At 35.1% G+C, this 144,179-nt stretch overlaps 1 long non-coding RNA gene across 1 annotated transcript; it reads right to left on the bottom strand.

Annotated features, from left to right (window-relative positions):
* Positions 1-59,267: 59,267 nt before the first annotated feature.
* On the bottom strand, positions 59,268-116,246 carry LOC149788884 (uncharacterized). The gene is made up of 4 exons (XR_016424273.1): positions 115,979-116,246; positions 65,573-65,739; positions 60,784-60,905; positions 59,268-59,401 (listed from the first exon to the last, which is right to left on the bottom strand). It is a non-coding gene; the product is annotated as an uncharacterized LOC149788884 (long non-coding RNA).
* Positions 116,247-144,179: the final 27,933 nt, after the last annotated feature.

Genomic DNA, 144,179 nt, shown 5'->3' with positions numbered 1-144,179 from the left:
TGCATATCCAAAATCAAATCCACTATGTTTCCTAATTTTCACATTAAACAACCTCACAATCAGCAAGATAATATGTAAACTATAAGTAAATCTAAAGAATGTTCACCATTGTGCTAATACATAACATCCCCAACAAAAGATAACTATTGTTCCAACTGCATATTATGCAGAACGTAAATATCTCACGCAACAGTTAGTAATAGATAAACAAATAAATACATAAACATATAGAAAAATAAATAAATTAATTAATTAATAAATATATATAATTATATATAGATAGATAGATAGATGAAATATATATATATATATGTTATCGCACTTGCCTTCTACTCATTGGTGAGAAAATACAAGTCCAGTGTTTTGTTCAGTATTGGATTTATTATGCCTTATTGGGTTCATAGGTGGAGATTGAGACATTTCTCCTTGCTTTGTAACATAAACCCTACAAATACAATAAAAACTACATTTATTATTATAATAAATATTATCGTCATCAGTGCATTATTGTTCTGTATGTTTACTTTGATTCTCTTTACAGTACATTCAATACGAATAACTTACAACTCCATATATTTATTAATTATCCAACTAGAGAGAAAGTGGATCAACTAAACCTAAACAACAGTCAGTGTTTAGAGCAAAAGTAGGAACAGACAGACAGACAGACAAACAAGGTATGGACAGAACGATAAAATAATAATAAAATGCAGATTGATAACCTATTAAAATGTAATAAAATACAGCAACATGCGTTCCCGAGAAATATGCAGAGTACATATAAAATAAACTATTACATTAATCATATTATAAAAATATTTACCTTATCATGTGGGACAAAGGCCAATTTACATCCTTGCAAGCACAAGAAATGGACTGACCACTAATATGCTGTTCATACTATGTTGTTTATCCAGACGAGTAGCAAACTAACCAATCAAAAAGTTGTTTACCACTTGTCATACAATAGAACAACCTAGCATGACCAGCAATCAGGGTAGTTGCATTGCTCAGTGAACAAAACTCTTAACAGGTAATCCTGGTTCAAGGTTACCTAAATGGCTAAATATATGTAAACTGAGAACAACACACTAATTGCAACTGATGACTGTATTTCACTCAATAATAAACATTAACTACATAAAATACATATCACATCTTTAAAATGTATTAAATACATTTTAGACTGATATTTATCAGATTTATTAGATTAAAGATCAGACTGGTTTTGGCTGGAACAAAATAAATGAACTATATATACCTGATATATATTTTATAAATTTTTTTTGGAAAAAAATTCCCTTGTTAAATATGTAGATTGCATAACAGACGATGCGTTTGATAAGTTAAATAGTTTAAATAAAATAATTTATCAATCAAGTGTTTCTGTTGTTAGAAATGTATAAGAAGCGTTGAATTCAAAACCTCTAAGTAAGAGTTCCATGAGCACAAACTGTTTATTTTGTTTATTAACATTTACGTGTTTTTCATGACCTGTACCACCTAATGCGCCCCTTTTTTTTGCTGCTCCTTCTCCACGATATTCTTCAGAACTGTGACACTTTGCTACAGGGGAATATTGTGAGAGATATAAACACTTTCTTGCTGAAAGCATCAATTATGTAGACCAATAAGATAAAGCATTGCGTGACATGATGGGAAACTTGCATTGAAACGTGAACTGTAAGGATGCACTATGTCCAAGTGAAAATACAAGAATGTAAAGGCTATGAGAAACAAATCAAGTATCATTTTTGATATTGCAGATTTTAAGGGTATAACATCGGGGTTTTATTCACTTAGACCACTTGCTACAATAATATCAGTACATATATTCAAAATATATTTTCAGTGGATTTATGTCAAATATTTGTTGTGTAGCAGACGTTTTAGAGATATCACATACTTCTGATGGAGTGACCGGTGTCAGGTAATGCTATCTGTATTTGCGAATTGCGCAATGAGTAGAATGATGGCATAGCTGTATCTTCTTTGACTCATATATATGGAAGTTTTGCATAATCCAAGGGGATCCGTAATAATTGTTACTGACAATGCTAGAGTTAAGTGTTTGAAAAAATATACTTTTCTTTTTCAGTAAGGAATTTTATTTGTGGACTCGAAAGAGCGATCCATCTGACAAATGTATAGAGAGAAAAGACTCATCTGTCAAATATATTAAAAGAGCAAACCATCCGTGAAATGTACTTTCAGAGCTAACCATCTGACAAATTATATTTGTAAAGAGAGATATTTATTACAACTCTTTCATCTTAAACTAAGTATCAGAAGAGAGTGATAAGCATCGATCTTTGTAAATTTCCGTAGAAAACAAGGTGGAATTATATTTAAAATTAACTTACGGTTTTGCAAACTAAACCCCAAATAAGTGTAGAATTACTAACACAAGTCCTAATCAATAAAGTTATGAATAATTTAAAGTGGTATTCGAAATAATTTCCATGATAATGTTGTCGATGAACCTGTAGTTGCCGGAAGTCTCGTATGTATTAACATGGCAATGACCTGAAATGTACTGATGTACCAACAGTCTATTTTTGTGACGCTATAATAAATTCTTTTATTCACTAATTTTCCAAATCATTATGTGGAAGGATATTATTTCTGACCACTTGGTATTTTCACAGAAAAATATTTGATTTAAATAATTTTATATAAAATCGTTTCTACGGCCGAAATTGTTTCTGCTGAATATTAAGACGTGAAGAGAGATCCCGAATAAGTGACAAATGTTCATTGATCGAGAAAAGTTATGAGTACCGTTAAAATAAGGAATGCATAACATATCGTGCTATGTGAAGAAATTCAGTGTCCTTGACTGAGACTAAGATGTTAATCCTAATAGTTATTTGCTATTGTTTACAAAACTGTCACTTATCGTGGAAAACGTTAGCTGTTATATACAGTTTTACATTATCCACATCAAATATTGAGAAGAAAAAAAAATTAACAGCGCTAATTAAATATAGGTAACACATCTCCCAAAGATATTTATAGAAATCTCCCAAAGATATTTATAGAAAGACATAGCTGGTAACTGTATTGAAGGAGATACCATCTATCAAAATGTATTACAGAAATATCCACCTGACACATGTATTTACTTAGATACCCATGCGTCAAAAGTATTTACAGAGACTTCCATTTGTCAAATGGATTCACAGAGAGAGATGTTTATCAAATACATTTACAGAGATATACACCCAACAAATGTATTTATATAGACAACCCATCTGTAAAATGGAATTATGGAGAATGCGTTCTGTATTTATTATTACACCAATCTGTCAAAAAGTATTTACAAAAACACCCTTCCTGTAAATGTGTATACAAATAGGCGATTGTGTCAGACATATTGACATGAATATGAGCAACCTGTGTGGGACAAGCAAGAAAGAAGTATTCTGCATTACTATATGATTTCTGGTCTTATCCGTGACTTAAAAGAGAACGGATGAAACGAAAACCAATTGCAAATTTCAAGTACTGTCTCAGTTATGTTCATATTCCTCAACAGCATGAAATTATTTCAGTTATGTCTGTATTAATACAATTTATATTTTCTCAATTATGCTTATACACCGCAGCATTATGAAAATGTTTAACTTATGTCCCTACTCTTAAGCATTAAGAAAATGCCCAAGTTCTGGCTGTATTACTCAACAATATGAACGTGACTAGTTATGTCTTTATTTCTAAACAATACGAAATTGACTCTATTGTGAGGATGAGAAGACAGTAAAATTTGCAAATTAGTCCAGAAAAAAAGAGACGAAATACTTCTTTTGTTCCTCTTCACAAATAACTCTAAAATGATCTTGCACTGTTTTATTTAACATATTGATATATTGGTGTCTTATTCTCAGCAGCTAAGTATTAAAAAATCGTAAAGTTAAACCAATCGGCGATAACATCACGTTTAAAACACTCTTCATCAAGTTTGTTGATAGCGGCTGTACTTTTTCATTAACCCTGGAGACCAGATACGGACATATGATTTGATGCTGGTTTATTTTATGACTGCTGTCTAAGCACTTTAGCTTCAACCAGAACGTAAAGATTCACACGCTTTCAAGTGGCTGTTCTATATGATTGTATACGTCATTAGAAGAAAATCTGCTGCTATAGCTTTTTCCATGAAACTCATGTACTTACAGTCAAAAGCGTCAGCAAAATGGTAATTGCTTGCTGGACACACCTTATTTTAATATGCTAGTGAAGGTTAATTTGCCGATTTAGAATATAAGAAGAAATGCGTTATAGTATGCCAGGGATTTTACAAATCCTTCACAAAAAAGGACAATCTTTATTCAATTAATACATATTTGTAGTACAAGAACAAAACAATTGCTTTTTATACAATTTACTAAAACATTCAATCATGACGAAAGGCGGCACATTCATTAAGGAGCAATTACCAAATATTATATTGTCGACATTATTGAAAATCGTGAGATCGATAGTGTGAAACGAAACGTAAGAGTAGGTCTTAGATTCGGACAGAATGATCCTGAGGAATGATGTCATTCACATTATTTAAGCAAATCATTAAATGATATTTGACCATAAATATAATCACACATAATGGTTCTAATCAGTCGAGCTTTTACGCTATACAACGATTAATTTTATCAATCATAGCGTCAACCTGACATGGCTTGGAAACTATATAACATGTGTTTTTTCAATAACCGTCTGAAATTAGCACTCTATAATTGTTTGGGCACTAGCTTAGGATTTGAAATTATAACCCATGTAAGGTCCGAAAGGATTACCAATGTAAGGCCCGAAAAGTGCACTCATGAATGGTTATCTTTTCTTTGTGGAACAAAAAAAACTTCTGTCACTAGATGATAGAGAGGGTGTCAAACAACCCTACTAGTAACTAAACCAATTGAGTATATAACGAGAGGAGAGGCCATGGAGTGATTGGAGGTGACTTGAATACTGACCGTTCACGGATTTGAACTGACATCCGTTTTACGGTACATGTACACCAAGTTAGTTATTTTATTGATTGTTAGAATTTGCATAAAATCCAGTGCATTAGCTAAGTGTTACAATTCACAAAAACTACTTCGCACTAAACAGGACACAAATTATGCCAATCAAATAAGTGATATTGCATAGACTAGAAAGATACACATTTCGAAGGAATGCTGTAATAGTTCTTAGTCTTTCATGTTGCTTTCAAGTACATAGTATTTGCAATTTTCGAGTAATAACTACTTGACATAAAATAATAAATCAGATAAAATTAATAATTGGGACCTTGAGAGAACTTGATAAAATAAAGTTGAGTATTTATGGTTAGTGATGCATTGAACGTAAGTGCACTGAGTGTTTTAAGTTGAAACGATCATGTTTAATTTAACTGCACAGTTTCTGTAATATATACAAAGAGACAGGCAGACCAGTCATGTGTTAGGTTTATCAATTCTTTTCGTGCAAGTTTACATTCGGTATTCAAGATTAAGGAAATTGTATTTTCATTGCTTGTGTTATGTTGTTCAGCAACATGAATGGAACCTGCCTACGGCCACTTGACTCTTCATCAGTGTTTTGGTCTAAATTGTACCACCATACCTTGAACAATCTACCATGTATTTTGGCCGTGTGACTTCAGATCATCACAGTAGAACTGTAGTTCTCATCCATTCAACTTAATGTCATCATAGATCATTTCTCTCCCAAGTAATTAAGTGTAGAAGGTCTTTATTTAATATCAAGGATAATCAGTCAAGAAAGTCTGGGAAGTTTATCAACCTTTAAAATTAAATCATACGAAAGGAACAAAAATGTAGAGCCATGATTGTCCCGGGATTGTTTATCGACTGTAGTTTGTTTGCAATCCCTGACTCATGGTTTCCACGTTTCATTGTTGAAAGTTCTGTTTTTTTGCACTATATATCTACTATAGTGCTCGAGCAGTAAATTGAGGAGATCGATAGTATAACATGTATTAATCAATAGACATACACAGACACATTTCTAGCAAGAACGTTTCCCTTTTATCGACTGCTATACATGTTAGTTAAAAAAATGAATTAACTCTAATATTAGAAAAATGTGTTTACACTTGGCTGCTTAAACTAGAATCGCGCTAAAACGTTGACGACAGATAAAACATCTTCATTCGAACAGATCAAACCGTAAATAGGGACTACGTAGGAAGCAATTGTCTGGTGGATGGGGTTAGTGTTAAATATATGGAAGTCATTTAGACATAGAAATGGCAACATGGTAGTACTAAATTAGCTTTTTTTAAACATTTCAGCTTTATTTCTTGCTTATTGCTAATACCACCCATCATTTGTGCCCTCCATCTACCATGTTCTCGCTCGTTACAAGAGTCTCTGACTTGTGAGCAGCACTTACTGTCTATGGGTCGCAGGTTCGAATTCTTCCTTGCTTGACAACAGTGTGTCTCTGGGCAACGAAAATGTCTGCCATTGCGTCGGCATGTTTAACCTTTTGTACATTGATCAGTCATCAAAATCAGATGCAGAAATGCACGTATTTTACATCTTGTATCGAAGGTTCTTAACGCTTTTCATATGAGTAAGTTCCTCGCCTCGTCTCTGTCTCGTTATGTGTCTCTCTCTCAATCTCTCACTATCTCTCTCCCATGTCTTACTTCGTATCGACCCACTCTTCTTCCCTAGGGTTAGGATCTCATGCTCTGTGATTAATATCACGAAGTAGAAAACAACCTACACTACAATTTTAACTGTACCTACGCCATCGCTCACAAAGCAGTAGTAATGGAAGTCAGTGCTTTTATCCATATAGATGAGAGTTCTGATGCTTCTTTTCATTTTGACAAATGGTAGCGTTTATTGGAAGACAAATATGCCCCAGCAACCTAGTGAAGAGTATCAATTATAATGTGTTATCCATGGTATAAGAGTGTTAGCAACCAGCTTCTCGCTAATGAAAGAGAACGATGTAAGGCTGAATGCACTGTGGCTTTACACCAGCCTCACTATTGAATAGTATAGTTCAGAAGCTGCTAAAAGAATGGAACAAATATTGTTCTTCTGCCCGAGTGTTTAGATTCAATATTGCCTTCATTAACGAGGCTATTATAACTACTGGCTTATCTCAGGAATTACCGTCAATTTTCAAACTGCCATTGTAAAGTCTCTGTTCAAGAAACCAACCCTTCATTCAACCTACTTAAAAGAAACTACTACTTCGTTTGTAACCCCACATTTATTTATATATTCTTAGTAAAAGATTTTATATCCCAATCTGTATCTCATCTGACTGCAAATAACTCTTTTCAGCAATGTTCGGTCTTGATATCGCAATCGCCATTGTACAGGAACTGCCCTTCTTAGTGCAGATATAAGCCTTCCCTCAGATTTGAATAGTGGAAATAGTACAGTTCTTACACTCCTAGTGTGCGGCATCGTACAGAATATAACTTGATGTAATTATTTACTGCCTTGATGATGTATTTGATATCGAAGATGCAACCTGGCTTGGTTCAAGTCCGACTTGGTCAACATGACACAAAATGTGTATGTAAATGGACAACAATTCAAGAAAATTTATATATGTGTTCGTGTTCGATAAGGTTATGTTGATGGCCGATTTTCTTTATTATAAGGAATCAGTCGTTCTCAAGCGTCATATATAGACATCAGATCTCTCACGAATGTACGTTGATGACACTCAAATATTAACATCTGGCCGCTCCACAGAAGTTGGGCTAACCATCAAGGCATCGAGAGATCCATATCCGACACGAGGTAAACGGATGACATGTAACATGCAGTACATGAGTGATGATAATACTGAAGCAATCCTGATGACCAAACAAAGACTTTCTCATTCACATCCGTTACCACAAACGATACGTATCAGCAAAACCAAGATAAAATTTACTCAACACGGTATTTCGATATCACTCTAGACAATACCATCACATTACACCAACACGTAATTAATATACACAAGGTTGTATATTTGGAACTGTGACACATCATCCCCATTAAATAAAAATTATTTCCGTTGATGCCACTAAAACATTTGTGTCACCTTAGTTCTTTTACGACTGAATAAGTATGCTTCTCCTCTGTCTGGTTCGTCTCATAATATATTAATAAAAGTTCAAAAAGTACAAAACTGCTCGGATGATCATTATAATACAAAAAAGAACTAAGCACATATGCCCCCTGCTCTGTAACCTTTACTGACAACCCACTAGATCCAGAATCAAGCACAAAATCAATTCCCTATGCTAGATTTCGTTGACTGGGTCCACTGTCAATATAAATATCATAAATCACCTTTGTATTAACTCCATTTTGAAACTTGCAATTTCATTGTTCCAACTGTTACAAATAAGGTATAAGGACAATATTTGTTTTTGCGTAACAGAGCCCATCTACGTGGAGTGAATTGCTTATATATTTTAGATGATTCCTATTTGAGCACTATCATCTGCTGAAGGTATCGTACGTTCCGACAGCAGGTTTTGTCATGCGAAAATGAACGTGAATTTCAAATGGCAGTATTATTATTATTGTCGCTGTTGTTGTAGTTTGTCCTACGACGATACGGTTTAAACCTGGTCAAAACAAATCATGTGACTTCTGCGCAGAGATCTTATATGCAGCTACACCGTGTTCCTATTAGAACACTGTCATCTGCTAGAGGTATCTTACGTTCCGACAGCAGGTTTTGTCATGCGACAATGAACTTGAAACTTCACTAACTCTATTATAATTTTGCCAGTAAATTGGCAGTATAAAGTATCATTTTATTATTATTATTATTAGTAGTAGTAGTAGTAGTTGTAGTAATAGTAGTAGTAGTATCATTATTATTCTTGTTATTGTTGTTGCTGCTAGAACCGTACGGTTTGAACCCGGCTCAGGCCAATCATATTACTACTGATCAGTGTTCTTTTTTATAACTATACCGTGTTTGAATTTGAACACAGTGATAGTGTAGAGGTACATTACGTTCGGACAGCACGTTTTTCATGCAATAAAAAATCACTAGCTCTATTATAATTGTGCAAGTCATATGGCAGCATGAAGTCCCGAACTTAGATTGATAACCACTCTATCCAGTGTGGTTGTTTCAGCCAAAGTTGTATGTGACGCAGTGATTTTTATTTTTTACGGCGTCATCAGTGTTTGGATACAGTTTTGTGATATGGATTATAATATATGGGATCATGTAAATTTCATTGTAGTGAATTTGATAAAGCTACATTCGTTTGCAAATGTAAGCTGTTTATAGTGAGATAAAAATTCGATGCAATAATCTGAGTTGATTGACATGAAATCCATTCTTAAACCTTCTTGTTCATTCCAGATATGGTGTATATTAGAGTCCATTATTAAATATATTTCAAAAAAGTAATACGTACTGTTGCTTATACCACTGAATCTGTAAGATCATTTTTGGTGATGCGCACGTAGTTGAGATAGCATAGGAGTTTGCGCTTACAGGCTTACATTAGAACGCGATATCAGAATCTACGCAGAGTACGAATTGTAAGTTCTCTAATGTATATAAAAGGCTATTTACTCGAATGAACAATGTGCACTGTCAAATCAATTAGATAATGTTTATTAACCATGTGCACTGACAAAACAGTTGAATCATACTAAATTATATCAATAATGCATCAGAATAGTAGCTCAGATAACTTGCACTTCAAATATTCTAGTGTTACCATATACTTCATGCACGTATGGCAATGCGTATCCAGGTATAAATCAATATATTTGCTCGTACGACGCAGTAACCGAAACCTACCATTTATAACTTCAGAAAAAAAAACAAAACAAGAAAACACGAATTTGTGATTTCGACATTGTAGCAGTCGTTAACAGTGATCCGGTAACAACAATAATGATCTGATATGAATCAAACCTTTTGCTTGAACCGTTCGAACCCTCAAAGCCTGTTGCTCATTGTATATTGTCACATCTGTAACGCAGCTTCACCATCAGCAAAGAAATCAACGATATGTAATCTTTACGGTTGGATATGTTGTGAAAATATGGTATCAAAACACTTGTTAAGAAAAACTGATGCAAGTTTTGTTTCGGATATATGCAGTTAAACAATATTAATTACGTATTATCAGAGTTAACTTTTATATTTAATACAATTTACTAACTAGCATTATTACATATCTGATTATTACAATTTTTATCGTGATTTGTTTTATTAAAAAAGTAATGTAAAATACGACATTCGTGACACATGCTTATTTCCACATTTTTCACATGATTTTTCATTTACACTCCTCACATTTTACACATTCCACTCGTTGTGGGTTGCATAATTCCGCACTCGGTAGTTACACCTTTTCCTGTTACATAAATGGTGCACTCCGCCAGAGGTAAATCAAGAAATACATCAAACGGATGTGTATGCTTTCATCTAGTTCTAAGATGTATTTCATAACCTATCGTAATTTGCACATCATTGTTCCGATGGGAGCCCCTTCTTATATAGGCGTCTTAGGCGCTCACCTTTACAGATCACACAAAATACACATTTGTCGCGTGATTTCGAGTCTTGACTCGACCAGCTTGTCTATATGAAAAAGCTTGCCTGTAGCTAAGTGTAGGCCAGTGGTTCTTTATGAGGACTTACTGGACAGTTTTATTTGATGAAAAATGTCGCTAGACGCACACCAAAGGAACAAATATACCATATAAGATATAAAATATAGTTGAATAAGAACATTATACCTGCCAAGAGGCCGTCTAATCGGTTTGAGAAATTTGTCGATGCTAATTTTCATAATAAATTAGTTATTCGCTAAATTCAATAATAAATACACGGATGTGAAGATATATACTAAAATACCTATGTTAGGTCTGAATAAATACTAACAGGTCTATACTCACTTAATTCGACTGCAAGAACAAACTTAAAGACCTAATAATATTTCCTACCTTAAATATTTTCAGCATGTTTTTTAATGTTTTCTAATTTCATGGTGTTTGTTTTTGTAATCATATCATTATATGATTTTCATCTTATAGGTGTTGTCTAATGTTGTAAAGGGCTTAGAGCTGTTAAATATTAGGCGATATACAAAGTCCTCATTATTATTATTATTATTATTATTACTGGAACCCATCTAGGAAATGTATTAATATATCGTTTTGTTAAATACATGTTCTCGGATTTCGTTTTTTGTTTATAGCATTACACGTTGGTGATTTGTGTATATCGCATATTATTTCAAAACAGTGACGTCGGTTACTTCTATGCTTCATGAGCAAATTGCTTACGATGGGAAAACCGATATTCCTCAAGCACATAGACGATGTTGGGCTACATAGTCTATGTATAAATTACCACACCATAGAGCAAAATATCACATTACGAGAGGTCTTGTCAGTGAGCATTCTACTTTAATGACTCGCGATTTCCAGCTGTAGAGGCTCCTGATTTTCATCTTAATTTGCCATTTGCATTATATGATAAAACGACTGTATTTCACGTTTATTTTTGATATGCTTGGTAACTCTTACTTTTCTCGTATATTGCAAAGTCATAGTCTTTTTCCTAATGTAATTGTATGTAATTTAAGAGAACTATTTGTATTTGCAATAACGTTGCATTTATTAAGAGTCATTATGTATTATAAAATTCTTAACGGACACGTATTTCGTTTTGAACCTGCTTTTTGCGTTGTATAGTTGTCCTAATAATATAATGATTAGAAAAGAAGTGACTCGAGTTTACCGTATATAACGTCATTACGAGTTATACATGCTCGTGTAATTTATAGTACAAAGATTTGGATACATTTTCAGAGGATTGATGATTTATTGACTAACCGGTGATTGACTGATAGTTCATTGGTAGTCAGGTTTTGAACTGGAAGAGTAACTGAGTGATATGCAATATTGACACCAGGGTGTAGTGTGTTTTAGCCGTTGGCTAATTTGGGTTCTGTTATACCCAGTGTGCTGCTGACGGAGAGGTCGTTGGCCGGAAGGCGTTTCTGTTTCTACGTGTTTGAAGATAACAACAGATTAAATCGATCTTTATACAGACTTGGAGGGGCGGACCATTAGTGGTGGCTTAGACTCACGCTTAGAGCATGATGACTCCCCAGAAACTGGGACTTCTGGTAGCCACACCCATCACACTGAATTGCATATGTTGTCATGTAGGAGGGGTAAACCAGCGAACGAGCTAAACAACGACATCGCATAGCGTAAAAATAATAAAGACCAAAGAAACAGAATGCACAGCTCGTTAATGTGTGTTACAAGGCTCATGCGTAACATATATTTTGTACCTTCTATCTCTGTCATTTTTTGTATAAAATGGTAAAATGGTTTCGGTACGTTCTACATTTTTCATTCCTGTACTAAGGGAATAAACTATATTCTTTACTTTCTATCAGTCACTTCTGCAATAAGGAACAAATTATACTCTGCTCTGTACCTTATACTATTTTGTACTAAGAGAGTAAATTGTGTTCAGGACTTTATATATGTTATGCTTGTACTCCGCGAGTAAATTATTTTCTGTAGCTTGTATATTTTCCATTTTGGACTAAAAGTATACAACTTTTTGTCATTTCCGCTCAAATTGATACGTATATCTCTGTCATGCTTCTTCTAAGTGATAACTGTATCTTTAAATTTTGTGAGCTAATGATATTTGTATGTAGACATGTTTGAACTGTAATGCTTGTATCTATACCTTTTGTTCGACGTAACTCTTTATATATTTATTTATCACTTTATTTTTCACATTTTTAATTTATCAATTTATGTATTTATCACTTTATTTAATTAGTTGTCACTTTATGACTTTATTTATCACTGTATTAATTTATCACTTGATCACATTTTCCTTCTGAGATCCTTAAATTTTAATAGAAATCAAATATGATCAGATAACAGCGCTCTTGCACAATGCTGCTGGCTCACTAAAACACACTGGTCATCATGCTGGACTCACAAATGAATGGCGTAGTTTCTCATCATACAATGCAGTGATCAGCTTTGATATACTAGAGTGATGTTTTGCATTTAAGGGGCTTATCTTCAACTGTAAATGAGAATTAAATGATTTAACATTGCAAATTTTCGCAGTCGAAACCAAGCCAAATCAAATCCCGGAGATGTAGAATAATCTGTGTTAGAAAATGATTTGTATTTCACACATGGTCAGATAAAGTGAGTGTGTATGGTCCCTGAGATGGGGTATCACTCCTAACGATGTGGATATACATCGTTGGGGAAGGGTGAACGTGAGGTACGGAATATGCTGCAAGACAAACGTAGCTTTAGTTCTGGTGAAGGAATTAATTTACACAAAGCTCCGTCTCACTTATATGCGATTTTGCATATACTATTGAGACAAATAAGGTCATGTGTTTTGATGCGTGTCCATCTTATAATTGTTGATTGTGCACTTTAAGCAGCAAAGAGAGTGAACAGACCACTTGCGTTAAGGTCCATTTATGTACATAAAACCTCTTACAAAACGAAAACAAATAAAATAAGGCCAATAACGTTAAACCAAAGCCTCTAACGTACCTAGAATTTCTCTAAATTAAATTATCTTTGTCGTTTGTGTTTTTCAAATCTTGGGTTTGCGTGTCGGGACACTTACTTGTGGTCTCGCCCTCTCTCCTGCTGTAATTAATCATTATTATATCAATAATGGAGTTTTACACTAGTATACTAGCTCGTAAAAGATTAGAAGCAATTATAAAATATCTTCCTGTTCGTGCTCTCAAACACAAACAGTAAGAACGTAAAGAAAAACAAGCTGAATATGCAGAAGTACAGAAACATTATTTACACCTATTACAAAGGTTACTGAAAGAGGTGCATAAGGTCTAACAAACTGCTGAGTAAACTGAAAAGATAGCAAGATGAACTAGACAAACGAAAAAGATTTTAAGAGATAGTTTCCTCCCATCCTGGTAGATAGGAAGAGATACTTGAAGGTATTGGTGAAATAAAACTAGACCTTGCACCAATGCCTGGAATAAGATAAGAAAATATTGCATTGATTAAAACATTTAGAGAAGATTTTATTAAAGAACGTTTCAATAAAGAAATTGTTAGATAGAAAGAATTACATAGTGCTGCAGTGTTGGGTTTAATTCGAAAGTCTGAACTTTAAAACCTGAGTATGCTGGCGCAAATAGTGATAGTTTTCTTAAATTGTTTTTTTGTACATATTGAAAAAAAAATGATGAGGCAAAATATAGAGAATATACCGAAAAAGTAAATAAAATTTATGAAGAGGCTGAACAACAATCTCCACATGAGCCACAAATTCCTCAACCTAAATCTAAAAGAATATATTTTTTTAAAAACAACCAGACACTGGAGTTGCTCTTAAATATATATTTGCGACTAAGGGTTGTAATGATATCGCGCATGGAAGGAAATAACATGTTTATGATATTGCGGCAAACTTTGATAATATAGAGAAATATGTAAGAACGAAAAATGTAAATCTTGGACAAAAGATGTTTGGGTTAGAGATGAATATCTCATCGTTGCTAATTAAAGTTATCTTAGCGCTGCTGACACTAATTTTAAACAATTTATATCTAATTTAATAACGAGAGTAAGGAGATGTTTTTAGCTTGGCAGATGCTCCTGAACCAAAAACGGTAAGCGGAATATGAATGTTTCCTCTCAGTGATGTTGAACGATTTGAAATTCTGATCTGAGAAAAACGTACAGGAAATAATTCCCCAGAAATTATTAATAAAATATATGATATTTGCCCAAGATCATTTACAGGTGGTGTTAGGTATTGTAATGTTGGTCTCTCACTCATTACACAAATATTTGATGATTATTACAGAGACTGAAAACAATTAATTAATAAACTTGTAACTTTGAAAATGATTTTATACAATGGTCGACGCGGACCTGTAATAGCTAGTATAGCAACTTCAAGATTACAATTTACGCCGATAGACTTGGTGATGTCGTTATATTATTATTCATAAGGATGGCTCCAAAAGCATTAACGTGTACACAACAATTTAAACTATTCGAGGTAAAGCATTAAGTTAGGTTGTTAATCTTGGTGGTAAAGTATTTTCATCAATGAAAGAAAGATTAGCTCGATTAGTATGAAGACAACAACATCCAGTAAAATTACCCAGTACTGAAGTTATGCCAGAAAATATCAGTAAGAAAATAAATCAAGATGCCAATCAAAACTTGCAGAGTTGGCTGTTAATGAAATCGTTCCAACCAAGTTGACTAATGAAATTATGCCGGAAAATGCAAGTTTTATTTCAGTAAGTGGTCTTAATGTTGGACGATACCAATTATTATTAAACTAATAAATACGATCGAGATCTTGATATGGACGCACCAATTCTCAAAGATAAATCTGTATGCGATTATCAATATTATTATTATGACGCATTTTATGCCAAATCAACGTGGTCGAATCATATTACCAGTTCAAGAAACAAGCAGATATATTTTTGTCTGCTGACGCATTGATCGAAGTAGAAGGAAAAATTGTAAAAATAGGTAATAAAGAATATGGAGTTGATGATGAAGATGCTTTTGTTAATAATGGTATTATGGTGTTGTTTTACAGCGCTACGTACATGATTGACGAAAAATATTGAATTCAAAACGACGTTGATGTTGGTACAACGCTATTAATTTTGGCTAGGTATTCATATGATTATACAAGATCAGCTGGACCGTCATTGATGTTTGTAAAAGAAAAACGAGACGCTCTTGAACACTTCAGGGAAGTTGCTGGTAAAGTAAGAGCCGCTGGAGGAGCAGTTGATGGACCTAGACTTATATTAATCAAGGCAAATTACAATTTAGGATTTGTTACACCTAGATGAATGCTATAAGGTAGAATAAGAAGATTTTCATGTGAAATTTCATTACCTCATATCTTTGGATTTTGTAGAAATGTTAGAGATGTTATCTTTGGAGCTAAACATACAGTTGTGCTGGTAAGAAAAGACACTGATGATGATGCACTTTGGCGAGCAGCTGCTTTTCTTCTGCTGGAAAAGTACTGATACAAAACTTTCACTGTGGATGCCAATACTGACTCCAATATTATTATATGGTTGACAGTAACTACGAATAGCACTAAAAGTAATATTAATGGTCTATTCACATGACATATTGCATTACAAAAAGGAGTTTCTGCACCAATATTTACATATATCGCTTTACAAGATGCTACACCAAAATAAATTCACAAACACGAGGTCATATGGCATTTGACAAACTCGGAGTTAGTGGGGTATTTTTATGTAAAAGATTGGACATCAAAAACCGTTTAAAGCTTTATTGTTAAATTTAGTTTTGAATCATTTACTATGTGCATATCATCGATGGGGTGTTCAAAATATAGATACAGTTTTACAAATATGTTATATTTAACAACGCTGTGTCCTATATTGTATCTTTCATTGGAACATATATAATTACTCAAAAAATCTATCGTTGGTATTCACTTTCGAGGTCGTGTAAATAGAGATGCTGTTATTATTCCTCATTTTAGAGCAATTGCAGTTATACGCAGTGATACAGCAATTATACTTTAAGGCACTGGCGCTTGAATGCGAGTTGTTGATGCACCGATGGAAAATATGTAATCTAAATCGCTCACTATAAGCAGCATGGAGGGCGAACAGACCGAGGGCGTTTTCCATATAAAAAGCTCGACAGAAAATATTGTTCGAAGAAGTGCTGAAATTCAGAATAAAACGCTTCCACGATGATTAAAAAATAACAAAAAACCCGGAAACGACTATAGAATATGCCCTCATTGCTGATATGGTAGTAATACTTTTTTATCCAAATATTTTGCAAATTTATGATAATAAATTTTGTATCATTATAAATTAAAATTATCAATATATTAATATTTATGGATGCTGGAGAAGCATATACTACTAGATTAACACGAGAACGATTAGAAGCAATAACAAAGTATATTCCAGTGAGAGAATCTGTTAAAGGAAAAATAAAATCAGTTGAAGATACAAAGCAAGGATTCGTGGAATCAACTGAGTTATTATTTAAACCTGTCACTGCAACCACTGAAAAAATTCTACGGGGAGATATTAAAGATTATAATGTGAGAAAGCGAATTATTCTTCCAGTGTTAAAACAAATTGAAGAACAAACTCGACCGCAACCAGTTCCTGCACCTGTACTGCACCTGCATTTAAAGTTAAACCTAGGGTAACTGCAATTGAAAAATGTACCGAAGATAGTATTAATGGAATAAGAGCAATTAAAAACGTTCATCATCTAGCAGAAATTGCTATAAATACATTTACTCGACGAGACCAAGTTTTAAAACCTGAATACGCCAACAAACCGGTAGGTCGTGAAACATGGCACAGGTGGATATATAATGTGTATTATTAGACTAATCAAGCTAGAACATCTCATCCTAGATTTATTGTTTAGTAATGCAATAGATAGATATCTTGACAAATTACAGCGACAACCTCCATCGCAACCTCAACCTAAAAAACAACCTTTACAACAACTTTTACAACAACAACCTTTACCACAATCACCACCGCAATCTAAAAAATTACCATCTGAAAGTAAAAAAGTTATGTTTAATTTTGAAATTAAAATCTTCCTTGATCGAAAAAATTTGCCACTTAGAACATTTTATTTGAGGTCCCACCCTCTCTGCTGCTATTAATTAAATCAATTCTTAACCAAATATTTTATCAATACCTACACGATATCATGATCGAAAGTCATGTGAATTTATTGTTATAAATCCGTGTGGGGTAGCTTGCGCTCTTGAAAATTATTTTTTTATTTAATTATATACATGTCTCCGGAACACCAAGTTTGATGAATATTTATCAGCGAATGTGTATCTACTCCAGTAGATACAACTAAAATATTGCAATTATCTCTAATTACTTTTGGAATTCGAGTGTATCGCTGAGTAACATAAATTATATAAGGTTTTTATGCCTTACTCGAGAAAATATTCTAGCTGGATTTGATTGCTTGTCCAACATCAACTCATCATAAACAAATAAATTAAATATAGATCCATCAAGTTCATCAACATTCGGCGCTTCAGAAATATCGGTTATAAAATTGATGATCTGGTCACCTTTTTCATTTAATAACTTTGAGTTTTCATTAAAATATGTAAGTACTTCGTAGCATCTATGATCATCAACTGACGGAGCTACTAAGTATAAATTATCCCACTTAACCATCTCATTATTAGATTGAGTAGAAATTGTGTTTTACCACTTCCAGATGGACCTATTATTATCATTGTGATGTAATCTGATAATGCTATATGATGTTTTACGGGTCCTTGTTTCTTTGTCGCTGAAAAATGAATTACATTCATGTTGTCGAAATATAATAATAATATGCATTTATATTGTTTACGTTGAGAAATGAAAACTCCAACTACTGATTTAGTTACAGTTCAAAAGAAAATGGAAAAATAGCATATAGCGGAAAATGTTCAGTATGTAATAGAAAAAAGATTTCGTTTTTGCCTAGAGTTCAACATAATGCTGGTGGTGATATTTCAAAATTAATATTAAAATTACCAGGAAATCCCTGGGATAAATATCCAGAAGAAAACATCTTCCAGGATATATTTATTGCGGTCCTGGAACTAGGCTTGCTATTCGACTTGATGAACCAAATCGACCAAAACCTGGTGAATATCCAGTAAACGCGATCGATAAAGCATGTTACATTCATAATTTAGCTTATAAAAGCAATGATTTAGAACTGATGCATCTCGCAGACGTGAAATTAATTCATTCGTTAAATTTTATAAAAGATGAATCTTTCAGACTGAAACTTGCTACTTCTCGATAAATTCCTCAATGAAAGGTAAACTATTATTAGGGGCTGGTAATTAATCAACTAATTATTAAAATAAATGGAATTGATTTATTATAGACCAAAATGATATTGGAAAGTTAAATTAGCAAATAGTAGACTTGCTAATGCGGCATTTGTCAACCATTTTGTAGCCGCAGCGCAGTTAGCACGACAGGCAATATGGCAAATTTATTAACCACCACCTAAACGAATTCAATATGCACATTTTGATGTTAGCATTCCTAATGACGTTCATCAGGCTGATATTTTATTTGTACCACATTATACCATTAAAATTGGAAACAGTCAAATAACATATTAACAAATACTATTTAATATCATTGGTATAGTAATATCGGGTTTAAGTTTTCCATTACTATCAAATATAGCAATACTTTTTCCATTTGAGCCTCTAATTCTAACGATAATATCTTGTAATGAAATATTACTTGGTTTGAATTTTTCTTCTTATCCTGAAATACAACAAATTCGTTCGGATCAACATTTGCAGGATTGAATAATTATGATATTCCATCATCAATCTGTTTACGTAAATTTTCAGTTGTGATCGTTTGGTGAGTTTTTTGTTTTTGTTTAGGAGAAGATCTTCCGTAAATATGTGTATTGCTAGTATATAAATTAACGATATTGTGAGAAGAAAGAGATGATTCTGAGATAGAGTTAAGTATGGTAGGTTACTGCATTTGTATGGGAAAATATGAACGAGTTTTGGGATGGAATACTGCACGACCTTGGGAGTGCAGTATATCCTTCCGACAAAACGAGTTCATATTTTCCAATACATATGCAGCAACCTTTTCATTATATGCTCATTTTTTAAATTATACCTATGGTTTAATTATATAAACAAAATACACTACAAGAAACAACGTAAATGAATGAATGCCGTATTCCAAACTAAATACACAAGCTCAGATTTGTCGTTACACAATAACATCATTATTAATGCATAAATAGCTCTGCCCAGATAAATTTTAACAGTCGCGCGCTCGATATAACTTTCGAAAGAAACTGGCGTGTCTAGTTAAAATTGAAATTTGCAGCCATATTGTGAATGAATGAGCATTGCAACAACTTTTGCATTTGATCTGGAATGAATATAGTTTGGTATTTGGTTTCGATTTGACGGAAGTTTGTGATTTTGGTCTCGATTCATCTGTGCAAATTATACATGAAATGCATGGGATTGAAGCGGCGCGGGAGAAGTGTTTACATCTGCAGACGTGTTTCTGTTTCTGTCACTGAATGTTTGAAATCATAATGTGGGATAAATATGAAGTCTTTCAATTGCAATTATCAAAAAGGCGCTATGGAAATTAATGCTTATTTCATTTTGAGTGCAGTAAGGAGGATGCAATTGCACTTATCATCTAAATTACAGCACAATTTCGAAATGTGCATTCCAGATTGAAAACCTATGACATGGCTCGTCTAATTCAGATTTGCAGAATTCAGAAAATACATATTGAGGAAATTCAACATGTCAAACTGTAAGTGTTTTATTTTGCCATTCTTATCACCAGCTAAAGAAGAGAGCATATGACTTGTCAATTGTACGTTATTTGTAAGGACCTTGCATCTGTTATATACTGTAGCTAGCCTAAATCTGTAACTTTGCATCAACGCGGAATATGCCAAAATAGCTGGTATGTGGCGGTTCACGAAGCATCTGTTTTAGTTCATTCAGAAACAAATTTAAACAAACACAACGTATAGAGCCTCTTACGCGAGTATACATGATTTGTGTACATATCAAAAGTGCTGGCGTCTGCGTCCATTGTTTGTTTACAATAGAAAGTAGTTCCTTTATGCACGTGAATTATATATGTGTTGTCGCTCGAGTTCAGTATCGGGTAATACTGAACGATTCTGACAATGCAAAGTTAACGGGGAAAAATGAGCATATAATAACCTTAATTACTTCACGACCTCAGATTGGTGGATCTGTTAATCATTGTTTTGGTAATGTTGAATACTAGATCGCGTTGACTGGTGTCGAGGTTGATTTTATGTATGAAAGAAATTCTCCCAGTGGAGGAAGTCCATACGAATCAAAATAAATAGATCCACGTGGATCAATTGCGTATGCAACCCAATGAGTTCCTGGACCAGAATTATTATCAAGATTAATAATACCTGTTTCAATATTGTTTGCTTTCAGCGGTAATTAGTCGCGCATAAAAACTCCTCACCAGCAGCTCCATTTAATGCTGGTATAGCAGTAAGGAGAGGAAATATACCATCTGTGTTTTAACTGTATAATTGATGGCTTTCGCATAAAGATTAAGTTTAATGCCAGTATTTGATCGTTTAGCATCATTAAAGTGCTTATAATGACGTTCTCATAATGATAATTTATTTTGAACCACCAGTAATTTGATCTTTTTTTAATGACATTTTTATCCCGTAATTTTTTCTTGTTGTTGATTGTAGTTTTTTTATTTGGCCTTGAGTCAAACTGGCACTGATATAATAATATGGCATTTTGATAATTATTAGCAATAACTAACTGTTAAGGTGATTCAATTACATATTTTCTACTGAAGCGTCGATGACCCTCATTCGTCCACCATCACCTTCAAGTAACATTGCTTTATCGCTGAGTATAACTGCAACTTCTCTGTAATTAAAAGTACCTGGGTGTATACGAGCTCTGAATTGTATATCAAAGACATATTGCCTGAACAAATCAAGATGTTCCAGATAAAAATAATAAATTGGATACAAATATGTAAAATCTACCTGTGATACTTGCAAACCAGTATCTGTAATTTATCACATCCTATAGATGTAATTAAATGATGATATGCACGTACTACGTAATTTTGATGAAAATTTAATAATATATATTCAGATGTTTCTTGATTCCGTTTAAAGACACTTCAGAAATACAAAATTTGTTAAATATCATTGAACTATGTTCTTAAAAATTGAATCGTGCAACATTCTGAAAAGCAATAAAAATATGCCTTGCTGCAGAAACTCCTTGCCATCAACGGCACCTTGAACACTATCTGTTGTCATCGTCAGTCATGATGATAGAAATTTACCACCTGTGTCCATAAAAGAAAACAACTTTTCTTCTTCAACAAGTAATGGAGTCATTACCGGCATCCATAACGAAAGTTTAAATATTACTTTCCCAGCAACACCACCATCACGCATATAGCATCATTATCATCACCTTTCCTTACAAGTACAATTTTATGCTTGGCTCCGAAAATAGCTTTTCTAATATTTCAGCAAAATCCAAAGATGTGAGACAGTGGAGTTGCACACGAAAATATTTTACGTTCGCCTTTTAACATTAATTGACATGCTTTAAAAGCTAAATTATAATCGTCATTATAGCTTTGTAATATTGAAATTGCAGCAGCAGTTCTGGCTATCATTCCAGCTGGTTGTGAATCAACTGCATTATCCCGTCCTATTTGTACCCTAAGATATGGTCTGCCATCAGGATGGTCAGTATTATCTTTAGAAAACATTATTGACGGGCCAGATGATCTTGTAGAATCATCTGAATATCTTACTAGACCTAATATCTTTGTAGCAACATCAACATTATCTTGAATATTTCAAATTCTTTTCCATCAATCATATACACAGCACTACTGAATAACGCCATGATACCAATATTAACAAAACTAACTCTAATATCAGCTCCATATGGTGTAATGGTAGCGACATCTGTTAAAATTTCTCCTTCTACTTCAATAAACGAATCAGCGGGTGAGAAATATCTGCTTGTGTCCTGAATTTGCAGTTCAATTATACCAATTTGATTCGGTTGTCGTGCTTCATAATAATAATATTGATAATCACGTATTGTATCATCTTTAAGAACCTGCGCATCAATAACGAACGCTGGAGCGGCTTTAAGTTTAAACATTTTATTATATTTTTATTTAAAGTCTAAAACGGGAACCACTTGGGATATTCCACTTCCTAATATTAAACTTGCATTTATATTTTCTGCTTCACCAGCAACTTCATTTATTAAAGATTTTAAGTTTTGATTTGCAGCTTGATTATTATTTTATTAATATTTGCGAGCGTATTTTCGGTGCTGGGTAATTTCAATGATGGTTGTGATTTTCGTCGTATTGATCGTGCTAGTCTGTGTTTGATTGTCGGTAATGCTTTACCGGCGACAAGAATAATCGCGAATGATATCAATACATTTCCTTCCTATTTGTTTTGCAAATGGTATTGCTTTTTGAGTCATTCTTCTAAATAGACCTTGAACATCACCGAGTCCATCACCGTAGGTCACTTTGTAAACAGGTAATCGTGAATTTACTACTCTACTAATTACAGGTCCACATTGAGCATCATGGATGATGATTCATTTATTTATCATTTCTCAAATCGCAGTAATTATTCACTATGATAATCATCAGTAATTTCTCTAATGAGAGAACGATAAATACTGAGGTCCATGATACCGCCTGTAAATAAACGCTGATAAAGATCAGATAGTTCATTAATTATTTCTGGAGAATTATTTCCAGCACGTTTTCCTCCAATCAGAATTTCCAAGGGATCAACATAAGCAAGAACATTATCAAGACAAATCATTGAGCTAGAAAACCGCTTTCAGTTGCTTTTTTTTCCTTACTTGTTGTTTTATCTGATTTTTCTGTAAATAATTTTAATTATTCTTCTGATTGTCTAAGTAGATCTTTAGAACTTTCAGCCTTCGACATTGTTCTTGGCTGCGGTAAAGAATCTAATTCCCAACTGTCATCTTGTTTCTCTAAATCTCCCCTCTTCTTCTTTTGGTTTTCTTTCTGGCATTGATCGTCTCCTTTCTGGTTAAAATTTTCAAAATTATTAATATCTTCATTAGATCTGATTTGTGGAGTATCAGTAGCGGCAAGAAATACATCACTTCTCCAATCGCCAAATTTCAGAGTTTTAACATACTCGGGTTTTACATATGTATCTCTATCACGATATCCAAACGCGGCAAGATCAAATATTTTCTCCGGGTCTTTGACAGCAACAATACCTTTAGGTGTAAATTTGTATATGATACTAGTTCTAACTCTTGGTAAAGGTTGCTGTGGTGGTGGTTGAGCTGCTTGAACAAGGCCAACAATATCAACGGGTAATGTTTCAAGAGCTTTTTGTGTTGCCTCAGTTGCTGTAACAATATTCTCTGTTTGTTCGACAATTCTTTTAAATAATTTATTTGAACCTTCTGCAAATTCCACATGAGATTCTTGACGAGCTTGCAATTTTTGTTTGACAGAATCACGGACGGAAAGATATTTTCTAATTGCTTCTAATCTTTATCTGGATAATCTCTTAGTGTGAGATTCCAAGGATGGAGCCATTATTCGATACAATATTGATTTAATTAAGAGCAGCAGAAGGGTGGGACGTCAAAATAAAATGACCTAAGTGGAAACTTTTTCGATCAAGGAAGGGTTTATTTTCAAAATAAAACATTTGTATAACATTCAGATGAACGAATGAACATCTCTATTGAGTGGTCTGTCCACCCTCTCTGCTGCTCGAAATATATAAATATATAAACCTTTGACAGATAAATATTTATATATTTATTTTGTTTATTGTGCGACTGTATGGGAACAAAACAACTCCATAATGTTTCATTATTTATTAAAGTGGTGGTTAGGTTTGAGTTAATATAGTAACTATTTTAAATGTAAGAAACGCACTGCATTGCATACGTGGCCATTTTTGAATATGTATTCAATAAGCGAAAATATCGACTTCATGTACAGGAAACGTAAAAGTTAAATTTTTAAAAAATAAAATAACAAGAGTTGCTTCATTGTCAATAATACAGATGGCTGACAAAACCTATTCATGTGCGAATTCGTGTGGATGGAATCGATAGATAACGGAACACCTAATAAAGTACGACCTTACGCCGCTGGAATACATAGTTGACAGACCCAAAATCAAGTGCGAACTTATACCGATGGAATATATATTGAGTACTGTGTCTATCAATTTCTCCACATCATTACGATCGATAAACATTCCATATAGTGAAAAAGCGAAGACAGATTAGAAATTCGCATCAAACGGCAAAATGAGAACAAACATTATCAATGTATACTAATGTCTCTACCATAACCATGTGATATACATGGTACAGACGAATTTATCAATGCATACTTAAGTCTCTACCATAACTATGTTGTATACATGGTACAGCCGACCTTATCAATGTATACTTAAGTTTCTACCATGACTATGAATCATGGATGTGTTAAGTTTAGGCTCTTTTAAACATTAACAAATAATCTAATTTCCTAAAAAGAAGAAGGTAAAAATGAGAAGAAAAAAAAAGACTTACGGTTCTACAAATCAATTCCACAAAAAAATAATCCAAGAATAACTAATTAATGTAAAAATAGAAATCCAAAAGGTCCTGAATGAATCTTATCTGGAGTCCTAATGAAAAATCAAAGATGGAGGACAATAATGTATGCAATAGCCAGTGTTGTCATGATGTGTCAACAGTTCCTTGTTGAACCACAGCAAATAATATTACAGTTTTGAATTTCTTTGTCCAAGAATTCTGTATGAGCACTTAAATATTTCCAGGGATACGAATTCATAATTCCATAAAACAGAATTTTATCAAATTCAAACACCTTTAAGTGTCAATGATTTATAGCCCAACTAACTAAATTATCTATAAAAAGCGTTATACACTAATGTAAGACGTAAAACAGATTTACGTATGATCACATGATTGTTTTTTCAAAACACGATATAAGCCTTTTACATGACTAACATCACATACTCCCAGTACCGCCTTGACTAAAACCACTGATTTTGCTCTAAGAAAGAATACAAAATATATTCAAAAAACGTTTATTCCTTAATCTCTTACTGATCCTAAATCAAGGCTAGGAACCAGGTCAGCATTACATGCAAGGTTTATTTTATTAGTGTTACGAAAAAAAAACAATCATATCAAACTAATTTTTGGAAAATGTCAAATCCAGTAAAAAAAAATTTACATTGCAATAGGATGTAAAGGAATAAAAATAGTTAAATCAAATATAAATTAAATCAAAGATACACAACAAGTGCTATACGATGTGATACCAATGGTAAACCTGGTATTATCAATGTATCTTTGAAAGTGGAAAGAAAACATGTTCTTAAAATTCTGTTTAAAGTATGTAGCTTCAATTACATGACATATTGCTTTGCAAATGTGAGTCTAAATTGAGCAAAAATGATTCAAACACTGATATGTTCATTCCATCTTCAAAGAAAGCTTTATTTCTTGACCGATGCCATCAATTACTATATTATTGTATCTACTATTCGATGTATCTTTTATTCAATGTCTCTATTATCAATGATCTATATTATCAAATTATTCAAAAGCCACTGGGCTGCAGCCTCTAAAAGCAACATGACACATATATGAAAATTTTCTCTTCATCTGCATTTCACTTAATCTACACAATTTCATGTCCTAGAACGACTATCAATACATAATTTTTCCGCACATTTTTCACTTTTGGGGTCAATATTAAGACATTTGCATTAATTATGTTAGCTGGTATTTTAAAACAATCTGTGTGCCATCTCAGATTTTCATGCTTTTGTCGTCATAGTTCGATCTTTTTCACACCTGAAAGCACTCAAAAACACACTGACGATGAATTCACTTAATTGCGAGTTGAAAAAAAAACTTAGAAAACGCGGTTGCTGGCACTGTTAAGAAACAATGAATGAACCCTAATTACACAAAGCGCCAGCTGCCGGTCTGTAATCCGGTTGACTAAGTAATCCAATGCGAAACTCTGCCATACATCCAGACCGAGATAAGGGAGAAAACTTACATTGAATATGATAGTCATCAGAAGCATGATCGTTGTGTATTTGTCACTCTTTATGTCTGTGTATTTCCTTTGAGTCGAACGTGACACGAACCTAGACCCATGGACAATTTTTGTAAAAGACGCACTATCTGTATGCACCTTTCTGGCATTTTGTTCTACCGTCTCAACACTTTCACTGTGTTCTTTTGAATTAAGATCACGTGCATGCTGCGAAACAATATCATCTTGATTTTTGTAATTCAACAATCATGTTACTGTTTTCATTGTACATAATTTTAGATTGGACTAAAGTTGTGCGATTTTCTTTGAGAGATACGATTTCTTGAGTCATTTTATAGGTTTTGCTTTTTTATTGTTTATCTCTTGGAATATTATTTTTCATTTCTGCGTCATTATGTTTCCATGAAATGTTTGATTTGCTAGTCTCTCTGTTGTTGTCTTGCAGCTTTGGTAAGTCTACATCTGTATTTGGCATTTCTAGCGGGCACTGCCACTTCTGTCGGATTGTTTCCCATTAATCAGCTGTCTGTATACCAAGTAGTATAGACCAATCATGGCTGTGCTCGAGAAAATGAACAATATAATTTGGATTCCACAGAATGAAAGCAAATAAATGTGCAATGAATCGCCCTCGACAGTCGTGTAATCGTATCGCAGAACGACATCTGATCCATTAAGATGTGCATTTACTGGCACAACTGAGGATACAATGAAATCTTGCCAGGATAACACAAAGCTTCTAAGTGTGGGAATGATACAAATGAGATTTGCCTGCAAAACCGTTTTAGTTGATATTTGAATTCACTTGATTGTTTTTGTTTTGTTTTTTATATCTCCACACAAAATGCGCATGCGCGAAATTTAATTGCTGTTGCCAGGACATTAAAGGTTACCGGCCATACTCCAACATATTTTTTTTATATCATATTTGTATAACATGATTAAAAGTAGATATATTCGCATAAAAAGAACACAAAATTATCAAGTGTAAAGAAGGAATAATTTAATCACTCGAAATAGAAGTATACAACAATGTTACTTCCCCTTAGCAACGATTTACCATCTATAGAGGACGCCTGCAGGAAATGACGTACATTTATTCACACAACACGAAGTACATGATTCTTGTTGTCGAAAAATAAAACACTATTAACCATGGATAGTTGATACAGTATAAAATGAATCATTGCTGGCGTCCCTATGTCGGCCGACCTCATAAAAAAAAATCGCCATACTTAAAGGGATACAAATGAACAAAACTTGACCTCCTTATGTCGGCCGATTTCATATAAAAAAAACCGGTACACTTAAAGATACAAAAGACAGTTTCCTGGGATATTTTGCTTTGTAATAAATTAACCTTTGTAGTTGATATCCTGTCGGTAAGTTTATGCAAGGAGTTTGCTGCTCGCTGCCATTTCTGTTTATCCATCACACGGGCTTATATTTGTCTGCCATAACCTCAGGACAAATAGTATACACAGCAATAACTTGCTTTAATAATACTTTCATAACCCATGCTAGGGAAAAGATTATCTTGTGCACTCAAATTGAATGTATTTTAAAATAATGTTTTCTTATAGTTAACCTGGATACGATATAATCTTGGTCAGTTTGCACCTTGTAACTTGTCATGCGTGAATGGCAGGTGCCTTTAAACAACCGGTTGATATTTTCGGCTCTTTTGTGATATTTGTTATCTGACATCAGTTATACACACAACAGTAAGGATGCATACGCAAGCCGGAATCCGCTACATATACGGGGTTCGTGGATATATTTTGTTCAGTAAATTTCGCGTGATGAAAAAGGAAGGAATAAATTATACAATGCAAGGTTAGTTGCTTTCATTTTATATTCAAACAAGTGTTTGTTTCTCAATTGTATTGTACCGTGCCGCGGGGGGGGGGGGGGGGCGGGCGGGGGGGCGGCACCGATCCAACACAAAAGTAGTTCCTTTCTTATTTGTAGGCAATAATGAAGCAGATATGTTTGACGATATTGACTAGTAATGAAAAGCTTTCAAATTAATCGGCACGCATTAAGATAACTTGAAAAATAAAAACAAACAATAAAGTGAACTGGAAAGAGCCTCATATTGCAGCAACTATAAACTGCTCTCTTTCTCTCTGTCTTTCTCTCTCTCTCTCTGTCTTTCTCTCTCTCTGTGTCTTTCTCTCTCTCTCTGTCTTTCTCTCTCTGTCTCTTTCTTTCTCTCTCTCTCTCTGTCTTTCTCTCTCTCTGTCTTTCTCTCTCTCTCTCTGTCTTTCTCTCTCTGTCTTTCTCTCTCTGTCTGTCTTTCTCTCTCTCTCTCTCTCTCTCTCGTCTGTAATCGAGTGTGTGCTATGCAGCAGTTTTTCAACATGAAGCCTAAACTTCAATATATTTGTTATAATATCGCATGTACGCTACCCTTAGAAACACGTATTCGTATTCCATAGAATATTACCTGTTAAATAGTATTGCTTTATAAATCAATATCAATAATTTGACCGGAAGACTTATATTGAAAATGTCGTTGTGCAGATGCATGTTTTTAGCATTAAAAAAATGTGTTAGCAGAATATCAAGACAGTTTGGATCGTTTAAAGTGAAAAAGAACTTGTTCTAACTATTGTTAAGTTGTGCAAAATTGTCTTTCAAGTTGAGCCGAATTGTCTTTGGACCAAATTAACTAGGATGATAAGGTCAAACATTTGTCAGTAACATGTATAGATTTAATATTATATAGTTGCATATAGTTTATAATATATATATAAGTGTTTTTCCCTGATATAAATATTTTTCTCCAAATGAAGTAGGTATTAATTATGTAGATTTCTACTGAAATGTCTGCATGAAATGGACTATGTGATAAGTATCAAACTTAGAATACAATGTACGCGAACACTTTATGTTTTCTACCTATATCGTTCAATTAAAAATATATTCAATGCTCAAAAAGTCTGTCACTATTACATTTTTTTAAAGTCTCCTTCCATCACTGATAACTAATTGTTTAGACTTGAGAAAAAGTTAGGTATCGTGTTGAATGTTGGTAATACTTGTAAGAGTATTAGTTGTGGTAAAAATGATAGTGGCAGTAGTACGATTAGTAGTTGTTATCGAGGCTGTCTTTTTATAATATGACAACAACAACAAATAATAAAAATACTACTACTAATAATAACAATAATAATAATATTAATATTAATAATCTTCAAGTATATAAATTAAAATATTAACAAAAATAATAATAATCATAATAATAATAATTATTATCATTATTATTATTATTATTATTATTATTATTATTATTATTATTAATTTAGTGAGCTGCGGTGGCTCACTGGAAAATGTGCCCGATAGACTAACGAGAGGGTACGGGTTCGAATCCTACCTTTGGATTAGCTTATGGCACCTACCAATGGGTGTCTTCAAGTATTACAATTGATTCCACATTAAAAGACCATTTATGTTACTTTGCTGTAAAGTAGCATTCCAAACCAAAATTATTAATATTATTATTATGAAGTTTCTATCTATCAATGATTAAATTCCTAATATGAAACATAAGTTTTGAAATATGAAGTTGAAAATAAAGTCAGAAAGATTCATTTAGTCAGTTTTTCTGAGTCTGAACATCAGCTAGTTCAACTGTGTCTAGTTTAACAATCAAGCTACATGACTATGCTGGGCAAAGACTAACCACAAGCCATATGACTACCATTACTACGCCTAGTTTACCCATCGTGATAGATGACTATGGATGGTGTCCATGTCTAACCATCAAGCTACACGACTATCATCATATTGCCTAGTTTACCCATCAAGCTTGATGACTATGTTACTGTGCCATGTCTAATCATCAAGCCACATGACTAAGTATATTATGCTTAGTTTACCCATCAATCTAGATGAATATGAATGTTGTGCCTAGTCTAGCCATCAAGCTACATGAGTACGATTACTATAGTTCACCCATCAAGCTAGATGACTATGCATGCTATGCCAAGTCTTAGCATCTAACTATAACTACGATTACAACGCCTAGTTTGCCCATCAAGCTTGATGACGATGAATGTTGTGCAACGTCTAACCATCACGCTACAGGACTATGAGTACTCCACCTAGTTTACCCATCAATTTAGATGACTACTAATATTGTGTCAAGTCTAACCATGACTCTACATGAGTACGATTTCTATGCCTAATTTACCCATCAAGCTAGATGACTCTTAATGCTGTGCTAATTCTAGCCATCAGGAAACATGACTGAAATTACTACGCCTAGTTTACCCTAAATATATGACTATACATGCTGTGCCGAATCTAAGCATGAAGCCACATGACCATGATTATAACGCTTATTTTACCTATCAAGAGTGATGACAATGAATGCTGTCCAATGTCTAACCATCACACTCCATCACTATGATTGCTACACATAGTTTTCTCATCAAGCTAAATTACTAGTAATGATGTTCGAAGTCTAACCATCAAGCAACATGGCTAAGATTACTACGCATATTTTACACATCGAGCTAGATGCCTATGAATGCTGTGTCAAGTCTAAGCATCATGTTACATGACTTCGAGTAATAAGCATAGTTTACCCATCAATCTAGATAACTGTGCATGCTGTGCCAGGTCTAAGCATCAAGCAATATGACTACGAATGACTAGTTTACCCATCAAGCTAGATGACTATGAATGCTGTGACACGTCTACGTATCAAACTACACGACTTTGATTACTACGCTTAGTTTACCAATCAATCTAGATCTATATGACTGCTGTGCCAAGTCTATGCATCAATCTACATGTCTACGATTACAACGCCTAGTTTACCCATCAAGCCAGATGACTATGAATGCTGAGACACGTCTACGCATCAAACTACAAAACAATGATTACTACGTCTAGTTTACAAATTAAGCTAGATCTGTATGACTGCTGAGCAAAGTCTAACTATCAAACCACATGACTGCGATTACTACGCCTAGTTTACCCATCAAACTAGATGACCATTCATGCTTTGCCAAGTCTAAGCATCAAGCTACATGCTATGATTACACCTAGTTTACCCATCCAGCTACATGACTATGATTACTACACCTAATTTACCCATCAAGCTAGACGACAACGTATGTTGTGCCAGTTCTAATCATCAAGCTACATGACTTTGATTAGTATGGGTTGTTTACCCATTATTTGCTTGTTGTGCCTAATTTAATGCAGATATCTTACTCATTGTCATGCCCCATGCTCACGAGGGTAAGGTCAGATCACCTTCACGTGTGAGAGAGATGATACAATGTGTGAAGGATTTAAATTCTGAAGAACAAGTGCAAGATTGTTGGAAATAATAGTTGAGGCTTGAAATGGAAGATAAGGAAAGGACATAAAAATGCTGAAAAATAAACTGGCATCTTGAATGAACTCATTAGACCATGCGTTCTTTTGAACTACACTATATTCATTTATTAACTCACTCATTAATGTATTTATATTTAAAATCCAATTTACAATAGAGAAGATGGTTAAAGTCTGTAACGCACGATATAAACTGGAGTCGAGTCTATGTGTATGCTATGGAAATGGTTTTATATGGTCAAACATATTATTAACCATTCTGTCTATTGATCGAATGATCTCTCATGCTATAACATATTTAGAACTTTTTGCTAATGCTATGTCAAAATGGCAATATAGCATAATTTGCAGTACGTAAAATATTGCAAATAGCTTAGTTTTTATTTTCATTTTCATCAGAAATTATTCTTGTTATAATCTTGGGCTGCCAGATTTTAATATTTGGGTCAAAATATTCTTATAATTGGAAGGGGTAAAATCCAATAGTATCTCGTCCAAATCAGCATGACATTTGTTATGGAAAGGAGAAACAAATACATGACTGACTATGTGCCAAAAGATTAAATTCAGGATGAACTGGCTGGTAAGAGTTGACACATACATCCTTTCGATTTATTGCAGCCTCTTATCTATCTATAGTAACGCCAACAAACTGATTTATGAGGGGGATACAGTACCTGAATGTTTAAAGTGTATAAAATGATCTGGATGGTTTAATCATTCAACATGCAATATATTTAAAATGTAAAACAATGTTAAATTAGAATTAACTTGTGTTAACCTGTAACAGTTTCTAACATTTGAGAAGTAGAAATACAATTGAGTGAATATATATTTTATGTCTTTTCTTCACTACTTTCTTTCCTAAAGTTTTTTCTCTTTAGTGGCAATCTTGTGCAGGTGTATACTTTTATGACCTAACCTATTTTGAGCCTATCTACATTTTCTAAGTATTCTATTCACAGAATAAATGACACAGCAAGAAAACTTTTGTAACGAAATTTAAGTGTCTTATCTGTTATGGTCTACAGTGATCAGTAAGATTAGGGTCGACTACTAATAAAACCTCATTTCCATAATTATTGATTGTTACTGATTTTGGTGATATTAAAAGTGATATATATTACAAAAAGTCTAGTTTCAAAAATAAAATCAATTAAAAAGTGAAATATAAAATTAAATTATCATTTGTAATATATCGGATAGATTAATTTTGATATCACCCCTTAATCCCCGGGAAATGTTAAGCTATATGACGATGCGGGTTTTACTGAGTTTGCTGCAGTTATCGTCCTTGTCCTCGTGACTCATATGATAGAGGTCAAGGTTTAGCATTTTTAAAAATAATAGCTGTAAGAAAACGTGTCTGTAATTAAAGTCTGAAGAATAAGACAAACGGTTCAATGATAAAAAGAAGGGATTCGGGGGACAAATGGAAGATAAGATTATAAAAGGGTCTTAAAATGAATGTGAACTGGTGTCTCTGATGAATTTATTGGATCCGTGTGTTCTTGAATCTGTTTGTTATTTATTCATCGGTTGTTACGTTTAAATATGTTTTATTTAATTTCCAAACAAGGTTTTATAACACATCATAATCTATTCTTTTGACATCTGACAACAGCAACTTTATAAAAAGATTGGATGGGCTTTTAACTAGTTAAACAATACCAAATTTGTTTTAGTAGTTATTATACGTTTCATTACATGTCATAACTTATGAAAGGCATTGGGATTGAAATATGTCAGTATGGGATGGAAATTTGTCTATAAAGTAAGACAGGACAAATCAGTTTATCTAATTATGTCTCTTGTCATAAAATAATTATAATTCTTTACCACCTTGAAGTGTACTTGGTTAGGTTCAAATTGCAATATGGCAGAATTGTGAGTAAGATAAATATTGCAAATAGCTGATCTCTTATATTAACTAGTCTATTTAAAATCTTGCAAAGTTAAGGGGCAAAATTCAAGATTATCTCAGCCAACTTAGAATGTCTCTTTTTAATGTATGGGAAAACTAATACATGGCTCACAAGATTAAATCCTGAAATAATTATTTAGCTTGAACTGAAGCAATGACATCCTTGGAATAAAGTATCATCTCTTATCTAACCACTGTGATGCAAACAACGTTTTGTATGAGGGCAATAATGTATTTCAATTTTTTGAGCCCTTAAAATGCTCTCATAGGTAGCATCCTTAAAAATATAAAAACTGAAAATATATATCAGTGAAATTATATTTTTCTTTTTCTTCACATGTATCAGATTGAAACATCTGTAAAATACAGAAAAATAAGTGACTGTAGTGTTTCGTTTCCTTTAGTTCTTTCTCTCTTTCTGTGTTTCGCTTCCTAACAGTCAAGTGCAGGTGTGTGCCATAATGGCCTATTTTGTGCCTCCCATACATGTTCTAAGTATTCTATTTACAGACTAAATGACATGACTAGGAAGGGTTAGTAACGGAACTTAAGTCTCACACTGGTAGCGGTATAAAGAGATCGATGAGGCGGGGGTTGGCTACCAATAAAGCTTCATCCCCAAAATTATTGATTGCAATTGATTTAGGTGTTTCAAAAAGAGACATATATAACGAATATTCTTTTTTAAAATATATGATCAATTAAAATGTAAAATACAAAAGTAATGTGTTACTTATTAATGCATAGGATATATTAATACTGACAACACCCCTTTATACCCAGTTAATGATGATACATGTTATACCTAGTGTGATGCAGTGTACTCGTGATATTGAGGGACAGATGAGGGACTTGAAAAATGAGAAGAATGATATGATGTGTCTGGTATTTAAGTCTGAAGAATAAATAAAGAAAAGTTATAAAGAGAGCATGATGAGGGAGAAAGATCAATTATACGTGTTGTGTGTGTGTGTTTTGAATTTGTAATGTAGCGATAAAAAGCATACATGTACCATTATACATGTAGCATCCTGTCCCACCCAGTCACATCATCCTGACACCCTGCCGACCAGTTGTAACACAAATATTTTAATGCTGAGAGCCACTCGAGGCAGTTTCTAATACAATTTGGCTTGACTTGACCCGATTTCGTACCCCCCCCCCCACCTCCCGCATACGAGGGATTGCTCTAATTACTTGGCCAATTATAAATGGTAACACAGATATAAATGCAGACAGTGAACTCTGGCACTTGAAATAAATTTATTTTAAGCATGTATTATTGTGACCTGCTCTGATTTTGTTATTCTAAGGGAATGCTCTATCTTCATTTATTTATTCATTAATTTGTTTATTTTTACTACATTTGCAAATCAGGTTTTATAACACTTCATAATGTATCCCGCTGATAATACATCAGAAACATTAGAATATCATGGCTATTTTGATATCTGACTTTTGATAAAAACATAAAGGACGTGACGTTAGTTTGTTCAGTACCAAGTAAAATTTTCATCATAGGCAATAATGTATGCAAAAAGACGGGATCAAGGTATGTATTTGTGGGATGGCCGGGCATATGATTAACCAACCGATTTCACATATCATCATATATACATCTTCTTATAATATATTTATAATTACTTAACACACTGTATTTTATGCCAGGTTCAAATTCCAATAACATTATTTAAAGTACGTTAATATTTTCATATCTGATTTGTGATCTTTAAGATTTATCATAAATTATTCTAGTAATAATTTAGGGCTGTCGCTTTTTTATATTTGGATCAACACTTCCTTGTAAAGGGCAGGGGTAAAAATCTAAAATTGTTTCATTCAACTAAACCCATCTTTTGATATGACTAGGAAGAAAGAATACATGAGTGGCTATGCGACCAAAGGTTGAACTCGATAATGGTGATTTGTAATGTACCTAAACATAAGGCTTTATAAAAATATAATTATTCTATAGTATCATCCTTAAGGAATGACAGCTTTCATTTAGGCTAATATATCACTTTTGATTACATAAATATGGTCTATTCTGGACTTTAAGGAATAGGTTGAAGCTTGGATTAAAAAATGTGAGGATGCCAAATTCCTGACAACTATCCCCACATCTACCTTACATGTGTTATACAATCGATAAGTCCTCGCTATTCCATGACTGCAACATCTGCTTCAAACCAGCAATAACTGGGAGGTTTAAATGCAAACACAGATATCCTTGGAATGAAGTGAACAATCCTATCTAACCTTCGTGCTGTCAGCAAAGCGTTATCACTAGGAGATAAAGTAATTAAATGAAATGTGATCATAAAAGGCACCAGTAGGTTTCGTCCTTCCAAATACCGAAACTAAACATATATGTATCAATTTTAAAGTATAATTGTCTCTTGTGCACCTGTATTAGTTTACAACATTTGAAATATATATGTATACAAGTGATACTAGATATATATTTGATCTTACTTCACTTCTTTCTTCTCTACGGTTTATATCTTTATGATGTAGTCATCGACTTGCACATGTCATGATGACCTACCCTATTTTGAACCTCACACATATTTTCCATTTCTATATTTACATATTAAATGACATAACCTTGTTTTATTCAGTAACCGAACTTAAGTATCATCTTGATAGTGGTCTACAAAACTAAGACATATGGGCTGACTAACTATAAAATCAACTTTCTAAACATAAGGATTGTACTTCGTTTTGTAGTTTTGAAAAATGAAGTATTTTACAAAGACATGATCAATTAAAATATAATATGATCATTTAAAATATGAAATGCATAAGTAAAGTATTATTGGTTAATGTATAGGGTATATGAATACTGATGCCACCCCTTAATGACTGTAAAATATTGAGCTACATGACAGTGCATGTTGTACACAGTTTATTGGAGATATCTACCTTGTTCTCATTACCCGCTCGCCTGGCTATCAGACTAGGGCATCTTTAAATGCAGAACACAAATGATGGAAAGCAAGAAAGATGAAAACATCGGGGTGGAGATTGATCATAAAAAGGTCAGAACATATACAAATACAGAACATAAACCAGCATTTGAAATGAATTTATTAGACCAATGTGTTCTCCTGATCTGCTCTGTTTGTATTTATTTATTTATTTATTTGTTTATTTATTTATGTATTTGTCAACTTTATTATATTTTCTAACTGAATTTGTTTAACATTTCGTATCGTAATTTACAGAGAGCACATAGGAGTACAGAACAAGCAGGTTATAATTTTTGGCTGATAAATTTGCAAAATGTGAGTCAAAACATCCGTGTACAGGGCTAGGGTAGATCTAAGAATATGTCATACAGTTTAATAGTTTTGGTGTTACAACAAGGAAGAAGCATTAAACAAGTGCCAAAAGTCAAATCTTGATTTTGTGATTAACCCTGAAACCTAGGCTTTCTCAGATCTTAACTATTATATGGTTTCATCTTAGTAGCAATAAAGATCGAAGGTAATCCCATATATCACTATTTATTATATAAATATTAGCTATCATGGTATTGAAGAATAAGTTAAATGTTAGAAATAAGAAATGCTTGATTTTGCCAGGTACCCCACAAGCTACTAAGTCAACAAGTTTGAGTTAGTCAAAGTTTACACTATCAGGTTTTCGACAAGCAGCAGCTTGGTCAGTAATCGGAACAAGTACATTTTTTTTTGAGAAGCAATTACCCCTTTTATTTATCCCTTATGCTATCAACACCGTTTTATTACAGGGGAAAAGAGTGCTCATGTCGGTTCACCTAATAAAGTGATGAGTTATGCAAACTATGAGACAGAAGGAATAAGATGTGTATAATTTGCAATTGTTCTCTTCAATAACCATTCAACCTACTTCAATTACATGTTTTTAAAACAAAACCTAAAATAAACTGGGAGACTATACCTGCATTGCAACATATCTAATTTGGCTTTAGACTACCCTGTAGTTTTCAATTTCAACACAATTTTGTATTTCAGCTGAAGACTGAAACATATTCATGCAAACAATAACAGACGTCATGAAAATATAATTAGTTATTGATTTATCTTCATATTTTAACACTACATTTAATATAAACCTTTCCAAACTCAGAATTGACCCAATGATTTACAATTGATTTACAATGCCCAGCTGGACTCGCTCAACACATATTTTCCCTATATAGTCGGTACATTAGTTTGTCAGTTGTAAATCATATGTTCATATCAATGAATTAAGTTCTTGTCACAAATCAATATATATTTTTTGGAGAGATTAAATTGAAGGTAAAACAATAAGGGCTCCATTTTACTTATGAACATTCTTCAATGCCAGATTACCTTGCACTTAACAAAAATACACACTACAAGCAAAACAATGTGCTCATGCTATAAAGAACAAACAATTTATTTTATATGAATACTAAAAACGTCTCAATTGAGGAAGAGGATTGTCATCAAAAGAAGAGAGGAAAATACTCTGACAATAAACGGAGTCTTCATTCGCAGGAACTGACCATTAAATGATAAATGTAACCATAACTTATAATGCTAACTTATTAATAGCCTATATTAGTCAAACCCTTACATTAGCATGTCAAAAATATTTCAACTTTATTCCTGAAATTGTATTGACGATTATGGCAAACAAGGAATGCAACACCAGTAAGAAAATGTGACAGCAGTAAGTGTGACAATTGTATGACAAAATGACAACTGTAATTAAGTGTGAAAACTGTAAAAAAGTTAAAACTATATATAAATTGTGACAACTGTGCGAAAGTGTGCCTAACATAAGAAAGTGTGAGAACTGTGCGAAAGTGTGACCACTATAAGAAGTGTGACAAATATGAAAAAGTGTGTAAACTGTAAGAAAGGTGACAAATCTAAGAATGTGTTACAATTGTAATTAAGTGTGATGACTGTAGGAAAGCTACAACTGTAACAATGTGTGACAGTTGTAAGAAAGTGTAACAATTGTAAGAATGTGTTGTATTTATGTCCAATAAGATGCACTTTTATATAACCAAGGCTTACATTGTACATTGCATTTTCAAAGTATTATCGTCCAGGTTTCGGGTCAGTATTTTTAAGGCTTGTTTTTTTCAGCTTCATAAACGAAAGTCGTTGGAAGAACATGGATGGATCGGGGTAAAATGCCATTATATTCAGAGTTGACTCAAACCACCCCAGCCTCCACTACCACCCAGTTTAGATAGGAAACTTGAAACAGATGCTGTATAACTTCAACAAGTAAATTAACTCAAGTTAGAGACTGAGTAATAGCATTTGTATAACATGACTTGTAGTTAGTATGCATGACCACTTACTTGTAAAGTCCTTCAGAGTATGCATGAAATCCATGCACATGATGGCTGTACATTTTCTGTCTTAACGTTATAGAAATATCAGATGACAAGTCATTGCATCTAAAGTTGGATCTATATGTAATGCCTTATAACAGTTTATGATATAAAGTAGGCGAGTGTACAAATGCCCTTAACACCGGAATTTCATACTTTGGCTCTCTGCCCAGGTGCCTGGAGGACCTAGCCAGAGATCTATCAACCAAGGTAAATAAGTAAAGTTTTTAATTACAATGACTTTTTAAAATATGTTTGGATCGCGCTTTGTATATGCAGTCATGACATGAATATACATCATGAGTGTATTTGATTTTGGTTGGAGAATTTGGAACTAAAGCCATTGTCTCATGTTTCGTTTGGTGTTGCATGGAACATCAGCACAATTTATGGTATAAAATGCTGAGGCAACCAGAACAAAGTACTTTGCAATACGACATTCTGCTTTAGCCAGTCTGACCGAATGAAATCGAACTGATATTCTTCTATTCTATCACCTTAAGCACTGGGTCGTCTTTACTTTGCGCCTATGGTTTGTGCCTAGAAACAACATTGAAATCCCCACTCATTTGTTCATGTATGATTCGAGAAAAACATTGATGTTATTTTGCAGAGTACAACTGAATTGCAGTTTTATATTGACGTTATATTCCTTACTGAATTCTCTAAATAGATTTTATAATGTCAATGTCAAGTCTGTTATGTAGTTTCTTCATGATATTCCATCAGAAATGTGATTGTTGTTTTACTTTACAATCAATTACAGTTTTTATCTAACACATGTTATTCCTGTAAAGACATGCAGCATTGTCACTAAATTTTGGTGAAGCTTATTTTCTGAGGAGAGTGACATAATGCATTCGTTGTGTATTTTACATTTAGCAGCAGTTTTAGTATGTTTCAAAGTAGCAGTGAGATTGTTACTCTGGTAAAGAGATTCCGGACCTATATTTCTATACAATTAATAATCATCAACAGAGTTTGCAAACAAATCATTGGTCCACTCAAACCGATTGAGCGAAAAAACTAGTAAACGTTACTCTGTGTCAAACTTTCAGCCTTCCAGTATTTGTATCATGTTATCATAAAACATGTGAGTCTAGTTTAAGAACAGAGCCTAACATAAATTCCCTTTGTGCTGGATCTACTATTAAACAGAAAAATAAAACACATGGTGATCTCTCATATTGTAATATTTAGTCATAGTCATATGGTATTATTTTGCTGATGACAAGGATCAACTTAATCATACAGTCTTTTTTATGGGGTTGATAGGTGTCGTAAAAAAGTTCTGCCTATTCGGAATACATGAACCTGTCAAAAATGTTTGACTGAGGTGTAAATGTTTGAAGTTTTATAACTAAATTATAAATAAATACATTGATCTACCTTATGAGAGGCACTTCTCAACTCCTTCCTCAAATACCACCCATTGTATAAGAATATGCTTGTTAGACACCGTCATGGTATACAAGTATTACCAGTAATGGCAGTTGCTATTCTTTAGTTTTCAGCAGCAGCGCAGTTTTAAAAGGCAGCATTTGCTTAGATTAGGCTGTGGCCTTTTAAGAGATGATCCATTGTATAATCAACTAATTTTGTTCACAGAACATTTTAATAATCAGGTGATCGGTTTTTGTGCCTTTTACTCAATTTGCATAGGACAGCAAGACATTCATTGTTCATGTTCGTTTATTTCAAACCTTTTATATTTGGTTGCTGCTAATTGTGGAGGTCCCATAAAAGAATTCTTCCTACCGATTATAAGAGAAATTAAAGAAATATATTTTGATAATGGTATAAGGGAACTTTTGGCATCAACCTATGAAACAATAAGCAAAATCTTTGGTAAGAGCTACTTTACATTCACATTTTGTACTTTTCTATTCAGTAGTTACATGTACACTTGTACAGTGAAACTTAATAAATAGAGCATCCTCTGGACTTGCTAAATCCGCCTTTAATATAAATGTGCCAGTATAGTATGTCTATGTGTTTTCCATCAATGTATTTGACAACTGGAAATAATATTTGAATTGGCAACATTAAAGACCAATTTTTATGTTGTATTTGTTTCACACAATACATGGAACTCTGCCTTGTTTCAATAATTATTGCATGGAACTGTACTGTTTCATCATTGTTATATGGCACTATGATACCTTTCATTATTTCATGGAACTGTGCCACATATCAGCCATCATTCTATGGAACTGTGCCACATATCAGCCATCATTCTATGGAACTATGCCACATATCAGCCATCATTCTATGGAACTGTGCCACATATCAGCCATCATTCTATGGAACTGTGCCATATTTCAGCCATCATTCTATGGAACTGTGTTAAGTTTCAGCTCAGAAGAACAACTTTAAATACATATTAAATAACAAGATACAAATAAGAAGCGATAAAAGCTGACAAAAGTGACACAATGCTTGATCTGTACCTTTGATAAGTTTTGGCAACTCACTGAATCTTCCTAATCCATTATTCACAATTTTGGCATGTTACATTCCTGTGTAAATTGTGAACTATCACAGGCATTTTGTTATATAACTTTGCATATTTTTAAAACCTTTATTTACACAGTCACTATTATTCACCCAGAATTTACACTATATCTTCTCATTCTTGTATTATTCCACCACTATTAATTGTGTGCCACAAGGAGGAACTCAATTCAGTTGGAATTGTTCCCCATTTCTACGAACAAAATATATAAGGTATATGCTTATTTAAACTGTTCCCTAGTTTTATAAACCAATATAAACAGTACATGCACATTGTAACAGTTTCCCAATTATGTTACAGTTATAGGAATAGCGCATTCAAATAGGAACATTTCCCCAGTTCTGTTATAATAATAAGAATCGGGACTAAAGTATGGTCTGAATATATTAGTACTAGTGTATCTCCCATATCAAGTAGGCACACATGCTTAAAGTGTTTACCTTCTATGCATGCTACAATACACAGACATATGCTAAGGTGGTGTGCTGTTATTTCTTCCAAAGATTACTGAAAGTTGTGTTTAAATGAACATGGCTATGTCAGGTGGTATGCAATAAAACATTGTTTTTGCATGATATGATGTGTTATGGCAAGTATGTAAATATCGTTTGGAAATCTACATATCTAGCGATTTTGCACTTAGGCTACCTACATCTGAGTAACCTATGAGGTTAAAAATAGTTATGTTGCCTCTTTTCAGGTCTGATTGGTAATTGCAACAAGGAAAAATATTTGGATTAGCTTGGATGCTGTCCATCAATTAAGTGGTGATACAAAAGCGTCATATTACATGTCCAATTCACCCGGATGTGTTCATTCTACCACATTGTTTGATAGTACCTCAAAAACGTATTTTAAATCTTCCATGAAATAGAACAACAACGCTGGTTAGTATTGAAGAAGAGCCTCTCTGAAGCTGTATTTCCCTATGTATATTTTATGGTTATTGACACTGAAATGCTTTTTCTTGATATCATTAATCATGGTCCTGGTCTTATCACTATTTAAAGTATTATATATATTAACAATTGGTTGAGGAATAGAATAGCTGCTCTTGTCATTGTTTTTGTTAAGTGTTTACACCTGTATGCATTCGAATCTGGATCATAACACTTGTAGTTGTTATTTTAATGTGTTCAACTGTATGTATTCAAGCCTTGTCATTGTTTTTTTAATGTGTGCACCTATATAGATTTAAATCTGGAACATAGCACTTGCCATTTTTTAAATGTGAACCAATGTGTAAATTTAGATCAAAACATAGCACTTGTTATTGTTTTTTCTTAGTGTAAACACCTGTATACATTGAAGATTGCGCTTGTCATTGTATTGTTAATGTGTTCACCTTTATGCATTTAAATCTAAAACATAGCAAGTCATTTTTTGTATGATATACACCTGTAGACATTCAAATCTGGAACATAGCACATGTCATTGTTTTTGTAGTGTGTATTCCTGTACGCATTTAATAAAGCATATTACAAATTGACTCAAAAATCACTGTAAGATATCATGCTTCACTACCCTTGATCAAAATATTATAAGTTATTTAGACGCAAGGCACCACGCCCAAATACCATTCATAGGAGAACTTAGATTTTAAAATGTATATGCTTGTTGCCATTTGGTTATATAAAAGTGCATCTTATGATGATGTACAAGTAGTCTTAGTTCCATCTCTAAATCTCAAACAACTTTTGATGTATGCTGCAGAGGTGAAAGCGTCCTGGAAATGTACAATATTGATCTGTGATCTTGACCTTGAGGACAGGAGCCCTTAAAATAATATGCATATTGTGATGCTGTATAAGTACATTATTTCTTACCTTAATCTCAAATAATATGCATATTGTGATGCTGTATAAATACATTATTTCTTACCTTAATCTCAAATAATATGCATATTGTGATGCTGTATAAGTACATTATTTCTTACCTTAACCTCAAATAATATGCATATTGTGATGCTGTATAAGTACATTATTTCTTACCTTAATCTCAAATAATATGCATATTGTGATGCTGTATAAGTACATTATTTCTTACCTTAATCTCAAATAATATGCATATTGTGATGCTGTATAAGTACATTATTTCTTACCTTAATCTCAAATAATATGCATATTGTGATGCTGTATAAGTACATTATTTCTTACCTTAATCTCAGATAATATGCATATCGTGATGCTGTATAAGTACATTATTTCTTACCTTAATCTCAAATAATATGCATATCGTGATGCTGTATAAGTACATTATTTCTTACCTTAATCTCAAATAATATGCATATCGTGATGCTGTATAAGTACATTATTTCTTACCTTAATCTCAAATAATATGCATATCGTGATGCTGTATAAGTACATTATTTCTTACCTTAATCTCAAATAATATGCATATCGTGATGCTGTATAAGTACATTATTTCTTACCTTAATCTCAAATAATATGCATATCGTGATGCTGTATAAGTACATTATTTCTTACCTTAATCTCAAATAATATGCATATCGTGATGCTGTATAAGTACATTATTTCTTACCTTAATCTCAAATAATATGCATATCGTGATGCTGTATAAGTACATTATTTCTTACCTTAATCTCAAATAATATGCATATTGTGATGCTGTATAAGTACATTATTTCTTACCTTAATCTCAAATAATATGCATATCGTGATGCTGTATAAGTACATTATTTCTTACCTTAATCTCAAATAATATGCATATTGTGATGCTGTATAAGTACATTATTTCTTACCTTAATCTCAAATAATATGCATATTGTGATGCTGTATAAGTACATTATTTCTTACCTTAATCTCAAATAATATGCATATCGTGATGCTGTATAAGTACATTATTTCTTACCTTAATCTCAAATAATATGCATATCGTGATGCTGTATAAGTACATTATTTCTTACCTTAATCTCAACGACTTTTAAGGTATTGAACAACGTGGAAATGGTGATGGAAACATAAAATCCTGCTTTAACCTTGACTTTTAATGATAGCAAATACATTTAGTGTGTGACACTTTCTAGTGAGCATACCTAGATTCCGTTTTTAATCTGTCACACTTTGAAATTTTCTGACTAGACAGAAGTGAGAGAGAACATGTAAAATATCGAAACACTTAGATTTAATTTAAGTAGGCATAATTATTCTATGTTGGTGACACTGGGAATGTTGAGACGAAAAATATACTAAAACGCTACATTATCACTTGCTCTATATTATCGCGGCAAACGTGATTTACCGATTATTTTTGGACACGTGTCCTCTAGCGGTTCTATATAGCTGCAAAGGTGGCACAAAGTAAGGACGCAACCATCTTATGGCAAAATTGCTTCTATGTATGTATGTATGTATGTATGTATGTATGTATGTATGTATGTATGTATGTGTGTGTGTGTGTGTGTTTGTGTGTGGATGTATGTATGTATGTATGTATGTATGTATGTATGTGTCTGTTATTATCCATGTATGCATATATCAATCGATTTCCGTATCGATTATCTCAGTGGAATCTCATGCGTAAGTCTTGTTTTCAGGATTAATCGTCCTTCTGTAGAACATATATACTTTAAGAACTTAATGTTCCTATGAGACAATAGTACAAAACACATAATTGTAAAAGCTTCAAACTTCTCATAGATATCCAATTCGGTTTAAATGAGATGTAATCATTTCATGTGTAAAAAAAAAATAAGCGATATTCAAGTTACAGCTCCTTGTCGTAACTACATACAATCTTACACTATGTGCATGAGAAAATTCTAAAAGGTTCAATCTAAAATGCCAGTCGTCCACAACAAAATAATTAGAAATTTGATACTAACATACCAAGAGGAGAAACCTAGGCAAACACGAAATTCATGAAACAGGCACTGACACGATAAGATACGTGTCACTGAAATGTTTCGAACCGGCAAACAACACTTAAATAATAGATACGTCAATGCATCATCATAAAGTTTTAAAGCATTGAGAGTTACGCACCTTCGGGATTTATCCATTGCTGCATATATATATATATATATATATATATATATATATATATATATATATATATATATATATATATATATATATATATATATATATATATATATATATATATATATATATATATATATATATGAGTATAAGAAAAAGAGTTAAGCACGAAATTACTTTCCTCATATTTGAAGAGCATTTTAATGACAACTGTCTTCATCAGTGTGTTGTTTCTCTCTTTAAAAGAATACGTCCCAGATACCTACTGATTGTTCATTATCTGACATCAGAGGGTATCAGTTGTAGATAAGACAGATTGTTGGTGTGGATGAAGATGTATTGCATGATAGGGTATGACTAATAGCTCAATATTGACGGAAACCTAATTTTGTTACATGATATAGAATGGATTATATGTAAGAAATTTTGCACGGATTAAAACCGAATTATATAAAGTATGAGAGCGTATGATCAATATACAATGCAAACTGTAGGGAGTGTAGCCGAATTATATAAAGTATGAGAGAGAATAAAACGGTAGGTAAGTTAATGTACTAATTATAACCAAACTGTATTTAGGAAAGAGAATTGTACTTGTTGTTCTCTCTCTATCACTCACACACACACACACGTATACACACACGCACATAAGAGCTTCGTTTTTATGACAAGAATGATGAAAGTTACTTCAACTCTTCATGTTCTTTCCTTTCCAGCTGCAATTGGACAGATGGAAGGAATTAGACGTATATTAATGTCTAATTTGTTCTGCCTAATGCCAATTTCCCTACGTCAGACAGTTTCCGAGTAACAGAGCGATCATAGTTTGTATTTTTAAACGTTAAAGATTTTTAAACGTTAAAGATTGGAGAATATTTGTATGTTGGTATGTCAAATGTTGGTATGTTGGTATGTCAAATGCCCTCATGTCTGCATGTCAACGATCCGAAACTAAAACAAAATTAGGGTTAAATATATTTCAGCCATCGTGAAATTAATAAATGTTCCATAATAGGCAAGAACAAACGAAGTGCTAACCAGGACGCAATATCTAAAACTTAATACCTTTGAAAATAGCCGACACAATATAAATGCATTTAGTAACAATCCAGGGCAAGAAAAGGCCTGATACTTGTTAAGTAATTAAAACAATGCGTAAATGACAAGGTGAGTACAAATAAGACAAAACTCTCTAAGCATGATCTAAGCATTCACGAAAGGTCATAAAGACGCTAAAAAAGGAAATAAAGATGAGTAATATATTCCAAATTTAATTGGCATCAAATTATGATAGTACTTCAAAGGTGTGCTGATGCTAACGCATACTTGATTCAGAAAGTAAAGAGCACACATTAATAAAGTAATGTAAGTATGCTTTGTGGTGATGGACTGGTCTGTTGCTTTCTTTATGGTTAGAAATATATGCTTTAAATCCTTATGTATCAGTTTACGTTGTATCCATTCTGCTGTGGATGAGGCTGCATGAAAGGCTGACGATATAATTGGATAGTGGGTGCCGAACGTTTGTGTTATAGGCTCTGTAATATGGCTTATCATATCAGTTATTATTAAGTGATATATACAGAAAAATGTTTCATTCATATATATAGCAATGCAAATATCCTATTATTCAAGCTATGCAATAAATAGAAAATGAAAGAGATATAATGCATGGAACTCAACGATTAATACTGTATGACACTCACATCAAATAGTTACATTACTATTTCATTTTGACAGATACTACAAACAGATTAATACTGTATCACACTCACCCTGAAGCAGATATATTAATAATGTGTGACATATCAAACATTAATGCTGTATGACAGATGCTACAAGCAGTTAGATTAATATTGCATGATACTCCCCTGATGCAGGTAGATTTATGCTTTGTTGCGCACATTAGAAACAATTAGAAAATAAATGTATGTAACTAGCTACAAGTGGTTTGATTATGTATGCCACTCACTACAAGCAGTTGAAGTTTGATTAATAATGTATGCTACTCACTAGATGTGACGATACATTTGGAAAAATAAAGGGTGAAACGCACTACAATCTCTTTGAATAATGCTGTATCTTGCTAACTACGAACATCAGATTAATACCGAATGACACTTACTATACGCAGTCAGATTAATGGTGAATGACACTCTGCTCAAGAAACCTGACCAAAAATGTATGACAATGACTAAACTTAGCTGGAGTAATACTGTATGACTCAAACAACAAGCGGTTAGAATAATACTGTATTGTGTAATGTCTAACTACAAGCAGGTAGCTTAATACGGTATGACACTTACTATACGCAGTTAGGTTAATACTGTATTACACTAATTACAAGCATGACGATCACTACAAGCATTTAGATTAACGCTGTATGACACTAACTGCAGTTAGATTAATACTGGGTGGCACAACAACGATAAGTTAGATTAATACTGTAAGACACTCACTATAAACAGTAATATTATTATTGTAAGACAATAGCTACAAGCAGTTAGATTAATACTTTATGACACTAACTACAAGCAGTTATGTTAATAATATTATTAAATGATCTCTATTACGGTTTGATCAAATAAAACAAAAATCTCAAATTAGTAATTTAATATGTACTTTTCACTGAAATTAGTTCATGTAGATGGTGACAAAACTTCACTTATTAATGTAACTCAAAGACCTAACAAGAACTAAGATATAAAAGCCACATGGTAAACATTAAACTTAGTCCATGTAGTCAGTGTGTGCATATGTTGCAGATGAATGGAGCCATTATTTCGTTTTTTCGTTATTTTATAACAAATGTGCCAAACGTATTTGCTTTCATGTTAGAAACATATCGAGAAATATCAATTCAAGTGACAATCAAAAAAGACGTTTTGTGAGTATGGAATGCAGCTTACTTAGCTTTCCTTTTATGGCTGTTCAATTATTGTATTTACTCGAGAATGGATCAAAACTTATGACCCGAATGTTAGAATTACACAAACAACATTCGTATAGGAAAATATCAATTTTGATGATTATATTAAGTTCTAATTTCACTTGAATATGTTTTATTTTGAGATCACGCTATTAAAACGGTTTGGCTTTATTAACATAAATGAAAAATATGTAACCAAAGTGAATATCGATACGTATTTGAAAAAAATAGCCTTTTTGCATGTCATTTGCGTAGGTAAATATATGCAAAGATGAGAATGCAAACAATTAAGGCAACTCCCCTTACGCCAGGACAGATGATGATATAGGGAAACGATTAAGGAACCTCCCTTTAAGCCAAGACATGTATTGATAAAGGGAAACAAATCAAGGCAACTCATATTACCCAAGGACAGGTGTTTATATAGGTAAACAAAATTAAGGCAACTCCTATTACCCCAGGACAGGTGTTGATATATGGAAACAAAATTAAGACAGCTCCCCCTACGCCAGGACAAGTGTTGATATAGGGTAAACAATTAAGACAACTCCCCTAACACCAAGACAGGTGCTGATATAGGGAAACACAATTAAGACAACTCCTCTTATGCCAGAACAGGTTTGGCTTTATTAAAATAAATGAAAAATATGTACCCAAAGTGAATAACGAAAATTATAAGTTTGTGAGAGAAATAAAAAGCCATGTTGCATGTCATTTCTTACAAGCTGTGTATCTGTGCATGCGTACTTGTGTTTACATAGGCAACTATATAAAAAGATGATGATGCAAACAATTAAGGCAACTCCCCTTACGCCAGGACAGGTGTTGATATAGGGAAACAAAATGAGCCAACTCACTATACGCCAGGACAGGTGTTGATAGAGGGAAACAATTAAGGCAACTCCTGTTACGCCAGGACAGGTGTTGATATAGGGAAACAATTTAAGCAACCCTTATAACGCCAGGACAGGTATTGATATAGGAAGACACAATTAAGGCAACTCATATTACGCAAGGATATGGGTTGATATAGGGAAACAAATTAAGGAAACTGTTTTTACGCCAGGACAGGTGTTGATATAGGGAAATAATACAGTTCTGACAAAACAATAAGGTTAAAATAAGCAAACTGTTCTTCAACAATTCTATTGCGCAGGATATTCACAATGCATTTTTACAAAATATATCCTCCACATTGCTGTTACTAAACCTGCGATTATTTGACATGTATGGAACACATAGAAGCTGTATATAGGAGCGTTGATTTCACATTCTTATCAATGTTTTTTGTACTGAAAATACGAGACTTCATTATATGGAGTTCACCAATCGAAAGGTGATATGGAACGTACCTGAATATATCAGTTATCTATGTCGACAAAAAGGCATACAATAATTGTTATCGGGAAGTCTAAATATGTTACGACAGTTACTTATTGTGTGCAGGATGGTGCTCCTTTGCTGTCACCATGTTTTGTTTGGGAGATTAAATGGTTTCACCCATCAGAGGAAGAATGATGTAGAAAGTTCAAACATCTGACTTTGAATATTTTACCAATCAAGTCAGACTTTTGTGATATATACAGCATCGTCAGAAGCAGCTGTAGATTGTCACATTGTTTGGGCAAAGTTGATATTTGAATTGCTTTTTAAAATATTTTTCACATGATCAACTTTAGAAAGTTTGTTTAGCTTTATTACCCTCTCTACCCATTTAAGGAAGGCAAATTCAATTTAAATCTTTGAATGAGCTACTTCAGTTGTGACCCTCTGAATACATTATCCACATTTTCCTGGCTGATGATTTAAGTTTGGTGGTGGATGCATTTTGGTTATATGTATTTGGATATGTACATTAATTCTTTATTTATATATTAATGAAAACAAATAATATTTCTAATGAACATACTAGTTGTATTTGTTGATTCTTCCTTCGGATCATAATTTAGCTGCAAAACATGTATTTGTGCTCAAGATGCAGGGCATGTTTAAATGCACATTATGAATGCATACATGATACAAATTATTAAGTGAAGCTCAAGGATTACAGATTATCTAGAGCAGGTACCACAGGGATATTCTTTGTAAATATAAATGGAAAGCTATACAATTTTGAAGGAATCAAAGACACCTTTTTAAAGTAAAATAACTTCTAAAATCTCTAAAGTTCAACACTGCAAATGGAGTTAAAGATTGATAAATATTTAAATCAATTATAAAACACAACACATATTCAATATTTTTTCTAATACTAAATTTCTAAAAGGTTATGCTCAGTGAATTATACTTTTTATATACAGTGTCTGGTGTGACAGAAATGGAAACCGTAATATATTCCAGCACCAGGAAACTGGAATATGGAATAATCACTTGCACTCAAGCAAGTATACAGCTATGAGTTGAACATTTAATTGGTCAGCATGAAGCAAAAAATAATTCCGAAAAATTTACCTCCTGCATGAAGTTCAATGCGTATAGTTTTAATGATAATCAAGTCTCAGGGAGGTGGAAGAAGCTAACTAGATGATGCAGAAATGAAAATGAATAAAATAGCCAGAGCAGAAATAATTTCATACAAACATAAAGGAGGGCTTGATAACATTTTTGGGAAATGATCCATGTCTTTTGTAAAAAAATCACAGATAGGTCTTTAACAAGTTCAAGGTTAGTTGATGATAAAGAAACTCCGGCAAACAACAGAAACTACAGTGAAATGCCCAAGTCTGAACAAAAACAAGCTTAAAGATCACATTCAGTATCATAGGACATCATGATAAATTACACTGAACAGCAAAATACTAGACAGGCAGACAAAGCATAGAAAAGAAAGAGGATCCATAGGGATAAATTTTAATCATCATTAGTCTTCCGAAGGTTACGTACAAAAAAATTAAAGTCTTCGAAAAATGGATGTGTATTTGCCTTTTTTGCAAGTTATGTAGTTCTAAAATATTATTGGCTTTTGTAATAGCTTCAAACACTTTTCATTGGTATTTTTTCGACATTTTAAAGGTTTGAAAATTGACAGACTATTATTCTTTCATTGCATTGTAAACTGATAAATTCTTCCCACATGGTCGATTTTAAAATTATTTGTATCGATCTGGTCAAGCAAATCTCGGTTAAAATTCGATCCATGATAGTTTTCGTAAATGGGTATTTCGTATATATTACAACAACAAAAGAACAAGCTGGAAAAGATGATCCAAAATACAGAGAATATATTAGAAAAGTAAATAAAATTATGAGGAGTCTGAATAACAGTCTCAACCTGACCCTCAAGTTCCTCAACCTAAATCTAAAAGGAAAAAAAACAAACAAAAATAAACAGAAACTGAAGTTGCTCTTAAATATATATTTACGATTAAGGGTTGTATTGCTATTTCGAATCCAAGGGCAGAAAAAAGTTCATAATATTACTGCAAATTATGAAAATACAGATAAATATGTAAGAACAAAAGATGCTAAATGTTGGACAAAATATGATTGGGTTAGAGATGTATATCACATCTTTACTAATCAAAGTTATCTCAGAGCTGATGACACTAACTTAGCAAAATTTAAAGATATGATAAAAACAAGAGAACAAAAATTACAAAAAGTGAAAGAAGATGTTTCTAGCTTGGCAGACGCTCCTCAACCAAAAGCAGGCAGTCGAATTGAAATTTGTTCTGTGAGTGTTCTTGTCGAAGTTGAACGATTATAAATTCTGATCGGAGGAAAACGTCAAGGAAATATTTCATCTAAACAAGTAACTCATGAAATTATAAGCAAACAGATTAGTGATGAAATATCTGAATTATTAAATCTTGCAAATGTAGATCCAACCCAAGTGGTTGTATTTCAAGATAAGCAAGGAAAATTAAAAACAAGCAATCTTTCACTGAAATTAATGGAGAAACTGAAAATGGAATCGCTCTGTTTGATAGCAATGGCAAAAGTAAGCCAAGTATTATCGTGTCAACGATGTTAGATATTATTCGTGGTCGAGTACGCGAATCCGGTGATACAATGATTGGTTTTCTCAATATGTCTAATAACAAAATTACTGGTCTTGGAGAACTTTATCAGATAATGATGATGACCTGGTTAGTTTCAGTTAATAATGAAATTACTTCTTTTAGTACTGATTAAACTACTTTTGTGAACATATCTTTATATTTTCGTAAAGGAATAAATGGGATTGTTGACTATTTTTTGGTACAACCATCAGCCGTCGATATTAAACTGGCTGACGTAAAAAAATAGCGTCAGTGTAGCATATACAGTAGCATCTGGACAGGCATCAGGGTCACCAGTCAATAAGTCCATTAAACATCGCGCTGTCGTTACCAGTATAGACAGGCTCTCAGTACTTGGCGTTATTACATTTACAATATAGACCACAATTTCACGGTGTAATCCACTGACTCCGTCAGGTGGATCTCCTGGAAATATGTTAGTGATGTTGGAGCAAAATGACGAGGAAACATTATCTGTGGAACCCGAAGAAAAAAAACTCGGCTTAATTTACTATTGGTGTCTTGAATTAGTCGTCAAATTCCAACCTAATTAAAATATAATGAATATTCCGATCAACGTTCAACGTGCAGCGAAATTTTACAGATATTATCAAGCACGTGAATGGCAAACAAAACTAAAAAATATCCTTGATGAATATACAGTAAAAGTGAAAAAATATTGCATACGTGTAATTGTTGTTGACATAATTGCTTATTCAGTCTTTGTTGTTATTGCTGGAACCGGTGTATTATTAAAAACAATACCGCCGTCGCTAGTGATAGCAAGAGCAGTTGTGACAATTTGTGTATTTCAGCTGCAGCAACAATTACTGGTCTTCTTAATATCATATAAAAAATATGCACGTGTACCAACAAAAGATTATATCATTATATAATAAAATTAAAAACAGCGACACTAGCTTACTCCAAATTATCCTCGTTATTATCATCATGCCTTTGTGATGGAAAAATATCAACTTTTGAGTTAACGGAAATGATTAACATCTACAAGGAAGCAATGATTGATAAAATCCACGCCTGATTTAAATGATGGTGATACTACTTCTTCTACTACTACTACTACTACTACTACTACTACTACTACTACTAATAATAATAATAATAATAATAATAATAATAATAATAATAGTAATAATAATAATGTCAACAGCGAACGAATTTCTTCAGCAAATCGTAAATAATGCAGTTCCGTCTTAAAAATCGATGATGTCAGTAAGATCAAATGATCCTGAATTTAGCGTTACCTTTCCAACTGCAATTCCAGGGAAAGAAATAGATCTAGCACAATTTCGAATATGTTACAGCTATCCAAATGTAAGATCAAAAGCATTCGGTGGATTGCCAGAAAATAATTCGCTTGCATTTGCAAATAAACATAAAGCTGATGGAACTTCCGATTGGCAGGTTTAAGAATTCTAACAGGTACTTATCCAATCGAACAAATTAATGATGAATTCCAGGGCAGAATTAAATCGATAAGAATAAAAAATAGCTATTACCGTTCACGAACCAACTTTATCAGCTGCGATAAAATTATTTTCACCAGATTATGTTATAGTCACTTATCAGTCTGTTTTAGTTTGTCGTGAGGTTCTTCTAGAATATAAAAATCCACCAGAACCAAACTTGAATTAATTCCTCACAAATGAAAAAGAAACCTTGTAACAATTCCAAAATATCGAGAAGAATCTCGGTTACACCCTACTCTTCAATATATCTATCCTACATATATGGTCAAATCAGTATAAGGATTGTATGTTGTTAATGCAGATACATTCAAATTATTAACTAATATAATTATAAAGGAGCATATAATATAACTATGTCTGCATCAGTACTACATCTTTATAAAAAATGATATTTTGGATTATCCTAATGATGATCTAAGAAAGAGAACCATTGAAAGAATACAACATTTAACTCAAGTTGTATCAGACCTTGACTATATTAATCAAAACAGTATTGAGCATATACCTAGGCTGAGATTACAATACCCAAATATAATAGGAAAGAAACTTGTAAATAAATATTTCTCGATTATTTTAGATTACCTGAAGCAGAATTACCAATGTATGTAATACCAGGATTTGAAACCGACGGATTAAAAAGACAACTCAACAACTTTATCAAAGAATATTTTCCACAAATTGTTGAGTCATGAAAACAAATACTTCCATCGTTAATAATTCTCAAACGTAAGGAAGATCCGTACACATTTCACAAGGAATGATAAATATCATTTACACAATTGAAGTCAGTCTTGTATGCAATATAGTTGATACCGGTTACAAAAAAAGATCTTGAAAAATCTTGTCAGTAAGGGTATATTTTATATCAATTTGCACTTCAAGTAACACCTGGAGTTTTGATAGTATAAAAGCCTATTAATCCTGCTTATCTACGTTGTCATCATCGGTTATTATCAAGAATAAATTGCAAACTCACTGACCAAAGCGGGACACTTGCTTGATTTAAGACAAGAAATTAGTAAAATGTAATTAATTGATTGTTACTGATTCTCGGTAACAGAAATAACAAAAAATTACATAATAACAGAATAAAGAAAATAAATTGACAAAGTCAGGGATAAATCTAGCTACATTTGCCATAACATTCATTTTCACAACTTTTACTTTCAAAATCCCATTTAATACTTTACTTTCACTTTCATTAATAACTTTGTTATCTTTTTCACGATCTGACATAGACTATTTCAACTGCCTCACGCACGTGTTAATAATATTTTTCCTCTTATATTCGTCAGTTAATTCTGATCTAATTTTATCAATCGCGCATGAGAGATACAAAATTTTTAACTTCAATATCTTTGACCGAAGCCAAATATTGGAACATACTCTGTTGGATTTGTTTTATAAATTCGCATTCTGCTGGTAGTGTTGATGGATGTGTCGATGGATTTATTAATAATCTCGTGATATGCGATGATGGACAAACAATCAAATCCAGCTAGAATATTTTCTCGAGGCAGACATAAAAACACACGTGATTTATGGTACTCAGCGATATACACAAATACCTTAAGTGATCAGAGATAACTGCAATATTTTAAATGTATTTAATGGAGTCGATACACATACTCTACGAAACATTCATGAGACTTAGTGCTCAGGAGATATGGACATGATTAAGTTCAAAAACTTCTTTTCAAAAGCATAATCTACTCCATACGGATATATTACAATACATTTGCATCATCCTCGATCGCGATATCGTATAGGCATTGATACAATATTGGGTTGAAAGACTGGTATAATTATGATTTAAGTACAGCATCAGAGAGGATGCGACCACAGTGTCCTGACAAATAAACGCATATTTTGACAAACAAACAAGACAAGGTAACCCAATTAGGGAAACTCGCGGTAAATTAGATGCTTTGGTTTGAAGTTATTGACTTTATTTATTTATTTATTTATTTTTGAATGAGCTTTTATGTTCATAAATGGATTTTAAACCAAGTGGTCTCTTCAACCTCTCTGCTGCTCTTTAACGTCCGCTAGAACTCAAGGATTCACAAAAGTTATACTGTATGTTCTCTTGGTTGCGTAAGACATTATTAAATGTACTTAGTCTAAATTTGCTGACTTACAATATTAGAAGAGATGCGTTTTCTGAATGCAACGGACTGTACAACTCCCACAATAAAAGCACAATCGGTATGGAAAAAAATACACATTTGTTTTGCAAGAATAAAAAAAAATTGCTTTTGGTGCAATTAACTGAAAGTTTTTAAGCATGACACAAGGCGGCGTATCCTTTAATGAATAATTTCCAAATATTATACCATCGACAGTGTTGAAATGTGCATCCATGTGAAGATAAAATTATTAGATTTGAATAGAATAATCATGATAATGATTGTCATTTTCATTATTGATGTAAATCATAAAATTATATTTGCTATTAATATAACCACACCTAATTGTTTTAATGATGTGATTTGTCGAACTATACCAGGATTAAGGTTTGCAATCATAGCAGCACCTCAACAGCTTCTAAGCTATAGAAATAAGTGTTTCTAAAAAGCCGTCTGAAATGAACACTTGAGAATGGCCCGAAATAAGCAACAGTGTAATTTCCGAAACTAACACACCTGTAAGGCCCCAAAAGAGCATAGTGAAACTTTCTCTTTTCTTTGTGGTTAAATATCCTTATCTCACTCCAGGATATAGATAAATGAGCTACATCTTGTAAATAAACCAATCAAATAGATATCTACAGAACAGGATATGAAGTTATTGATCGGGTCTTGGATATTGACCATACGGTACTTCTGCACTCAGTTAGTGAAATATGTTTTTATTGTATAACATTTGCATGAAATACATTGCATTAGCTAAAACTTTATAGGTAATCAAACTTGTATATGCATTAACTGCACACAACTTAAGAGAAATATCAAAATGAGTTATTTTGCATAATCTAGAAATATATGTATTCTAATGGAATGCTGCAAATTTTATTTAGACTTTAAAGGTGCTTTCCGCTGATTATAAGTATAAATCTTCAAAGGGTATCTACTAGCCAGAAAAATAATCCAATAAATTTAATAATTTTGTATGCCATAAAGATAACCTAGTAAGAAATTTGACTCATTACGCTTAGCTCTGTATTTAAATTAAATGAGTTGCAGTTTGATTTGAGACTGTCGTTTTTACTTATGCTGGGCAGTTACAGGCGAATATATAAATGAACATTCGGCTTACTCATGTGTTCATTTTAGCAACTTACGGCAAGCGAATTTATATCTGACATTTAAGTTGAAAGAAATTTCGCTTTCCTTGTCTTTGTGATATTTTGCAGCAACATGCATGAAACCTGCCTACGGCCAATTCACTGTCCGTAAGTATTTTTTATTTAAATTGTATGTTCATACTTTGATCATTTTAACTTGTATTTTGGCTGTATGACTTCACGTCAGCAGCAGAATTGAACTGTATATTGCCATACATTTGTCACAGGATGAAGCCGGGTTGGGACTTGATTATGGAAGACACCAAAAGCATCTGCGTTTACAAGATGTTTATTTATAAACGCAATTTAAATATAACAAATCTGACACCATTATAATCAAAACATAAGGAAAGTTATAAAGTTCCTAACATGGAACTATCAACAATTAACTCAAAGAAGAAAACAAAACTTCAAGTTTCAAAACAAACGTGAATTTTATCACTGATCAACAAAATAAAAGTCTGTCAACCTCAGAAGCGCTCTCTCTCTCTCTCTCTCTCTCTCTCTCTCTCTCTCTCTCTCTCTTAGGACGTAGGCTAGGATGATGAATTGTGGGGATGATATTTCTGCACATGGGAAGGCTCATTTTTGCATGAAAACTTGTGCACCGGACTTTTGAAAATCTAATCTTTCCTTAAAATTTCTCGAATACTCATCTTATTATAAGTATGTGGTAAATATATTATTAGGACATCTCCACGTTCTTGGGACATCTCATATCTCAACACTCACTGAATAATTAAAATCACACACGTCCCGATACCAACTGCTTTCATCGATCTCATGCGTTTGTCATAATTTGGACATTGCCTGGAATAAGACATTTTTTGGGACAACAGTTTATATGTGTATTGTAGTATTAAGATATACTAAATCAAATATATCATTCGTAAATTACTTTTTCCCTAACAAATTATCCAAAGTGGACATTAGAAATAAAGATAATAGACCTCAGCATTATTTGCTCGATTTTTCCAACCTTTTAAGGAATTGAACATCTTATCACATTTTTCTCAAACTCTCAAAGACCTTCAAAGACCGGACACAATTCATGTTCTTATCTATAAACAGACATTAAAGTGCCATGTACAATTGCGAGAAATCTTGCATTTACTGGGTTCATATACAACAAAAAAAAAAGACCTTTACTGAAAACATGAACAGTGTATTATACAAACATTGTAACAAGCCTCTTGCTGAAACATCCATGTTGATACAGCTATCAGTTCAGGAGGATGAGCTATAATAAGATTTTCAAGATGGACACCATAGCTGTTATATTAGATGTCAGAGGGGCACAATTTTCATATAGGACGTACCAGACATTGTAAGTAGTTATCCAGTGTAAACCCCATGTCAATATGACTATCTGTTCAGGTATAATAATCAAAATATGATTTAAGATGGCTGCTATAATGGATGTTTTATCAACTAGACCTTGGGATAACTGTGCTTGAAAAATTATATGGCATCCCTCCCAGTAGTACAAGAGATGTGGCAATTACAAACTTGTGCTAGTAGATAACATAAGAAAGGTCATGGCTTACAGCTCTTCTGGTATACGACCAGTAGAGCTATAAAAAAAATCACCTTGCATGTATATATCGTCTAATTTAAATCCCTGGAATTTGCTGGCACGTGCATTTCCAACAGTTAGTAGTACAGTGCTTATCTTTGACAATTCAGTTACATCTTCTTGTAATCTATAGAACTGACGCTGCACTGCAAGCTCATGCCCCATGTGCCTTGCCAATTCCTTCAAGTCTGATTCCTGCACGTTAATAACCTGCAAGAAAATAACTGCAGAATTAGTGTTGCATAAGGCCACTAAATGATCACGGAACAGGCTTGTTTTGTTCAAGTACAATAGGATTGTACTGAAAATGCTGCTATAAACCAGAACATAATCACCTCATTGAAGTATTTATTAGTTTGTAGCAGCAATTATAATACATGAAGTTTGTATTATTTTCGCCTGTGTATCCCTACAGACAAAAGGGTGTCTTCACGGATCTAACACCACTGTGTGAATTTCAGTCTTTAATGAATGCACACCTAATAACACATGTATAAAACATTAATAGTTAGTGAGGATTTAAGTTATACAAAAAAGTAATCTGAGAAATGTTAAATATAGGTCGCTTTGATATATTTTTGTGAAAAGGGTGCGATAATGGTAATGAGCGTGTTTGTGATTGATTTTGGATTTTTAACGCAGCTTTAATATTTTTCAGTCATATCGCTACAATGTCTGCAGTGTGGCTGTTTATAGTGATGTCTAGTACTGGGACATCATGTCTCGGACATGTAGCATGATGTCCAACCCAGACACATTATCCTGCTGACACCAGGCCGACCAGTCCTAACACTAACCTCTTAATGATGAGCGCCAAGCGAGGCAGCTGTTAGTAGCATTTTTATACGTATTTGGTATGATTCGGCCGGGAATCGAACCCACGACCTCCCGCTTCAGAGGCGGACAATTTAACTACGAGGCCAGCGGAGCGGTGGGACTGCCAATGCATCCATTATCCATGTTCCCATAATTACATATATGTAGGTAGACTGTAGATAGTAAAATCAAGGGTTCCATTGAAAGTGTGGGAAACCTTTGAATGACTTGTTGGTGTATATAAATTATATTATATCAGCTTACAATCTTGAGCCATTATGTAATATTGTATCAAAGTTATTGTTGAATGGAGTAACTTATGTAGATGTTATGACCTTACAAAACTTTCAAACATGATGATGTCATTCCCCTAAAATTGTTGCCCATCCTTCACCACTTACTAGCTTGATATAAATCAATGTAGTCATAAGCTTCATACACAAACTATCTTTCCATTCTAGTAAGAAGTTTTCTCTGACCTTAAATTGTTGGCGTTTCAGGAAGACCATTTCTCTCTAGTAACAGAATAGATACAGATACAGGGTTTGTATGCTTCCACGCAAGTGTCATTAAAGAACTGTTCCAGGACTCACCATGGCTTAAAAAAATTGTGTGGGGAGCAAATATGTTTTTCAGGATTTTTTCTATATTTTAAAGGACGTGTACTTTTCGTGGTTTTCAAGAAAGCATATTAACCCTGCAGATTCAATGTTAATGCACAGCAACTTGAATCACAATATACAGCTAAATTAATAACTGTTGGATAAGCAAAGCACCTGAAAAAACAGTTGTCATATATTTTCTTGGTCTGGTTGATGTCACAAGAGCAGCTTTCCAAGTCTGCCTAGTTCCATACGCTTTTGATAACTTCTCAGCCTCTCAGATGTTTGTCTCCATCCTGCAATATCAATAATTGTTCAAAATGATCACTTTCTATGACTTTGTAATGGTAAGTGAGAACATTTAATTCATGCTTATTGTTGTCTCTTTTTCATACATATAATCTCATCTATATATTTAATATAGGCTTAATTTTCTTAAGTTTGTTCTTGTACATAAACAGAGGAGAATTTTTTTATACATTTGAAGCTGGAAGAGACCATATATAATACCGCTCTGCGCAGCAGTATAATGAAATGGAATAAAAGGAACAGCAAATATATGCAGAGATGCTTCTATGATTTTATCTTAATGGGGAGCTCCGCCATGATCACCAAAATAAAGAGGGTCTAGAAAAAATGAAGGGGAGGAGGAAATGACCATCGTTCAAAATTTACCTAATACATAATTATCCGTCGCTTTCTTTCGCCGTGCTCTATTGAAATCAAAATCCTCAAAAGATGTCTCCTCTAGTTGTATAAACATTAATATGTTGATCATTTCTGAGCTTCATTTGTTCCTTACCTGTGCATGAAAACTTGTGCACCGGACTTTTGATAGTGTTCTGTGCTGAGGACCCTCTTTCAAATATTCATAGCTAGCTTGAGTAAGTTGGAAAAATGTTCCTTATAGTTGTGATGTACAATGTTCAGAGGCTTATAGGTATTGTCTCTTGGATACCTCTGCTACAAAGTAATATCTTTTACTAACAAAAGCTCTGCCGAAGTTTAACTTATTTTAATCAATGCTCTTTTGACTACTACATGTATACCAGGTTTCTGATCTGTTCCACAGTTTTTTATTAGGGTGTCACACAAATCAGTGACATAGCATGTTCAGACAGTGTTATTCTGATTAAAAATACATATTCTTTTTAATTTATTTTTAGATTTGCATTTATATAATTATGTTCACACTTAGAGTGCTATACACGTTAATATCACAAGATCCGTCAAGGAAGATAATAAATAAAAAAGTGCATCCTACTTTTATGTTGCCTGTATATTAGTTAGGCTTAGTATTATGCCTTTTTACATTTAATTTCCAAGGACCGCTTAATAGGGGATTGACTGGCATACCATATGTTTTTGTCCATCCAGCACGAACATCTGATTCGTATTCAACATCATATTCAGGTTAAAACGTACTCACTGGTATTTCCAGTAAAATTGTCTGGGATCCAATAATCTCATATACATGTACTTCAAACCTTTAAAATTCATTGTTTCCATCAGCCAGTATTTGCTGAGCAAAATCGTCATCTAAAGATTAACCATGTTGTGAGTAAGCCATTTTTTTCTAGAGGCCTTACTTTAAACACGCATTTGTAAAACTTTCTTCACAAATGCATGGTTAAAGCTCAACAATACATGTTCCAGGGCCAAACGAACCAATCAAATTTAGTTTCAGAACCGTTCATATCAAGCCAAACGATATGTAAACTTTTGCCTAAATTAAAAGACCAATAACGAGATAAGTACTATGAGACTTATACTTTCCACGTGACTTATGCCCTCAAAAGCACTTCAAGGGTTAATATTTAAATAAAATTGTGTACTGTTCAGAGTATAATTTTATATGCGCGACTTAAAACTAATTCATGGGAGTTCTAGCTTTCCAATTTCGTTGCTGTTGTAAATTTGTATGATTCAGTACCAGACTGAATTCACCATGCTTGCACTAATTAAATTCATGGGCAAAACTCCAGTAAATGAAGATGTAGAAGGATAGCAATCTAAGACATCCGAGGTGCTGTTGATGCATACAATATTTATATGAATCGCTATTTATAGTACAAAGCAAATGTGGAAAGTACAGATATGGTGGATAATACTAATAAACTACATATATGGGACCATAACTCCAGGAAATATTGACATAGAACACTCAAAATGAAATGCATCTGAGTTATTGACTTCAGTGGAAATAACTTCATCTTTTCATCCGCGTAATATACTCCACTTTGTCTTCATCAAAATTGCATTATAACACCAGTTTACAGTGGTATTTGTATTTAAAACACTATATACAACCTGTTTCAGAGGATAACTATGATGTAATATATGCACAAATACACAGTAATTTTAATAATGTGACATTCTTCATGCATACATGATTTCACATTTTAATAAAACCAAGCAAATATAATAAATCCTTTCTATTAATAGAGTCATATTTAGGTTTTAAAAGCATGTTTTAATATATTAAATATATTAGATGGCCCAAACATTGAATACTTCTATTTGTGCATCTGACTCCATCTTTATGGCATGCAAAATTGATGCCCTTTGAGCTATCTCATTTCTTTATAGCATGCACACGGTGCAAAATCCAATTGCTTACAGTTAACGTAAGCAAAAAGGTAAAATGTGCACACAAATTTATGTATAATTATTCCCTGTATTGACTTTATTATCCAAGCAATCAATATATGATCAAGACGATATTAAATACATCAAATAAATGCAACAATGACAACCTCATACATTAGTTGAGTGTTAAAGTCCAACAACTAAGTGCTGGCACAATCATAACACATTAATAGGTTTCCATACTTCCATACTATCACAACTTTTAAATGTAAATAAAGGTGTAGATGGATTTACAATGAGGCCTGAGGGTATAATTGATGTTTAATTTCTCAAATACATAGTGTTTTTTTAGAAATGTCATAATTCACGATCACTTCCATGGCTTTGGTGATGGCTGGAGTCAGAAGCACAGAAACCTTTCTGTTTTTCTTTCCCAAAACCTCCTCTATCTCCATCCTAAATATGGAGATAAACAATGGCCATCAACACTTTGCCTGCCACCAGAAACAATTATATAAAGATTCCTTTTGTTAATGAATACCAGTCTCTACACCATTTTCACCTGAAGCGGGTTTTTAATGATATGATTCATACAGACCTGGTGCATTGTTATCAATAACTTTTCAAGGATTGCTGCAAGTTTTCAAAGATTATTTTTCTTTTAAGAAAATCGAACTTTCTTCAGACGTTAATTTATCACTGTATAAATAGGTACACACACAGAAGACAAATACAATAATTGTACTGCGATGGCAAAGGGATGCTACTCCAACTGGTAATTGTCAGTGTGATATCTTTTTTTTATATCCAAGCAAATTTTACGCCATTTTACTTATTTATTATGTTTGAAAATATATACCTAACAAGTATTCTGAATCTTTAAATTTACATACTTCCATTCATTTTAAACTTATTGTATTCCTTCGGTTAAATTTAAGGATTATTTTTTCGAAATCCACCACCACCCCCACATTCCAGAATGTTCAAGGTTGTACTATTAGATCATGTTGTTTCGTACAAATCACCAATTCAAATGCAATTATGTTCATTTAAGGCACAGTTATGTACAACAAACAGTCATAACTAATTCCAGATGATGGACATTCAGTCAGACAAAATTACTAAAACTGAAACGTGGATTTTGACAATTATTGCTTTTCATCTTCAACTAGAGTGTGTTTGCAAAACATATCCCTGTGTTCACCTGTTTTATCCAACCAAAGTGGTTCAGTGTCTGAGACAAGGGCGAACAAGGGGCAAGTATAGCCATCTGAAACTGTATTGTAATATGTTGCGATATGATTAAATGTATTGCAATATGTACTGATACCATGCGGACAATTTGAAACACTTCTGTTATACAAACTGTCTGTGATTTACTGACCCTGTACGTTTTCATTAAAGAAACATGTTCTGTGGATTGAGAAGGATTGTGTGCATACCCATGTAATAAACAAGAGTTCGTAGCTTAATTATACGTAATGACCAACTTTCGCAGATGGCATGTTTGGCTTGATTACCTGTAGTTCCTTCAAAATAGCTCTTGCTTTTGAAACATTTTTGGGCTCCAAATCACACACTGGCATTTCCAGTGACATTTTCCCAATGTCGATGAGACTGAAATACATGAAATTCATTGACATCATAGCTATCACCAGCCAGTATTTGACGACTGAAAATGTCGTCTGAAAACAAACGCTGTTGTGATTCAGCCCTTTCGTTTTCCTGTATGGTCCTTATTTGAAACAAGCATTGGTTAAACATTCATGATGAAAGTAAGGTTAAAACTACTATGAATGTTTGTGAACCAATCAAATTTAGTTTAACAGCCATTCATGTTGAACCGAAGTATCCAGCTATTTTGACGTTAGAGCATTAAGCGCTGCAAGATCGCTTCTGCCAGCGCGAATTACGTTGTGACATGCGCTTTTAAATTTAAAAGTTGAATAAAAATAGAATAATGTGCATCATGTTTTATATACGTGACGTTTTAAAAGTATGCGAATTCGTACCAATTTGGTGCACTCGTGTATACTGGCATCATTTCTGACCCTTTGTTTTATACAAGCAAGTTAGACCTCTAGGAGGGGGTTAGATGCGATTGTCTCAATATATATTCATTTGTTTCTGACAACCCAAGCAATTTCTCATTTTGTGAACACGACCCATAACAGAAGTAATTTTCCTAACCAACTTTCCACTGTCAGAATCCACATAGTTTGAAACACAAGCACATACAGAAGTTTGTTTGAAGTGCTGTCCTTTGGGGGATATGTTTACTGGAACAGCCCTAATGTAATTAACTTGCGTTTAACTTGACAAGGCCTGGTAATCTGTAAAGTGTCTGAAAAAATATATATCATACCAAACATACCTTTAACTTTACATGGTCCCTTGTAAGTGGCAGAGTGTCTGTCATGTTTAACTTTGCTTTCCATGCACTCTGCCTTGCCAAGTTTGAAATGCTGTATGCCCACTCTTCATCAACAATAATAAGGAAGTCTAGTCTTCTTGACCAAGTCTAATAGCCTCAGTTGTCACCTGAAAAATTAAAATGTATCATAGAAATATAAAACTGTATACGATCCAACTATTGTGAGTAAATGTCTTTTTAGTAATGTAATGTTTCATGTTGTGGTTTTTGGGGGTGGGGAGAGGGTGGATAGCATCTTGACAGTTTGAGGTATATTGCAAATTCAAGATACAAAAATGTTTGATGGTGCAATAAATGATATGAATATCTTGGGTTTTTTTTCTGAAATAAGACATAACACTGGAATATGAACCTGACTGTGATAGCTAAAATGTAATGCTGGGCATCCATTTATCCCAAACAGGCAACATATTTTTTTTTCAAAATGATTATGTTAAAATTTATAATTGAACTTTATATATATTTTCAAGCTCAAATATTTTTTCTCTAAAGTGTTCCTTTAACTTGTCTCCATATGGTCAGCGTAAGTGATTTCAATCACTAGGAAGCCACAATAATTCACATGTCAGCTATCCGATTAAATAATTGCATTCCATACTACCAGCACCATCATGATTAACTTTAAAGAACTGAGACATGCAAATGTTCATCATGAGTCAACATACCAACATATGGCAGCAGTATCTTTCATCTTTGGCCTGGTACACTGAATGCCCATGATCATGCAGTAAGCGTTATTATTGGTATTGCTGAAGAAATGGACACCTGTTGTAGACCATACGATTTGCCTCCATTGGCAAACATTAGCCAAGGGGATATGGTAAGTTTGAAGAACAAAAAAGATCACAATTGTCCTTGCATAGTATACTTAACAGACTTTGTAGAGTAATGGATAAACAAAATCCTATGTCGAAAGTGTACAGTTACCCAACAGTTTAGCCACAGTTAATAGTACTAGATTAACCATAATGTGAACCATGAGTCAACCCAGATGAACATAAAATATGGACAAGTTTCTCGTCAGCAGAGGCAAACTGCTAGTCAGTTGATGGACAACAAGACTCCATCAAGAAAAACAAATTGTTTGAAGATCTTTTATTTGCTGACTTTAAATAGATACAATATTATGGCACAATTGTATGACACTTTAAATCAGAAGAATTGATGATGAGTAACAAGCACTGTGTGCAAATAACAATATGTACTTGAGAACATTTCATGAATAATTTTGATTACTGCAATCTTTAGAGGCAACTGCAGTAATTTACCAGACAACTGGTAAATTCTATTGGGCAACCCGATTTTCAAAGCTGGTTGCCCAGGGACACCCATTGATTTATGAAAATAGTGTACCACTGGTTGCGTTGAAACACATTGAAGCCATTCAGATTTTTAGGGACAACATGAAGTGTCCAAGTCTCGTCATTACTTTCGTTCATATTAATCCGAATTTCCTGAAGTGCTGTATTTGGTTGGTCTGTCCACTCACTGTAACTGCTTAACCCCTGTACATAGGAGAAACGCAAGACAGACAATGCAATTATCACTGCCAACATTACCTTCTTTATCTTAAGACAATTTTACGATCTCAAATGAAATTTATAAGAATAATACAAATAACAAAATACTAATTTAGTGACCATAAAAACAAAAACGATATATTATCAAAAAATAAATTACATTGTTTTAAAAGAAGAATTCAAAATGTAAGAACCTTGTTCGTTGTTTTAATTTTGCAATGACTGCCAAAATGATTACTGTATATTCTATTATCTAGTCTAAAGAGTTGTAGAAATATACTTACAACTCTCAATTTGAGGAATAATGTTTGAGAAGCTTAGTGAAACATGAGTTAGGCTTTGGGAGGAAAACAGGAACAAAAGAAAGTAACTGAAAATATGGCACCCAAAACATTGGATGACTTGATCACACTTATGACTATTAGTGCTGACGAAAATTAAAATGAATAAGCAAAGGAAACACTTGCCGGTATGGTAAACAAGGAAACAATATTCTTTCAGGAAGGATTTTTTAGAAATGTGTACAGGGAAATTATTTGATATCCTGCACATTATAGAGCTGTAAAATCAGGCACATTAAATGACAATGTTTCAAAAAAAGTTAACTGAACCACATTTGCTACTGTGTGCATTGTTAAGATACAACCTTCCTGATGTAATTTTACACACTTTGGTGGTATTTCAAGCATTTCGTATATGGCAAAAATCTACATCCTCCACAGATCAAATGTTTACCATCTATTCGGAAATTTGTTCTTAAACGGTAAGGAATTATTAATGTAATCATAAGTTTGGTTGTTCGTACATTTTCCCTCACAAATTAAGGAAATCACTGTATGTCCCAATCCACCAAGATTTACTTATTAACATGGTCTGTGTGACACAATGATATAGCACTTTGTTGGCATGTCACAGTAACCCATCATCTACCATACAGCAATACTGAATGTGTTTTGTATGAGATACATAAGGCTTTGCCGGGATGTCCCAACAAAAGACTCAGGTTAATCACAAGCAGTTAGTACCAATACCTATAACTGAAATCAGAGTACGGAAAAGTAATTAGCACACAAAAGCATAACTTAAATGATAACAGACAAATATACTGTGTGATTAAGATTACTTTCAGATCAATATATGATTACAATTTCATGCAAACATAAGACTTGGAAGACGAGGTGTGATTTTAAACTCTTTCAAACCTTAGGGATACACATTCAAAAAAGGGGTCTTGGCATCTTGTACCAAAAATAACTGAATTAATAATTCGCTAGAACTTATTATTAATATTTTTCATGGAATAATAAATATTATTTATCACATGTCTACTGTGTTATGTACATTAATATAACAATATCATTGTTCAATTATCTAAAACATATGTTATAACATCTCATTGCATTAACACTGTGATAAGATCATGCACTTGAAGGAATCTGATAGTATTTCAAAGTATTTGTATACACTACTTTCATGCTTGGCAAGACAAGATTAGTATTTTTCATTATTTACAATTAAAATCTTTAACAAATGAATTTTTGGAAACTCGTACAATAAGTTCAATCTCTTGCTTGCAGAAAATCCAACTTTATAAAAAAGAAATAATTTGACTTGTCTAATAAACTGGATTTGAAATGAGCACTTAGTATATCCGTTGACTGATTTGGAACAAAATTTAAAACGTGTCTATATATATTACAGGCAGATGGATGTATAACTAAGGCAGATAGTGCTGTATGTCATCATATATTATAGTCAAATAGACATGTAGCTATAACAACTATTGCTCAAGGTCATTAAATATTACAGGCATATGTATGTGTAGCTGTAACAGCTAGCTATGTAGGTCATTATATATTACAGTTAGATGGATAACAGCAACCACTAGTACTGTATGTCATTGCAAACAGTGTCAACCAGATATATATTTAGCTACAGCAGCTAGTAATGTTACATGCATGTAGACTAGTGCCATTATGCACAATTTGATTAAAATATTGATTATCCCATATCTGTTTTGACTTCCCATCTATACATTCAAGCAGCCGTACATCCTGAATAACTAAAATATTACAATATCAACATGACGGGGAAATGTTGCCAGGTGTCAAGCAAAGAAATTCACATGGGATCAGTTTTTACTCGGCTGTGTTTCTCTACTCCAGTTTTATCTGGTTTCCCCACCAACCTGTCTCAGCTCCATTTTCGTCAGCAATACCACATCTTTTGGTTGTTTCCGTTTTAGATTGTATTATATTACTACTTGGGAGGGCCTGATTCAGCTAGAGACATTTCTAATCTTAAAACCCAGACCAGGTATTGTTAGGGTATTTCAGGTTGGGTATCCCTCCATTCCTAGAGGCAACAAAAATTTTCAAACAAACCTGTACAGACTTGGATATTGACTAATATTCTTGTCGTGGAAACCAAATGTTGCTTGGATATGAATGAAATCATTTTAAGAAAGTTCAAATATCTGACTTTCAAATCTTTACCAAATAAATCTCTATAGAAGATTGAGAAAAAATGTCAGGCTGTGGAATATATACATCCTTGTCAGAAATACATGTAGATTGTCACATCATTTGGGCAAAGTTTGCATTTGAATTGCTTTCTCATTGGCATTTGTTATAAATATTTTTCACATGATCGACTAAAAAAGGTTTGTTTAGCTTTTGTACACTCTCCACCCGTTTAATCAAGGCAAATTAAATTTAAATCTTTGAATGATCTAATGAGCTACTTCAATTATGTCTCACTGAAAACTTGCTCAACCTTTTCCTTGCTGATGATTTAAATTTTGTGGTGGATGCATATGGGTTATATGTATGTATGTATGTATGTATGTATGTATGTATGTATGTATGTATTAATATATACATTATTTCTTTAATTATATATTTAATGAAAACAAAGTATATTTTTAATAAACAGATTCATTGGGTTTGTTGATTCTTCCTTCTGACCATAATTTAGTCACAAAACATGTCCTTATGCTCAAGATAGAGGACATGACTTTAGGCACAGCTTACCTCGAGCAAATAACACAGAGGTAATGTTTGTAAATATAAACGAAAGCTATACAAATTTGAAGGAATCACAGGCACCTTTTAAAGTTAAATATCTTCTAAAATCTCCAAGGCACAGCACTTCATGTGGAGTTAAAGATTGATAAATATTTAATTCAATAAGAAAACAAACGACATATTCAATTTTGTTCTAACGCTAACTTTCTAAAAGGTTATGCTCAGTGAATTATACTTTTTATATACAGTGTATGGTGTGACAGAAATGTAAACAGTAATATATTCCAGCACAAGGAAACTAGAATAAGTAATAATCGCTTGTCTTCAAGCAAGTTTGCAACGAGCGTGAGCAGAAAACTAAACTGGACAGGATAAGCAAAAAATAATTCCGAAAAAAATTACTTCCAGCATGAATGTCAATGCGTACAGAGTTAATGCTGTTCAAGTTTCAGGGAGATGGAAGATGCTTCAGAAATGAAAAGGAACAAAATGGCCAGGGTAAAAATAATTCCATATATACATAAAGGAGGGCTTAATAACATTTTTGGAAATGAACCATGTCTTTTGTCAGAAATTACAGATAGGTCTTTAACAATTTCAAGCTTTGTTGATGATGAAGAAACTCAGGAAGACAACAGCAATTACAGTGAAATGTCCAAATCTTAACAATAACAAGCTTGCAGATGACATTCAGTACCATTGGACATCATGATGAATTACACTGAACAGCAAAATACTAGACAGACAGGCGAAGCAGAGAGAAGATACATTGTCCAAAGGTAAATTTTTAGCCATGATGAGTCTTGTAAAATAGGTTATGTACAAAAAAACTAAATTCTTAGAAACAATGGCTTTTTTGCAAGTTCTATCTTTCTAATATGTTTTTGCATTTTGTAATAGCTACAAGTACTTTTCATTAGTAATTTTTGACATTATTTTAATTAATTAATTAAATTTCTTTGATTGTATTGAAAACTTTAAAATCCTTCCCCAGGGTACATTTCAAATGTAATTTTATCCAACTGGTCAAAATTGATCAACGATTCATTTTTCAAAATACATTTCTTATTCTTCATATATTATTTTAAATTAATTTTTCTCAGACGTGTAGAACTTGTATGTAGATGGGAAATTTGCAGAGTTAGTAATCTTGTATTGTAGACATTTGATTGCATGTTTTGAGTTAAATTACTGTCCTTTATACACACGTTTGTTACTTCTAGATACTATTCATACAACAGTTTTATTACCTCAATATTAATGGTATTATTTGCAGTGTATATGACTCTATAATAGGCTGGGGTGAGTAAACACAAAACATAATGGGATTTTATTGCCTGAATAGGAACAAAAATAAGAATAAGATATTATCTGCGTGTGAATGATTGTATAATGGGATGGAGAGAGTAGACAATTTTCATACTGGGTTTACATTACCTCAATATTAATGGTATTATTTGAATTGCACATGATTTTATAATAGGATGAAGAGAACATAAATAACTCATACTGGGTTTGTATTACATGAATATCAATAGTATTATCTGCAGTATATATGGTTCTATAATAGGATGGAGAGAGCACATAATATTCATACAGGGTTTTATTACCCGGATATTAATAGAATTATATTCGGTGTGTATAAATCTATAATTATTGAAGGAAGTATATACTATTCATACTAGGTTTATATTACCTCACTATTAATGGTCTTATCTGAAGTGTGTATCATTATATACTATGAAGGGGAGAGTAGATACTATGCATACTGGGTTTATGTTACCTCAGTATTAATGGCATTATTTGCATTGTGTAAGATTCTATAATAGGATAGAGGGAGTAGATAGTATTCATGCTGGGTTTTTATTACGTCCATATTAATGTTTTGAAATTGTATTATCTGCAGTGTGCATGAGTCTATATTAGGATGGAGAGACTAAATACTATTCGTACTTAGTTTTTATTACCTCAGCATTATTGGTATTATCTGCAGTGATGTAAGATCATATAATAGGATGGAAAGACTTGATGCAAATCATACATGGCTTTTATTACCTCAATATTAATGATTTGAAATGGTATTATTTGTAGTGTATATGAGTCTGTAATAGTATTGAGAGAGTAGAAACTATTCATATTGTGGTCTTTTTACCTAAATAATATTGTTTTGACATGATAATATCAGCAGGTTGTGTAATTATATGATGGAATGGAGAGATTCGATATTATTCCTACTGGGGTTTTATTGCCTGAATAGTAATGTTATTATATGCAGTGTGTAAGATTCTATAATAAGATGAATAGACTAGGTACTAATCATTTATTACCTGAATATTAACATTATTGTATAAAGGGATGGAGAGAGTAGATACTGTTATAACTGGGATTTTTATGTCAATATTAGTGTTATTATCTGTAGTGTGTAGGATTCTATAATGGATGGAGAGAGTAGATACTGTTTATACAGTTTTTATGTCAATATTAGTGTTATTATCTGTAGTGTGTAGGATTCTATAATGGATGGAGAGAGTAGATACTGTTTATACAGTTTTTATGTCAATATTAGTGTTATTATCTGTAGTGTGTAGGATTCTATAAAGGATGGAGAGAGTAGATACTGTTTATACAGTTTTTATGTCAATATTAGTGTTATTATCTGTAGTGTGTAGGATTCTATAATGGATGGAGAGAGTAGATACTGTTTATACAGTTTTTATGTCAATATTAGTGTTATTATCTGTAGTGTGTAGGATTCTATAATGGATGGAGAGAGTAGATACTGTTTATACAGTTTTTATGTCAATATTAGTGTTATTATCTGTAGTGTGTAGGATTCTATAATGGATGGAGAGAGTAGATACTGTTTATACAGTTTTTATGTCAATATTAGTGTTATTATCTGTAGTGTGTAGGATTCTATAAAGGATGGAGAGAGTAGATACTGTTTATACAGTTTTTATGTCAATATTAGTGTTATTATCTGTAGTGTGTAGGATTCTATAATGGATGGAGAGAGTAGATACTGTTTATACAGTTTCCCAAAATTATTGATTGTAATTGATATAGGAGTTTAGAAAAGCGAGTTATACAACGAATAATCTTTATTTCAGTAAATGATTAATTAAAATGTGAAATACAGAACTAAAGTGTTACTTATTAATGCATAGGATATATTAATAATGACAACATTCTTCTCTACCCAGTTAATGATGATACATGTCATTCCTAGTGTGCTGCGGTGTACTCATAATACTGCGGGACAGGTCAGGACACTTTAAACATGAGACGCATGATATAATGTGTATGGAATATAAGTCTGAATAATAAAAAATGAAATATTATAAAGAGAACAAGATGAGGGAGAGAGATCAATTATAAAAGTTGTATGTGTTCTTTGGATTTTCAATGTAGCTTTAACACTTCTTCAGTCAGATTGCTTTGATATCAGCGGCGTGACAGTCTATAGTGATGTCTAGCACTGGGGCAATCTGCCGCCGTAGACACGTGGCATTATGTACCACCCAGTCTCATTATCATGCAACCTGCCGAACAGTCGTAAAACTAACCTTTTAATGCTGAGCGCCAAGAGAGGCAGTTGTTAGTACCTGATTGGTATGACTTGAACGGATTTTGAACCGCGACCTTTCGCATACGATGCGGTTTCTCTATTTATTTGGCCAAGTATACATGGTAAAACAAATATAAATGCAGAAAGTGAACAATGACACTTGACACATGTTAATTTTAATCATGTATTCTTGCGACCGGCTCTGATTTTGTTAATCTGGGGTGCAGCTCTATCTTCCGGTTTTTATTCATTAATTTGCTTATTTTTACTACATTTGCAGGACAAGTATTTAACACTTCATATGTTTTCTACTGTTAATATTCTAATGATAATATATGCACACAAAAAAATGAATATCGTCTATTTTGATATTTGGCTTCTAATAAAAACATAAAGGACGTGAAGTTAGTTAGCTTTTCATTATGAATTCAAAAAGATGGGGTCAAGATATGTCAGTATGGGATGGCCAGGCATGTGACTAACCAACCGATATCTCTAACTTTACCTCTTGTTATCATATACCTTTAATTATTTACCACCCAATACTTTATGACAGGTTCAAATTCCAATAACAGAATTTAAATTAAATTAAGATTTTGATAGATGATTTATGATCTTTAAATTTTATAAAAAATTACTCTAGTCATAGTTTTGGGCTGTCACATTTGTTATATTTGGATCAACACTTCATTGTATAGGGAAAGGGTGAAAATCCAAAACTGTTTCATTCAACTGAACCTGTATTTTGATATGACTAGAAAAAAATTATATGAGTAGCTATGCGACCAAAGGCTGGGCTCGATAGTGTGATTTGTAATGTACCTGAGCCTATGGCTTTATAGAAACATAATATTTCTGTACTAGCTCATTTTGAATATATATATATATATATATATATATATATATATATATATATATATATATATATATATATATATATGTGTGTGTGTGTGTGTGTGTGTGTGTGTGTGTGTGTGTGTGTATATATATATATATATATATATATATATATATATATATATATATATATATATATTCTTCCTGCACTTTTTCTTCTCAACGGATGATATCTTCTGAACCAGTCATCTGCTTGGATATGTCACGATGACCTACCCTATTTTGAACCTCGATTTATTTTCTAATTATTCGATTTACTTATTAATATTGTATTTATTATTCTATTTATTATGAATTAACCTATTTATTTATTCTATGTATTTACTATATTCTAATTATTCTACATACAGATTAAATGACACAACCTAGAAGGTTCAGTTAGTAACCGAACTTAAGTTTCATCTTGGTAGTGGTCTTCAAAGAAAAAGATCTAATTTCCAAAAATTAAAGATTGTATTTCGTTTTGGAGTTTTGAAAATTGACGTATATTACAAGGACATGTGAATTGAAATATAATATGATCGATTAAGATGTGAAATGCAGAATTAAAGTAGCATTGATTAAGGTATAGGATATATCAAGACTGATACCACCCTTCATAACAGAAAATATTGAGCTACAGGACAATGCATATTGTACAAAGCTTATTGCATATGTCTTCTTTGTTCTCATTACCCGCTCGACTGGCTGTCAGACTATGGCATCTTCGAATGCAACAAACATGATATAATGGTTTTGGAATTTTGGTTTGAAAAACAAACGATGAAAAGTTAGAAAGTTGTAAACATCGGGGAGGAGATTGATCATAAAAGGTCAGAACATTTACAAATACAGAAAATTAACCAGCATATTAAATGAATTTACTCTCCTGACCTGCTCTGGTTGTATTTATTTGTATATTTATTTATTTATTTATTTATTTATTTATTTATTTCTGAATCAATTTTACTATATTTTCTAACTGACATTGTATAAAACTTCGCAATGGGCTCTACTAAGAGCTGGTAGGAGTACAGACAAAGTTGGTCATAATTTTGGGCTGAAAACGTTTCAAAATGTGATTCAAAACAGCCCTGTACAGGGGTACGGTAAATATAAGAATATATCTAACTGTTTAATACATTTTTCTTGTTACGAAAGGGAAGAAAAATGAAACGAGTACGAAAAGTCCAAACTTGATTTGGTGACTTACTCTGAATCATAGGCTTTCAGAAAACATAACTATTTTATGGTATCATCTTAGAACCAATAACGTTCGAAGATAAACCCATATGTCACTATTCCATATATAAATATTAGCTATCTTGGTGTTGAAGAATCAGGTGTACGTTAAAATTTTAAAAACTGCAAATGAGAATCGCTTGATTTTGCCACATACCTCACAAGCTACTAAGTCAACATGTTGGAGTTGGTCAAAGTTTACACTATCAGATTTTCGACAATCAGCAGATGTGTCGGTAATCGGAACAATTATATTTTTCAGGAGCAATTGCCCCATTTTGTAACCATTATGTATTGACACTGTTGTATTGCAGGGTAACAGAGTGCTCATATCGTTTCACCGTATAAAGTCGTGAGTTATTCAAACCATGAGACAGAAGGTATACGATGTGTATATTTTACAATAGTTTCTTCATATAACCATTCAACCTACTTAAAACAGTTACATGTCCTTCACAAAACAAACAAATAATGTGAGACTATACCTGCATAGGAACACCTCTGATTTGATTTTAGACGAGTAGTTTTCAATTTCAACAATATTTTGTATTTCAGCTGAATACTGAAACATATTCATGCAAACGTATAATACACGTCATAAAAATAAAATTATGTATTGATTTATATTCCTATTTTAACACTTATTTTAATACAAAAGGCTATCCAAATTCAAAACTGACCCAATGATTTACAGTTGATTTACAATGCCCAACTGGACTTGGGCAAGACATATTTTCCCAATATAGTCGGTTCATTAGTTTGTCAGTTCTAAACATTTCAGTTTGTTCAAATCCTAATAAATCATATATTAATGTAAATGAATTATATTCTTATTACAGATTAAGAGACATTGTTTGAAGAGATTAAACTGAAAGTAAAACAATATGTAATTACTACAGAATGAAAATTAAGTAATTTTGAACTATTTGTTCTATTGTGAGAAGTACTCTCAAAAAGCAATTCATCAATCAAATTTGATGACTTATACAGTTATAGGTGTCTGTAACACTGGAACATATGGTTGTTAATTTGCATCATCATTTACTGTGCATGAATGCACATGGCTGACGAAGCATATATTTGGTACTGCCAAAGAATGCACACGGTTGTTAAATCTAACGCTCAAGTTCTGCTTATGAATTTATACGGCTCCTAACGAACGTGCTCATTTCTGTTTATGTAGCCAATGGATGCTGAAATGAGTAGTTGTTAAAGCACGTGACATATTACTGTTTTTGAATGAAGATGACTGCTGATGCTAATAGTTGTTGAAGTACATGCAAAGTTACTGTTCATGAATGCATATGACTGCTGAAGTGCATGCTTATAAAGGCACATTTCAAACATACCCCTAAATGGAACGCATGATGCAAAATGTTTACTTGTTTGTTTTTAATCTGGATATACTAGATAATAAAATTATTAGTATAATCAGTTGCTGCAGTAATATTAAATATCAGTCACACAGCATCTATTTATCAATTTGTCAAAATATAATTATAACTTTAAATATGATTTACACGCATATTGAAGGTTCCAACATGTGAGTAATAAAGAACCATGCAGGGCAAGTTGCAGATTCGTTGTTAAATAAAACATTTTAAAAGTAAGTTTTCATTTTAAAATCATTCATATTAGCTTCGAGTCAGTACCTGTTGTGTTTTGTATTTCTAACATAATTACATTCCAATAAAGATTAAATTTTAATCTTCAAGTGCATAACCAAAACCAACTCCAATATTTTAACTACTTTTCCTACTTTTCACATTTTACAGTTTTAAAATCAGCATGAGAAAATGTTTGCTTTTCAAAAGAATCTAAAATATGAGTAAATCTGAAGAATGTCAACCACTGTGCTCATAACTAACACTCCACCCCCAAAAAACATACCAACTATTGTTTCAACTGCATGCAGACTTTATCTGTCACACACAAGACCTAGTGAAATAAAGGTTTAAACTGATAATGATAAAGTGTATTAAACACAAATTTAGATTTTATTCAGCTGGAACTACCTAAATGAACTGTATTTACCTAATAAATATTTACTTGTTTCTTTGGAAAACAATTGCCTTGTTAAATGTGTATTTTGCACAGCGGATTATGCATTTGATGAGTGAAATTGGTTAAAGTAAAATAGGTTATCAATCCAGTGTTTCTGCTGTTAGAAAGGGGTCTTATTTCGAAACTGTATAAGAGACGTTGAAATCAAAATCCTCTAAGTAAGCGTTCCATGAATACAAACTATTGTTGCAGTTTATTAACATTTGCGTGTTTTTCATAACGCGCCCGTTGTATGGCTGTTCCGGCTCCAAGAAATTCGTAAAGACTTCCAATGTAGGTGGACTCTTTCTCCGAGAGATAAAATATCAGTGAAGCATTTATGTATAAGAGTGTACGTAATGGCTCAAATGTAAACGTATTATATAATCTTTCGGACTATGTTCTGCTCGACTTCCTTCGTTTAGTCTCCAGTTTTTCGAAATCGGCTCGACGACTTTTCATTACACTTTTTATGCTGTTAGAAAGGGGTCTTAATTTGAAACTCTAAAAGATGGGTAAAAATCGAAATCCTCTAAATAAGGGTTCTATGAATGCAAACTATTAATACAGTTTATTATCATTTGCTTGTTTTTCATAGCACGTACCCCCTAAGGTGCCATGTATCTCGCTATTTCGTCTATACGAGCTCTGTCAGGACTTCCTTTGTAGGTGGACTCTGGTTTCTATTTTTGATATTTCTGTAATGTAGCGGAAGTATTTCAGGGCCATAAAGTATACATCTCAAACACCAAATACAGGGAACTACTTTACCTGCTATACCTCAGGCCATTCCAATTAGAGTTGCAAGCCGTGTTTCGCTTGTAAACTTGAACTATATATACCATGAAAAGAACAACACAAGCCGTCTTTAGAAAACGTAACTGTCCCTTCTCAATAACTCTTTTGTACAATTTACCAGTCACCCATCAGAAATGCTTTACATGGAGTCACACAATTATGTACAAAATGAGGTTTCAATAGGGACTACTCAGCTCAGAGACGCTTATAGGACTCTGACCTGAACTCACTTTAAAAATGAACCATTCCATATTAAATCTCAACAATACTGCAATCTGTGAAGTTTGTCCCTACCAAACGGCTAATTGGTCGGTGTCAACTGAAGTCTTCCTAAACCCGTAAATACGTGAACTAATTTTCTCAAAGCACATTATGACCACAAAAGAGAAATTTCACACTTGTATATCTTTTTGTGGTTTCACGTTTATTTGAGTCATTAGTAAGCTTGTCACGTCCGAATATTAATAGTTCACGCCATGCACTGCAGGACACGATCCAAACACTTAACAAAACTGATTAATCCTGTCTCAAATTACCAATTATGTACAAAAACCAATATCATAACCCCTCTATGCATATAGTCAGTGATTTATATCTTTATATATATATATATATATATATATATATATATATATATATATATATATATATATATATATATATATATATATATATATATGTGTATATATATATATATATATATATAGTTGGCACCAAAGAACACTTAAATTTCTAAAACTGGGTTAGATAACATCAATGCACGTCCTCAAGGAGTTTTAATCATGAGTAACTAATTTATAACCAATTACTTATTGAACTGTAAATAAACAATACACAGTGAATAACCATGAATAATCGTTAACTGGCTATTTATTCATTATTCTGTCGGGAATAAAGAATACTAAATAAGTAACCAACATGATGTCAATTTCCCACATACCCTTGATGACAGAGACCAAGATTAGAACCCTCGCGAACTGATGTTAGATGTAAGTGTTCTAAAATGGCGAATGCCTTAAATTGGCCACAAGGAGCCAATGATCAACGTGTACTTAATATTGAAAATACGTTTAACTTTTAATCACGCTATTACTCTATCGGCTGGTGGAACGAAAGTATGTCATTATTATTTAAATATTTATAGATCGACAAATGTATGAATGACTCCATTGAATAATTCTATGTCACTACATCAATGAAAAGTCTTAAATACTGATTCAAAAAGGAAACCTATTAAAGAATTTACTTCATTAATATATCTCTTCACTTTAATACGTCTAATAGACGTGTTATTTAACCGATACTCGTTAAGGAAAGCAGACTGTATTCTCTGTGATACTTCACTACAGGGAAATATTGCGAGATATATAAACACCTTCTTGCGGAAAGTATCAATTATAGGCAAATGCGATAAAGTATCGCATGACATGATGGGAAAATTGCATTGACACATTAACTCTAATGATACATAATGTGCAATTGAAAATAAAAGAATGTAAAGACTATAAAAAACAAATCACTCATCATTTCTTATATTGCAAATTGTAAGGGTGTAGAAGTATGCAGCCTATGTTTTCATTGGATTCATGCCAAATATTTGTTGTGTATTTGACGTTCAAGATATATCACTTACTTGTGATGGAGAGACATGTGTCAAGTATTGCTGTCTGTATTTGTAACATACACAATGGAGTGAATGATGGCATAACAGTATACTCCTTTCATGTACCTGAGCTGACATTTTTTTAGATCTATTTCTGGACGGTTTGCATGATCCAATGGGCCCGAATGGCTGCGTGGTCTAAAGCGCTAGACTTTACCGATCAATGTCATCTCACCTCTGTAGAACGCCATAGCTGTCATACGTTTCAACGTAGTTTAGTACAGGGTTCACTAAATATGATTTGGGATCAAATGATACTATAAATGCTTCTTTAAGTGTTATATCAGGTCAACTCAACATTATATGGGGTTGGTAAGCCGTGATATTATATCAACTTAGTTTAGTGTAGGAATCACCAGATATGATTTTGGGTCAAACGATACCTCAAATGCTTCCTCAAGCGTTCTGTCAGGTCAACTCCGCCTTATATGTGGTTGCTAAGCCATGATTTTATATCAATTTAACCTAACTTAGGGTTCACCAGTCATGATTTGGGGTCCAATAGTACTACAAATGCTTCTGTAAGCGTTATGTCAGGTCAACTTAGTTTAATGTAGGACTCACCAGATATGATGTGTGGTCAAATTATACTACAAATGCTGCTTTAAGTGTTATACCAGTGTTATATCGGGTCAACTCAGCCTTATATTGGGTAGATAAGCTATGTTGTTGAAAAAATGTAGAAAAATGTAGGTTCACCAGTCATAATTTGGGGTCAAATGATACTACAAATGGTTCTTTAAGTGTTATATAAGGTAAGCTCAATCTTGTATGGAGTTGCTAAGCCATGATATAATATAAAGTTAGCCCTGTGGAGAGTTCGCAAGTCATGATATGATTTTAACTTTGCTTAATGTTGCGTTCATCTGTCATCATTTTGTGGTCAAACGATACTGTGAATGCTCATTTAAGTGTTACAGATCAGCTGCAATTTATATAGAGATGCCAAAACATAACATGGTTTCAACACAACTGTAACAATATAACCGGTTTCACAAGCGCATAATTTTGATGGTGGCACAAGTAATATGTTGAATGATTAATGAAAAAATAATTATGATTAATAAGTGAGTTTTATGTCCAAATATTGGATTAATTAACATAATCCGCAAGAACTAAATAATAAAAATGAAAATAAATTACATTACAAAGTACAAACACAGGGGGTAAATGATTCATACTGATTTCACAACAAAGAATGATGTGTTTTAATCAAATAGTAAAAACTTGTATTTTCACTCGTATGGTAAAAATGTATTCGTTCCAATAATGAAAAATGATGAAAACAAAAAGGGGAGAGTTGTACAAAATATCTTTACAGCCACAATAAAACACCGGGTATTACAAACCCCAAAGATTAGCCCACGACTAAAATATTACATGTATGGAGTTACACTCTCCGTCACAAGCACACTTGGCTACCGGTCACACTGGTCAGTCAAGCAGTCAGTATTCTAGGCTGGTCGATCAACCGATCAGCGGCAACCAATCTCTTTCAGCAAGGCTAGATCACCTGTTACTCGACCATAAACACTTTACTCAGCTCTACGGCTGCTATGGTTCAGATTCATATCTGCTATGGTAAATTCATATGATTAGCTCCACAGCTTGCACAACGACGATTACGATCACTGCAATATCTCTGATCATTCTGGTCACTCTAGTCACTATGGTCACTCTGAACACTCTGGTCAGTCCGACCACTCCGGCCAATTTGATTAGCTAAAACTACATCTAACACCGTGTAATATGCATGACGCGGACATATACGATAAAACATAATTACGTTACATACGGTTAGCTATAAAGATTACATTATAGGCACAATTATTACAAAACAATGCTGAGAAATGAACCTCAAAGTGCCCGATAAGAATCATACGGCATAAAGGTTTCTTAAAAATGCAGTTTTATATATTTCTTAAACAAACCTCTTGCTAAGTCAAAAAACAATAGAAAAACGTTTACTTAATACGAATCTACATATAACATATACAAAAAAACGTGGTAGTCCAATATTTATAACTTATATACAAGAAATTATTAACTCTCATACCTCTACAGCTGTGTAAGTTCTTAATGTAGACCGCGCACTGACAAGACGTTCCATAATGTAACGAATTTGACCTACAGTAAGGTATTTATAAATAGACGATGCCGCAATACATCGTCTGTGTGCTGGAAATATTGGGGTTTTCCCATCGAAAGCACTTCCCGGGTACGGCATAGGATAAACCGAACTCACTATTTCACAATCTTTGTACAATATACATAAATCACCATCGGTATCGTTTTGCACACAAAAACGAAACACGAGTACATGTATTTAATAAATAAAAGGAGTTATACAATTCCGTGACAATACCTACCCCCTTAAAAGATGTGGTAACACTTTTAGAAAAATCACGGAATGTGAACATAATTATTTAAACACTCTATTTTGAATAATGAACGAAAATGATCTGCTAATTACAACCTATTTAAAAAGTCAGCACCCACATTTGCTGACCCTCGAATCGCCTCGATTCGGAAGATACACCTTTGCAAAGACGACGCTCAACGCATCAATCATGCGTTGGCGACCTTTGCCAAGTTCAAGTGTAAGAACGGCTGATGGCCCCTTTGTAAGATAAACTCCCTCCCGAAAAGGTACGTATATGGGATTTTTTTATCCCCCATACTAAAACTAGGCACTCATTATCAATCACGCGGTAGTTTTTCTCGCTAGAGAGCAATTCCCTACTTGAATAAGCAACGGGCAATTTCATACCCTCGTGCTCCTGTAGCAAAACAGCGGCAAGACCCGTGTCGGACGCATCAGTCGTCAGGACACAAGTTTTGTTCATTTGTGGCAACTTTAAGATTGGCGCCCTTAGCAGTTTCTGTTTTAAAGCGTTATACACGTTTTCCTGGCACTTCCAGGGAATTGTATTCAGTTTCCCTTTCTTTGTCAAATCTGTTAATGGGCTGGCAATAGACGCAAACTTGGGAATGAAGTTCTTGCAAAACCCTTTCACACCTTGGAAAAATCTTACTTGTTTCTTAGTTTCTTGCCTAAATCCATCTCTGATTACTCTTATTTTGTTTTCGTGAGAATTCAATCGGCGTAGTCCATTTACAAATTAGCCCAAACATTCTAGGATAAAATACCCTATACTATTTGCTGGCCCTAGTTGTAAGATTGGCAGTGTGAAGTCTATCAAACAGATCCCTTAATACCTTAATATGCTCATCCCCAGTATGTCTATAAACAAAGAGATCATCTACGAAACTGTCGACACTTCCCATACCGTTTAACAGCTTGCGTATGAGACGAACGCACGACGCACAGGCGTTGACTAAACTAAAAGGCATGACTTTAAATTCATAAAGACCTTTGGGAGTTGCGAATGCCGTTAGCTCGCGGGCATTATCAGCGATTGGTATATGCCATTATCCTTTCATAATGTCTAATTTGGAAAGGTATTTTGTGACTTTTCAACTTTAAAAAAAAATACTTTTTATGTCTGGCATTGGTTCTTCGTCGAACACAGAGATTTTGTTCAGTTGCCGAAAGTCAATGCAAAAAGGATTTGTCCCTTCTTTTTTCTGACTAACACAGCGTGGGACGAGTAAGGGGAAATAGATGGTTCGATTGTCTGGTCCAGTTTCATACAAGGCGGCTGAAATCCAAACAATTAGGCATCGCGTACGAGGTTCCGTTTCACCACTACACTAGTGCACCCTGTGTCTCATAAAATGGTCACCTATTGTCCGTTGATAGTGCCATTTGCCGTCGGTACCCTTCCCTCGGGGAAAATACACGTGCCGATCGATTGGATAGCATCGCGTCCGACCTCTGTACGCGCCACTGGCTTGTACATTGATTCCCGCTTAGCCTGCTGAGAAACATCGAGTTCTCCATCTACCGACCATCTGCCTTTCATGGCTGCCGCTATCTCTGGACTGTTCGTTTCGGCCTAGAATAATTGGGGGAGATTAGTCCCTACTCGTTGCAAGTGAAACACTGTTTGTCCGTAAGCCTTCCCTGGTTATCCCTGCCAGGGTTTTCAGGTTCCCTGCGTTTTGGTTCTTGACCTGATTCACAGATTGGCTATCTCGCGAGATGACATTCTAAGAAACACATCGAGCTTCAGCGAATAAATCCGCGTGTGTGGCTTTGTCATATATATTCGCGAAGGACTTTTCCCTCAATAACAAATATATCAGATTCTCAAATGTCTTAACGACTTTACAACATTCCACCCATCACTGCAAGTAATTGCACTTACTACTGACGAACTGAGTGAATGTATCGCCTTTGTCTTCTCCTTTTGCTTTCTTCGGCTTCCTGTTTTATCTCTAGTTTATCCCTTTCCATTTCCATCTCTTTTAACCTTTGAACCCTTTCCCTGTTTTTCATGGAAAAAAATTCTAAGGGACTGCTCGTTGTAGCCAAACTGTTTTCCTAGTTCTACAAGTTCTTTCATTGATGACATTTTAAAAAATCTGATATGACAAACTTAAAGTGCAGTATTATGCAGAATTTGTTTATAGTTTCAACAAACTGTAATTTCCTTCTCGAAAGACAACATAAACATGAAATGTGTACAAGCAAAAAAGTAATGTTATGTATCTACTTAAATTCACTGTCTTGTCAAGGGCTTCTGAAACACACAAAAGATGTTACAAAGCTATAAATATGATCATTTGCTCTTTTTCACCACTTTCAAATTCGACAGATTCATATAAATACCTGACCGTCACGTTACTAAATAATGGTGGTTGTGAGGAAGAGTCACATCACACTTGATTTATATGTGTTTCCTCGCAATTACATTGATGGGTTTGATAGAATGTTCACGAGTAACTTGGTTGTTTAACGCAGGTATTAAACGCCGTAGTCTTGCAACACATTCGCGACTTCTCTTTTCGTTGGAAATTTCCTTAGCATACCGATATTCAAACAATCACTCAGCAAGTTTTCAATTAAACGCTAAATCATTGCCTGATCACCATGAATTGCGGTGTGTCCTAGTCTGATTTTGATGTTACGTTGCTTAATCATCGACGTTTCTGCATCAAACGATTCTCGGCTATGTTCAATCTGTAGCAAATATTGCCATCGCAAGGGTCCTCGTTGGTAAATTCGTTCAAACGCAGATGCATCTTCAGTTGCATTTTTAGTTTAGTCTTTGTGTCTACTTGCAACGTTGACGACAGTTAATGCAAGTTTAAATAGTGTCATATGTTAAAAACAAAATATCTACTTAATGAATTGGAATGGGAGTGTTGACATCAAACCGTCCGTACTGAAAATGTCTAGGTAATGGTAACTAAATTTGCAATATTGCTTGTCTGGAAAATCAATCTGATGCAACAGCACGCGTGACACCTGTTGCATCAGGGAGTTTACTAATAGCCCCTCTACCCGTCCAGTATCCTATTGGGTTATAATAAATAGAGTTCATTATTATAATGTATCAGTAATTAATTGCCGACCCTAACACCATTTTGCCTTCTCGCAAATTTTTGTTTTACAGATTTTAGTGTGTGAATCATATTAACATATGCAATATGTCGTTTTTGCAGATCTTTACTTTGACAATGCCACATCATGAACATGGCACGCTTGATCAATCACATTTATTGTATACTATCCTGGCCTTGGTTGATCTTTTTCATCGAGTCGGGTATCAAGTCGAGTTCCAGGACCACAACAATTATATTCCGGAAGCTGTTTTTTGTCCGAAAACTTAACCCATGGAGTCTCTGGCAATTTCTGCAACGCAGTACCGATGTCACTACCAAGTTCTGCTTGGCAGACACATTTTGTTGTGTGTAAAACAATGTACGCACCTACCAGTGAGTGCACGCTTGTTATTCCTCGTAGTTATTGTTTTAATCACATGGTGTCTGTTGGTACACTGCACCGAAGAAAATATCAAGTTATATATTTTTGTATATTTCTTTAACATGAAGGTGATTGACTTCTCATCAACACGAGACCAAGAATCGTTCATGCATCACCAGTAGTTACCAGACTCTATTCAGGCAATTATCATAGGTCCTAGTGGCTTTGGAAATACTTAATTACTATTTAACTTGATAATGTGATGGCAAGAGTGGGACAAGCTTTACTTAGTAGCACCATCTGTAGATGATCAGCGATGCTGCAATGTTCTTAAAGATTTTAATTAAACCGCAAAAGAGGTAATGCTTAGGATAATGACAATCCATCGACCGATGTGTATGTGGGTGATAAATCATCAGATGATATTATCGATTGTATAGATGACATGGACGGGGATATCATCAACCTAGTAATAGACGTAATGCTAATCCACCTCGAATATTTATCGAGGTAAACATGGAAACACCGATGTTATATATATATATATATATATCACGTAGAGATACACTCAAATGCCAACAGTTTTCAGATATAATTGTACATATTTTGGTTGTATTTAATGGTCTCCATGCACATACGCCGAGGAACATCCACCAGACTTGTTGTTCCGTGGACATGGATTTAGATACACTTTTTAACATGCTCAAAAGATTCCTCGTGGATTTATCACGATAAAGTTACATGATCCTTGGTCACGATATCGCATAGGTCTAGATACAATATTTGGTTGAGAAAGCTTGCTCACCTCAGTCACATTTGCCCTTACTCCAGCGTAAAAATATAAGGGAATATTATATTTGCAGCAAAAGATTTCACCACCCTTGATAAATTGTTAGGACTCTTGTATCAAGAAAACGATGAAAGAGTTAATCGGTAAAATGACGCTTCGTATCTTTATTGGATTCGCCCTTCACCTACTGCTCTAATTGTAGTAAGCTTGCATTTTTGCTTCAAGCGCGTTTCCCTGTTAGCTTGAGATTCTCTTGTCGTCCTTGACTACACAAGGTTCTGTGTTTAAATTACTTTAAAAAGAGATTGTCAGGAAATAATTTTAATGTGGATAAATACGAAACCTGTTGAAAGAGCACAAGTGAATTTACTTCCAATATTATTTTCCTTTGCATGGGTCAATGCGACACAATTTATTAAAGACACTGTTTCAAGCACAAAAGTTACATACAATTTGAACGATTCAACAAACATAAATAATTACAAAATATTGGTTTAAGCATACAGATGGAATGCTATATTAAAATAGACGTATTAGCTAAAAAAGAAATGTATTTCAGCAGTTCAAAGGATAAGAGACGATACACAGTAGAGCTTTTTGTTAGGTATAGACTTTCTATTGTTAAGCAGCGGTCATAGATATTCTAACTTCATATGGATTCTTCTGCATCGAAATCAGCTTGAGGAAAGTTATTCCAAACAACATTAGCTTTAGTAGTTATTAAATGGGGAACGCAAATTTTACCACATAAGGCAATATCACCTTTGAACCTGTAATGAATGAATTACAAAACATACAAAATGTAAAATATGTTATTAACTGGTTCATTTACAATTATTCTTTGACGTCCATGAAGTAAAAATAACCAAGCGGAACGAGCATTCGTTTCGACATGTGCAATAAGGCCAGCTGTATATTATATAAATCTAATCATATCAATATCATAAAAGTGAATTTAAAGTTCTTTTAACAATGTCTAATATATACAAGCTATTTTTCACAAAGCCAGGAAAACCAGTGAGGATATCCGGAGAAATATTTTTCTTTCAAAGTATAACCCCCCACCCCAACTTCCTAAATCACCCCCTGTAAAATACTATATTGTGGAGTGCCATCCTGATTCCTGAATGATAGGTGTGCTATGGCTGTGTTAGTTCCACAATTATGTTTAACGTAGGTCCAATATACGTCGATGTAAAGAACAGGATTATATCTCGGCCAAATGAAGACACGGTTTCCATAACAAATGATTTGTTTCCAGACATACGTCCGGAGGATAATGGCCTTGCTCGAAGACATAAGGTGTTAGCGACAACTTCCTCGAAGATCATCTGTTGTGTGTGTGTGTATTTGTGTGTGTGTGTGTGTGTGTGTGTGTGTGTGTGATGCATGTAAAGGTTTATGTCGGTAAGTGGGTAAGTAAATATTGACCACGTTCTTTCAAATTCGGAAGTAATGATTCATTTTGTTCCCTACATCGATATATAACTCATTTAGTAAACCCTTATGTTGTGCACAACATGGACACATTATTGGAAAAGAAAACAACACAAAATCTTGATGGATGACTAGGAAGCTCAGTTGGTAAAGCATTTCACTCCTAACCGAATGGTTGCATGTTCGATTTCAACCCATGACACCACTTTTCGAGTGCGTTGTTTTAGAGAGATTCCCCAAAAGGGAAATAATAAGTGACTAATGGCATAACGTTGTTATGCGAAACATACTAGTTGTGAAACATAATTGTATTCCATGATGTACTTTAAGATAATATTGTAAAGATGTTTATATGGTATTTCGCCCTTACAAAGTTCTGGAAGAAGACTGAAGGCCCATATCCTGGTTATCTTATTATGTCTTATATTTCTATATAATGTTCCGATAAACAAAATTGATTCATTCTTATTTTAAGTTCAGTCTCTAGAACCCCTGTTTGTTATGGTGAGATGTAATTTGAGATGAATGCAATTTGAGAGGAATCACTTATTTAAGCATTATTCACTGGAATTATAAAGTGCTTATTTTGGGATTATTGTGAAGTCATTATTGACACTCTGGATTATAGCACTGTGATACATCAAGACTGTTGGATCATCAGCTCATCCAAGAATATTGACACAATACTGGAATTCATTCCAAACAATCCATAATTTTGGACTTGTGATAATATTTCAGGATTACATGCTATAATTTATGTTCCTTTTAAATTTTCATCTTGTGTTTTATGAAAATAAATTATTTGTTGAATTTTACTAAATTTGTTGGTTTGGCTTTTCTGTTACTTAGTTTAACACCATAGGTCGCAAAAAGTATAATTGCGTGATTTTAATCTGGTTACCTAGCTGAAATGTTTTGCTCTCATAGCAACAGTGATTTTTTTTGAAGTTATGCCCCCCTCCCCCACAGAACATTATTTATTAGTAACAAAGTTCCGAACATATTATAAAATTGCACATTGCAGTTTCCCAGCATAGCAACAAATTTTATTTTTCATTTCTGCATCATCCTGTTTGCATGTAACGCTTGATATGCTGATCTCTGTGATGTGGTCTTGAAGCATTGGGGAGATTTTTTATTCACTTGACATTTCCTGCGAGCTATCGCACATTTTTCGGAATGTTTTCCCTCTAATCAACTTTGTGTATACCAAACGATACAAAACAATTATCGCCACGCACAAGAACATAAACAAACGAATATGGATCCTTCAAAATGACAGTAAATAACTATGTGAATAATCGGCCTTGACTGTCATGCAATTGTATCCCTAAATGACATTTGATCATTGAACGAACAATTATACTGTCTCGACATTGAACAAAAGAAAACCTGGCCAGGAAACCGCTAAGCTGTGATTATTGAAATAACATGAATGAGTTTGTCCTGCAAAACCGTGATCTGTTTCCTAAACAGAATGCAAATTCATTTTTATCTTTCAATCGCTATAGCTACGAGGATAGATTCGGAATAAATTTGAAATATACTGTTGATTGTTCTTAATAGTTTATATATATTTTCATCTGGAAATGGAAATGCAGATTCGATGTTCTTCTGAACGCTTTTGTTTAAATTAAATACAGTTTTTCTAATATGAAACTAAAGAGTGCTTAAGTAAAGAACACGTGGGCTAATTTCAAATACTAGCAATTCCAACCTGGGTACGAAAGTGGTTTGGTTATGTCTGTATTCCAAAACCGCACGAATTAGTTAAACCAATATCAATAATTATGAAACGGACTTAGTTATGTCTATATTCCTCAAAAGTATGACAACGGCGTAGTTACTCAACAAAAAGAAAGTGGCTCTATTCCTTGAAACAATGAAAGAGGCTAGGTTAGGTAAGTAGTGAAGGGGGATATTATAGGGTCTATGGGATTTATCATTAAAAATACCCTTGGGACAATATAGGGTCTATGTAAATTTAACATGGAGAAAAATCGTGGGACAATATAGGGTCTATGGGAATTAACATGGCCAAATACCCTGGGACTGTATAGGGTCTATGGGAATTAACATGGCCAAAAACCCTTGGGACAATATAGGGTCTATGTCAATTTAACATGGTCAAAAACCCCTGGGACTGTATAGGGTCTATGTAAAATTGAAACAGGGAGGGACTCTATTTTTTTTAAAAAAAAATAAAATAAAAAAAGGGGTAGGCAATGGAAAGGCTATCTCTTTTCGAGAAATATGGCTGGCCCTGAAAAGGGCCTTTGGGTTTTCTTCTTCTTCTAATTTCTTCTTTTCCTCCACCAAGTTCTTATTTTATCTCCTACACTCTTCTTCTCTTTCTTTTTTTTCTTCTCCTCCTCTTCTTTCTTCTTCTCTTCCTCCTCTTCTTTCTTCCTCTTTTCATTTTCTTCTTCTTTTTCAATTTTTTCGTTCCATTTGCGTATTCTTATTCTTTCCTCTTCATCCTCCTTCTCCTCCTTGATCTCTTTCATGACACCGCTAATCTTGTCCTTTGCTTTTCTTAAGTTATTAATTTCCATCTTCACACGATGGGGACTATAGGAATAATGGTCTTCAACGAGTCTTATTAGTATCTGTTCCATTATTCCTAAGTTGTCTAAAACGTCTTGCAAGGTTTGTATTTTGTCCATTTGGTTTGACGCCATCTTCTTTTTATTCTTTGCAGAATGGTTTGAACAACGAACACTGTGGGTTCTTATAGTGAAAGCGCGGACGTGAAGGAAAACATCCCCCTAATAACATAAATTTGATCTTACCTAGATCATGACTAACATCGCGCGTACGTGAAGGAAAACATCTCCTTACTTTCTCATTTCATATAATATAAACCTCAACTATACTCTCTACATACACTAAGAATCAATAAATAAACCCATAATCTACTATTCACACAAAATTACTTCATCATTTACAAACACAAACACACAAACTTACTTCATCATTTACAAACACAAACACACAAACTTACTTCAACATTTACAAACACAAACACACAATCACATACACTCCCACTAGTAATAAAGAGTTAGTGTTTATATTCACACTACTCTACCTATACACATTGGCTAATCGATCGTTATTTCTTTTCTAGAGTATTGGGTAGCCCTGAAAAGGGCTGTTTTGTTTGGAACTTCATGGACACCTGGTTAATGGTGGCACCTTCCAGGCCTGGCGCCACATACACATCTTATCCCCCAGTTACTTTTTACTTTTTGGGGGGAGAGAGCAGAGGCAGGATATGTCGCTTCAGAATCCCAATTTTCGCTCTCTGGGATTTTGAAATTTCTTCTCTCCTTTTCCTCCTCCTCTTCTTTGTTTCTTCTTTCCTCTTTATATCTTCTTTCTTCTTCTTCTTTATATCTTCTCTCCTCCTCTTCTTTGTTTCTTCTTTCCTCCTCTCTTATCCTTCCCTCCTCGACAATGGCTTCCGCTGCCAGTTCATTTAATATGCGCCTGGCATATTCCAGATGCACATGAAGCTCCAACAGTTTCTCCAGTCTCGTGTTCATTTTTGGTGTTGATCAATCAACAAGGGTAGCTGGACTGCCGAACGAGTTTCAATTTATACTGAAAGCGCGGACGTGAAGGAAAACATCCCCTAATAACATAAAATTCATCTTAACTAGATCATGACCAAAAAAACAACAACGCGCGGACCTAAAAGAAACACTCACTCACTTTTTATGATACCCATTACTATTTTAAAATTTTTTATAAATCACTTCAATAGACTATCCACATACGCAAAGCAATCCAATCTAACTCCAAATATACACCTCAAACACCAAAAAACATCATTTTAATCTACTATCCACACCAACTTACTTGAGCTCTTACAAACACAAACACACCATCACATCCCCTCACATTTTTTTAAAAAAGAGTTAGTGTTTATATTCACACTACTCTACCTACACACATTGGCAAATCGATCGTTATTTCTTTTCTAGAGTATTGGGGTAGCCCTGAAAAGGGCTGTTATTTTGTTTTGCTATGACATTCTTTTTTAGTTTCTAAGAATGCGATGTCCTCTGAGGATAGACTTTCTGGCGATAGGTCTGCTTCTTCGGAAAGAGAAGAAGAACTCTTTGGTGTCGATACGGCAATTGACAAAGCCTCTGTCAGCTTCAGGTTGCTGCTGCTGTTGTTGCTGCTGTTGCTGCTGTTGCTGCTGTCTCTGAAGTCTGTACTTCTCTGTCCATTCTTCTTTCTCCCTGTTCATTTCTTCTCTGAAGAGTTCTTCTATCAGGTCTTCAGTGATTTTTAACATTCTCACATTCTCTATTTCTTCTGGCTTTGGTATCAGACTGTGTCTGACCCTATGCAAATTCACGTAGGCTTCGTTGAGCTTAGCTAGTTTGGAGCACATCTTCGTAGGAGGATGAGTCGACAATGGATGGTTAGACTGGAAACAACCCCGGTTCTTAAAGTCAAAGCGCGGACGTGAAGGAAAACATCCCCTACACGGTTTTCTAGTCGCAACGTTCAGTGAGTGTCATGAGAGGGATAGTAAGAAATGAAAGAGCATCAATCCAACATTCCTATAGCTAAACAAACCACAAAGGCATTTTTTTCTTCAAAACACAACATTTTTTTATTCAAAAATCACTTAACACTAAACAACAACTCTAACATTTTTTTTAACAATATAACATCAAACAATTTTTTTCAAATCACAAACAATTTTTCTCAATTTACAACCTACTTTAAACAGGGCTGACAACGTTGTGAATGAAATTGTGATTTCCACTGTTGGAAATCATTAGGCCATTGATGGACACTACGTTTCCTAGCTTGAGACAAAAGATAAGCATAATGGTCACAGAACCATCGATCTACTTTCACATCGTTTCTAGCAGAAGAACGAGGATCGAAATGAGTCACTAAATGTTCTAAGGAATAGCCCAGGCTGCGATGATGCAGAAAATGCACACAATATTGTCCACACACCAAGGAATCTGTGCCTTGTAATTTCACGTTATTGAATCGGGTGGTTTGAGCATTTCTTCTCATAAAGTCAATGATATCGTCTTCCAAAGGGAGCAATCCGTACGAATCGAAATATTCCACACATCCTTCTTGAGGAAAGTAGACGGCTACCCAGTGGGTTCCTGGGAGATGACTGTCGTCCGTGTTGATCACGTAAGCTTGATGGTCTTTAGGTTTGCGATGAGGGAGTTCATCTTTAGCACAGACGACAGGATTCCAAGAAGCCGTATACGAACTGTGGTTCAAAAGGTAATAAAGTTCCCAGGTATCCATTGTTTTGTGTTTTTTTTTCTTCTTCTTCACAGGTAATAATAAGTCGTCAATTCGATCCTGACTTTTTGCTTGAAAATGTCTGACGAATAAACGGTTATTCGTTCTGTTTCCTCACTCTGATTCAGGAGAGCTTCGATACGATGGATCTCTTGAGTGGTTAATGGTGGACAAGAATGTTCACGCAAGTCTTTATACCACTGGTGCAACACGTCTTTGTCCGAGATGAGACTCCAAGCTTCGTCCAGATACTCGTCCAATTTTTCTTCTTGACTCAACATCAGGCATTTATCGTGTTGAATTTGACTGGGATGATCGTTTTGACATCCATAGAAATTTTTCTTGATCAATTCTGTTATTTTGTCGACCAAGTGTTTGGCAAAACAGAAGACTAAATGGGCTTCTTGTTCTGGCCATCTCGACTTCATCATGATTACTTCTTCTTTTTCCAAGGTCTCCTCACATTCCATGTCCAAAGTTTCTCCACTAGGTAATGAGGGATAACAGTCTTCCATGGCTTCTAGTAATCTAGAATGACTTCTCTCAAACTGTTGATTTCTATAGTATTATCGAATTCGGCATACAGGATGACGTTCACTGTGTTCCCTGCATCCAGTGGACTCGCAAACTGAATTTCCACACGAATCTGGCCGGATTTTATAGGGTGGAAGTGTCCCTCGTCGCTGCCTTGGTCTGCAGTGAAATCGAAAGCCCACAAAGCATAGCCTCCTGCATAATCGTCGTACGTAATGCCGTGACTGGTGTTGGTTCCTAACTGTCCGGTAGCTTCGTACAGAGACAAGTACGATCTCAAATAATTCTTCGCGGCACCAAAGTTAGGCTCGAAAGGTCGGGTACACAAGGTCTTGCCATCGCGACTGACTTCGATCTTGGACACATTGTAATGCTTAAACTCAAAAGGATTTTCGTTGTAGACACCATTGAAAGCTGAATTCTTGACGATACCAACAATCAAACGTTTGGGTAACTGTCCTTGGAACAGATGATCTTCGATCATGGATCGCTGTCCAGCAGGAATGGTGAACGTTTTCACTTCTACGCGTCGTATCGGATACTTGGCGGTTGTTCTGCTCAATGTCTGACTGATGTCGTTACCTACTTTAGGTAACACCTCCACACGACGCACGTAGAGTCTGGCTTCTTGGATGATGGCTTTGTAAGTGGCATCAGCAGCAGCCATCAAATGGAAAGCAGCACTACTGCGATTCAGTCTCAGGCGGACATCCACCCCGTTCAGCAAATACTTTTCTTGTAACCACATGTCCAAATGCAAACGATCCATCAGTTCTAAACTACGACTTCCAGCAATTTTCTTTTGTCGTTCTACAAATCCCGTTGGATTTGAAGCATCCCCAGCAAGTGTAATGCCGTTGAACTTAGTCGCTTGGTCAGGTTTCCATACCACACAAGCATCCAGATGAGTGTTCTTGGCTTCTTTTCCGTACGTCAAGAGATTTTCCAGGTACGCTCGATAAGGGTAAGTATCCATACTGCTGCTGACCAGTTTGTTATTCAAGTACAAGTCCACTTCGCTGAACAAGGAATGCATGAAATTATTGACGGGAGCTACTGCTTCATCAGCGTCTATGTTAGCGTTGGGTGGCTCGATTACTTTCACTTTCAAGTATAGGTAACTGCTATTCAGATCGATGTAATCTTCGGGCTGTCCTTTGATTTCAAACTCGATGGGAGCGGAATCGGTCAATGAGGAGACCGGGTGAAATTCCACCCACTGGGATTCTTGCATCGTCATCATGGTGGGGGGCATGGCAAACATATCCAGTTCCGTCTTGGAACAGGCGCAAGACTCTCGGTGCATCATTTTTTTCTATGTTTCAATAATCGAAAACGTCTAAGTCTCGAACGGTTCTTCTTTTCTTGGCCTTTCTAGCTTGAAGTCTGGTGAAAGGGTGTTTTCTGCGTCTTCTCTTTCTGCCTTGTCCTTGCTGAATGCCTGACTCGGTAGCGTGCAGGGCATTTATAGGTGTGTCTCGTCGGCCTAAAATGTCTTTGCCCGTTTGCAGCAAGACATTTTTGCCTGCCCTCATGAAGGCTTCTTTAGGGTTTTGTTTGTCGATGATGACATTTTGGAGAAATTATTTGCCTTGCGTCAGTGCCGCATCTTTCAAGGCGTGCAATCCGCGTGTCACCATCGGTTTCAACACCGGGGCCACTGAACGAAAGGCCGATTTTAACATGTCTCCTAAACCGTGTCCTCGCTGTCGTGCAACCCCTTGGTACACTGGATACATGACTTACGAGTCGTGAGAGAACCGTTTTCGAAAATGGAGTTTCACCGTGACTTTTCCTTTGGTGAATGGAATATTTTGTCCCAAATCTCCTTTTATAGTAATGTTGACCGTGTCCAAATACGACTTGCTGACAGGCAAATAGTGAGGATGGACAAATTCGCGGTGGACGTGGTAAGTGTTTCCACCTTCCTCGTCAGCGTTCGTGGCAGAATCCACTTTGAAAGGAATGACACGCAGTAACGGTACGGAGGTGTGTCCCACCACGTTGTACTCCACCACATCGGAATACACGAACATCAAATTCAGTCCTTGGTTCAGTTCTACTGGGGTACGAAATAACTTGCTAAAAGACTCGTTGTCGTAAACGATGGGTAATTCGTTGTTATTGAGTATGGTCGTTCTCATGTTCATGTCTCAATAATTTTGATTGGGAAGGACATTGAGGACTTGGGTCGGGTGAATCATTTCTACTAAAGCCACTTCCCAATGGGCTTCGTGATCTAAGGGGATGGCTTGAGGTAATTTGGCCGTGTAACAGCACAACGTGTTGTGGGGAAACACCTCCATGGAACTGTCACTGGGTAAGGTTAAGTAAAATTGGTTTTGGTGACTCATAATTCCAGAGTTCTGTGGCTGTCCGAGGGGACATTACTGGACGTCAGAGGCGTGTCTCCGCCCAAAATGGGGTTCTGGTTGTGGTTGGACTGGTGACTGACACTGGCACTGGACACAAGGTTCCCGTGGTTCCCGTTCGAGGAGAATTTCAGGGAGGGATTTGGAAGCAGGTAACCGATGCAACTGCTCAATAAAATGGTCCAGAATTGTTTGTCTCCTTGTTGCAAACTCAAATTGGCAATGGCTGCCCCGATGACACAATACACCACGAAGATTTGGCAGAAAAAGACGATTTGCGTTTTAGGCACACGTTCTCCACACCACACCCACAAGGGTTGTTTTTGTAAATCTTGCACAGAAGAACTAGGGGAAGAAGGAGTGGTCGACGTAGCTGCGTCTGCTGTGTGAAAGGGCATGATGGTCACTTCTTCTTTTTATAGTCGATGACTTGCGAAGCGTCGATCCAAGAATCGAAACTGGGTGGATATCCTTTCCAACGTACTTTGACTTCTTTGACACGTCGTTTGCCCACTTTACGGGTTCTGCGTTCGAGAATGCTTTCGATGTCGTACACGTCGTCTTCTTTTTTGGTGACACGTTGTAACTCGGGCAAATAAAACGTTCCTTTGAGTACTTCTCCGTTCATGTCTTCCAATTTATAGACGGCAGGATGACGGCCATGCACTCGTCCAGTGACGCGAAACAGTTCGGTCGTCCAGTTAGGTAAGTAACCTTTGTCGAAAGTGCGTTTGGTTTTGCCAATGCGTACCCAATCTCCTATGGTCAACTCTCCACTTTTCTTGGGGACAGCCCTCGTCGGGGACGTACCAAACAGACGCTCAAACACCAACACTTCGTTGTCGGGAGTCACATCTTGCGGGGCACGTCCGATGCTTCGATGGTAAGATTGGTTGTACGCTTGCACCAGGTGCGGTAAGATGTCGATGTACTTCAGAGTGTGGTGATGCGTAAAATATTTCCACATGCGTTCTTTCAAAGTGCGTTGAAAACGTTCCACGATGCTGCGATTGGTTTCGGGATTCTCGGTGGTAAAAAAATGAATGTCACGTTTCTTTAATTCTTTTTGGAAAGCTTGGTTTAGAAATTCGGTGCCTTTGTCCGTTTGCCATCGAAGAGGGTGACGACCGCTTTGTTTCAACACCCGTTGTAAGGCTCGCACTAACTCGCTGCTCGATTTGGAAGTCAAGGGCACGACCCAGGCAAATTTGGAAAAGACGTCGATGACACAAAACAAATATTTGTAGCCACGATTGTAGCTGGCCAAATGAGAGACATCGGCTAAATCGGCTTGCCATTGATGATCGATGCCTTCCACTCGGGTGCGACTTCTGGCAAACTTGCGTCGAATGGGTTTGTGTAAAGTGTAGGTAGCTTGTTCTTCTAACCATCGTTGCACTTGAGGTAAACGGAGACTTTTCAGTCGAGTTTTGGCAGCACGATACAATTTTTGAACTCCTGCGTAACCTGCAGGATGCGAGGGATCGTAGTAAATGCTGGCTAAGACTTTTTCCATTTTTTTTGTGTTGGTTGGTGTGTTAATAAGACACCCACTCTTGGAGGATGCTACTCTTTTTCTCTTGGGGTATTTTCTTGGATTGCAATGCTTTGCGTGTGCGGCCAGCAATAGGTGTCGAAGAGGAGAAGGATGTCTGAGCGGGGGATATCGGTTCTTGTTTCACTTCTGTCTTCACTTCTGTCTTCACTTTCTTTTTCTCTTGTGAGGAAGAAGGGGTGGCCATCATCTTTTTAATCCATCCAATTCTGGAGGTAGGTGGTGTTGTTAACTTGCGTACTTTTTCTGGTGGAGTTTGAAACCCTTCTTCTTCTTCTTTTCCTTTTTCTGTCTTGACCACTGGTACTGGTACTGGTACTGGTGATGGTGCTGGACTTTTCATCAAGGTCTTAAAATCTTTCAGAGTGGGTAGAGCTGTTTCGTCTAAAGCTTTCTGGTGAAAGAGTTGCAATCGTTGCAAGAGTTGACCGTACTTTTGCGATTTTTCTGTTTCGGACAAATCTTGGCGATCCATCAAGGACTGCAATTCGTGTTGTAACTGGGACATCTCGCTCAAATTGGGATTGGGAGGTAAATGCGGGGTGCGTTGTTCTTGCCACCGATGGTATTCCATCCATCGTTTGTAAGGCACTAAAGCTAGTTTTCGTCCTTCCATGGGGTTGTCAGGGGTCGATTCTGAGATCTTGGGACTTTCGAAGGCCTTTTTATCTTGCTCCCACTAGTCCTCCCAACATGGTTCCCAAGACTCCTTTCAGTATGGGGCCTAACAAGAGAGGCAAAATGCCTCCACGTTGGACCAACATCTTCTTTTTTTGACGAATGGGAATTTTCTTTCGAACCATTTGGCGAAGAACGTGACGATGTTTGCTTAAGCATTGTTTCTGGTGTTTGGACAAAGGGATCGTGCCTTTCAAAACGTTCAAACAACATTCGCACACGGTATCGATGACCTCTTTGGAGGCCGTTTAAATGAGTTTTTTTCGTAGGGGTGGAGAAGCTTTGGACAGGACAGATAACAGGTCCCCATGTTAGGCTAAACGTGGTGGCAGTCCTTTCCTTTTCTTTCCTTGGGGTTTTCTGGAGGGTGACATCTTTGAGTCTTCAGGAGCACCAAAAAACACTGATACCCTACTCGGTCACATGCCTTTTTTATACTGGAACGCGTCGCCACTGATTGTCTTTACGGCGTATCAGTTTGAGGACAGGCATGACACGTCGTGCAGGGGTACGTAACGGGCTAAATCGAGCCAGTTCTTGCTTGGACAAATCCAGTAAACTTTGTAACATGCCCGATCTTTCATGGACTTTGATTTTGGGAGAAGGTACTTTGTGAGCAGCAGCCACTGCCGCTAAATTGGAAGGTCCTACCACTGGGGAAGTTCTTTTGGGGGTCATCAACGGAGAAGTTCTTGGTGTGATTAACGTCTCCAAGTACTCTTCAGTTCCTGGTGACATCAACGGAGAAGTGGATAAACGTGAGGCTGCCGGAGACGCAGTCACCGCCGTGGCAGATCGTGGTTTGCGAGTGTAAGGTTGCGTCCTGGCCGAAGTGCCTCTCTTGCGACTAGTTTTCTTCTGTGGACTTTTCTTTTTCTGAGGACTTTTTCTCTGTTTCTTTTTCTGGGGGCTTCTTTTCTTTTTTCGGGGTGGGGTCTGGTAAGAGGAGGGTCCTGCCACTGGAGAAGTTCTTCTCTTTGGGGACCTGGTCTTTTTCTTTTTCTTCTTGGGGCTTCGTTGAACTTTTGTCTTGGGGATAACTTTGGGGGCATTAGGATCCCATCTTAAGAGTGAGCGAATGATGACCCCTCCTAGAGTACGGCTCCCTCCCGGTTTCAAAATGATTTGTTTTTTGGTTTGAGTGTCGATGCGGGGATCGGCCAGTTGGACCAAAGCAACTTTGTTTCGATCAAAAAAGCGTTGGGTTTGATGAGGAATCTGAATGATTCCTTGGAGTAATTGACATGCCGTCACCGTGAACCATCGTAAGACTTCTTTGAGACTAGCTTCTAAGACACGAGCTCGTGTTTGTGGATCTTTTTCTCGACTGATGCCATACAAGGCACGAATCAATTTGACGGGAAGATGCGACTGAAGGGACGTCATGTTCACACTGTGTGAGACAGACGAAAAAGGGTCTGAGGTTTTTATAGATTTTTTTCATGGGGAGTGAAATGAAGTCGAGGACGGAGACGTGTACAGGACAGGCCCTCCGTCTTGGCACCAGTGGTGAAACAAGTGGGTACGAAATCGCAAATCCTCGGGAGTGGTAGGTTTCAAATCGACGAGTAAATAGGCGTGTGGCGTTTGAGTGGCATCGTCGTACGCCTGAGTCAGCCAAGGCGTTCCTAACTGTTTTGCTAAGACTTGCACTTGCGATTTATCTCGAGGGCTTTTAAACAAGACCACGTAATGTGCATTGAGACTGATGGTGCGATGGGCTTTACTTTGTTGAAACAAATTTTGGGTGATGTAAATGACACTGGCATTACGGTTATGCCCTTTGCGCGTGAACCACAATTTAATTTCTTCTTCGTCTTCTCCTAACATGTCGTCGAAAATGACCAAATGGGTTTGACGGGAGTCAGAGACGATGCCGTCGTCTTCTTTAGGAATGCCTTCCACAAACACGATGGAATCGCCTTGACTTTTTCGCAAGAGGCTGTACGCCGATTGCCATTCTTTGTAACACCACACGATTCGTTGAGGGGGTCGATCGATCAAATGATGTTTATGTTCGATCAAACGTTTGACGAATTCGGTTTTGCCTGAACCGCTAGGTCCAGCAATGAGCATGTTAAAGGGATGGCGAAGATACAAAGCCTCCCAACTGGCATGATCTAAGTGTTCGTCGATGACTTTGACAGTAGAGGAAGAGGGAGCAGAGACAGCAGAGGTAGTCATGGTGTGAGAAATGCCACTTGTGACACGAAAAACAAACAAGACGAGAGTTTATATACTTTTTCAGAACACGTTTATTGAATGTTTCAAACATGAATACGAAAGACAAAAATACATAAAAGCCAAAGGTTTAAGTACAACAATAAAAGGCACATGATAACCATCAACGTGGAATAAACACAAGTGTCTCTACAACAACATGTTTTGGGTAATGTTCTAACCAGTTCTATAGTAGGGGGTAAGGTCACACAAGTGTCCTCCCGAAAGGGTCTTTCAGGCCTGTCCACGACAGTCCTGTCCTGGGTGACGAGTTCTTCTGGCACCGTCACTAACACGGGTTGAAAAGTAACTTTTTTCCTTGAACAACTCTCGTGCATATTGGGCCACTTCTTGGGTCCAAGCCTCAAAACCCCATTCTTTCCAGGCACGGACATCTGTCCAATGGGGATATAAGTCACAAGCTACACACACATCGTCATACACGTCTTGGGTAGCTAAAAGTTGACGAATCTTTTTTTCCTGTTGAGGTCGAGAAGTATCCAGATGAAAACGCAAGGCTTTGAGCAAAAGGAGTTTTTCGTGACCATTTAAGGCCATGGAGGTGGTAAGTACTGATCGTAAAGAGTCCACAAAGAATCGGCTGGTAAACGAAATCCCAAAAAACAAGTCACTAAGACACACACCACTTGTCGTCCCAAATTGAATGGATACAGTTCTTGTAATAATCGATGGTAATGATCCACGGTTTGAATATGGTCATTGAGTTCCTTCCACGGAATCTGTTGGATGACATGTGACATAAACCGTGGCATGGCAGCCTGTTGTTATATTCTCTTTTTTTCGGATGCAATACACGTACTTTCTAGCCAGAGATCTTCGTTCTCCAGTAGGGAATCTAAATCTTGCATACTGTAACCGAAACGTCAGAGTTCGATTAGGTGTTTCCTCTTCCGCTAAGCAGATTCCACGTAAAATATGTTTGTAATCCTTTAACTTGTCTTCCTCAATGCGTTGCACTAGGTGAATCTCGAAGTAACCATAATCATGAACATGTCGATCATTAGCGACCTCAAAGTTTTGAACAATGTCTGACCATTGAAAGAATTTCTGACGAATCAGTTCTCTTATACCATTCAGGCACCAGTGGTTAAAGATCTGGTGACGTAACGGATGCAATTGTTCTTTACGTTTCACTTGTATTTTGACCAGCTCTCGGTAAATGCGTTCTCTCAACTCCACAGGCAAAGCATGAATGTTCTCTAGCAAAGTATCCATGAATAGGTCATACTAAATCCTCTTTGGTCTGACACAAGAAATGTGCTCTTTGCACAAACATGGTTTTACTTCAGTGTCGAATTTAAATCGTTGAGTCACTAATCTACACATTACAATTCGTTCAGAAGTTTCCTCTTTCACTAAGTTGACATTGTGTTCAAGATGTTGGTAATTCGTTAACTCTTCCTCTGGAATTCGATGCAGTAAGTTTACAGTGATGTAGTAGATAGAATCGTCCATACCAAACCAATCCTTTTTAAAACTAGAGGATCGTTGATCAATGTGCGTCCGATGGAACACTTTCAATTGAATCAGTCCTTGTATAGCCTTCAGGTACCAGTGGTTCAAACACCGGTGACGTAACGGATGCAATTGTTCTTTACGTTTCACTTGTATTTTGACCAGCTCTCGGTAAATACGTTCTCTCAACTCCACAGGCAAAGCACAAATGTTCTCTTGTAAAGTATCCATGAACAGATTATTATGGTAAGAAGTTACTTCAATGTCTCGGTCCCACTAAGGGTAAGTAATGACAATTCGGTGACCATCGAGCATGTTCTACGTAGGCCGAATCTTGCGGTTCCCAGTGGTGAAGTGACACACCGCAACTGAAGCACTTGACTTTATCTCCTTCGCCCAAGTAGAAAAATCCGGCTCTGGCTAATTCATCGGGGGTCGGTCCTCCCAGATACTTAGGCCATTTTCCTTTGAAAGATTGAAGACGATTTTCAAAGTCGCAGTATTCCGACAAACGCACAGGAAACGAATAGTCGTCTTTCACAGGTTCGTTTCGATGAGGGTTGAGTGACATGGGCAGGAGTTTGCTCAGGGCTGGATGACATCCGTAGGGGGGTAGACGTGAAGGTGAACATTCCCCTTTAAAACGAAACCCAGTAAAATGTCCAAGAGGACGAGCGGCATCACTTTCGCATCCCTCAGGTTTGACACGCACAGCATCACTTTCCATGACAGGGGTAGTGAGAACAAAGTTCCCATGATGCTTTACGGCATCGCTCAGGTCACAACGTACAGCATCGTACCCATCGCAAGGCTCACAATCGCACTCGTCTGCAAACTCCGTTACGCAATTACAATGGTAACCACATGGACAATCGCAGTTTCCTTCCGGACATTTTCCGTCGCAATGCATGGGTCTTATCCATCCAATATTAGTCACACTAGAGGAAGATACAACTTTTTTACAATCCCCAAACTGGAACGATGTCTCTTTCAAAGTATTCATCTTGTTCGCTCGATCTTGGTAGTCCCAATGAACTATCGATCTTGACCATAGCCCCCTTTCTATACTAGTCGCAATGCAGTCTCCAGCTTGTACATCTTTCCTTTTTTACGTTTTTTATGTCCTGTTCTGGAAGGCACCGTCTCTAAGGTACCGTCAACATTGTACCGTAGTGTGATGGGTGGAAAGGCCATAGAAAGGTAAGGACAGTGCGGAGACCATCGAGTATGTTCCAGAATAGCTGAATCTTTATAGATACATAGATCCATTCGTAACTTCAGTCCGCAAGCGAAACACTGTACCTCGTATCCCAATCCTGACTCAGGTCCCAAGTAGACAAATCCTGTTCTAGCTAAAACATGCGAAGAAGGTAATCCTTCCCTATCCGTAGGCCATTTCTGAAACGTGTCCAATCGACGGGCACAATCACAATAGTCAGGTAAGAAGACTGGAAAATGGTAGGGTTTGAACTTGGAGTTCTCATCGGGTTTCTCACTCGATTCTTGCTGTGGCGAAGTCATCTTTCTAGTGGGTGACTATCCTCTTACAACCAATGTTTTATACCAACGTGTCCATACGGTAAGGTGAAATGATTGGGAAGTCGCACTCGCTTCTGGTACACGATTTGATAGACTTTTTCCAAAGGTCGACTGACGATGTGGTGAGTGGGTAAACGTACAATCTTGTTGGGTTGGTGAGTGGTCACTTTAAAGTTTCCATCCTCTCCCGATTGCAAGGCTTCTTTCAATACCCCAAAGTTGACCACTGGACTGGTACGATAATTCAGAGTCAGTCCTTTCACTTTGCACGTCGTGTGCACTTCTCCTTGTTTGTCCCGGTATTCGTAGCCGTAATATTTTGGACCACCACTGACGAAACTTAGAATCTTGTCGTCGGGATGCTCGTCTGTCCAGGCTCCTAAACGGTCTCCTTCGATGTTAGGGTGATGTTGAATCGGGCGATGGATGTAAATGCAACTGTCCGTGTCAAAGTACAGGACGCGTTCTTCTAACAGTTCTAAAGCTTCGTACAATTTTAAGCGAGCATGAGCTGTCACGTAAGCCGCAATGATGACATTTCCAAAAGGGTCGTCTTGTACAAAGTCCAGATCTTCTTCGTAATTGACCAAGATCAAATTCTCTCGAACGACGTCCACGTGTTTCATGTATTTGGTTTTGTCGTGAATCATGTGGAAGTAGCGGGAAGGTTCTGTCAAATATTCCGTCTTGGGTAAACACGGTCGTTGTGCCATTTTACCCCACAAGCAATTTAACATCACTTTGGCAAAGGATCGCCTGCCTTCGTTCTTCTCGATGCGGTCTAAAGAGATGCCTTCTTGTTCGTAGTATTTCTCTTTGAATTTTATTTGGTCTTCGGGAGTGTGACACCAGGAAGGATAGCCGCTGGCTTCTTGCTTCAGTTTCAAAAAGGCATCCACGTAGTCTGCGAAAATGCCTTTCTGAGTAGGGTCACCCTTGTGGTATTGTTGTGTCTTGGGAAAGTGGCAAATTTCGTACACTTCTAACAGTTGGTATCCCATGTCCAGAGCTTTGAACAATTCTACGCTGACCCAGGTTCCCGTCAAGGCCCGTTCTTCCTGGCTGTGCTGACAAGGTTGGTCTTGGTTGCACGTTTCGGCACAAGTACGGCACAAAGGAAACATCAGTTTGCCTTGACAATGGTGAGGTAAGACGGGATGGCATAGGTTCGTGGGAGGCAAAACTTTACACTTGATCAAACCTTCGTATTGTCGAATGTTTTTCAGGTCGATGTGTTCCGTCAGCAATTGCGGGTGCCCTACAGGAAAGCGACAATATTTGCACACGTAGGGATACAGCGAACACACGTCCAAGTATTTGATTTCTTCTCCTTTCTCTTCGTCGGCTTGGTACAGCAAACAGGTGGCATTGGTCCTTCCTCCGTACAAACTATCCCTCGGGTTCAGCGGGTCCATGAACTGGTAACTTTCCACGAGGCGTTTAAACTCGGGATCGGTTTTCATACGGTGATCGTACTCGTGTTCCCACATTTCCACCACTTGGTATCCTTGCTGTTCTAACTTTAGGCGCCGCTGACAAGTGTCCTGGTACAAGTCTTCCATGGTTCGTTGCAAAAACTGATTTTTAGTGCCACGGTCAGGGTAACAGACGGGACATCCGTGAAATAAGCAACCGTTAAACTCGTACACGATCTTGGGGTTTTCTAAGTCCCAGCCATCGACCGAATACGTTCCGATGGTCTTTTCGCCCCCTCCGTTGCGGGCATGCTGTATCCACTTGTCTTCCTTGTCGCACAAGTAATGTAACCAACGTAGGGCTTTGACCGAGTATTGACGTTTGACATAGTGGGTCGTTTGAGGACTGATGACAGCCACGGTGTTTGCAGGCATGAATCGTTGGCGGTACACTAAGGAACACGCTTTGGCAATGGTGCAAGCTTCTTTCAAAGGATCGACCCCTCCGTGTTCCATGAACAGTTCTCGAAATTTTCCACAGCAACGCCGTAAAATGTCCACGTCGGAACGACAATACTTTAGCATTTCTTCCTGAAAGTCGAAAGGGTCCGAGGCGTGAGCCTGGTACCAAGCGTAGAAAGCTTCTCGTTGTTCGGTACGCATGTTGTCGGGGTCGTAATAGTGAGCCTCAGGTAAATGGGGTAGAACGGCGTGTTGATTGGCTTCCGTATTGAAAAAGTGTGGAAAGTACCCTTTAGCCATTTCTGTCATTCCAAACGTTTTAGGCATTCGACTCAAAGGCATGGCCAAATAACTCATAGAATCTTTAAACTGTACTTGTCCCACTTGCATGAAAATGATTTTGGCTCCGTTCAAAGTCACTTTAGGACGCTCGGTGCCTTGTTCCGTATAGTGCCTCAAAAGAAACTGTCCATCGTATCCGGAGAAATTGTGAGCCATCACCGTGGCATGACGATGACAATCTCCGTAACGTTGGATGTCCTCTTGGCTCCACGTCTTGTCGACGGGGTCTAAGACCCATTGGGCAAAATCGGCTAACGTGTTCGGTCCTCGAAAGATTTTTTCACGCCCTCCGGGAATCTTGCTGCAGTGAGGGCAATGACTGAAGATAGGTTCTTGAATGCACTTCTCGCACGCTCGATGAGCCACGCAGAAATTAGGAATGTGAATGCCAGTCTCTTGCATGCATTCGAAATCGAAAAAGATGAAATTGCCTTTCTTCTTGTGACCGTCCTCTTTCTCTGGTGGGGGTTGGTATTTTTGCACGTAACATTGGTGTTCCAAGTCCACGATGTGGTGATAAATGTGACATTTTTTCTTTCCTGAACATACGTGTGCCTTGGTATTATTGGTACGTATGACTTGTTCACACGTAGGGCACAATCTCAGGAGTTGACAAGCACATTTCTGCTGTGAACCTTGCGTTTTCAGATGTTGTTGGTAACAGGTAGGGCTGACAAACGTGCGCAGACAAGTTGAACAAGGCACTGGTTCTTCGCTCAGACAGGGTGAAGAGGCCAAACATCCTGAGCATTTCGATCCACAATGCTTGTGTTGCTCTCGATTATTATAACCATGGTCACATTTCTCACAGTAATAACCGTATCCCAGGAATCCGGTGATACTGGTAATGGTATCGAAATGGTCATCGTGATGATAAACATGAATGTATTTTCCGTCCTTAAAATCTTGCCCTCGAAACAACAGAGGCCCGCGCACTTCTTGAGGGTGCACTTTCAAAGTGTATCGTGGAGCTAGGGCATCTTGCAATTTTTGCATCTCAGGAATGCCACAGGGTGTGTCTTTGGACATGCCAGCTTGTCGTAACAGGAGTTCTGCTTCACTTCGTTGTTTGGCTCGGTCCGATTGTCGAATGTTCTCCCAGTCTCTTTTCCATTCTGCCGTGTCGTTCTTGTTGACATAGGTTCGTCCCACCACGATGGCACGGGCTAAACACATCTGGTCATGAGGATTGTGAATTTGGACAAGGCTACGCTTAATGCTGCGAAGGTCGTTCACCAATAACATCTTTTTGCGTCCGGTCCCTTGAGGAGGAGAGACGTGGGTCATGTCCAATGTGGCTTTTCCATCGGTGATGTCAAACTGGTCATTAGATTGTTGCACGTGTTGAATCTTGTCCATGACTTTGGAAGCGGTCAATTCTGCAGGGGTGCTAAACTCGATCCAAACAGGGGATTTCAAACCGTCGTGTTGTATGGAAAGTCTCAAGCGATCGTCTTCTTTGGGTTGACATTGTCGCTTGAGTGAAGTGAGCAGAGAATCCCACACTCCGGTGATGAACCCTTCTGCTTTCTCTAACGGTACTTCGGACTTGAAATCTTTAAACTTCACCGTGTATTTGTAAGCCGTGGTTCTAAATTTTCTAGAGGAGCGCTTTTCCGTCTCTCGAATGGAATAGTATTTTTCAGGGTTGACTAAGGGTGGTGCACTTGGTTTAGAGGTTTCAAATTCTGGTTCACTCATGTCCTCTTCAAAATCACTGGTATGAATTTGTGCCAAGATTTCAGCCCTGGTTCGAGGCGATAGATCACGTTTCTGCCTCTTACTTTCTTCTTCTTCTTTCTTCTCGAATGAATTAGATCGTTTCATCTTGAAAGCAAAAAGTCAAATGACTCAAGTTCAAACACCATGAGCTTCTTTATAGTCATAGCAGACCAGCGTATATAAAAGGGTGTGTGTCTTATCCTTGCACTATTCATTTCACTCTCAAGCCGAGCACAACGATGGAAGAGACTAACCAGATGGAACGTTTCGTCAGAGCTTTGCGAGGGTCATTAGAAAATTCTCTTCAGACCAGCCGACGGACTACTCTCCTTCCTTTAGAGATAAAAGTCAAGATACTTGCTATATCTGTCAGAAGAAAGGGCATTGGTCTTCAGAGTGTCCAGACCGTCAAAAAAGAACAAAAACAGAGACTAAAAAAGACAAAAGTCAAGATACCTGTTATTATTGTAAAGAAAAAGGACATTGGTCTCCAGATTGCCCAAAAAAGAAACAAGAGGAGTCAGAAGAAAAGAGGGATTCTTCAGAAGAAGAGAGGGATTCTTCGAAAGAAGAGAGGGATTCTTCGAAAGAAGAGAGGGATTCTTTAGAGGAAGAAGAGGAAGAAAAAAGACAATTCTATTTACAAGAGGCAAAGAAACAGGAGAAGAAGAAAAGAAGAAGGGAAGAAAATGAGGAAAAGACGGTGAAGAAATTCAAAAAACAGAGAGACTAAACAAGGAGAAAGAAGAAGTCAATGAACTTTTTATTAAAGTGTTGTGTTGTGAATTGTGAATTGGATTGTAAAAAAATGGAGAAAAGAATAAACTAATGATATAAGGTAAGTGTCTTTGAGTTGTGATTTTAAAATAAGAACGTACACTCACGCACTCATACACAGACACGTACTATAAGGTAAAATGGGTGGGGTTTATTTTTTTTTTAGTTATTGGCAAATTGAAATTGTATTTCTTTTCGAGAAATGTGGGTGGCCCTGAAAAGGGCCTTTTTTCTTCATGGTGAAAGGGTGAGTTTAAGCAATCAACTTTAACTGCCTTATGCCTTTGCCACGGCCAAGGCCTACTTCTGGACTGCGTAATGTTGATGATGATAATGATTGGGTTGAAATCACTAAGGGTGGTACGGTAGGCTTAGTCACAGGGTTGACGTGTTTAGCTCGGGAAGGTCGTATTCTCTTCGGTCGTGATAAAGAAGTCTGATACATTTGTTTCAGACTTCTTAACTCCGCTAAAATGTCCAACAGTACCGTGACCGTTTGATTTTCACCCTCTTGTTTCTTTGCTGCTACTTCTTCTTGCTGTTGTTGCTGTTGTTTTTTTTCTTACCTCTTCTTCTTGTTGCTGTTGCTGTAGGAGAAAAGCCTGTTCCGCTTCCTTTTGTCGTTGTATAAATTTCTCCAATTCTTCTTTCTGTCTCTGTCTAAAATTCTCCACTTGCGGTAATGAAGAAGGTAACGAAGGTTCCGGAACAAATTCTTGCGAGGAGAGAAAATCCACAAAATCCCAATTCACCTCTTCTGAAAGTAAGTCCGGGTTCCCTTGGGCGGTCTCCGCTGCTGGTGCACCCCATTGGATCGCTTTCTGAGTTTCCGTCATGTTGAATCACTGTCGCATAGATTGACTGCACACAAGCGCTAGCAGATCTATATTGACTAAGTGACGTCACAGACTGCTCTCTTCGGATTGGATGCGGCTGGCTGAATTTTGTAACGCGTGTTCGGATTGGTGAATGAACTCAATCCGTTTCAATCCTACCTGTACCTATAAATAAGCGCAGTTCAGTGCATTGATTCACCTGTTTCTAGTAGCCTCAAGATGTGGACCGACGTTCATTCTTCAACCCTTGTGTCAACAATGATGTTCAGAACGGACATGCTCATGTATGTCCGGTCCAAGTGGACTGTTGTTGATAGGACAGATACAAGTCTATGGATGAGGAGAGTTTATATAGAAAGACAAGGATGTCTCAAGAGGGTACTTGTGTATGGACCGGCAGTTAGAAGGAGTTTAAGAAGAAGAAGATGTAACAGATGCCATCTATGTTAATATTAATATTAACATAAACCCAAAGGCCCTTTTCAGGGCCAGCCATATTTCTCGAAAAGAGATAGCCTTTCCATTGCCTACCCCTTTTTTTATTTTATTTTTTTTTAAAAAAAATAGAGTCCCTCCCTGTTTCAATTTTACATAGACCCTATACAGTCCCAGGGGTTTTTGACCATGTTAAATTTACATAGACCCTATATTGTCCCAAGGGTTTTTGGCCATGTTAATTCCCATAGACCCTATACAGTCCCAGGGTATTTGGCCATGTTAATTCCCATAGACCCTATATTGTCCCACGATTTTTCTCCATGTTAAATTTACATAGACCCTATATTGTCCCAAGGGTATTTTTAATGATAAATCCCATAGACCCTATAATATCCCCCTTCACTACTTATGTATCTACCCCTAGACAGCGTAAATGATCTTCGGTTACGTCTGTCTTTCTCAACAGTATCAAAGTGTTTAAGTTATGTCATAAAATCTATGCAGTTTTTCACCTATATCTATACACCTTCAGGTCATCAGCATGCAATTATTTCAGTTGTCTCTACTCCTCAATATTAAGATATTGGCTCAGTTGTGTATGTATTCCAAAGTAATATGAAAGTGGCCCTGCTGGATATGTATAGTTAAGTAATATGAACGTGGCTCAGCTGGGTATGTATCGATAAGTAATATGAAAGTGGCTAAGCTGAGTATTATTGCTAAGTAATATGAAAGTGGCTCAGCTGAGTACGTATTGATAAGTAATATGAAAGTGGCTCAGCTGAAAATGTATTCGTAAGAAATATGAAAGTGGCTCAGCTATGTTTTTCTTTCCAAGCAAAATAATGGTGACAGTTATGAAGATGGGAAGATCGTAAAGTTTGCAAGTTAGTCAATAAAGACAAAGAAACCGAATACGTGGTTGTTTAGATTCTTATTTAGTTTATATTTACAAATAAATCTAAACTGATCTTGTATTTTATTCCCTTCTATGAGATTGATGATAGCGTCACTACCTTTTCAATAACCACATACGCTATCATAAATCAGCTTCATTATGAATTAGTGAGTTATTAAATGCGCGTGACACCCTGGCCGCAACTTGCTTTTCTCCACCCAAGCACACATAATACTTTACATTTCGTCGCCGACGTTATCAACCATTGACATTGAAAGAAAAACAAAAGTAGTTACGAAAAGAACAAATGCAAAAGGACGAAAGAGAGAAAGAGAAAGAGATGGAACTGCAACTGCAAATGCAATGAGAGAAGGAAGAGAAGGAATATCAATTTAGAATGAAATAAAATGGAACTGGCAAGTGAAAAGCACATTGGTACTTCAAATACAAACTTAAGTTTTTATCTTGCAAAGAATATTAGATTAGTGTCCCTATTCAGAGAAAAGGAAGTAGACATATATTTTCCTTATTTTCTAAAAGTTGAAGAAAATTTGAAATGACCAAGGGAGCATTGGGCTCAATTTTTACAACGTGTACTCAATGGTAAAACCAATGTTATTTACTGTTTACTGTCAGTTCAACAAACCTCTGACTATGATATAGTTGATGAATATATATTGATGGGTTATGAGTTAGTAGGGCTCTTACACTGGAAAGTGTATTTTGTGCTTTTTGGACTTATTTCAAATTACGTGGATTTAAAAGGATTTATACTTTTTTTTCACTGGAAATTACGTGTGCTTATATAAAATTCTTGAACAAACACAGCTTTTATTAAAAATGTATACGGATTTCCAAAACCTGAGTGATATTTCTAGTTTCTACAAGGAGCTGTAGACTGCAGCACACGACAGGTTACAGCATACGTCATCGTCTTCCATCTTGGATACTTTGTCGGGACGCGAACTTAAATCATTAGAACATTTTATTATAAATTGTATTCGTGTATTATTCTTGGATTAATTTTGGATTTGATTCTTAAAACCGTTAGTACATATATTTTTATTTTTGCAGAATTGTTCCAGGGAAATCAGTTATTATATTATATTTTTTCAAAGCTTGTTGTTTTCACTCGTTCTTGGGTTACTGTTTATTCAATCCTAAACCGGAAACACGTTCTTATTTTTGATTGTCTTTAACTGCTAAATCAACGACCAATCACCTATGTGTCGCTGCTTTAAGTCTGTTTTTACATGGAACATGATGAACATAGCACGTGTGGTCAGTTTGGTTAACTGAGCATCGCCAAATTTTGGTCGATCTCGTTAAGCAAGTGGTATATCAAGTAGCCCTCAAGGACAGCAGTAATTATACCATGATAGACGTTTTTCTCCAAGATAGTTTGCCCTTGGATTTCTTGGCAAATATTTTGCAATCACAACACGAGCACGTGCCTCTGATAGCATATCTGTGATTCCTCGTTATCGCCGATATAGGATCGTTCGTCTCAGTGATCATTTCATACCCAACATAATATTCAGTCATGATAATTGTATAACAGTTACAGCCAATAGAGTTTATCGGTTTTTCAGATACCATCGACGCTATTCCACTTAAGTATCACCATGTGCTACCAAATTCAGTTCGTGAGATAATTATTAGACATCTTGGGTCTCGTACAAACAAACTGCTTCCCAGGTTGATAATTAGGTGTTGAGGTGCGATAAACATTATTTTGCTGTGCCGTCCGCAGATGACCAGCACTGTTAGGATGTTATCAGAGATTTCAACGCTACTGTTGGTGAAACTCGCGACGGCGATATATCATCGAATAATGAATATCCCATTGGTAACCCATCCCTATTTATCACAGGTATTAATTTTACAATCTACAGGCAACGTACTAACCACTGTTGATTTTGCGGTGTCAAGCAGCCCAAAAGAGGACCTAGGTGGCAATCGATATCGAGAAGGCTCATGAATACTATATAGCTAAAACGACCTATCTCAGAATTTATGTTTGCTAAGTAGGATAATCTATACCATTCGAAACATTGGCCAAGTTGATCTTCAGTTCATATATCTAACTCAAACTAAGTCCATCGATCTCTCCTGGGATATAGAAATGCATATTTTTCCCCGATGTTATTCCAACCAGCAAATCGTGGTTTGGAACATTAGCGAGTTAACTCCATCCCACTGTTATATACATAGGGAAAAGCTAATACTTAAATATAGCTTGCGCGCTAATATTCACATTTCATAACGCCAGTTTGTGTTATTTTGCTCTGCACGTTCACTAATTTATAGCATGAATCAGGTTTATATTCGATGGTGTGACCTATATATTTTTCAATTTTGAATTTCTTGACCTATATACCGTACAATTTGAAACATACCATCTATATAATAGATTTTCTATGAAACTATGACATTATTATTATGTAAGTGTTTTTTGATCAGCATCATCGTATATTCGTAAAATTATCATTATTATTTGTATTCTCGTTTTAGTATAATTTTCTTGAGGATTGCATGTTACACCTTGTCAAGATTTTATGGTTTACATGTACTAAACAGTTCTTTAGAGTCCTTTGGTCGTAATGGAAGAGAAACAATATAATAACACAATCATTGCTCCACATTGTTGTTAAAACCATGCATTAATCCATACAAATGTTAATAATTTTATAATCAATTTTTTTACAATAATTAATTAATTTGTATGGAAACACCATAAAGTTAGCTGACAAGTGTTCTATAGTTTTGCCAATGAATGCACTAACTACATATCTGACGCTAGCAGACAACAGCCAATGATCTAACTTTGTGTGGGAAAAAAACGGACTACATAGTTAATAAGACAGACAACTAACACGAGGTCTGTCATTGTGTAAATAAATAAAACTATGTCCATACCAAAAAAAGGCAATTATGAGGGTACTAATTCATTTGAAAACAAAAAGATATAGTACATTATGATAAGTCAACACAATTCGTCTTAAATGCGAACGTTCAACTGCAGTTCATTTAGGTGAGTAACGTCTCGTCAACTGTCTTTCTATGCATGAATATATGTGTCTTTAGCACAGCGCCATTTCAAGCTTGAAAGTAAACCAAGACTATAGCTTTGTATAGGTGGGCCATAATTGGATTCAGATGTGCATGGGTTTTGAAAAGGTACAAACCTAGATTACGAGAGAGACAAGCATATCATATATTAAGGTTTGACATCTGATATATCCTTTATTGTATAGTGTTTTCAATATATACAGAACTACGCTGAAATATTATACTCGTCACATTCAGATGTGCATGGTTTATATATATATATATATATATATATATATATATATATATATATATATATATATATATATATATATATATTCACCTTCATCGTGACCTCAAAGCATACAGTAACACAGATTCCTTGTCACATTGTGCACAGTTTTCGAACACTCATGACCTCATGTTTGACACTAATGCAAAGTAATTGTCACATTTTTGTAGACATGACATCATGCCCCATGTTATAACTCAGGCAAAACCTTGTCACATATGCTCGTCTTTCTTACGGTCATGACCTTATGTCTGACACTAATTAAAAGTCCATGTCACCTTTGATGTAGTCAGGACGTCATGTCTGATATTAATTCAAAGTCCCTGTCACCTTTTTCATAGCAGTGACCTTGTGTCTGACACTATTGTAGAGTCTATCACATACTGCTAATCTTTCTTATGACCAATAGCTCATATCTAACGCTAACGCAGAGTCCTTGGCACATAATAATCATTATTCCTATAGCCAACTATATGCAGAGGCCTTTTCATATATGCTCACCTTTCTTACAGTCACGAACTTATGTCTGGCACTAATGCAAAATCCTTGTCACATTTTGTCTAGAGATGCCCTATTGCCTATCACTAATGCAAAGTCCTTGCATATATATATATATATATATATATATATATATATATATATATATATATATATATATATATATATATATATATATATATAATCTTGAAATCGCGTTAATTTGAACTCAGAAGTAGGAAACATTTTTAGAAAAATAATATGCCAACAACAGAGTCGTGCAATATTATTTAACCGGATTTAAGAACTCATTTCATAACAAAGGAGCCCACTCAATATAAATACTCGACCAAAGGGGAAGGAATACGGATAGCAAAGTATTCAAGTCGTCAACGAAATAGGACAGCAACAGTTAACATCAATGAGTTATATTTCTTGTAGATACCCCTGTGTACAACATGTTGCATGTCTCTATCCATATTCCGCAGAATTTAGCCAAGGTTTGTTCGATATCTCTACCCAAGCTAACCCGGGCTGATTGCCACGGTGTATTATTAAGAAATTCACTTATCTCCCATTTCCTCGGCTGGATATTAATATTAAAATGTTACAGAGAATGTAAGACTAAAGCAAATATATATATATATATATATATATATATATATATATATATATATATATATATATATATATATATCAGATCGTAATCTGTCTTCATAAATTCTTCAGGAACATTTGACATCGAATGCATGTATTTCACACGCAGTCTATCAAATGTAACATCTTTTCATCAGAAAACTGTCACTGGGTCTAAATATTACGGTAACATATCTTCTTGAGCAGCTGAACAGATCAGGCGAAACATTTTTAAATACAGTAGAAAGTATTTTCAGTTGAAAGAGTCTACATTAAACGTAAAAACAGTAAGTATGAGTTTTAAATAAACGAAACTAATTACAAACCGTAGTTGAATTATTTTCTTATATTATAGAATTTGAAGAAATAAAAATGTTTGGCACAAGAGAAAACATCAAAATAGATTGAAAGCATTCCCGTTTCATACTGTGCCCAGAAATCTACGTCAGCTAAATCAAATGTTAAAAAATGACAACTTTCAATATAAATCAAATTTTCACATTGGCCTTAAAAAATCACGTAGCTTTTCTCCTACCTTGAGTTCGTTCCACACAGTATTGCTAATGCCACCTGAATGTGTCTGTCACTGGATATTCACATAATAGTGTCGAAATGTTGCTGAAATTACCGAATTCTTTAGTGCACAAATGATTTCAACATAATTTGTATCGACATACACATACTATTCATTCGATTTACGTATGAAAGGAGTGATTTGTGTAAAGGTAATCGTCCATGTTCATCCTGACTTTTATAACGCGCTGGGCATTATGGGTAATGTAGCGTGCATCAGGTTACGGCATATCGTCTGCATCGTGTTTTAGTTTTACCTGGAATGCAGTCTGACGTAAAATGTCAGCAACATACTAAGAATCCAACTATTAATCTTGTTAAAAGTAAAGTTATGGTCTTTAGAGTGGTGGCGAATTAAGGCAAAGTGAATCATGGTATATATCCGGGAGTAATATTGATGTGCAGGGGAGTTGAATTACCCTACTCTTGTCTTCGCAAGCGATGACAAAGTGGATAAAGTTCAACAAACACTGGCTCAAAAAGCACTAAAGCCATTAAATATTCATATCTGTAATCTGAGGTAACAAATGTTATTTAAATTGTAATAGATTTTTTAAAGCTGTTTGATAGTTATGTTGTTCTAGTGTTGAATTAGGTATCAGACGGATAATATTTTCACTAATTTGACGAAATCGAACGTGTAGAATGAAGGTATTTAAAATATTTGCTAAATGCAGAAAATATCTACTTTTGAAGTCGGTGCATACTTTGCACTTCCAAGAATCACATTTAAACATTGAAGACTTGTTAAGGTATTCAAAATTAAAAAATATGTACATATTATGCGAAGAACTGCATAGAGACAATTAAATGATACAATAACTTAAATAATACTATCAATTTGGACAAAGTCTTTAAAGATTCTTAAACCAATTTCAACTGTATTGTAGTATGGATGTTTCCTTATTCGGTAACGTGGTTTTAGCTTGTACAAAGATTTAAAGAAAGAGTTACAGATGCTTTTATATCAAGCTGAAAATCAATATATTTGTATCATCATAATTTGAACATTCATGAATATGAACTACACGCAAAACAATAAGACTGTCGTTCATTTCCTTGGTTTAATGATATGTTTACGCTTTGGATTTTAATGTGTCTGTTGTTTCAGACTCTCGCTTACAGTTAGAATCAACACACAATGGCGAAGACCTTAACGAACTGTGAGTTAAAGAACACGTTGATTATGGGAGTGAGGGCGCTGTTCAGACAGTACGATCTAATACAAATTGAATACAATATAAGCTGGAGGTGTCATGTAAAGGAAGTGATTAGCAAGGGCGACGCCTTAAAGCAATATTCCACGTGTGAAAAGAAGCAATAGACGTATGTAATATAAATTACAGGTATTTTTTTTTTTTTTTTTTTAGATTTTGACAAACCTGATAAAGATGCGTAACTTGTTGGATAGCACATATTTGCAATCAAGAGACAGGACAGGTGATAATTCATTTGTTGTTAGTGGAGCTTACTGCGTATTCAAATTTGTCTTAGCTTAAACTAAATGCATACATCCATTTTTGAGTCAAACAAGATAAATATAATACTTCCTGAGATATACTGGTTGCACAAATAAATAAGACACAGGTCTATTTCGATTTAATCTCAATTTCAGCCGGAAGAGCTGCGAGTAATAAAGGTTCTCCTTCGTTATTAATACACCTGGCAAAGAAACAAAGTGTCACCAACGGATGGAAACAGAGAAAAACATATCTATATGCATCTGAATCTATCTCATATTTCAACAAAATATGCATCGTATTTTGTCGGGAATCTATGTTTGATAGGCCGTAGATTATACCTCAGTAACTGCGTCGGTAATTTTGAAATATCCGTTTAATTGTACAATTTTCCTCCAAAAACACCAATTTGAATTAAATATCTTGACCTTATGACCTTATGACCTAATTTTAAAATCCAACAATGCAGAAAAAAATCATGTATGGAAAATACATCAAACATTTTAATTTACATAAAGTTCAACCATGAATGGGATAGGTTGTATCTTTTGCAAGTATGGGATAGGTAACATTTGATATCATTCAACAAGGTTTATCAATTTATTATCAAATAATTTTCTATTCTAATTTCTCATACAACGATAAACAATATATGGTCATTACAATTTTGGAAATTCCGTATGACCATGTGAAGCATTTCCCTTGTATTAGAACAAGAAGATATTTGTCGCTTGTTTTGTATTCATTTTCTAACATAAGAAACGGATTAATGTAATATATATATACAACCGTTTCTTTTAAATTATATATGACATGAGTGTGATTAATTGTTTAACGAAATAAAGAAAGAGAGAGAGAGAAACAGAAAGAGATATATATTACTTTACTAAGCTTAATGCGACTGCTTTGTCCACGATAGAGTGGATGGTTGTAAAAGCACCTATAAAACTCTACCACCCATGTGCATTATCTTTTCTCCGGAACGATGTACCGAGGATCATTGTATTATTACAAGGGAACAAACATAAAAGAGAATCAACTTTCAGAAAGGTATACAAAAACCTGCCGAAGGTTACTATCAAATTATCATAGAAGAGCCTGCCCTAAATATAATTGACAAAAATCTCAAACTCTTAGATAACGACACGAGTGTCTTGAAAGATAGATGGAGCACTTAGTTCCGTCTTTGCGGTCATATGTTTGGTCGTTGGTTTCAAAAAGTGCAACGGTCATTGGCCGCTTAAGCATCGCAGTTTCATTCGTCCGAATTCTCCGCTTTCCTTCAATGTAAATTCTACCGCACTCGATTAATGGAGGTACATGCACGTAGTTGGAACCCTGTGTTGTACACTAGACAGGAAACTGCGTAAATATCTGTTTGCATGGGTTATAAATACCCGTATAAATATTTTTTCAGCTTCCCCTCTCTAACTTATACTAGAAAGCTAGAAGTAACGCCATAGCTTAGCATAATTTCGCTGGTTTCTTTAGAGACCTTCTCTCCAACTTATGTAACCAACACCCCGAGGGACCATATAATGCAAAAAATCCAAGCATGCTGTAAACATCTCTAGAATTATTGCCGGACAGACTTGCATTCACATACTACTGTAGCCCTATTTCTTCAATCCTTTCTTTCCCCAAGCATGTAAATATATCACGATGTACGGATTTATTGCAAAGTTACTTGGTGAGGAAAAGTGATTTCACCTAATTTCCTTAAAAGTCCAGTTCCTAAATTTGTCTGCCATTTTCATGTGTTTATTGTCAATAAATTTATACAGTGACAACATGTGTAATTATTCGTATTTTTGTCGTTTTGACTGGATACTTGGATACTACTGTTACTTGATAATGTACTGTACGTAAAAACTCATTTATGTATGATATGGTATACATATGGAGTTTCTTCCTTTCAAATGACTAGCATGTTCATTTTTTAATTCCCTGATTTTTTAATGTTCAAATTATCACAAGTGAAATAGTTAATTGTTTTAGTGCCAGTAACTCAAACACACACAATCACGCACACACACGTAATACACAAATAATCCATAGTCATAGACGATAACTGTTGCAATATATGTGAAACCGACGGAAAATAAAAACTAAAAGTATGCATATAGTGGCAAACAGGAGGTTCAGTGTGATCTCATCTACCGAAATATACCACATTATGTGAAATCTCTTTCAATCAATGAATATACTAGCGAAGTATCTATGATCGATACGACACCATTATACCAGTGTCCCTACTTTCAGATTCGATTTCTTGTCGCTATTGGGATCGAAGTTATTTTGTTCATGTCTAGCGTATTCTCGAACATTATCATATATTTCTTTAAATAATGATTTATTCCCGTAGATTCAATTTGACTTAACCTACAAAATGTGATGCATTGTGATTTATATGAACGTGTTTGCAAAATAAACTTAGCAAACTGATTACAGAGTTGATATATTTTCGCTTATTCCAATCACGATAAATGAAGCCATTTTTGTGTTTACCAGATGAAGAGAATCTTTCGTGGATGATTGGAAACGGCATATTTCTGCGCCGTATTAAACTGTAATAAACAATGATAGCGCGCGCTCAATAATACACCTAAGAGTAAAATTGCACATCTGAATCCTGACGTACCTTAATTAAATTGTGACGTTTTCAAATTTGAATCATCAAAGGAATAAACACTTTGCTTCAGTCACTAGTTTCAGAGAAGCTTAAACTAGTCCATGGGACTGTCCTTAAATAAAGTAGACAGTATTGAGATATGCGATTTCGGAAAACAAATATTCAACTTCCCATGTAATATTCATGTAGGCATTGCCACCTGTGGCGACTTGAGCGATCCGTTAATTTCTTATCGCCTTATCGGCTTTATATTTTACCAAAAGTAAAAAGTGACTTTCTTTAATATGTGTGGCTTTAAAAGAATGAAATGTTACTGCAAATCAGAAAGGTTGGTGTGAGCTGGAACATCATTTCAATGAAAAGCAAAGAAAACTTTTAAGAATAAATATAATTGTGTTCAAGTCAGTCAGGGCCAGATACATTCATAACATTGTTAAATTCTCAGAATTAATGGCGACAAAAGTGTATATTGGTGATTGGATTGGCTACATCAATACAAAATAAGCACGTTTGTAGTTTTAAAAAATTTCCCAAAGAACATCACGAATGGTACTCTTTCACCTCCTCAAAATCTGCTTTTATTATATATGGTGTTGATGCCTTATTAAATGAAATCTCTTTTCTTATCAGGGTGTAATCACGTTATAGTTTTTCCTTAACATGCAGGTTTTGAAATTATACATAGACATAAACACACACATATCCAGAGCCATAAATACACACATATACAGTCACAAACACACAAATATACATAAACATAAACAAACATACAGATAAACACGTACACACACATACATAGAAACAAACGCACACACATACAGAGATCTAACGCATAGAGACACAAAAACGCACATACATAGACATAAACCCACATTTATACAGAGACACAAACACACCGATACGCAGACACAAACATATACAGAGAGATAAACACTCAAATCTATAGAGACTCAAATACCTACAAATACAGACATACTAACACACATTTAAAGAGTCATGTAGCCACATACAGAGAGAGAAACACATATATGCAGAGACATAAACACACACATATGCAGAGACACAAACACACTCATATACTGAGACACAATACAAACAAATCAATATGAATAAACATAAACATATACAGAGACACAAACGCACAGATATACAGAGACATAAACACAAACATGTTGAGAAACAAACACACATATTCAGAGACATAAAAACACACACAGATGCAGAAATAGACACCTTTAACGAGACACAACATACATATACAGAGACATACACACACATAAACAGACACAAACAGTGATTCATAGAAATAAATACACACTTATTCAGCGACATAAACATACACATATACAGAGCCAAAAACACACATATACAGAGACAAGTAAACAAGTACAGAGATTAGACATAAGCATACAGAGACGCAAACACACACATATACATAACAAAAACACATATAAAGGGACACACACAAATGCATTTACAGAGACGTAAACTCACACATATGAAGGAAGAGAGACACATATATACAGGGACCTAAACACACATATGCAGATACATAAAGCACCCACACATACAGTGAAACAAAAGGACACATATACTTAGACACTATAAGCTCACATTTCCATATACATAAACACACATACGTACATAAACACAACCACACATGTATCCAGAGACAAACACACATACTTACGCAGACTGAAATACACATATATACATAGACACAAACACTTACATATACAGATACATAAGCAGACACATATAAAGAGACACAAACACACACATATACGTACACATATACATACATATACACAATAATACACACATATACACATACACACACATACACACATATACAGAAACATAACAGATGCATATACAGAAACATAAACACACTTACAAACACACATATGCACACATATGTACATATATACACACATATACAGACATAAACACTTATACACACATGTGAACACATATACAAAGACATAAACAAACACATATAAACACATATGCACACACATATATAGAGACATAACATACATATATACAGAAACATAACCACATACATACAAACATACATATACACATATGAAAACAAGAATACACACATATACACTCATAAACACATATACACACATATACACAGAACACTTTAGAGGCATAGCATACGTATATTAAAAGCTTCATTTTATAAAGAGTGAAAAAACAGGATGAACACGTAGCTTTAGAATGACCTAATGTAACGAAATGTACAACACTGTGTTGCGTCTCGTGCGAGTGGATATCAAACTAGGGAAGCTATATCAGATATTATTAAAAACGTTCTAAAAGATTATACTCAGTGCATTATGTTCTTTTATTTACAGAGTATGGTATGACAAAAATGGAAAGAGTAGCATATTCCAGCACAAGAAAACTAAAATAAGTAAGAATATCTTGTCCTCAAGAAAATGTACAGCGAGTACGAGCAGAAAATTAAATTAGGCAGCATGCAGTAAACAATAATCCCGAAAATATTACATCCAGCATGAAGGTCAATGCGTACAGTTTTAATGTTGATCAAGTTTCGGGTAGATGGAATATGCTAATTAGATGCTGCAGAAAGGAAAAGGATCAAAATAGCCAGAGTAAAAATAATTCTTAGACATTTTTAGACATGATCCATGTCTTATGTCAAAAATCACAGATAGGTCTTTAACAAGTTCAAGGTTTATTGATGACGAAGAAACTCAGGAAGACAACAGAAACTACAGTGAAATGTCAGAATCTTAACAATAACAAGCTTGAAGATCACATTCAGTACCATTGTACATCATGATGAATTACACTGAACAGCAAAATACTAGACAGCCAGGCGATATAGAGGAATGATAGAGAATTCATAGGGATACATTTTAGTCATCATGAGCCTTGTAAAAGATGTTATGCACAAAATTATGAGATTGTTAGGAACAATGGATGTGTATTTGCCTTTTTTGCAGTTCCATCATTCTAATATGTTTCTGACTTTGGCAATAGCTTCAAATACTTTTCATTGGTGATTTTTGAGTATTTAAAAGATTACAAGTTGCCAAATTACTTTTTGGATTGTATTGAAAACTGATAAATTCTTTCCCAGGGTTCATTTCAAAAGTATTTTTATCCATCCGGTCAAGTAAATCTGAGTTCAAAATTGATCCATGATTAGTTTTTGTATAACACATTTTATGGTCTTCGTTTATTATTATAAATTGTTTTTTTTTTTGTTTTTTTTGTTTTTTTTTTTGTTATACAAATGTGACATTTGTATGAAGGTGGGAAGTTTGGGGAATGTGTCTTCTTGGATTGTGGACATTGTGGATATTTCATTGCATGTTTTGAATGCAATGACTGTCCTCTATACAAATCTTAGTTACTTGTTGATGATGTTCATACTGGGTTTTTATACCATAATATTAATGGTATTATCTGCAGTGTGAATGATTATATAAGAGGATGAATAGAGTAGATGCTATTCATACTGGGTTTTACTACCTAAATAGTAATGTTTTGAAATGGTATTATATGCAGTGCTTATGGTTCTATAATCGGATGGAGAAAGTAGAGACTATTCATACTGGGTTTTTACTACCAGAATATTAATGTTATGAAATGATATCATCTGCTTTATGTATGATTCTATAATAGGATGGAGAGAGTATAAAGAGTTTACTATCAGCACTTGCAGATAATCGGAAGCATTCTGCAGTGCAAAATAACATGTGTTACATTTTTGAACGATTTTTCTTTTATTTTCAGGTTATTGTTATATATTTGCTTTGTTTCATTATATCATTCAGAATACAATCCAGAAAGGTTAAAAATAAAATACTTCTTTTTTACTGACATACAATGTTATTTATATACAGTATATCATTCTTATCCATGCATAAAACATATTAAACTGGTTTTACATTCTGGTTCTCATAATACTATAAAACCTACCTTGAGAGCACTACCATCAGATACCATATTTCCCAAACCATATTAATCCGTCATGTTGACAAAGACCTTCTGCAGTTGGATTACCTGGTCTTGGAGATCATATTTTTATCACAGAACGAGTGGTCTTTTCAAATATCTTAAACTGTACTGTGGTCAGTGATGTCTTTGCAAGCGTTTTTATCTTTGCCTCTGCAGTCATGACCCCTGACTATTGCATTACTCTTTTATAAAGCGATTTTTAACACCAAAGGTAAATCATGGTAACGTGTCCTATTCCCATGTAATTTTAGACTAATATTGGAGTAAAAGCATTGCCTGTTTCATTGCTATCTGAAAACCCATCAAACTCAACGGAAAATAAAATGGTCAAACACTTACTGAACACTGAAAACTTGCTGTGATGAGTCACGTGACCTCTCGTCGGTATTTCTCTTTCCATGGGTTGCATAAAACATTCTTAAAAATGCATTGACAGATACAACTGTACTATGCATTGGTCTTTATAGTTCTGTAAATAATATAATTTTTAATAAATTTACTCTGTACATTTCTTATTAATATTATCAATAATTATTCAATTTCAACAAATATGCATGTGTCTGTCACTCTGGGCCAAGGCTATAATTGAAAAATGACAACTAAGCAAAGCTAAAAATGTTTAACATTTTCAACTGTTTTAACTTCTGGCATTTTTTCTGTATCATACAATATTAAAAACTAAAGTGGGTTTATATTCAATACCCAAATGATTTAATCTGCACTATTTTCCTGTCAAAAGAGAGACATTGTTATGTGCATGAAAAAGATTAATTGTAATAATATTTCTTTCTAAGTCGCATTCAGCATCGTTTTCCTGATGATCTACAAAAAAAAACGTGGGCATTGATAATCTGCCAAATTTTCGTCTTCCTGTAAACGTCATTCACTTAATCATGAGGCATCAGACACACATTATGTTACACACAAAATGGCAGTATTCTAATAATGGCAGGATTTGCTAAAATTGCTTTACAAGTTTGCAGTCTTCTAAATCTAACCTTGAGTGGTTTTGAAAGGTTCATGGCAACTACCAGAGAAACCTGCAAAATGATGCGTATAAACCATATTAGCATGGAACACAGCTTGCAAGTATATGTAATGACATGCCTTCCTGTTCATACATATCTGAGTAAAATGCTTGGGTACTCAATTACTTTAGCATGGGTACCAAACAGGGCACACTCAATTCCCAGGAAGTTTATGCTAATATTAGTATAAAGCAGTGCACCAATTATTCTTAGGTTGCTTATGCTAATGTGGGTACTAGCCAGGGCACTCGCAATACTCAGGATGTTTATGTTAATGTAGGTACCATCCTGGGCAAATTGTATTTCCAAGAAGCTGATGCTAATGTGGGTACTGAACAGGGATCCAACTCATTCCCAGGAAGCTGTTTCTTTGCATAAACGTGTTGACACAATCTTGCCAGTCCTCATCATCCGGCCAAGCAAATCATATCTATATGATTTAAAACTGCCTTGATTGTGTGAGACTGGAACAAGATCGCATACAACTAATGCATAAACACGTCAAATCTCATTTTGAAGGTATCACGGCCCCCAAGATAACTTGATGTAATACACAATTGTGTTTAAACTGAAATGATCTACATTCAACCAATTCCCTGAAAATGAAATTCAGAACAGTGTTGAAGATAGTTGAGAGAGACTTCAAAAGTGGGTCTGGAAAAGAGAACCAGTATATATCCTGATCATCATCGATATATGCAGGAATCATATTTTCATTCTACAAAACTCATCATCACTGTTTGCAGGAATCACAGTTTGAGCATAGCCAATTATTCTACCTTCATAATGTGATAAAACGTTAAGATAAATCAACAAATCTAGGATATCTCTTAAAAGATCACATAGGACTCTATGCGCTTGAGAAAACTCTTGCAGAGCAGCAGATATATTACTTTTCAGCTGCCTTGATGAGCAATAAATCAATTAAATTGATGTGACGAATGAACAGTAGCTAGATACAATATACCAGTAGATACTTTATTGTACATGTATGCCTAGGACGTTTTCTATAGTAGTTGCGATGATGGCCAGGACCCATTAATGTGACAACATTTGATCACTTGGATCTAGTGTCAATTTTAGTTTCTTTATTCTTATTCCAAACGCAAATTTTAAAGACACTATAAATCGTTTCAATAAAAAGTCAAATATTTTGTAAATGTTTTACACATTTTTAAACATTTGTGTTGGAAATAAACCTACACTGTACAATCTGATAGTATCAAAATTAACCCTAAGTCTAAGTTGATTATTCAAAACGGTAAAGATATTGGTAAAGTTAAAAATATAGTCATGTATCAAATGCCTTCATGAACAGTGACATGTTTTGGTATGTGCCAGAAAGGCCGATTCGATGATCCATCATCAGTCAAATCCCTGGAAGCCTGGTGACATGGAAAGTTATGTGTTAAGTTCCTGGAAGCCCAACGACCTGACATAGTATGTGTCAAATTCATGGAAACCCAGCGACTTGGCATGGTATGTGTCAAGTGCTTGGAAACTTAATGACATAACATGGTAACTATCTGGAAGTCCAGAGACATGACATGTAAGTGTCAAGTACCTGGAAGCCTGAAGACATGAAGTGCCTTGGAAGTCCGACAACATGACATAGTATGTGTCAAGTGACTGGAAACCCAATGGCATGGTATGTTATGTGTCGAATGACTGGAAGCATGATGACGACTTGTTACGTGTCAAGTGACATGGAAGTCCACTGTCATGACAGATATTTTCCACTGCAGTGAAGTAAATAATGTCTATTTGAAATTCTATTCTCATAGTAATTCGTGGGGACAAAATTGCAAACAAATCATATGTTATAACTGTTTCTTTTTTTGGGCAGGATTTCATTAAAATATCTGACCAACGTAAATGCGCAACACAGAAAAGGTCACTACATAATATTTATATGCAATTAAGCTACATGAATATGCATGCTGTGACAAGTCTAACAACCAAGACAGATGACTATGCACGTTGTGCCAAGTCCAACATTCCAGCCACATGTCTATGCATGTTGTGCCAAGTCTAACAATCAAGATACATCAATATGCATGCTGTGCCATGTCGAACAATCTACATGACTGTGCATGCTGTACCAAGTCTAACCATCAAGCCACTTGATTAAGATTACTACGCTTAGTTTTCCCATCAATCTAGTTGACTAAGCATGCTGTGCCATGTCTAAGCATCACGCTACATTGTTATGATTACTATGCCCAGTTTGCCCTTCTAGCAAGACGACTATTAATGCTTTGCCAAGTTTAATCATCCGCTACTTGACTATGATTAATTCGCATAGTTTACACATCAAACTAGATGACTATGAATGTTCTGCCAAGCCTAACCATCACGCTACATGACTAAGAATACCCCGCCTAGTTTACTCATCAAGCTAAATGGCAATGAATGTTGTGTCGCGTCTAACCCTCAAGCCACATTACCAAGATTACTACGCCTAGTTTACCAATCAAACTAGAGGAATATGCATGGTTTGCCAAGTCTAAGCATCAAGTTACATCAATAATGAATACACCTAGTTTAACTATCAAGCTAGATGATTATGAATGATGTGCCAAGTCTAACCATTAATCTACATGACTATGATTACTACGCATAGTTATCCATCAAGCTAGGTGACTATAAATGCTGTGTTAAGTCTAAGCATCAAGGCACATGAATGTGATTAGTATGCCTTGTTTACCCATTTGTTTATGATTCGCCTAATTTAAATCAAATATATTACTTATTATCATGCCCCATGCTATCGAGAGTCCTTTAAATGTGATATAGATGATACAATGTGTGAAGAATTTAAATTTTGAAGAAAAAATGGAAGATTTTTGGGAATAATATGTGGAGTTTTGAAATGTTAGATAAAGAAGAGAGATAAAATGCTGAAAATTAACTGCCATCTTGAATAAATTTATTTTGCCCATCAATTCTCTTGAACTAAGCCAATTTCATATATTTACTTACTCATTAATGCATTGATATTTAAAATCCAATTTACAATAAAGAAGTTGGTCAAACACATTTAGTTTGTTAAGTACCAATTATTCTTTTCATGAATATCTGTAACATGCTGTGGAAATGGTTTTATAAGGTCAGACATATTATTAACCATTCTATATATCTATCTAATCCTATATCATGCTATAGCATACTGAAAATTCTTTGCTAATGCTATGTTAAAAATGCAATATAGCAGAATTTGGAAAACAAAAAATATTGCAAATAGCTGAGTTTTGATTTTCATTTTCGTTATAAATTATTCTAGTTATGACCTTGGGCTGATATATTTTAATATTTAGATCAAAACATACCTATAAAAGGTAGGGGTTAAATCGAACAGCATCTCGTCCAAAGCAGCATGATTTTCGTTATCTAAAGGAAACCCAAATACATGACGGACTATGTGCCAACAAATTAAATTCAGGATTAACTGGCTGTTTAGAACTGACACAGACATCGTTTCGTTTAATTGCACCCTGTTATATAACTATACTAATGTCAGCAAAGTGTTTTATGAGGGGGATACACTACCTCAGTGTATAATGCTTATAAAAGGCACTGGAAGGTTTGATCATCAAACACACAACAATTAAAATGTATATCAATGTTAAATTAGAATTATCTTATGTTAACCTCTAACAGTTTCTAACATTTGAGGAATGTAGAAATACAACTGAGTGATCATATATTTTTCCTCTCCTTTAACTACTTTCTTTCCTGAAGTTTTTATCTTTAGAAACAATCATGTGCAGGTGTGTACTTTGATGACCTAACATATTTTAAGCCTCTCTACCTTTCCTATGTATTCTATTCACTGAATCAATGAGACAGCTAGACAACTTCTGTGACGAAATTAAAACTTCATATTAGCTATGGCCTACAGCGATCAGCAAGATTGGGGTGGACTAATAATAAAACCTCATTTCCATAATTATTGATTGTAACTGATTTTGGAGACAAGAAAAGTGATATATATTACAAAAAGTATGGTTTCAAAAATACAGTCAACGAAAATGTGAGTTAAAGTGTTATTTGTAACATATTGGATATATTAATAGTGATATGACCCCTTAATCCCCGAGAAAAGTTAATCTATATGATGATGCATATTTTACACAGTTTGCTGCAGTTATCTTTATCGTCCTTGTTATCGTGACTCACCGAGATCAACTTAAGGCATTTATAAGTATGACAAGTGTATGAACACGTGACAGTCATTAAAGTCTGAAGACTAGGAGAAACGGTTCGAATGATGATAACAAGGGATACGGGGGACAAATGGAATATATAGGTATGAAAGAGTCTTAAAATGAAAGTGAACTCTGGTGCGTTTATTGGATCCATGTGTCCTTGAATATTTTATCAAGTATTCGTCGATTATAACGTTTAAATACGTTGTATTTCATTCCCAAACAACGTTTGTAACACATCATAATGTGTTCTTTTGACATTTGACAAAACATAAAAACAGGAACACCATATCTAGTTTCATGTACATTACTGAAAAGACTTGTAGTTAGTTAAAAGATATCAGGTCTATTTTAGGAATACTTGTAGATTTCATTACATGTCATAACGTATACAAGGCGTTGGGATTGAGATATGTCAGTATGGGATGGAAATGGGTCTGTAAGGTCAGATATACGGCTAACATTTTATCTAATTATACCTCATTTTATAAAATATGTCTAATTCTTTACCACCTTGAGTCATTTTTTGTTAAGTTCACATTGCAATAGGACTTAATTGTGAGTAAGATAAATATTGCAAATAGCTGATCTTTAACATAAACTAGTCTATTTCGAATCTTGGTAAGTGGGTCAGCAGCAGAGGGGGGGAACAGACCTTTGCCTGAAAGGCGTCGAAACGTCGAAAATAAACCGTCCTACGAACGATTGAAAAATAAAAAGCGTCGACAGAGTTTAAAAAAGCGTCGACACTTTACTGAGAAAATCTCTGGAATTTTTCTAATTAATATTACTCCATTGTCGTTGGTGATTTTTTCTAGTTTATTATGCATGCTGTTTACGCAATTACGCCTTCACTGAGGTCATCCCCCCCACCTCTGCTGCTATTAATTTATGTAAATTTACCACCATACCAAGTTTGATGAATATTTCTCAACACGTTCTCGCAGTCGTTTCTCCTCATCTGTTTCATCTTTATTTGTTTTATCTTTATTTGTTTTATGTTTCAAGTAATATTCAAGTTCTGGTGGTGGTTTTTCTATTTTTGGATTTATGTTCTTTCTTTTTCTGTAATATATCATTAAACTTCTGTATCGATCTCCACCGCAATTTTTGCAAATCTGATATAATCCTCTAACGCCGTTGTTACATCCAACACAACTTCGTGGACCAGCATGAGGGTTTTTCTTTATAAGATAATTATGTTTTTTGCAATATTCTCCACGACATTTTTATCACATTTATTAGTGGTTCCTTGACGCAGCCACGCACAATTGTTCATTATATTAATGATATCTTTTTAATTCAGTTTAATTTTATCATCACCCCTTCTGTTGATATAATAATTAAATCATTATGTTATAATAAAATGGTACATCCAGAATCTCATACTGCAAGAATAGCTCGAGAACGATTAGAAGCAATCAAAAAATTTCTTCCCGTTAGAGATTCATTTAGAAAAAATCTACAAGCGCAGCAAGAAGCACAAACTGAGTACGAAGAAAACACTAAAAAAACTGTTTAAGCCCGTTACTGCAGCTACTGAGAAAGTTACAACAGTCATCAAGGAAGATCTTCTTCCGGTATCAAAACAAACAGCAGAACAAACCGAAAAAATAGCAGCGAGAACTAAAAAAACAAAGAAGATTTTACGAGATCTTCCACCTGACATAGCCAGGGAAATAGCTGCAGCTCAACTTCCACCTGTCGGTGAAGAAATACTTGAAGGTATTGGAAAACTTCGTACTGAAGTCGCCTACGTGAGAAAAAAAACATACATCTGAATCCAAACCAGCAGGAGAAAACTTAGAATTGATTGCAAGATTTAACGAAGGAATTGTTGAAGATATTAGAAATACTGAAAAAGAAAAATTACCTGAAATGATATTATCTGGTATATTTAATAAATCTAGTATTTTAAAAACTGGTCATGAAAAAGTAAATGATGATAATTTTATTAAATGGATATATCGCGTATATTACAACAAAAAACAAGCTAGAGGTCCAGAATACGAAAGTCTTCATGAAGAAGTAAAAAGACTTTATAAAGAGAGAATGAAACAACCAGAACAAGAACAACTCTCTCAGTATCAACTTCCTCCACCTCTGCAACAGATAGAACAACAACAGTCTTCTTTGCCGAAACTTAAAGAGAAGTATCTTAAAAGAGCAAGAAGATCCTTATCTAAAGACACAGAGACAACAGAAGAAAGAGATCCTGACGATGATCCTCCGGGCGCTGTAGGAAGTGGTTTTTTGACTGCATCAGGAGAAAATAATTTTGTTTGTCCTGATAATATCCTTAATGACGTGTCACGGTTAGAAGTTCTTATAGGGGGGAAACGTGCAGGAAATAATTCACCAGAAATAACCAATGAAGCAGCTGATATTTGTCGGCAATTATTTCAAGGTGGTGTCATGGATATTGGCGTTTACCGAGAGCTTATTGATGAGCTCGTTGATGATTAGTCACCGCGATTAGATAAATGGTAAATAAAATAAGATCATCATACACAATAATCATCGTAAATCCGTATCGGTCACAGCGGTAAACTCACGATTACCAATCTACAGGGTCATTTACGGAGATGGATTTGGTGATGTTATTCAGGGATTATTTACAAGGTTAGCCCCAAAAGCAGCGCCTATTGCAAAACAATTATCGATGAAAGCTATTGATATTGTTCGTGAAAAAGCTCCTGGTGCAATTATCAATGTTGCTGGGAAGGCGTTCTCGGCGATCAAAAATAGACTAGCACGATTAATAAGACGAAAACAACAACCACCAGTAAAACTGGCAAGTACTGAAATTATGCCCGCAAACGTAAGTAAAATAATAAATCAAGCTGCAAATCAAAAACTAGCAGCGTTAGCAGATCGGGGACTCGGTGAATCGGTTTAATATCAGGAAGTGGAACTTCCCGAAGTGGAAATTTCCGAACGCGGTAATCAACGTGTTAGACGAAAATAATTATAATAAAATGTTCAAGCGCGTATCCGACACAGCATTTGACATGGAAACATCTGTCCTTAAAGATGAATCGGTACGTGATTATCAGTTTTATTCTTATGACGCACGAACACCAGATCAACGTGGAAGAATTGAACTACAAGTTCATGACACAAGTAGATATTTTCTACCCGCTGAGGCTTTTATTGAGGTAGAAGGTACAATCATAAAAACGGATAATACTAATTACTTAGATCAAGTAAAAGTTGGTTTTGTCAACAACGGGATCATGGCATTATTTGATAGCGCCACGTATATGATTGATGGAAAAAATATTGAATCGATTGAGAAGGATGTAGACGTTGCTACAACAATAATAGGGCTGGCAAGATATTCTGATGATTATACAAGATCAGCAGGTCCCACAATGATGTTTGTGAAAGATAATTCTAATAAACCTGAAAGCGATCCGTATAATATAAGACGACCAGGAAATTTTGCCAATAACGCGGATGCCGATGTGTGGCCGGTGGTTCATGGTTCTGGTGAAAATTTCAACTTGGGATTTGCAGCGCGTAGAAATATGTTGCTAGGAGACAATAGAAGATTTTCATGCACAATTCCACTATCGCATATTTTTGGATTTTGTAGGAATGTTAAAAAGGTTATTATTGGAGCTAGACACACGGTTGTTTTTGTAAGAAAGGGTGATGATAATGATGCTCTGTGGAGACCCGCTGGTGATGCTGGTAAAGTAGTATTATCGAAACTTTCACTGTGGATGCCGGTAATGACTCCAACGATCGCAGAACAGAAATTAATTTCTTTCATGGACACAGGTGGTAAATCCTTGTTGTCATGGTTAACAACAAACACAGATAGTATGCAAACTCACGTTAACGGTCAGTTTACATGGCATATAGCATCACAACAAGGTGTTTTTGCACCACGGCATATTTTTATTGCGTTTCAAAACCATAATCGTTTAGGTAATCAAGTTCACTCTCATATGATATTTGACCAACTGGGTCTTACAAATATTTCCCTGCGGATAAACGGACAACAAGAACCAACAGAGAATATACAAATAAATTATGCACTAAATCACATAGGACGTGCATATCATCGTTTGATGTCATTCGTGGGACATGATCAAAACGTAGATACTGGGTTGCAAATATCACAACATGATTTCAGGACGTTGTATCCGATTTATTATTTTTCACTGGAGCATCTTGATCTATAAAAACAATCTGTCGTTGATATACATCTTAAAGCAACATTAAATACAGGTGGTGTTGATTACAGAGCAATCGCGGTTATACTTAGCGATAAAGCCATGTTACTTGAAGGTGGTAGTGGTCGAATGAGGGTCGTTGATGCACCAGTGGAAAATCTTTAATTATTATTTGGAGCGTGGTAAGTATTTATCATAAAATGCCATATCATCACGTTAGTGTCAGTCTGACTCCTGGTCAGATTAAAAACCTTCAATCAAATTCAGCAAAAAACTGTGGAATGAAAATATCACTAAAGCGAGATCAGATCACGGGTGGTCAAAATAAACTATCATTATCAGAACGCCAGCTTAAACATTTCAATGGCGCTAAACAATCAAAAACAGGCGTCAAACTCAATCTCTCTGCGGGTGCGATTAAGGACTCAGTTAAAACCGGTGGTATTTTTCCACGTCTCGCGGCTATACCAGCATTAATAGCTGCTGCCACGCCAGCCGTAGCAAAAGCAGCCGCGTTAGGTGCTGTTGGAACAGCTGCTGGATTGGCTCTAAAGAAAGCAACAGGAAATGGATACAAAAAAAGGGACGCGGCTTAAGATTGCCAGGATCTCGTTGGGGAAAAGGTCTGAGGCTTCCACGTTAGACGCTCCAGCATCAAATTTTGATTTACTTGATGCTGCTAAACGATTAAAAATAAAAAACTTCAGAGGTGTTTTTATGCGAGATCAATTACCAAAACAACCAAACAAACTCGAAACAGGTATTATTAATCTCGATGAACGTTCTGGACCTGGTACTCATTGGGTATCATACGCGGTTGACCCACGTGGAATCGTTTATTTTGATTCATACGGGTTAGCTCCACCTGTTGAATTTATCAAGTATGTTGCACCACTCCACGCAGCAACCAGAGTTTGGTATTCAATGTTACCCACACAAACAATGACAGATCCGCCAATATGCGGCCGTGAAGTAATTAATGTACTTAACACTATATCAAAATCATCCAAACCACCACATAAACTCGTGCATGATTATACAAGCAACCTATTCGTTGCGCGTAAAGCGTTTTAAACAACAGGTCTTATTATAATGGTTGATATTTATGGAAGATCTTCTTCACGCGTTAAGAGAAAATCCGGCGATGTTGATTTGTCAAAGTACGCGACTAAGGATGACCTCGCTGACGTTATGAACCTGGCTGGAGTTGACCCAGATGAGGTTGTTATTTTTCAAGATCGACATGGTAAACTAAAAACGAGCAATATCAGATGGAATGATATAGTTCGACGAGTACTTGGTGCAGTTACAGATAATATTCCTGTGTTTACTGATAGCGGCAGAATTAGGGATTCAAGTATATCGTTTAAAACCATCAGAGATGAAATTACAAGAAGCGTTGCTAATCGCGTAAAAAACACCGGTGACACAATGACGGGTGAACTCAACATGAGCGGAAATAAAATAGTAGTTTTAACAGATCCAACATCCGACGAAGACGCAGCAACAAAAACATACGTCGACACCGTTGACGGTAAATTATCCACGTTACGGGCCGAGTATGATGTTCACGCAGGCGCTTTTGGAAGATTTCGAAGAAATTTTCAAAAAAACGATGATACCATAGATAAATTCTTCGGCATTCCGCACGCCATTGACATGAAACTCGTTGATATCAAAACTAACCTAGACACGATTAAACAAACACAGCAAGACATCGTAGCAGGGATTCCTGAGATCATCAATAAAACCAGTCTGATTAAAATCCCAGCCGGAATAACTCCCGGGCATACTACCAACATCGTATACACGGTATCATCGGGATCCGCAACATGGTCGCAGCAAAATAATACTATCAAATATACCGCAACAGTCACTGGCGTGTACAGGTTGTCCGTGTTCAGTGCTGCGCGATTTGAAATATTTACAACGTTTCCATGGCGTCATTCCACCGACAGGTTTTCCGGGGTTGTATCCGTTATATTAAATAACGGAACCGAAGAAATATTTATTCTGGAAGCAGCTGATAAGAAATTAACCGCAACATCTTACTGGTGGTGTTTGGAATTTGTAGCTGAAACACCTCAATTGGTTACTGCATAAAAATATATGGACGGTGCACAATACAGGTACAATCAAGCGCGTGAATGGCAGGCAACGTTGAAAGATCAAGTCGAACAATATACAGTAAAAGTAAAAAAATATCGACGACGATTAGTTATCGTTGATGTAATTATTTATTCAGTATCCGCTGCTGTTGCTGGAACGGGTGTTATATTATCAGCGGTGACAATGATGGCACCAGTAGCTGTAACTATTTGTATTTCAGGAGCAACAACGATTGCAGGTGTACTTAATATCATTGCAAAAAAAAATATGTACTTGCACGAACGAAAAATTATCCTATTACATAATAAAATTACACACAGCGACGGTAGCATACTCGAAATTATCCTCGTTGTTATCAGCAAGTCTCAGTGATGGAATTATATCTGATTTCGAGTTTTCAATGATAACTAAAATATACGACGAGGGTATCGGTATTAAAGATACAAGTGTTAATAATGACAGAATTACTGCAGCAGATCGTGGCAAACACAACCCCGCACAAGACAACGATGATCTCGGTAAGCTCTATTAATCCTGAATTTAATATCAATTTTCCAACTGTAATTCGCGCTAATGAAATTGCACTAGCGCAATTACGGTTATATTACAGCTGGCCAAATATCAGATCAAAATCATTTCATGGTACACCAGCAAATAATTCGCTCGTATTTGCTAATAAAAACAAACCCAATGGTACTCCTGACTGGGTTGTTGTTGGAATTCCCACTGGTAGTTATGAGATCGAGGAGATCAATGAGGAATTTCAACGTAGAATAAAATCAATAACCGGAAAAGAAGTAAAAATATCGATTAATATTCATGAGCCGACGCTGTCCTCGACGGTAGAGATACATTCTCCTGATTATGCCTTTGATATTTATCAATCTTCAATCAGATCCGTACTAGGTTGGCCTGATGTTCCCCCGGTATATGAAGGACCACAAGAACCAAAATTAATTGAATTTCTTACTGACGAAGCCAGGTTTATAACAACTCCAGAATACCGAGATTCGTATCCATGGACTAGTAAGGCTTACATTTTGAAAGATGGTAAAAGATATCCTTTACTACCGTTTTCTATCATTAATCTTGATAAAAAAAACTTTAACTTATATCGTTTTTGAAGAAGATTTCAGATTTCGTGCTGACAGAATTAGAACTGAATACACAACTACATTAACGACATTAGCACAGTTGTTTAAAAACTATATCCTGGAGTATCCTAATGACGATCTAAGACATCAGATCATTGCAACGATACAATATTTAAATCAAATTATATTAGATCTTAAATATTTTAATCAGGATATTATTGAGGCAATAAATGCTCATGATTATATAGATACAGGAAAAAAAAATATTTTCAAACAAGCATACATTGATCATTATAAAATAACTGAAGCAGAATTATTAGATTTTACACTACCAGTATTTGAAACCGGCGAATTAAGAAAAACGCTCAGGGATCTTATCACGGAAAGTTTTCCTAAAATACTCGATGCATGGAGAAAAATAGCCCCACCAGCAACTGTTCTTAGATATAATAATGATCCGCTCGGCGGTGGAAGACACGTATCTCCGGGAATCGTGAATATAACATCGACAATCGCGGTTAATCTAGTTTGTGACGTAATAGAAGGCAGTTATCAAATAGATCTTGGAAAATCAAATCAAGCTCAACAAGGATATATTTTATATACATTTACACCACAAGTTCCCCCTGGGGATTTGATCGTGCAAGTACCAACCAATCCTGTTTATTTACGCACGCATAATCAGCATTTGTCACGAATAAATTTCAAACTCACAGACCACCTTAATCGCTTAATTGACCTACGTGGAGAAGAGCTTGTGATAAATCTATATGTGAAATCGTAGATCTTTGATCAAGAATCTTCGATTCTAAATTAATCCAATAAATATTATATAATGTACCAGCACGTGAGGGTTTTTATATATGACAAAGAACCACTTGAAAACGCCATCAGAACAGCGTTTTCACAAAACACAGAACAATTTAACGTTAATTTAGTTATTGATGAATACGGAAGCGAGGATTTCTTATTAGCACAAGAACAGTTAGATGAACTCCGTCGAGAACATATTACCGTGATCATTTGTGACAGAGATCAGATTCTGAATTATGCACACTCCTGTATTAAAGTCGATCAACTTAAAAAATAATAAATAAATAAAAATATTGGTGCAAAGTATATCTGATGAGGTAATTGTGTTGAAAAATTCAATTTTTTTGAATATTTTATTTTTTTTTCTGAAAATTTGATCATTTCACATAAATCTGAGTTATCAACTAACACATCAAATTCAGAATAAATAATAAATCTAAGTACAAACTAGCCCATCAGAGTTATAAATTTGATCATTTTACATAAATCTGGGTACCAACTAACCCATCAGAGTTATAAATTTGATTGATTTGCATAAATCTAAGTACCAACTAACCCATCAGAATTATAAATAAAAAATAATAATTCAGAAATAAATAATAATTCAGAAATAAATAATAATAATTCAGAAATAAATAATAATAATTCAGAAATAAATCTAAGTACCAACTAGCCCATCAGAGTTATAAATTTGATCATTTTACATAAATAAGAATCTTCGATTCTAAGTACCAACTAGCCCATCAGAGTTATAAATAAATAATAAATCTGAGTACCAACTAGTCCATCAATTTCAGAAATAAATAATAGTTCAAAATAAATAATAATAAATAATAAATCTGAGTCATCAACTAACACATCAAATTCAGAATAAATAATAAATCTGAGTACCAACTAACCCATCAAAATTACAAATTTGATTGATTTGCATAAATCTAAGTACCAACTAACCCATCAGAGTTATAAATTTGATCGATTTGCATAAATCTAAGTACCAACTAACCCATCAGAGTTATAAATTTGATCGATTTGCATAAATCTAAGTACCAACTAGCCCATCAGAGTTATACATTTGATCATTTTACGTAAATAAATAATAATTCAGAATAAATAAATAATAATTCAGAATAAATAAATAATAATTCAGAAATAAATAATAATTCAGAAATAAATAATAATTCAGAAATAAATAATAATTCAGAATAAATAAATAATAATTCAGAAATAAATAATAATACAGAATAAATAAATAATAATTCAGAAAAAATAATATAATCTAAGTACCAACTAACCCATCAAAATTACAAATTTGATTGATTTGCATAAATCTAAGTACCAACTAACCCATCAAAATTACAAATTTGATCGATTTGCATAAATCTAAGTACCAACTAACCCATCAGAATTACAAATTTGATCGATTTGCGTAAGTCTAAGTACCAACTAACCCATCAAAATTACAAAATAAATATAATTTCAGAAATAAATATAATTTCAAAAAAAATATAATTTCAGAAATAAATATAATTTCAGAAATAAATATAATTTCAGAAAAAATATAATTTCAGAAATAAATAAAATTTCAGAAATAAATATAATTTCAGAAATAAATATAATTTCAGAAATAAATATAATCTCAGAAATAAATATAATCTGCACGTGGTCAAAGCGAGTTATTTTCACCAGAATTATTACTTTGGACGGGGTTGCTCGCTAACATAATTTTTCTTAATAGTCTTATGCGAGTACTAATTGTTTTCTTTTCCTCGTACTCGTGGGATAACAGCGATCTAATTCTTTCTAAGGCGGCAGAGAGAGGAATGAATTCCTTCACCTGATTATCTTCTACGGTAGCTAGCGACTGAAACATTGCCGCCTGAATCCGTTTCATGAGCTTGTATTCAGTTGATAGTGTGTGTATTCCTTCGTTTTTACGTTCTTGTAAAATCTCAAAATCAGAAACTATTTTTTCAGGATTTAGTTCATTAGATATATTAATTCCATTTTCCTCTAGTATTTTGATAGCAACAATTACATCATTGATATTTTCATGGTTCATTATTTAGTATATAAATCTTTGAAATAAAAAAAAAATTATCCCTAGAACTCCTATCGAGTCTTTAGCGAGTTCGTCGGGATGTTTCAAGGACAACAATGAATGAAGAGCTCCTATCGAGTGTATTAGCGAGCTCAGATTATGAATGAAGAGCTCCTATCGAGTGTATTAGCGAGCTCAGATTATGCATTGGACGGCACAAACATATAACTTAATTAAGGAAATGAATATATATAATGAAATGGATATATACAATGAATGAAGGACGGCACAAACATATACGCTCAGCAAAATCCCACCCACAGTAATTAATCCAGTGGGTGATACGAAAATGTATCAACCACCAGTCAATATTGTGGTTGAATTTTGCTGAGCGGGGGGTTTTGCGGTTCCCCCATTATTATAAAAATCGCAATTATGCGCACCACCGACAAATTGTCAGCCATGGGGATTCGATCCTGGACCGCGAGCGTCACACTTCAATACCATACTGATTGAGCTATCGAACCTTGCTACGGACATATGTTTCGGAAGTTAATATATAGCTAAGGAACCAATACAATTCTGAGTTCAAGAAATACGTTTTCACCAAACAAGTTAATTTTTAAAAGCTGGATTATTTACTATACCACGCCATCTAACTGTTAGATGTTTTCATCCTTCCTGTAATATAACTGTTAGATGTTTTCATCCTTCCTGTGACTATACGAGATTTTCAGTCCTCTCTGTAACTGTTCAATGGAGAAATATATTTACGAGATTTCCCACTCGTAAATCTGTGTCATAGTCAAGGGAGTATTTAGTTGCTAATATTACTCGAACCACACATACGCATAAATACACACGTACACAATCTCGCATTATATTTCTGCACTGAACAAGGAAAATGCAACTGATTTTTAATTCCAAATACTATATGCACGTATTTCTGTAATCGAGTAAATGCACGCAGGATCCCTGGGCTGTACTGTAGATCTAAAATTAACCCCACGATCGATATAGACTAGACGCTGGATTCTGCACTCAGTAAGCTGGAATATACATGATGTATTCTACGTGCTGCGCTGTTCTAAATATTTCACGAAAAGAACAGAAAAATACACGAACTGTACATGTTTGAAAGTTAAAAATCATAAACGGGTAGGCATCACAGACCTTGGATGTTGTATATGATTACCTCCCTTTCATGAACCAAAAAATAAGTAGTATAATAATGATAATTTCTGACCCCCCAAAAAATAGATCGAATTCGAAGTAGATGATAATCATTGATACTGAAAGGTGATTTTCTGTTTATATTTTTTCGAGAAAGCAGATCTGGTTATATTTTCTGCTACTTTTTGTACTGAAGACGGATTAATATCAAAGTATTTCGCAGCAGAACACATCGAACGAAATATAATTTCTTCGCCAGTTTCTCTGTTCGCAGAATTTACCACCCTTCTAGAAACTGTCTTACATCTTCCAGTATTACCACGTGCACAGTTTTCGCTATATGTAATAACCTGAAGGTTGGATAAATTATTGTTTTGAGTATCCCCGTCAGTATGATCGATCACAAGACCGTTTTTGATTACTCCAAAGAAACATTCGTAGATGAAACGATGACAATGACAATGTTTTCTCTTCCCAACAGTAAACATTAGATAACCAGCATTAGTAATATAACCAACCGGTTTTTTTAACTTACAGTGTCTAATGACACCGTTGATATTTGATTCATAGTTTGTTATAACAGGATGTGGGACAAATTTATTTTGCTCCATTATAATATTATTATTTGTTTAAATCATTGTTTGTCTGAAATCTTGATATATAATCCTCCAAGGATTTTATAGCATTTTCACTATTATTATTGTTTTTGTCATAATATCTTTTAAGCTCTCTGTATCGTTTACCACCGCACTTTCCACATAATTCTGTTTTTCCTCGCACTCCAGCACCACATCCCAGACATGGTATTGGTCCTAAGCTTCCACGGTTAACGCACTGCATGTGTTGTCCGCAAAATTCCTTTTTGCAAGATTTATTACAACGAGTTAGTGAACCCACCATGAGCCATTTGCATTGAGACATTGTATACATATATTCTTTATTTAAATATTTGTTTGAAATATATGAACGAATTCGATAGATTATCCCGAATAAAACCCTTAAGTGGAAATAGATTTAATCTTGACAGGATATCTCCTGGCCTACCGATGAAATATTTGGTTGATCCGAAAAACAGAATTTCACACAGATGGTGCATCTCATGTCTGATCAATGTTCAAGATTATACGCAACAAAAATATCATTAACGCTATGATGAACGACAAACGAGCAGCAATTATCATTAACTATCTTGATAATCGCAAGTATCTTTTCAGAATAAAATTCGTCGTGTTGACAGAAACAGATGATTGGATTATAATAAACACGTGGGGAGATATGGTTAAAGATACCGGTGCGTCTATCAAAGATGTAGCTGGGTTAGTAAAAATATTAAAATTTCCAATAACCGTAGCGACGATAACAGGGGAGATTTTGTATGAATCAAAATATAAATCAAAAGGAGCCTCAATTACAATTATTGATCATAACACACACGCGTGGACTAACGCAGTAACAGTGTTTCCACGAAATCGAACTGTTAAATGTTATCCCATAGATAATTCTGATGGAGGTATGTTTGATTTTATTAACGAAATAAGCAAAAACGATCCTGTGTCAGTATGGTTATTTCAGAGTTCTAACGACGAATCAGATATGAAATTTGATCAGTTTGTGAGACCAAATGGCGTTATTTATCGAACAAATCCTCTTCACAAAAAAAAGAAAAATCTTGCACTGCAATATACTGATGACGCTGACGAATTATTGAGCAGCTGTTTTACTGCTCCGTCAGTTGCGGATCATTTTGCTAGAAAGAAAAATTCGTGGAAACCAACTCGGTTTGATTTTCTCAATGACATAGTATCTAGTTGTGTCGAATATGGACACGGCGGATTGTGGAATACTAAATACAATCATAGAGATATTATTTCAGTTGATATGGTTGCGTGTTATCCCGGAAGTTTTCTTGGATACGGAGATTGTTCTGTGTATTTTGAGCGATTCGGTCATCCGACGCACGAAATGACGCGAGTATCGATAAATGGACCATTACCGGATTTTGACCTAACTGGATTCGCTCGTATCAAATCATTCGAGTTTGCTATGGGACTTCATCCAATTTGTTATGTTTGGTTTGGAAAACATTTTTCAGAAAAAATGTGGACACCAATAGTACTATTACGGTATATGCTTGATTATACGATATTAACACGGTTGATTGTAAGTGAAGCAATTATATCATATCGAAAACAAACCTAGGTTTGGTTACCACATTCGGACGAAACCGATTCGAAGGATCTTGGTAGAAAAATAATTGGCAAGTTTACACAAGGAGCAGCATATGATCACAGGCGACATTGTGCAAGATTGATCATGGACGATACTGAGTTAGATTTTATAATCGTTGATACAACGAACAAGAACACGTTTATAAGTCGAGAAACAGTTTTCTTGTCAAATGGAAATAAACTAGGTACAATTGTGAGCTACATGGACGGTGAGTCACCTCAGTATACTCATTTAAGATCATCGATGCTCGCGTATGTTTCAATAAATCTATTATTGATGATAAATAAGGTTTCTGCGCATGCCGTCAGAGTTGCTACTGATTCGTTTTATATAAATAAAAAACATTCAATACTGTTAGAAGGATTAAACATAGGCACTTATACATCGTGGGGTTCGTGGAGAATAAAAAATGAATATATGCTCGATTATTCCGAATCCGCTGATGTTGCGGTTAAAGATATTTACTGTAAAAAAATATCAAACGTTGACAACTTCGTTGTTACCATCGGTATACGATCCAATAACTAGACACAAAACGGTTTATCTAAATGGACCTGGGGGTTCTGGTAAAACCACTCGAGCTATCGAACTATTTCAGAATTCAGATATGATTGTACTAACACCTACACACAGACTAGCGAGAGAGATGAAACAACGCGGTGTTAATTCCTGTACTTATCACAGCTTTTTTCGATGGAAGGGTGATGCATGGACATCTTTAAGGATGGGAGAGAAATACATTCCAAGGATCATAATATGGGATGAGATATGCACTGTACCGCTAGAAACATTAAAAACATTTCTTGATTAGTTGTTAACAAGAAATACTGCCGTGATAATGTGCGGCGATCATGGTCAACCACCACCCGTAGCTGGACCATCTCCACATGATTGGCTGAAAAATTTCGTTGACCACGCTGAAGAAGTATCTGATGATCATAGAGCACTTGATGCAGCGTTGAAGGAATTTAAAAAATTAATCAGACTACAACCGAATATAATTCAATGTGAAATAATGCGTGAAATAATTTCAGAAACACCCATGAAAGACTTTCTGCAAACGTGGCGACCAAACGATTTGATAGTTGCAAGCAGAAAGATAGTTCGTGATAAACTTCAGCGGGAATTGTTTCAGTTACAACGAGAAAAGTTTCCAACGTTGTCAGTTCCGTTATGTTATCGACCAGCGGATA

Source organism: Sinohyriopsis cumingii, chromosome 11 (genome assembly GCF_028554795.1).
Source record: "Sinohyriopsis cumingii isolate HCF-2022 chromosome 11, ASM2855479v2, whole genome shotgun sequence".
In the NCBI taxonomy this organism is placed as follows: domain Eukaryota; kingdom Metazoa; phylum Mollusca; class Bivalvia; order Unionida; family Unionidae; genus Sinohyriopsis; species Sinohyriopsis cumingii.
The sequence above is the reverse complement of the archived record's forward strand: the minus strand, read 5'-3'. Positions and strand labels throughout refer to the sequence as shown.